The following is a 144179-nucleotide window of genomic DNA, read 5'->3' on the forward strand; positions in this document are numbered from 1 at the left end:
TTCTTGTTGTATTGTTGATTGCATTTACTTAAACTTATGGACTGACTTTTTTTGGGTTCATAAAGATTTATTTTTATCTGTTATTACTTTCATGTTGTAATTTCATGTACTGACACGTTCCATAACCTTGGAGATTTGCTCCTCAATTTGGTCCTATGGAACTTGACGTGTAAATAAAATAAAATAAAAACCTGACCAACAAGGCCTTAGTCAAGAAGTAGATGAAACACACACACACACACACACACACACACACACACACACACACACACACACACACACACTGCATGCAAACACAGCTCACACACACATGACTGCAGTCTCTGGCAGCTGAGGCCACACTGCGAGCAGCAGCAGCAGTGCATGATGGGAGAGGCAACTAAGGGGGGGGGGGCTAAAAAGGAGACTGGGGTGGGGAAGGGAAGGTTAGCTGGGGAGGGTTGGGGGATGGTGAAGTGCTGCTGAGGAGCATGTATGAACGAAGTGCAGAGAGGGTAGGGCAGCTAGGTGCAGTTAGGAGGTTAGACGAAGGGCAAGGGAGAGGTTGGGATGGGGGAGGGGGGCGGGGGAGCAGAAAAATGAGAGACATAGAAAGAGTGGATGCGTTGGTGGAATAGACAGCTGTGTAGTGCTGGAATGGGAACAGGGAAGGGGCAGGATGCGTGAGGACAATGACTAATGAAGGTTGATGAAGGTTGAGGCCAGGAGGGTTACGGGAACAAGGATATATTGCAGGAAGAGTTCCCACCTGCACTATTCAGAAAAGCTGGTGTTGGTGGGAAGGATCCATATTGCACAGGTTGTGAAGCAGTTACTGAAACAAAGAATGTTGTGTTGGGCTTGGGCGGCACGCTCAGCAACAGGGTGATCTAGTTATTTCTTGGCCACAGTCTGTTGGTGGCTATTCATGCAACAGACAGCTTGTTGGTTGTCATGCCCACTTAGAATGCTGCACATTGGTTGCAGCTTAGCTTGTAGATCACTTGACTGGTTCTACAGGTAACTCTACCTTTGATGGAATAGAGGGTGTTTGTGACCAGACTGGAGTAGATGGTGGTGGGAGGATGCATGAGCACAATGAGAGATAGTCGAAACCCTAGCCAAGAATGTAATTCAGTTGTTCCAGTCCCGGGTGGGGAATGCTTCTCTTTGGCCAGATGATGAGACTTTAGGAGGTGGTGGAGACTGGAAATATAAGGCACAGGAGATTTGTTTTTGTACAAGGTTGGGAGATTAATTATGGTCTGTGAAGATCACAGTGAGACCCACGGTATATTTTGAGAAGGACTGCCTGTCATTGCAGATGCAATGACCACATGCTGCTATGCTGTATGAAAGGAACTTCTTGGTATGGAACAGGTGGCAGCTGTCGAAGTGGAGGTATTGCTTATGGTTAGTAGGTTTGACATGGACAGAGGTACTGATGTAGCCATCTTTGAGGTGAAGGTCAACATCTAGGAAGGTGGCTTGTTGAGTTGAGTAGGACCATGTGAAATGGTTGCTTGGCTCATGGAATTCCCACAAGTGGCCTTACCATCAAATTACCTATCTCCGGCTGCCACTCCTCCTTCCACAATGACCTCCTTCTGTTCAGATTCTGCCAATCCTTAGCCCTCTCCAACATAGTCCTGCAAAACCATGTCAACCAAGCCCAAACCCCCTTGCAACATCTTCCCTCCATCCATAAAATTCTCCTGCTACATAACCCCAAATTTCCTGGAGCCCAAGACACAGATTGAAACCTTTGCCATCCAGGAACTAGAGCAACATAACTATGCCACCTCAACAAACTCTCCACCATGCTCACTTCCTATTCTGCCTTAGAGTACCACTGTCCACCACCTCTACAAACCACCTCCAAGATACCCTCATAAGCCCTCATAGCTGACAAACCCTGTCTCACAAACTTACTGCATTTACCTCACTCTCCAAAACTCCCTCCCACCACCACACAGAATCCAGAACCTAATCAGACCCAAAACACAGTCATGAACCTTTCCTTCAGAAGCCTTATCCCCACAGAAATATCAGTTATTTCCAAAGGCCTCACCTTTTGCCCCACTTCCAAATTCAGCCATGCAGGACTTGTTGAAGAACTTCTCTCCTTCTCCTGGTCCCTACAGTGGAAACACTTTTTTGCCACCAACTGTACCAATAAGACTCAACCAAAGACCCGTGTTGAACCCTGACTGACTCAGTTCACTCCTCCATCCAACTATGATTGACCCCCACTGCCCCCAAATCACCCCGTGTTAACTTTCCTGAATTTCTTAACCTTGAACCTTGCCTCACCACCATTCCCCAAATCCCTCAATGTGCATACTAACCTTACATCCACAGAAAGAAAAACTGATCCTGACCTTATAATCCTACCTGTTGACAAAGGCTCCACTACTGTTGTTTTGAACCACAAGGATTACCTGGCAGAAGGACTCCACCAGCTGTCAGATACATACATCTACAAACCTTGCCACAGTGATTCCATTCCAGAAATCCAGCATAGTCTCAAGTCTCTCCTCAAACCCCAAGGCCCATCACAGAACTTCTCCCTGGAGTTCATCTCTCTACTCACTTCTACCACTCCACCCACTCCTACCTTCTACATGCTTCCTAAAGTCCTTAAACCAAACCATCCAGGACGCCCCATTGTGGTCAGTTACTGTGCTCCCACTGAGAGAATCTCTGGTCTCGGAGGCCAACAGCTTCAGTCTATACCCAGAGCCTACCCTCCTATGTAAGAGATAGCAACCATTTCCTTCCCTGACTGTCCACACTTCCTGTTCCTTTACCACACAATGCCCTGCTCATCAATATTGATGCCACCTCCCTTAACACTAACATCCCTTACGCCCATGCCCTTACTGCTATTAACACTACCTTTCTGAACACCCGACGGAGTCCAATCCAACAACCTCCTTCCTAGTCGCCATGACCAACTATATCTTCACCCTCAGTTACTTCTCCTTTGAAGGCATTATCTACAAACAAATCTGTGATACGGCTATGGGCACCCACATGGGACCATCCTATGCCAATTTATTCAAGGGCCATCTACAGGAATCCTTTCTAAACCTGTCACTGGTTCAGATTCATTGATGACATCTTTGCAATCTGGATCGAGCACGAGGACAGTCTATCCACATTCCTCCAGAAGCTCAACAGCTTCTCCTCCATTTGCTTCACCTGGTTCCACTCAAGCCAAACCTACTCAACCCAACAAGCCGCCTTCCTAGGTTGACCTTCATGTCAAAGATGGCTGCATCAGTACCTCTGTCCATGTCATATGTACTAATCACCAGCAATACCTCCACTTTGACAGCTGCCACCCGTTCCATACCAAGAAGTCCCTTCCATACAGCCTAGCCACCCATGGTTGTCACATCTGCAGTGACAAAGCAGTCCCTCTCGAAATATACCAAGGGTCTCATTGAGGCCTTCACAGTCCGTAATTATCCTTCCAACCCTGTACAAAAACTAGTCTCCCATGCCTTATCTTTCCAATCTCCACCACCTCCCAAAGTCTCACCATTCCCCTAGTAACTCAGTACCACCCAGGACTGGAGCAACTGAATTACATTCTCCGCCAGGGTTTTGACTACCTCTCATTGTGCCGTAAAATGGGAAATGCCCTGATGCAAGACCTGTTCCATACATCCTCCCACCACCACATACTCCAGTCTGGTCACAAACATCACCTGTTCCATCAAAGGCAGGCCTACCTATGAAACCACTCATGTGATCTACAAGCTAATCTGCAACGAATGTGCAGCAGTCTTTGTGGGTGTGACAACCGACAAGCTGTCTGCATGAATGGCCACTGACAGACTGTGGCTAAGAAACTGTTGCTGAGCAAGCTGCCCAACACAACATCCTCCATTTAAGTGACTGCTTCACACCCTGTGCCACATGGATCCTTTCCAGCAAAACCAACTTTTCTGAATAGCGCAGGTGGGAGCTCTCCCTGCACAATATCCTGGTTGCCGTAACCCTCCTGACCTCAACCTTCATTAGTCATTGTCCTCACCCATCCAGCTGCTTCCCTGTTCCCATTCCAGCATTCCACAGTTCTCTACTCCACCAACACACCCAGTCTTTTTATGTCTCTCGTTTTTCTGCTCTCCCCCCCCCCCCCCCCCCTCCCAACCTCTCCCTTGCCCTTCGTCTAACCCCCCAAATGCACCTAGCTGCCCTACCCTCTCTGCACTTTGTCCATGCGTGCTCTTCAGCAGCACTTCACCATCCCTCACCCCTCCCCTGCTATCCTTCCCTGTCCCCACCTCAACCTGCTCCTTACTCCACCCAGTTGCCTCTCCCATCATGCACTGCTGCTGCCACTCACAGTGTGGCCTCAGCTGCTAGAGACTGCAGCCATTTGTGTGTGTGTGTGTGTGTGTGTGTGTGTGTTTGGCTCAGCTGGCATGTGTCAGAAACATCGTCTGTAATCATGTTATGTTGGCGATGCCCAGGGCAGCAACCGATGAGATGCAGTGTCTCATTGTGTAACTGGACATTCATGTCATAATGGTGGATTTCCAATTGGGCACAGGTACAGCGTTTAGTTGTAGTTCAGCAACCTTATGGATCACTTCATATTTGTGGTGATGTAGTCTACTGTTGACACTCCAGCAAATATCAATTTGTAACCTTTTCCTCGACAGGATGAATTGTTGACTAAATTGGACGGGGGGTGGGGGTTAATATTTTTCAAAGACAATCTCACTGACGCCTACTTTCAGTTGCCAGTAGGTAAGACAAAACAGTTTTTAGGGCTTAATATTCCATTTGGGTTTGCAAGTGCTCCTGCGATATTTTGGAGATACCTCAAGCAACTCGTACAACTGTGTCAGTTGTTAAGACAATGTATCACTTATTGAGGCCATGTGGGAGCAACACTGGTGAAATTTCGAGATGTTGAGCTGCTCCAAGAAATTGGTCTGCACTGTCACCTTGACAAACATTGTTCTTTTGCACTGTGTGTCATGTACTTGGGTTGTATATTAAGTCGACATGGGGTTGTCCCAATGCAGAATCACATTGCCGCAATTGCTGACTTTACTGGCTCCTAAGAACCTCAAAGCACTACAGTCATTTCCCAGCAATGTACATTATTAAGCCAAGTTTATTCCAAGTGTGACCCACATTTCTCGTCCCTTCAATCAAATGCATGAAAAAGGAGTTAAATTTGTGTGGTCAGAGGCATGCAAGAAGGCCTTCATGAGTGCCTTTGGCACGTCAGATCATGGAGTGGATGCTGCGCTGTCCCACACGTATGCCTGTGGAACAGAACAGCCCATTGTATTTGCATCAGAATCATTAAGTGTGGTTTAGGGGAATTATTCACAAACTGAGGAGGAGGTGTTGGCTATCAGATATGGCATTTAGAAGTTTCATGTGTTCCTCTGTGGTGCAAGTTTCACCTGGTCACCGAAAACAAGTCTCTTTTGTCATTGTTTGGCCTCCGTCTGAAACGTCTCGATAACATGGTGCAGCAGTTGCAATAATGGATGTCGTTCCTCAGTAACTATACCTAAGAGATCCATTATCGACCCACCATACAGCAGTCCAATGCAGACACGTTTTCTGATTGCTGTGTGGCCCAGATGGCACATCTAATAGGAAGGTGGTGATGTGTTTTGCCTTCCATATAAACCAATGACACATCCTCGACAGATTTCAGATTATGGAGCATGAAGTAGTGGCAGAAATGACCTGTGATCCACTTCTCCTACAGTGTTGTCCGCTGTATGGTTGGGATGGTCAGAGTATTCACCGAAGGCTTTCTATTTTAGGCTAAGATTGGTTTCCAGTGATACAACTTTGAAAGGAATCAAGCATAATGAGAAGCAGGTAATAAATATTTTAAAATATCACAAGATTCTTATAAAAATACAGTGAAAAATAATGTTAGGATATTGCAACAGAATACCAGAGGATTAATAAACGAAGTAGATTAGCTTCTTTTTGCGTAGAAGATTTAGAAACAGAGGGTGGAATAGATGTACTGTGTCTGTGCATAATATAGTCACCAATATGGAAAAGGTAAATGTAGGTAAGTAGGAACAACATGGAAAAGGGGGAGTTGCCATATATGTTAAAAGTTATCATGGTGTGAAAAATTTAGAAACTAAAAAATATTGTGTAGAGCAACATATGTGCCTGTGAGCTTTAAACTATATAATCATAATTTTATAATCGTAACTGTGTATACGTCCCCATTGGGAAATTTTCAACTATTTCTGAAAAACTTGGATTCCTTGTTGTGCTATCTGTTGGACAGAGGGAAGCAAATTATTATTTGTGGGATTTCAATTTAGATTTTCTGAAAGAGTCTGACAGGAAGAATGATCTTGAAGTATTACTTCATTGTTTCAATTTGCCATCAGTTATTGATTTTCCTACTTGGGTAGTACAGGGGAGCAGCATATTAATAGATAATATTTTCATAGACCAAGATAAATTTAATTAAATAAAAGTTTATCCTGTTTGAGAATGGCCTTTCTGATCATAATGCACAACTTGTTACAGTATATGATGGAGCTCCATAAAGTAATGGAAAACGTCCTCCAAATTGGTGTGTTCAATTAACAGTTGCAAATTTTAGGGAAAGCTTGTAGCAGTTTATAAAATATAAGTTATTTCATGATAAATTTGTGAGAATTTTTGAAAGCAGTTTCCCTAAGAAAGTAGTGGAATATAATTGTAAGAAACCACATAAAAAACCGTGGCTTACTAAAGGGATAAAAATGTCTTGTTACCAGTAAAGAAAAATGTATCTAACAGCAAGAAAGAGTAAAGACCCAGAAACAGTCAAACATTATGAAAACTTTGAAGCCATTTTGACTATTTTTCGACCATTTAACCTGAAGATGAGGTATTCCCTTGAACAATGTTGCTAAATAAATAAGTAATGCAATAACTAACAAAGTTTGTGACTGGTAAAAATAATTTAATTAAAAAACCTTTACATATTATGAAAACTACTGCGCTCTATGAAGGAAAGTTGTTAAAAAAGTCCGGAAGTATATATACAGGGTGAGTCACTAACTATTGCCACCTACAATAACTCTGATAGTATGATAGTAGCTGAAAAGTTTGTGGGACAAATGTTGCATGGGACAATGGGGGCCATAATATAACATTGGTTTTTTGTTGCTAGGCTGTGTTGCGTCAGATATATGAAGGTCAACTTTGTTGTTGTTGTTGTTGTTTTTATTATTATTATTATTATTATTATTTTTTATTAATGGAATGCTATAGTTTCATACTTATTTTCTGATAGCGGCTATCGAGATGAATCCAGTGATGTGTAATAGTAAGGTCTTTGAAGGTCACCGTAGGTCACGAAGGGGCCATGAATGTCCATTTACAGAGGGTGTTCGAAGTGATGACCATTGGTATCAATGTAGTGCTGCAATCTTCTTATCATGGATTGAGTGGTATTCTTTATCACTGCGGCACTTATCGAAGCACATGCTCTGACAATTCTCTTTCGTGTATCGTGCAAATATTAAATATTCACCGAATATGGCATATCCATCTAATGTGCCAGTGACATGTAAACACGATTCGTTGGTTTCGCAATACAATACTAATAGGAATGGTAAGACTAGTATCATCGAATCAAGTGAATGTGAATGATGTATTCCTTCAAAGAACTAGTCGATATGCTTCTCTTTTACGGAAAATGCCAATGAAATTCAGTGAGGGCTAGAGACTTATACGCTGAGCAATATCTTCAACATACTCATCCTACAAATCATACATTTAAATATGTGTATGATAAATTGAGAACAACTGGATCTGTAACACATCGGAAACATATCTGGCCACAGGAAAGTTACTAACAAGAAAACAGAAATTGGTACTCTTGCCACTGTGGTTTAAGATCCTTGTGTTAGTTCACATCAAATCGCAAGGGAATCTGGCATGAGCCAGAGTAGTGTTGTTCGTGCTCTGCATCACCATAAATATCCTTCTTACTATATCAGTCTCCACCGAGAATTACTGGTACGGACTGCACATGTCGCATTGAATTCTGCCGATGGGCCCAACTTCAGATTCAGAGGATGACACATTTATTAATTTGATTTTATTTACTGATGAGGCTACATTCATGAACCATGGAAACGTTAATTTGTGTAACATGCAATACTGGGAAACTGCAAATCCATGTTGGCTGCAGCAAGTTGCATACCGAAAACCATGGTCAGTGAATGTATGGTGTGGGATTCTGGAGGACAGAATTATAGGCCCCTATTTCATCAAAGGAAATCTTAATGGTAGGAAGTACACCACATTCCTGCAAGAAACATTAGGTCTGTTATTGGAAGAAATACCTTTAGGAACAAGGAACAGAATGTGGTATCAGCACGATGGGTGTCCGGCACATTTTTCGCTGATGGCTAGAAATGAGTTGCAGAGACAATTCTCAAATCGTTGGATTGGATGCAGAGGAGATGTATCGTGGCCGACTCATTCATCAGACTTGACACCTCTGGAGTTTTCTTGTGGGGATTTGTAAAAGACATTGTTTTATAAAGACGTTCCAACTACACCTGAAGATATGTGAGAGAAAATTGTCAGAGCATGTGCTTTGATAAGTGGTGATGTGATAAGGAATACCACTCAGTCCATGATAAGAAGATTGTAGCACTGAATTGATACCAATGGTCATCACTTCGAACACCACCTGTAAATGGACGTTCATGCCACCTTTGTGACCTTTGTTGACCTTCAAAGACTTTACTGTTAACACATCACCGGATTTGTCTCAATAGCCTCTATCAGAAAATAAGTACCAAACTTAAAAAAAAGTTGACCTTCATATCTCTGAAACAACCCCACCTAGCAACAAAAAACCATCATAATGTGGTCCCCATTGTCCCATGCAACTTTTCAGCGTCTGTCATACTTTCAGTGTTATTCTTGGTGGCAATAGTTAGTGACTCACCCTGTATTATGTCTGAGACTCGCAACTCTGGTAATAAGATTAAAACAATTGGAATATCGTTGGAAGGGAAACACAGCAACCGAGGACACAGGATGACTGTATTACCAACAAACTGAATAAAAGTTTCATTGACAAAAAGTCAGAGGTTGAAACATTTTTAATAATCATTTTTTAAATGTTGTGGAGAAAACAGGATCCACATGCTCATTAGTAAAAGCAAAGCTATATATGGAAGAGGAAATACCTAAGCAATTTGATGAGACTGAAATTCTACTCACGTCTCCTGACATTAGGTAAATAATAAACTCATTCAAATACAAAAGCTCACTGTAATTGTTGGTATCTCTAGCAAAGTACTAAAAGCTTGTTTCGAACAGGTAAGTTAGATTCTCAGCTACCTATGTAATAGCCCACTGAAACAGGGTATTTTTCCTGATAGATTGAAATATGCTATTTTTAAAGCATTGCATAAAAAGGGAGATAAGGCCGATACCAACAACTACCACCCAATCTCGCTTCTGACAGATTTGTGAAAAAGTAATGTATTCAAGAGTAGTTTCACATACTTGAAAAAATAAAGTAGTAACAAAATACCAATTTCGTTTTCAGAGAAGGCTTTTCAACAGAAAATGTTATATATATTCTTTCACTGATCAAGTATTAAATGCTGTGAATAATCAAACATTAGCAGTTGTGATTTTCTGTTATTTCCCAAAGGCCTTTGACTGTGTAAATAATGGAATTATTCTTGATAAGATTTGTATTCTGGTGAGAGTTTAACAGTGCACAAATGGTTTAATTTTTACTTAACGGGAAGGGTACAGAAAGTTGAAATAATCAGTTCACATGATGCACAAATATCGGCTGGTTCCTCAAATCGGTGAGGTATCAAGAATGCCAAAAATCCTGTCGGAGGAACATCCGCAACTGAGCATTATACCAGAGGTTGAAAATACTGCTACAGTTGTAAGGTTCTTTTATTTAACACATGGGCTCTTATACACCGATCTTCAGGTGTCATAACTTGATACTGTGACCCCGAGCACCGCAGTGGATGAGTACAAGATGCCGTGTGCTACCAACGAGCGCAGAGCATGCTTTGCGCCCATTGGTAGCACACCGTTTCTTGTACTTGTCCACTGTGGCGCTTGGGATCACAGCACCAAATTACAACACCCGAAGATGAGCGTATAAGAGCCGGAAACCAATCATGTATTAAATGAAAGAACCTTACAACTGTAGTGATATTTTCAACCTCTGGTACCAAGAATGGGGTTACACAAGGTTTAGTCTTGGCTTCATTTTTTTTCTTAGTATATTTTAAGGACTTGCCACTCTACATTTATGAAGATGCTAAGCTAGTTCTTTTTGCTAATGATACAAGTATAGTAATCACACCCAACAAACAAGAATTGGCTGAGGAAATTGTAAATAATGTGGTTCAGAAAATTATTTTAGAAAATTGTTAAGGGGTTCTCTGCAAATGGACTGTCGTTAAACTTTGATAAAACACTGTACATACTGTTTTTTACAGTAAATGACATAACACCATTAATAAATGTAAAGTTTGAAAGAAAGTCTGTTGCAAGGCAGAATGTTCCTCTTTTTATTGGTGTGTGCACTGATGAGGGATTGAAGTGGAAGAAACACTTTGATTATCTACTTTTGACATCTTCAATTTTTTGGTCCTGTCCTCCTCAGTTGCGCGTAATACTACGGTATGAAAATCATCAACATACCGTAGTATCTACTTTTGAGTTCAGCTACTTATGCTATTAGGGTAATCGCAAATTTTGGGGATGAACATATAAGCTAATTAGCTTTCCAGGCCTATTTTTATTCACTGGGGCTATTTTTATTCACTGCTTTCATATTGCATCATATTTTGTGGTAATTCATCATTAAAGAAAAAAGTATTCATTGCACAAAAGTGCAGTGTCAGAATAATAGCTGGAACCCAGCCAAGATCATCTTGCAGACATTTATTTAAGGAACTAGGGATATTCACAGTGGCTTTGCAATATATACAGTCACTTATGAAATTTGTTACTAATAACCCACCCCAATTTAAAAACAATGGCAATGTACATTGCTTCAACACTAGGAGAAAGGCTTATTGTCACTACTTTGGGTTAAATGTAACTTTGGCCCAGAAACGGATGAATTATGGTGCCACAAAACTCTTTGATCACTTACCAATAGCATCAAAAGTTGACAGATAGCCAATCGACATTTAAAAACGGATTAAAAGAATTTCTGAATGACAACACCTTCTACTCAATAGATGAAATTTGAGATATGAAATTGTAGTCTTACAACTAAAATAAAGAAATAAATAAAAAAAACTTGAAGTGTGGCATGTAAAGAAATCTTTTGTTAAACTGACCTGTTCCATATCATGAAGAAGTCTCATATTCAGTATTAATCTAATCTAGTGATGCTGCCCAGAATGGCACACCTAGTTTCCCTTGCAGCACAGGCTTAAAGTCACCCAGGGAGCCATTTTGCGGGCTACGGATGGTGATGAATTCTGGGCGGTAGTTCCTCTCATGCTCTGTCCCGGATAATGAAGCTCCTCCACACTGTGCGTTGGAAAATATGCAGAATGAAGGCAGTATCACCGTGTCATGTACTGGACTGGTGTTGACACGGTCATTGAACACACTGTCCTGAACTGCCATTCTGCGCCCACAACCAGTCTGCCCCACTGCAGCAGTTCAACCCATGGCAGAACCCTGACCAGCCATGGCACGTTGATTTCTCTGGTCCATTCTGGGGAGTGATACAATAGTTTGTTGTTGATGCCCCCTCTAACTTTCCACACATCACACGGTTGGCTACAACTACTATGGCAGCTACTGTCTGCACCCTGCCCATCATACTTGTGATACAGGAGGACCCTTCCACCCTGGTTTCCGATAGTGGCCCTCATTCAAAGCATTGGCATTGCAGGATTTTTGTTGGCACAGTGGCACTGAGCAACCAACTGGGAAACACTCACCAGCTTTCTCGATTCCTATTGGTCCAAATATTTCAAGGCTAAAATTTTACACGGGCACAGACCCCGCACTTTGTTCAAACTGTGGTGCACAATTCTGCAAGTCCACTGTGCATGCACACAGCCATGTTACTATGTAGATACCCCAGTCTGGGCTCATACTTAACCTCAGGTGAACACAAGTCATTGTTAATAGCAATGGGGGGAGGCAGATGTATGAGGTTGATGCCAGATGGGGCAGCTGGATCAGCACTGGAATCAGCTCTGCCCGCAAAATGACATACCACGCCCTCATATTCTCCACTGCCAGGTGGGCATGGTGCATGTGACCACCCAAGGAACCAGCCAACCTCTTACCACCACCACCACCACCACCACCACCACCACCATTACTACTACTACTACTACTACTACTACTACTACTACTACTACTACTACTAACTCCACCCTTGTGTTAGGCATTGGAAGGAAGTCGATAATGATCAGAATTAGGAGCCGATGGAAGGCCCCCCGCCCCCCCCCCCCCCCCCCATGCTACTTCCAGCTCTCATTCATCATTCCCGCCATCTGTCGCTACTTTACCTCACCATCAGTGGAGGTTGAGCATTATTGGCCTGTGGTGCCCATGGAGTCCGGCCTGTTGGTCCCACCTCCGACACTTCCAGCAGCCACTCCCATGCAGGCTGGTAAAAGTTGTGCCTGAGATTATCAATCTGCCAAGACTCTCACAGATGGCACTGCCTCCCATCCCAGCCAGTCACGATAGGGACCCTCCAAGGGTACCTTTGGCAGGCTTTCCGACAATCCTCTCTCCCTTTCCTCGATGAAGTTTGCAACAGCTAGGCACTTTTGACCCTATGTTCAGGTGAAAGGGGGCAAGGGATATAGTATCCGAGGATGATTTGGCTTCCCTGCCTAGCCCAAGTATTAATAGAGAGACAATGTCAGGGATACTCGGGCTCCAGGCGAAAGCCACAATGCATGCAGCTGCAGCCACTGCGGTAAGCACATGATGTGCTGATGCGCTCTGACAACTGTTTACCGGTATACCACAGCCTGGCAATTGCAGCCAGTCTCTTGCAAGCCACTGAAGCCTTATGTACATGCCATTGGATAACAGAGTATTTTGATCTTGCCTGGTTAATGTTTTTTGCGATTTGGAGTTTTCTCTGAATTGTGATATATGGTTAGATGAATCGGTTATGCTCCGGACTTGTGTGGTTATTAATTCCCCTTGTGATCACCACCAGAACTGCCTGTGTTCTGACAGTCTCCTCATTACCACCGGGGCGACTAATCATAAACTGCATTTCTACCTACACAGAGTAAGATAATAAGGGATATCAGAAGAACTAGTTTGGTCGAAAAAGGAATAATTTGTGTTCGCACTATTCTTCTATTTTCACACAATGATATGAATTTTCTGAACTCCAGCATCGATTGTACTGCAGGTTTATGTAGGCCAATAAATGAAACAATGCATCAGAAAAAAGAGCAGTTCAGTTGCAAGCTAAAGCACTAATATTGAGCAACAGTATCTGAATTGGTAAGCTGATGCAGTACTGTTACTTTCTATGATTTCTGTTTGAGTTTTTTGACAATTCTATGAGCAGATGCAACTGACATCAGCCCGAAATGCTAAGTGGCACAACAGTTTAGGCTTCTTTCCAAGGTTACTTGTAACTCATCTAGTTCAGTCATATTCGAAACTCAGCCGTCAATGCCTGAGGAGTGGGCTAAGGCATATGTGCTGATCGGTGCCTGCCTCCTTATTATTGGTTCATTTGCAGTGCCAGGTGTAGTATGTGCAACTGTATGTGGAACACCCTGTATTTTGACAATGCTCAGTGGCTTCCCAAAATCTATAGGGAGAAAAAGGTTAATGAAATTATTTTAAAGCTGTTCTTGATGCATTTGTATTGTGGTGTAATATATCACTTTGGTAAATTGGCATATTAACCAATGTCCACCTAACTGAAGAATGATAATCTCAGCAGTTAAAGTATTTTATTAGTTTGGAACGGCAAATTCTTTAGAAGTTTTGTTATTATTTGGGCATGTAAACTAGTACACCTTTATGATGGGATAACAGTGGCACTTCACTACACGTTGTGGTAATTACTATCTTTGCCATACTGTGGTGTCTTGGCTTGGAGAGACACAGTGTGACATTAGATCAAAAGCATGCCACGGCAATGGAGATGACACAAAGACAAGAAAGACTCATTATCGGTCAAATTATCTGACAAATCAGCCTCAGCTGTCAGTTGTTACTGTTGTACAGAGTTCATACAATACCATGTTGAGTATACACACTTTAACTGTATTGGCAGGGTTTTTTTTTTTTAGATGCAATATCGATATTATTAGAAGTAGTACTTTCTATTATTTAGCAGAAAGTATCAAAAGTTTCCAGAGTCCAGTCCAAGAGCAACTGCAGTGGAGAAGTCAAAAACTTATTTTTATGATTTGTATTAATTCTTAATATGATTATACTTTCTTAATAAATGAACACTGTTATCTCAATTTCTACATTCAGACAAATTTTTATTGACTGTTATGAATGGGAACATCAAGTTAAGGAAATGTCATTTCACTTTTTTTGTTTCATAAAGTAAAATCATAAAAATTAGGATAGCAAAAATAATAAATAACACACACAAATATATGACAGGAATGACACGTACTTCTTCTCAGAAACCGTGATATGACTAGAGATTAGACTATTACATAAAATGTGCAAAAAAATGGATGCCTACATTTTTTATCATACAAAAAAACACGTCAATTGTAGAAAAAGATGTTAAATAACAATGGTTTTGGTAAAGACCATATCACAATTGTATATAATAACAACCACAGTTGTAAACAGTAACAGATTTGTGATGTTAATATTATTGACAACACGCCGGTAATATGCAGGTATGTCTACATGGTACTGAACAAGGAACAACAATTTATATTCTTGTACAAGCATGTACCTCATTTTATTAAGGGACATTTTCAGTGGCAAAGTGTATTGCTTATGCACTACATGTGCCCATTACTGTTGCTGGAACTATTTTAATGGTGGAAAAGTGCAAATGCATTTCATGTACTGTACTAATAATTGTATGTAGTGATGGAAAACAGAAGACATGTGGAGCTTGCGCTATGTACTTTGCTGCTGAAAATGTTTCAGAATAAACTAGTATATATACTCTGCTTCTTCAGTTGCACAGAGAAATGTTACTGTATAACCAGCATTATAAATAGTAAATGAGGATAACAAGTCACATGTAATACAGAGATTATCAATCATCTTACTAATATAAATAAATAAAAAACTAATACTGTTGAAAAGATATAAATAGTTTATGTAACATTTAATTTCAATAACAGGGACCGAATTACGTAGAACACTGTAAAACTGTCTGATAAATACTATAAACAACACATATCAAGTGACAATGCATTCAACAGTACAGAGTACAGTTATGTAAAAAATAAATAAAACAAGTCTTCCTTCAGTTAAAATGTCACAAAGTCTGGAATTCTGCACAATTTTTAATTACATGTCAACATTGTAGTAAGTTATAGTTGGCATGAAATGTGAATATTTGACAATACAATGCACAAGAATTACAAAGTTGGATAATATAAATACCTCCAAAGGAAAATATGTCAAAATTTTCTGATGTAAAATCACATTTAGGCCCATAATATATAAACAGTAGCAGCTTTGATATCATGCACCCACAACATATGTAGTTCATTTGTCAATAGTCATGAGACTGTTTATGTAAAGGTGACCGACACATTTTCATGTAAAGTTTTACTAAATACAAACACGGAGTTCAGTTTAACATGAGACAGTTTACCATTCACACTGAAATTTATGATTACTAAAATTCATGACATATTGATAACATGAAACTACTGAGTACACAGGTTTCCTTTAAGATTGGTAATGTGTAAGTGTGATTTAGTTCCCATGTGCACAATTTAGTGGAAAAAAACACAAAATAAAAACCGGAAGCACATTGAGAGTGAATCAGTATGGTAAATTACAATGACTAATACTTGGACAGATTCAGTGCTGGTATTCATTCTTTAGAATACAATCAAAACTTTATTATTCGAGGCTTCTGAGAGCTGCATGAATCCGAACATTCAGTCTGTTCTCAAAGTCATATGCCTTGTACTGTGTCTGTGCTCGATGTAACAACAGTTTGCCTTCCTCTAATGACTGAAACAAAACAAGAAAACACTAGATTTTTTAAACATTCTTCTAAGAAAAAATAGAACACAGTTAAACACTCATTCTTCAATAAATCCATGTCCTACATAAAAACATTGCACAAAGTCAAAACAACAAAGTGATGTTTCGACATACAGCTAGCACACTATTGGCATCTAACAGCTGTTATTACAGCACTTACATGGTTTTACAACAATTTAAAAGAGATGGACTGAGCTGAAATTCATAAAAACATCAGATACTCGTGTCCAATTTAATGTCTTCATTACTAGTTCAAGTTATGATTTGAAAATAACTTTTACTGGTAAGGTAATTAGGAAGAACACTAAAAACCCATGGGTCGCAAGTGGGGAAAGATTATATTGTAAAAAGAGAGAGAGATGTTGATGTGTTAGTAAACACAACTAAACAGCCTGCTATCGTTAAACACTATAAATATCATTCGAATTTGTTGAATTATATGGAATTATATTAAGAAATATCTCATCTTCAAGAAAGTAAGTTTCCACTGTACAAAACTGCGGAATAAGAACAATTTGTGGTTTTCACTAAAGTTTTCTTCTAGGCAAGTGTTTAAAATATTAGATGTGTTAGGTTTAGATTAGATTAGATTAGTACTTGTTCCATAGATCATGAAGACGACACTTCATAATGATGTGGAACGTGTCAGGATAAAGAGAATAAATCCATTAATTAATGAGTGTATGGCATTGGTGGCCGGGAGACCCCACGCGGGGCTGTTCGGCCGCCGTTCCACAAGTTCTTTAACGCCACTACGGCGATTTTCAAGAGAATAAGGATGAAATGATGATGAAAGACACACAACAACCAGTCATCTCGAGGCAGAGAAAATCCCTGACCCCGCCGGGAACCGAACCCGGGACCCCGTGTGCGAGAACGCTACCGCAAGACCAAGAGCCGCAGCTCAAATATCTTGAGTACTTCGTAAACATAGCAAGATCTCATTTAGATGTAGCCAATTACAAGCAGAAAGAAAACAGTTTTGGGTTGAAAAGTAATATCAGTGAATATCTTAAAAATTCAACACAGTCTCAACAAAAGTTGTTGAAAATCTCATATTGTCCCTTAAAAACAAAGGCGTCTGGAGGTTGGGATGAAATACCCACCAAATCAATTTAAAAAGTTTATAGCATAATGGCTCATCCTCTCTTTCTCATAATAAACAAATTGTTTGATGGATATCTTTTAAAGTACGCAGACATAAAGTTTCAAAAGAAGATATAGAGAATTATTGCCCAATTTCTCTACTCCTAATCACATCAAAAATATTTGAAAAAATTGCACTGCTTTACAGGGATAAAGTTTTATTACACAGTACGGTATCATTTCAAGTAGCCAATATGGCTTCCAACAAAGGCACAGTAGACGCCCTAAATAAGTTTACTGAAAAAGTTAATTAATGTTTAGATAGGAAAATTAAAGTCGCAGGAATATTCCACGATCTCACAAAAGCATTCGACTCTGTAAATCATGCTCTGCTGCTTTTCAGTCTCAACAGGTGTACAATAAGGAATATTGCTTTGAAATGGTTTGAATCATATTTCATGGAGAGAAACAAAGTGTAATATTCACATAAAATGGAGCAGATTACTTCTCATTGGTGAGAACTATATCACAAGGTGTTTCAAGTGTCAATCTTTGGGTCAATTTTATTCCTGTTCTATATAAATGTCTTGCCTCTCAATATAAATACTCATCTAACCTTGTTCGCATCTGCCAAATTGAGAATGAAAATGCTGACAATATACCACACAGTGCCATGAATATATTCAGTAACTTGGAAAAATGGTTTAGTCTAAATGTAGTAATGTTAAACATTTCAAAAACCCATGTGATGAGTTTTAAAACCAAACAGTAAAAGACTGAAGAAATCTGTATTATTCATAATAATAAAAAACGGAAGAACTTAACTCCATCAAATTCATAGGAATAAACTTGATAGAAATATACAATATCTAGCAAATAAATTAAACTATTTTGAATCCATTATTAGATATGGCATAATGTTTTGGCAAAACTCAGGAAATGTTATACAAATCTTGAAGCTGCAAGAAAGAATTATTCGTAATGTGAACTGCACACCCAAGGGCATCATGTCAACTGTTATTTAAAGACCTAAAAACATTCTGCCATCTCTTTATATACTTCTCAGGTGATTTCGTATACAATGAAGCTGATCTATTCAAAGAAAATCATTTTGAACACACATGAAATAAAGAAAACTTGATGCTCACCTCACATTGCTTCAAGTTGTATGCTCAGACTCCTCAGTACACAGCCATGAACATTTTCACAGCAAAATAAAAGGGTGCAACATAGTGAATGTGAAGCTAAATATTTTAAAAAGTAAGACCAGAGCACGGTAAAGATGGAGAAGAGTGGAACGGTCTGCACCCCAAGGTGTGTGGGCCAGGAGATGGAGAGCATTAAGCTTCTGCATACATGTAGTCATAAGGTAACGAACGTGGGGCAGCAACGTCAACTTATCAAAAATAAGGCCCAAGAAATGTGACTGTGCTACAACATTGAGGTGGTCGCTTAAATTAAGTTTTGGATTGGAGTGTATTGTAGGTCGATGACAAAAATGCATAACCTGTGTTTTGGAGGGAGAAAACTGGAAGTCCGGGGGGGGGGGGGGGGGGGGGGCCCATGCAGAGATCTGTGTGAGGGCACCGTGGAGCACAGCTGCAACAGATGTAAGAATCGTCGATGTACAAGGCCATGGTGATCAGAGGCCCAACAGAGGTAACAAGGAAGAGTGTGACACTTTAGCACAGAATCCTGTGGGATACCATTCTCCCGAATCTGAGGGGTGCTGAGTGAAGTGCCAACTCGAACCCAGAAGAGCCAGTGAGATTAAAACTTGTGGATAAAAATCTGAAGGGGACCATGGAAGCCCCAGTCATGGAAGGTAGTTAAAATGTGACGGCACCACACCATGTCGTATGCCTTATGAAGGTCAAAGAAGACTGCGACAAGGTGCCGGTGGTGAGTAAAAGCCTGTGTGAGGACCGTTTTGAACCTGAGTAAACGGTCAGTTGGAGATCGTCCTGCCCGGAAGCCACACTGATACACGGACAAAAGGCGCTGAGATTTGAGTACCCAACATAATTTGAATCTGACCTTGCACTATTACATCAATGGAATTTGAGAGGGGTGTGTTGAAGTGCACAATAGAGGTATATAAAGGACAACTGGCCCTGCAGAATGCCCAACGTGGGGGCCTGTCTGCCTGGCGGCAGCAGGGGAATGACAGAATCACCAGGACGTGGTCACTGTCACAAAAGTCATCATGGGATGACCAATGTAGGGAAACTATGAGGGCAGTGGAGGTGATTGTGAGATCGATAACAGAGAAGGGACCATGAGCGGCACTGAAGTGGGTAGGGGAACCATCAGTGAGGAGACACAAATCAAAGTCCATAATATGTTGGTCAATTAGGATGTCACTACCCATTGAAGTGACACATTCCCACAGCGGGTGGTGGGCACTGAAGTCACCAAGGAGGAGAAACGGAGGCGGAGTTGCTGGATTAAGGTAGACATTGCAATGTGAGGAGAGCAGGGCACAGTGAGAGTACAGGCTTCTGCAAGATCTGGAACTGAAGGAGAGCCGGCGACCTTGAAGCACACAGATGGTGCTTCATGTGGCCGAGTGGTGGCAGAAGTCTTCCAGCCTGAGAGATGCTCGGGAGAGGGGTCTCGGGAGGGAGGAGCCCATCACTGGCAAAGAAGGGGGCACTTCTTTGAACGGGGAGTGAGATTGGCTCCCGGATTGGAGGTAGTGAGAACTGGAGGGAGGGGTGAAGGGGACGGTGTTGGGGCAAGGAAGAGGTAGGAGGAGGAAACAAAGTAACAGAGGCAAAAGTTGAAGATTGAGTCACTCATACTTTTGGCAAGCCTCAGCAAAAGACAGGTGATCCAGGACTTGTATTCTTGGATCTTCTTTTCTCTCTTGTAAGCCGGGCAATCTAGTGAACAAAAGGAGTGGCGGTCACAGGTGGTGGAACACAGGGGCCTCCCTCATGGAATGGTGGCCACAGTTACCACACAAGAGGGTCTGCCATACAGCGGGAAGACATATGTTCAAAACACAAGCACTGCATAGGTGAACGGACGTACAGCTTCATGTCACATCTGTAGCACATAACCTTGACCTTCTCTGGGTGGTTACCCCCTCAAAAGCCAGAATGAAGGCGCCAGTATCGGCACGGTTGTCTTTGTGACACTTCTGCACACGTCAAACAAAATGAACATGACACCACTCCTGATTAGTCCAGAGTTCCTCATCTGTTTGCAGGATGAAGTACCTATGAAAAACTACTCCCTCAACCGTACTCAGAGATTGGTGAGGTGTATTAGACGATCACAGGCACGAAGAGCTGTGGATGCGGTGGCAGAAGAAGCTTTGATCAACATGGAGCCCGACCGCATCTTACTAAGAGACTCCATTTCACCAAACTTGTCCTTGACATTCTCCACAAAAAACAATGGCTTTGTGGCAGTGGATGTGTCGCCATCTGTCCTAGTACAGATGAGGCAACGGGGAAAGTGTTTCATCCCAAGATGGCAAGCCTGGCCCTCCTCCCATGGTGTAACCAGGGAAGGGAAGGTTGCACGGTAATATGAAGCAGCATATAATGATTCTTCACCATTCGAAGATACAGCTGTGTGAGAACAGCCGGATTTTTGCAGCCTGATACGCTTCATGCACCAAGCATCCATCCTGATACCACCCACTCTGACCGGGTCTCTCCCCACGGGCGTCATCCAGCCACAGCAAGGGCAGCCTGGCACGGCAGACATTGCTGGGCATTCTAATGTTCCAAGAAGATAAGCATCCACTCCTTGGCATTCATGGGTAGGGAACAGCTTAGGTATCAGTAGTGTGATCCCCGAGTTGCCAGGGGGATCAGCCATATGAGTACATAACAGCCCCACCACACCGACTGGCTACACGTGCTGGTGACCTATCAGGGTGGATGGGGGCTACAGTGGGGGAGATATAAGAGAAGGAAGGGGGAGAGGAATTCACACCGCAGATGCTAGGGAGGGAGTTTTTCCCCAAATGGCTCCCACTAAAAATAGGAAATTTTGATTTGGAGGTCAAACCTCAAGCAGAGACCTAAATGCCAAAAAAGGATGACAGGACGGAACAGGAAAAAGGAATAAAACTGCGACCAATACAGGAAAACTGGTGGGTAGCCAGGTCGACATAAATCAGAATGCCGAGAGAGGGGAAAGAGGGGGCAACAGAGAAGGAGCAAGGAGAGAGAGAGAGGGAGGGCAGCATAAAGGAAATGCAGTCAAGGAAGGAAGCTTTGGCTTGCAACAGTTTGGGGCCGTGTACGAACTCATGAGAGAACCATGAACCCCCTGAGGTGTATCAAGATTTAAGTGAGTTTGAAAGTGGTGTTGTAGTCAACGAGTGATGGGGCACATCATCTCCAAGGTGCGATGAAATGGGGATTTTCCCCTATGACTGTTTCATGAGTGTACTGTGAATATCAGGTCTGGTAAAACATCAAATCTCTGACATTGCTGCGGCCGGAGAAATGTCCTGCAAGGATGGGACCAATGACGACTGAAAAGAATCATTCAACATGACAGAAGTGCAACCTTTCCGCAAATTGCTACAGATTTCAATGCTGGGCCATCAACAAGTCTCAACGTGCAAACCATTCAATGAAATGTCATTTATATGGGCTTTTGGAGCCAAAGGCCCACTGGTGTACCCTTGATGACAGCACGACTCAAAGCTTTACGCCTCACCTGGACCTGTCAACACCAACATGTGTATCAGTTCCACCTGCTTTTAATTCTTCATTTGTTGATGATTGTTCTCGGTGTCGACTTACTGCGTTGCTACACTGGCTGAAAAAATTGGTTGTGGATTCCGATACTGACTATTTTAAATGATTTAGCCAACAGAAGCACAGTTACATTTTACAGTACTTTAATTTCACTGTTCACAACCCTCTAATAATACACAGTTATATGTGTATGGCCAGTGCACTATTGTTTAAACCTTCCATAAGCCCCATTAATAATTTGCAGGCAAAACTCCACATATTACAATAGTTTCTTGTTGAACATCTAACAACAGTAAAACCTAACCAAAAAATTCACAGTTCTTGAATAATAAACAGGTACATATGGAGCAGACACTGTCACTGTTTTTACACATGGCCTAATTGTTTAACACTTATTCCACAGTTAATTTGAGGCATTGTTTTTGTTCTAACCAGCACAGGTTACTCGTCTGAAGCTCTGCCTTGGACTGACTGTCTCATGATCAAAAATCAGGCCCTTATATATAATCACAATGATAGTTGCTGAAACTATACATTGTTTGAAGTGAAATTTACAGAAATTACATTTAAAACTTAACTCACTTAATTAACTGAATACATTGAAAAATTTTGTCTTTTTAACAGTCTCTTCTACTGCAAGAGTTAGGGCGAATTATTTGTTTAAATCATGAAATTAACATATATAATTATGTACACAATACTTTTGACAGAACTGTTAATTACTTTGGAATTAATGAAGGACTGGTTTTGCTAACATGTTTTTGAATGGAGCTAAATAGATACTTAACGATTACTAGTACTTCGTCTTCTAAATGTTTACAATTATTACAGAATTTATACTTTGTTATATGTCAACAATAAAATTTAAGTTATGAAACAATCACTGATTTCACCCTATAACAAACGATATTAACTAGGACTAGTCAAAGTAAATTAGAACATCAATTACATACATAAAACTAAGCACAAAATTAGATCTGGCGTTATATTCTTTAAAACTGAGGACCAATATTTTCCTTTTATGAAAATTCAGATTATATTCACGTATGTTAATGGTAAATGGTTAAAAGTAACAAAACAAATTTAAGGAGGCAGATGGAAAAACAAGAGGGGAATTAAAATTATCCCAGCTTGCTTCATCACAATTGGACTGTTGATGACTGGAAACATGTTGCCTGGTTGGATGAGTTTTGTTTCAAATTGTATCGAGCAGATGGATGTGTACAGCTATGGAGACAACATCATGAATCCATGGACCCTGGAACCCTGCATGTCAGCAGGGGACTATTGAAGCTGGTGGAGTCTCTGTAATGGTGTGGGGCATGTGCATATGGGACCCCTGATACGTCTAGATACAACTCTGACAAGTGACATGTTTGTAAGCATCCTGTTTGATCTCAGCTGCATAGTCCATGCCATGTCGTGTTGCAGCATTTCTGCATGCTCGTGGGTGCCCTACACAATATTATGCAGGTGTACCAGCGTCTTTGGCTCTTCAGTGTACATTACCTATTAAAAGCTGAGGGAATAAAGATGTCTATTATTACAACATTAGCGTAAGAAATTACCTTCATTAAAGCTGATTTTTGTTCAAAAAGGTGTGAATAGTGCAGTTACCAAATTTTTTGAGCTTTAAGCTTAACTGGTTGGTTGCAAAGCAACAACTTAAAGTAAGTTAAAAATGTTGCTTCTGGCCAACTACATCTATTCCATTGTTTTACGAACAGCATGTTACCTCAACGAAGAAGGAAGGAAAATAGTCCCAGCATCCTACCAACATCGAAGTCATTAATGAGTAAATCACTTGCACAAAGGAAAAGAAACTCCGTCAGTGTCTTACGTATTTATATATTTATTTATAACCATCCATTGATAACCATCATCTTAATGTTTATTTTACGTGATACAAAAAAACAATGGCTTTCCTAAATCGGAAAGGTTCAATGGCAGTCTGAGCCACAGTCTTCACAAATTCTCAAAAAGTTTCTGATCCAGAGAACAATATCATAGAGTTAAGGGATAGTAAGACACCTACCTCAGGATTCCTGCACAGCAGCACTCCCAGCTCATAGAGAGCAAAGGCAGAAATGTGATGATCTCCCACCAGATTGTCAACATCAACATTCTTACGTCTGGCCAAGCAAGTTCGGAAGTTGGCTATAGCCTCCTCAGTGTGTCCCAAACAACACTGTGCTGCACCCATCACCAGATGCCGTAAACCAGTCATTGGTTCCAGGCCTGTAGTTGACTGGCAGTCTGGGAAAACAACAAATTGTAACTGAGAAAAAAATTATACCATAATTTTAACAGAATGAGAATACCTCAATATTAATGTGATTAATATTACACACACACACACACACACACACACACACACACACACACACACAAAATCATAAACTACAGCCTCATAAAAACAAAAATCTTTATGGGGCAATTCAAATGGACACATACATACAAATAACAGGAAGAAGTTATGTAGGACACATAGTGAGAAATTTAATTCTTTATTTAAAGTATTCTTACAACAAATGAATCCAGTTTTCTTTTACAAAACGTCATGAATAATTAGAGTGGAAGAAAAAAAGGAAGCATGTAGGGTCAAAGAATTTTGTGATGGCAAGATGGAGCTTTATTTAATGCACAGGGCTACTGAAGATCAATACTTAAAGGCACACTGCAAATCTGCGTAGTCTACCATATCATAAAAATTCAAAAACAAGGCAATAAGCCAAAAAATGCAAGATTTCAAGACCAGATCATTGTAGAGACAATCTGGCATATGCTTGATATGTTTAAACTAAGAATGGGAAAATGTTTAACCCCATGATGATAGCAGTGAGACAGATGTTGGATTCAAATAATTGGCTCCTAATTCCATTGTAATACACTGTATATTCCATCTGCCAACATCAATTATGACAAATCAACTTGTTAAGATTGTAAAAACCATTAGGTCATTAAAAAACATTATCTCTTTTTGTCATGAAGGTATTTCAACCAAAATACTACACAATAGTAACACATATTCATAAAAGTGGAAATTTTTGATTAGTCTCAAATTAGAGACTCATCTCCCTCCTTCCTGGGTCCTCAATTCTTTTTTTAGGAGAAAACTTATAACAGAGTGGTACATCACATTTCTGATGACAGCCTTATAACAACAGTTCAGTTTGGCTTCCATAATGACTTTTCTATTCAGAAAGCAATATATGACCTGTTCTGGTAGAACTAAACAATAAAATTTGTCAAGCTGAAATTTTCTTTTATCTTGTGAATATGATAGGAAATACAGGGTGTTTCGCAATTCATGTTACACACCTCTAGAGGCTGTAGAGGGGTCTTTGTAGCTCAAGTTTTACTTAGGAACCCATTCCGGAAACATCATCCAGTGACGCTATACAGCATCAGAGTTGTAGATGGTGGCACCTGTAAATGTATGTATTTATTGGGTGATTCCATGATGATGTTACAGACTTTTTAGGATGATGGAGAAGGATAAATGTATTAATTTGAAGTAAGGGTCCATGTACAGGAAACAAATGAGTCGAAAGTTATAAGCAGAAACCATTCTGATACCTCTGACAGTGTAATAATGTACTGGTACTGTTGTTGCTAAGAATGTAGGGTGAGCAACTTTCAGAGGTGGTAGTATGGACTGAAACAAGGTAAAAAGTCCAATAAAATGGACTCTAAAATGCATAACTTAAGTGCTATGAGCACACAATAGAGGAGATGTGTTTCACAGCAGCGAAGATGAAAAAGTACTCATAGTTCCTCAGGTATGCATTTTAGAGCCCATGTTTATTGGACTTTTTTCTTGTTTTGGTCCATATTACCACCTCTGAAAGTTGCCTACCCGACAACCTTAGCAACAACAGTACCAGTATACGTATTCCACTATCAGAAGAATCAGAATGGATTTTTGCTTATAACTTTCAACTCGTTCATTTCTGGTACAGGGGGCCTTGCCTCAAATTGATGCATTTATCCATCTCCATCATCCTAGGAAGTTTGTCACTTCATCGCGGAATCACCCTGTACACAAACACATTTGCAGACGCCTATAACTTTGACACTCTGTAGCCTTGTTGGATGATGTTCCCAGACATGAGTTCATACGTAAAACTTGAGATCTACTAAGTCCCCTCTACAACCTCTTAGAAGTGTGTAAAAAGAACTGTGAAACACCCCGCATTACAAACCAAGTTCAAACGAATGAATGAATCAATCAATCAATCAATTGCCCTAGGGCTGCCTGACCTTTGCCCTCAGGTGCTCCTCCTCTGCAGACTGTTTACAAGTATCTTGAGTACATCATATGTTGTGGACACTGTACAGATCACAAAAAATCTGTTGAAAGGGTAACTGTCAGCAGGGTCCACCAGGGACGCATGTCACACTCAAAAGCATTAACAGTGACACCGCCACCACAGAGACTACATTGCATCTGCCGTCACATGGTCACCGAGGACCACTGTGACATTTCTCTACTTGCATATTTAGGTCATGGCTCAACCTCCAGAATGCAGCTCTGCTCATCCCTCTGTTCTGAGCTCAATGCCAGCCACACCACAACTCATCAACTGGAGGTGATGTCGAGCACATGCAGGTCGCTGCTCACTCGTGCCAACCTTGTCCTGCCACATCCAGTGGCTCCATCTCTCTGATACATGGCTCGCATCTACACTTCACAGCAAGCATGATGTTGCTACAGCAGCCACCAGGGGAAATACTCCACAATGGGACTGGTGTTATTACTGTGACTCTTTGACTCTACATCACTATGGACTTTGATTATGTTACTCATATATGATCAAGGACGATCTTTCAGTTTTTATTCAGACTTTGTCTTAAGTGTAACTTAACTTCTGGTGTTCTGTTAATAAAGTACTGGTAGACTACATGGAAATCGTCACTGTTATACCCTTATGAGTCAGCTCATGGTTCGCTGGCTCCAGTATCACCTTACAGTTTCATCTGCCACCCATCTGCCACTGCCTTCCTCCAGCTGTGGCTGACACTATTGCACCCATGGCGGGTTCTCTTCTGAAAAGTGGCACTGGCCCATAGTCATCTGGCATCAGAGCAACCAGACCAGGTTACCGCCATGACCTTCCCACACATTGCTCTCCCAGCCGCTTCAGGAAGATGCAACCTTCCTCACAGGGATAGTGAAACACTTCATACATCTACTTCTGGTTAACTGTGTCTCTATATAGTTTTCCTCACTTCCCTTGATGTTTTGTCCTCCATTATTTTAATTTCCTGCAGTGTCCATTATTTCATGTTCCTATGCATGTCTCCTTGTGTTTTCATTCCTGCGGTGTAGATCACGTCCCCATGCACACAAATTCTTGTACTCCAGTGCACACCAGTTTTCAACTAGTGTGGCATTTCCGCTGCCTCGAGTGTATCGCCACTATTTGAGTACGTTTCCCTTCCCTTGCCGGCACCATCACACCTCTGGCCATCCTCCCACTACTGAGCCAGACGCTTGCATGCCGCTTCACGATTTTGACTGGACAATGCAGCCACAGCCAGCCCTTTTCCTGAATGTGGCGCAGCACCTTGTGCCCTGAGCATTGCAGCCATGATTCTGCCATTTGTTTTCTTTTCAGGCACACTCAGTGCCAATGTCCTCTTGTAGGCAAGCTCAAATTGTCCACGCCTCTTTGGGAACCACTTCACAACCTCTGGGACTGGATTCCTTGCCTGGGTCACAGCCACCGAGCTTCCCCACATGCTGGTTCAGTGAGGAATGCACCCCTTCTTTGTGGACACCTATCAGCCCTGTCAATTTGGTACTTCTGTCTCCCTCCATGGGGTAAGGGGAGGCAAGATCTTGTATCCACCATCAAGATGGCTTCTCTATCTTTTCCCCAATGGGGAAGGGATAATACACACATCCACTGTTGACCACTTCAGCTTTCCTGCTCAATGTCCATGCCCTGTGGTAGCCTGTCCTTGGACCACAGGCTCTCCTCCTCCAGAGATTGTTTACAAATATCTCAAGTCCACCAAATGCTCTGGACACTATACTGATTACAAACAATCTGTCATGCTCACCAAGCAATGCACACATCAATAATAGTGCAGGGACTAATGTGTGTTCATGGAGTGCCACTGTGGTTTTTCTCCAGCTGCTACTTAATTAAATCGTGACACGAGCTCGAGCAGGCAATGCTCATTGATCAGCTCCACGCTTGAAGCTGGCCACGCCATGACCCATTGAGCTCTCGCTCAGTATGCCAGTTGTGCTAACTCTGATCCCTCGCATCCCTTGACTCCGTTCCTGTGATGTCTCGCTCGCCCCTCTACAACAAACCGCACTATGATGTCACTCCAGCAGACACCTTGGACATAACTCCAGCAGCAATCAGGGATGATATTCCACAATGGGACTGGTATTACTACAGCAGAACATTTGTCTGTCTTCTTGTCCTAGTGACCATCATGACCGATGTCACTGTGGAATCTTTTTGTTGTGCCTACCTGCGACTCAGCATCTCCACTATTAGCAACTTTTCTTCTTGTTATATTGGAATTTGATTCTGTTACTCATATCTGATCAAGGGGATCTTTCATTTGTTGCTCAGACTGTCTTAATGTGGAAGTTAACGTCTAATGTTGTGCTATGAAGTACTGGCAGTCTACCTGAGAATGGTCACTTTATTTATGTGCAGCCTTAGAGCTAAGGAAACACACTCAGTCACCAGTGGAGATTGTCGGTGCAATATCAGAGCAGCCAGAAATGAAACATATTACCATCAAAAGAAACTTAATAAGTGTCTTAAAAGAAACAGTGCCAATCTATTACAAATATCAAGAATTTTGAGAACATATCAATTATCTGGAAAAGAAATGCCTGGAACTTCATGCGAGCAAACACAATGGGTAAGTATAGTTCTAGAGATACCACTATAAAGTAAATTTCTAACTTTAGTCTCTGCAGTAACAAAGCTTCAAATGAGAAATTCTGATACCAAGAGGCACAAAAACATCCTTACTTTATACCAACAGCCACTAAAAAGACCTATCTCCAACCATCTGTGAAAATATGTGTGTAAATCATACTGTGTTTACCAATGCCATGTTAAATGCAGTAGTAGAAAGTTTCACTGTAGAAATAAGTAAACTGAAAAAAGATGATCTTGTTGAAATCAATGGCAATAGTGTCTATAAAAACAACAGCAAGGCTGCACTTCAAAAATCTAACAACTTACTGCTTGAACTGTGCAATATAAGCATTGTTGCAAACTTGGTAGAATGACATGATTTACAACAATCACCATGTATTAATTGGAAAAAAAAACACACACACACAAAGCCAAAGGTCAGCGCCAAGCAACTGTGTTATAAATATGATTGCTCGATATAACTAAAAATGAACTGCCAGGCAAAATCAAACAATGGAAAATTCAGGACGCACTGTAACAATATTATGAAAAGGATAGTTGCTTTTCACCATATAGCAGAGATGCTGTGTTGGACAGACACAACAAAAAGACTGTCAGAAAGTAAGCTTTTGGCCAAAAGGCCTCCTTCAAATTACACAACATACACACGCTTGACCACTGTTTCTGGCTGCTGAGACCAGACTGCGAGCAGCTATGCATATGAGAGAGGCAACCAGGTGGTGGTGATGAGGAGGATGCCACGGAGGTGAGGGGGAGGGATAGCAGGTTAGGGGTGGGAATGATAAAGTGCTGCTTGTGGGAGCATTAAAAGATGAGATGGAGAGAGGATAGGGGAGCTAGTTGCAGTTGGGAGGTTAGACAGAGGGCAGGGAGTGGAGGGTGAGGAGGAAAGGAGAGAAGTAAAAATACTGAGGGTGGATTGGTGGAATAGATGGCTTTGTAGAGCTGGAATGGTAAGGACAATGACTTATGGAGGTTGAGGCCAGAAGGGATACAAAAATGTAGGATATATTGCAGGGAGAGTTCACACATGCACAATTCAGAAAAGCTGGTGTTAGTAGGAAGGATCCAGATAGCAGAGGTTACGAAGCAGTCACTGAAATGAAGAACGTTATGTTGGGTGCCATGATCAGCAATGGGGTGGTCCAGCTGTCTCTTGGCCATAGTTTGTCAATGTAGAATACAGCACAGTGGTTGCAGTTTAGCTTGTATATCACATGACTGGTTTCACAGGACTACCTCTTGTCATGCCCTGAAATGAAAAATGTCCTACCCACTATCCTTTCCACTCCTCCCACAGTGGTATTCTGCTGCCCACCGAACCTACACAATATCCTTGACCATCCCTACACAACCCCTGCTCCCAACCACTTGCTTCATGGTTCCTATCCTTGTAATAGACCTAGATCCAAGATGTCCCATATATCCTCCCACCACCACCTACTCCAGTCCAGTCACAAGCATCACCTATCCCATCAAAGTCAGGGCCACCTGTGAAACCAGTTATGTGATCTATAAACTAAGCTGTATGCCACATGAATGGCCGCTAACAAACTGTGGCCAAGAAACAGCTGGACCACCCAGTTGCTGAACATACCACCCAACACGACTTTCCTTCATTTCAATGACTGCTTCACAGCCCGAGCCATCTAGATCTTTCCCACAAACAACAGATTTTCTAAATTGCACGGGTGGGAACTCTCCTTGCAATATATCCTACGTTCTCATTACCCTCCTGACATCAAACTTCATTAATCATTGTTCTTACCCATCTAAGTTGTGTGTGTGTGTGTGTGTGTGTGTGTGTGTGTGTGTGCGCGCGCGTGTGTGAGAGATGTCTAATTTGGAAGAAGCCCTTTTGGCTGAAAGCTGACTTTCTAACAGTCTTTTTGTTGTGCCTACATGCAACACAGCACCTCTACCATATGGTAAGTAGAAACTATGCTTTTGATAATATTGTTAAAATGAACTATGGCGAACATACATACTGTAGTAAACATGAACAAAAAGGGAAAGAAGGCAATATTAAGAGACCCAGATGATAAACCTGGTAAAGTGGAGGATCCAATTACTACAGATTCCAATAAAACTTCTGTAGTTTCCTTTAATTGCGCTTATAAATAAGTACCTATCTATGGAACACAGCTTTGAAGGACCTGGTAATACAACATACTATTGGAAAAACAATAACTCAAATACATATGACTCCTGGAGTGGCAGACCAACAAGAAGGGATAAAATAATTGAAGATTATACATTTAAATATACAATATGGTAGAAACAAACTTGAGTTATTGTAGTTATTTGTGGAAGAACATTCAACCACACATGTTGCATATCAGCGCTCTAATCTCCATAAGAATAACATGTACCGGAAGTGAGTTTTTCTGCAACACGGGTTAAGTAAATATACGACACGCTGAAAATTTCTAAGTCCGAAAATGAGGTCACACGCAGGACTCAAGACCTGAAATGATGTAATACAGATTAAAAGGTTACTCACTACCAGTTATTAAAGGTAGAACAATGCCAACTTTGTTTATGAACATACTGTAATTAAAAAAAAAAAAATAATTTCTTGAACATTACTACAAAGTAGGTAGAATTGAAATGGAGCCATAGTGTAGTTTGTCAGATTGATTCTGATGATATTATACTGTATTTGTGATGAAATGAATTTGCTTTGACCTTTAAGGAAGACTGATCTTTATAATTATCTAAATGAACTGCAGAATTTGCATTCTTGGTAACATTTCAGTTCATTTGAAAATTCATCTGGTTCCATTTTTATTGTCGTTGTCAGATCTTAAAAAAGCATCAACACAAAGGACATGCAGTACTAAACTGTGTGTCCATGTGTTGTCTTGTTTTAATCTTTTAAACTAAATTGAAGTACAGCCATGACTGTGAATTCTACAGTATATTTGGTAAGTTACTTATTAGTACAATAGATATGAACCTCACTGATGTATCAAGCTCTCATAATTTTATAAATAAGATGAGCATAGGTATCAAAATAATTGAGACAAGCTCTATCACAACAGATTTTGCAAAACTCAGGAGAAATATTAAATTACAGTAGCTCAGATTTAAATTTTCTGACCACTTTTGTCACATGACAGAGTCCCTAAATTTAGCTAACCCAAAAATAATAAAACTGTTCAATAGAAAGAAACTCTGATTAGCTGTAATACCACCACCTTTAAAAGTAAGCCAACACAAGAGTACAGGAATACTTTTTACTAGGTGAAAAGATCCGTCAAATAATGAACAAGTTTCATCCAACCCTGCTGAGACACTACAATAACTGCTGTTCTGTCAGAGACATCAAGATGGTTTTAAGATACTGCAAAACTTGAAATAATGCTTGGCTGAAACTTCCACTCATTATGAATGGAGCCAGGCAGGTATATATGATCAACCTTCTCCACAATGCAATTAATCAGCAGATTTTTAATGAAAAATGTAATAAGGTAAGAAAACCTTTAAAATAGGACTATCAAACATTGGGAAATGAAAGCACAGCAAAGAGCTAAACCAGTCTGATAATCTAAGTATGGATACAGTATGGGAAGTAATTGATGAATGTAAAGCTGTCAAAACAATGAACACAACAATTACTCTTTTTTTTTGCCCAACCAACTTATATTAATACACCTTCATGCCAGGACTCCATTTCACCCCACACAATATACTGATTTTGAATTTATGAAGGCAAATGAGCAGGAAGTATGCAAAGTAAAAAATATGTTAAAAGAAGGAAGTATCAAATGACTTCAGTTTATTGGGAGAATTTTATAAAAGTGTAAGTCATCTATAAAGGAGAATACGTACAGAACACTTGGGCAACCTATTTTTGAGTACTGTGCAAGTGTTTCAGGTCCTCAAAGACTCAGATTAAAGGAAGACACCCGGTACTGGTACTGGAACTGTACTGGTAGGCTTAATCAACACTTGAGTGTAGCAGACATGCTTCATGAACTCAAATGGGAATCGCTGGAGGGAAGAAGACATTGTTTAAGTGAAACACTACTGAAACAAGCATACACCTCACATAAGGACCATGTAACGTTACGTGCATTTAGGGGAGTTAATCGGCTGCCCAGTAGTGCTGTGAGGTAAGATGAATTTGTTGCACAGTTGAACACCAGTGGGTCCACAGCTCAGGGTGCACTGCAGCCAGCCTGGCTAGATGACTGTTTCTGGTTAGCATGATGACTGTTTCCGGCTAGTATCACTGGGTATGGGCAAATCCTGGGAGTTGGGAATTGGCACAGCTGTCACATGGATGGCCGTTGTCCAGGAGACAATGCTCCAAAAAACTGTGTAGTGCCATACAATCTCAAAAATAGAATGTCAAATCAAACACCTTTCAACCACCTAAATTTCCGAATTGTATCATTGGGCTATGAGGCAGGTGATGTTTGAAGTGATCGCTATCTCAAAAAAATTCACCGATACCAGTCTTTAAATGCTGGCCCCTATTCCGACTGGATCAAATGATGGCATCTTCTTGCATGTCGATCAGGGAGTCTGAAGATGGTATAATATACATCGCAGAAACTGGTAGCCCAATAAAACAACAATTTGAAAATTTAGACAGCTGAAAGGGGTTTGATCTGACATTCAGTACTGAAAAGCAAAGGTCCCGCAAACCATCTGTCGAAAGGTGGACATACAGAGAATCTTAAAAGTGGCTAAGTTACAGGGCTCTTTGAAATTCAACAACTCACAGTAAAATATTAATGCACATCTGAATACATCTGCAATCTCAGAAAAATTAGGCACGTCTGATGACACAACAATATTTTCAATATATTTAAAATGACAGAAATTAACATTTCACAGCTTATACGCATTTTCACAATCAACCTCTGCATTAACAACTTTTAAATGCTTCAAGCGATTTCAACAAATGGTATCTCAGACAACAGCACTGCAAGATAGCTATCATCCCTGAAAGCCACTCATTTGTAACCATTTTATATACTGACTAACACTGTCTTTTTATATCTTTTTTATTACATAAATGTTTGTCAGAACATCGTATTATCCACATTTACACAGCAAATGAAGATGGCATCAACACCTCATATTTTGCCGTACTCATGTCATTATGTCTGCAGCTTGGGGTCTTGCGGTAGCATTCTCGCTTCCTGCGCACGGGGTCCCGGGTTCGATTCCCAGCGGGATCAGGGATTTTTCCTGCCTCAAGATGACTGGGTGTTGTTGTGTCATCATCATCATCATCATCATCATCATCATCATCATCATCGTTCATCCCCATTACAGTCAGAGGAAGGCAATGGCGAAACACCTCCACTAGGACCTTGGGTAGTACAGCAGTGCGGGTCTCCCATCGTCCCCTACACTCCTCGGAGTATGGGACCTCATCATCATCATGTCATTATTTAATGAACAGTTTATTATTTTGCCAGTAACTTGATTTAAATGTTATTTGCAAGTGCTATTAAAAAGCTGTGCTGTTTAAAAGTGGTAAATTGCTTTTGTTAGCAGACACCACAACTGAAGAGAAAACTGAAAGATGCTTCAGTTGAGGGGCATAAATAATTGTTTAAACAAGATTTAACTACAATTATTTGTCAATTTAACATGAACACACTTTTGCAAGAATGCTGGGTTATTTATTTATGCACAAACTATTACTTACATTTACTGTAAATGATCTGAGCGTAACCAAACGTTTATTTCTTTTACTTGAATATTGTTGTAATATATTAGTTTAATGTGAGAAAGTGGTCATGATGAGACAAATCATGGTTGTAGAGTGTAAGAATGATGTGGGCATGGCCTTCAGCCAATGGAAAAGCAAACAGTAGCCAAACACTACAAGAGTCAAGAGGAGACTGTGACTTTTTGAGGGAGGAACTCAAGGGAACAATTCTGAACACTTGGTGTTGAGTGTAACATGCATGATTCAGTCACATAAGTGATTGATTCTGGGTGGTGAATGGCTCCCAAAATCTCTAACTTTTGGAGAGACTCTGAACTCACAAGAGGTCTGAATGTGCTGCTCCAGAGTAGGACTCTAATCTATTTCCATGTGATTTATGGAACTGACAATAGACAAAGAATGAATTACTTTTTTTTTTGTATCATATGCGATAATTTGTAAATCATCAGGTTAAACTTTGGAATGTTTTGAGCTGGTGAATATTTCATATATTGTGCTTATCAAATGGACTTAGCTTTTGTGTATCTTCAAGGACTGTTTAGTCTGGGGGGACTTAGCTTTTGTGTATCTTCAAGGACTGTTTAGTCTGGGGGGGACTTAGCTTTTGTGTATCTTCAAGGACTGTTTAGTCTGGGGATTTTATTACCATTCTCATAACTCTTTCAACATAGCTTTACTGCACTTGATAAGGAAATTTTTTTGTCTGAATATCATATGGCCACTTCCTGTTTACCTCAGATGTCCTTTCTTGAATAAACATTATTCAACATAATTCTCTGTTGTCTACATCAATTACAGATGTTAGAATAAAACCCTTGTTATTAAATTATTCATTTAACTTTTATTTTGTATTTTTGTGTATTTCATTAACTTGCAATTCTAGCCAATGCACAAACTATTGGACTGAAGGATCACAAATACAGGTTATTATTTTCAATGAATTGGTTGCGAGACATGAAAGCAGACATGTGTGGCTTGACCCTAAGGCTAAATTGAGCTATTCTTTTCATACAAAGCCATTGATTGTCCAAACACCTAAGGAATGAGCAATATCAGGTGAAGTCCCGACTGGTTTGTTGATGTGGGATGCTTTTAGGGAGAGCAACTACTCAGCAGCAGTTACAATTGGAATTTTCTCATCTGGGATATGAGTATAATCCCTTTAGAGTTGCAGCTGTAATTTTAATACATTATTCCAGGAGCGGAGATCTTGACGGTGGCATAGCAGCAGTGGCATCCATGGCAGTGCTGCCCACTAGTGGCAACTTTTGAGTTCATCAGCAATGACACTTCAGGCAGCAGCAGTATGGCAGAAGCAGCCAGCATGACCAATAATTTATATACTTGCGCTCAGTACTACCCAGGACTGCAGCAGCTGAATCACATTCTCCGTCAGAATTTTGGCAACCTCTCATCGTGCCCTGAAATGAGGAATGTCCTACCCACCATCCTTCCCACCCCTACCCCAGTGCTATTCCGCCACCCACTGAACCTACACAGCCCCTGTTCCCAATTCCTTGCCTCATGGTTCATATCCTTACAATAGACCTAGATGCAAGACCTGTCCCATACATCCTTCCACAACCAGCTACTCCAGTCCATTTACAAGAATCACCTATCCCATCAAAGGTAGGGCTACCTATGAAACCAGTCTTGTGACCTACAGTTTAAGCTGCAACCACTATGCTGTGTTCTATGTGGGCATCACAACCAACAAGCTGTCTGTCCACATGAATGATCACCAGCATGCCAAGAAACATGTGGACAACCCAGTTGCTGAGCACACTGCCCAACACAATGTTCTTTATTCCAATGACTGCTTCACAGATTGTGCCATATAGATCCATTGCACCAGTACGAGCTTTTCTGAATGTGCAGTTGGGGAACTCTTCCTGCAATACGTCCTATGGTCCTGTAACCCTACTTGGCTTCACCTATTGTCCTTTACCCACCTATCACCTTCCCTATTCCCATTCCAGCACCAGCACTACACAGCCTTCTATTCCACCGATGCACCCACATTCTTTTCACTTCTCCCCTTCCTCCCCTTCCTCCCCTTTCCCTTTGTTTAATCTTCCGAATGCACCTATCTGCCCTAACGTCTTTCCACCTCACACTTGTATGCTCCCACAAGTGGTATTTTACTGTCCCCCACCACTACCCTGCTATCCTCATCCCAGCTTCATTCTTACCCCCCCCCCCCCCCCCCCCCCATCCTCCAGATGCTTCTCCAATTATGTGCAGTTGCTCATAGTCTCCAATTATGTGCAGTTGCTCACAGTCTGGCTTTGGCAGCCAGAGATAGTGGTTTGTGTGTGTGTGTGTGTGTGTGTGTGTGTTCAGTTTTCATTTTCTTACATTAGGGGGGCATCTTTTTAAAATATTTCATTTGAATTACTATCAACAGAAATGCAAGTGAAATTAAAATAAACCATACTCCTTGGATACCTGAGAATCCGTAAATTAAATAATGCTTTGAAAGACAAATTTCTTTTCTAATGCCACAAGCAGATATTTCAGATGGCATAAATGGCTATGGAAGAGACATAATTATCTAGACAAAGGCAACAATTTTTCACTACAAAAGCAGGGGAAAAAAGAGTATCAGAAGAAATGGCTTCAAAATTCACCCACAATAATAATTGTTCCACAATTAGCTACAGACATCCCAGTTTTACTCATAATTACCCACAGCTTCGTTCCATGCATGTAAATGCTACTGTGCTGGAGAGACATTAAAAAATAACTACCTTCCAGTAGCTGATGAATGTGGGTTTGATCACAAGATGGCAAAGCATTCCACAAGAAGAGCAGCTCAAATGCCAGCAGGCAGCAGTAGGCAGTATCAAATACTGGTGTAGTTGTACTAAAATGATGCGTCCGTCGTATGATGAAAATCTCAAGTTGGGAGCTTGAACGGTGGTTTCCAGAGGAAGCCAGCAAAGGAGCTTCTGCTGTCAACTGAGCAGCCTCTTCCAAACGTCCTGCTGCACCTGCACAGACTATAAACAGAGAAAACTTGAAAGATGGAGACTTTTTCTCACATGTAATGCATTCAAAGATATAAAAAATACATGAGAAAACTACGTAAGGAAATGGAATGAAAAATCAAAATGAAATGTTTAAGGAGTAAAGGTAAAAACTCATTGAACAGTTTAGGTACTGAGTTGTATAGGTCAAAAGGTGGGTGCCCCTTCCCCCCCTCCCCCTTCCAAACACATACCCACATCCTGGCTGACTACATTGTGCCTGCAGTGCAGCTCGACAGGTGTGAGGGCATTTCGGGTGGAGTGAATAAGGGGAGAAAGTAGGCAGGGAGTGGTAGAGACAGTTGGGGAATAGTGGCTGATGGCTAGGTAGGAGAGGCAACAGGTGCACATAACAGCGATGTGGCACTGGTTAGTTTGCTCTGGTCCAGTGTCAAGAGAGTAACGTGCAGTGCACAATGACATGGAGTAGTAGACTGGTAAGTGGAGATAGAACAGATAATGAGGCAGCCTGTGGAAAGAATGGTTGGAGTGCAGGATGAGTGAAGTTATGATTAGTGGGCAAGAGTTGGGTAGGGGTGATTGAGGTCAGGAGGATTACAGGGTCAAAGGATATGTTCCAAGGACAATTCCCATCAATGCAATTTATTGAAGCTGATGTTGGCAGGGGATGGGGTTTTGAGACAGCCATTGAAACAGATCATACTGTGCTCAGCAATGTGCTTTGTGGTTGAGTAATCAACTCTGATGAAGGAAACAGTTTGGGAGTAGCCATTTATTCAGGTGGAGAGCTGGTTGGTGGTCATGCCTACAAGAAATGCTGTGCAGATATTACAACAGAGCTGGTGGACTGGAGAAGGACATGCTAGATGGGTATATGAGACTAGTCTTGCACCTCGGCCATCCACAGGGATGCAAACCATGTGGCACAGGAATCGGAATAAGTTTGGTATAAGGCTGGACTAGGATATTACTTAGATAGGGTCACAGAATACCACATTGGGAGAGGTGAGAAGGATCGTGGGTAAGGTGTTACTCATTTTCAAGGGTGATGACATGTAATTGAAGTCTTGGCGAAGTGTGTGTATCTCCTCCCAATCCACTCCGCCACATCATTTTTTGCTATGCAATATTTTCCCCAGCCTGTAGCCAGAATGAGCTCACCAGTGCCACATTTTTGTCCCATGGACGCGATGCCTTCCTTCCAGCTGTCAGCCACCCTTACCCAACCCGCCTCCTAATCCCTGCCTTCTTCCTCCCTTCATCCAACTCATGTTAGAGAAACCCTTATCCTAGACAAGCTGCAGTGCTGGTACTATGTAATCACACAGATGTTTCTACAAATGTGTATGTGTACTCTACAGCTCTAAAGAAGGATTCATCTTAAAACTAGCAATGTTCTCAGTCTTGTGCATGAGCCTATTGACTACTCAGACCTCAGTTATTCAGTGAGTTGTGACCATCACTTCCTAAATTATTTATATTCCACCAAGGACTTTCCATTACCAAAGCAAATATTTTATACTGTTAACCTGTCATCAAAATAGGAGCATCTACTAACGAGCCGTCAAAGCAAGAACTACTGCAGCAAGGCTGACAAATCCAAATGTCAATTTTGATTGAAACCGGAGGTTTTTTGGCATTTTGTAAAATTTGTTAATAGTGCATTTCCTTCCTTTCCCTTCTTCCCTTTCCTTTTTTTAGCTGAACAAAACAAACAAAAACTGAAAAGTTTAAGATTAAACTGTACTTTTAATCTAGTGTCTGTCAGGCCTGATTTAGTAGTTGCTCTTTTGAGAAGGAGACATTTTTGTCATCAATACAGTCAGTATTTTTGTTTTCCGTCCACATAAATAGTTTTACTGTTTTTTCTATTAAATCAGGTTTACATATAACATATGAAAATGTTATGTACTTTATCAATAGCCAGTGTCTTGGTCTCCTATGCTGATCCATGTTTCCAAGTCTTTATCTGCCTGGCTTCCCTCACCTTAACCTTGGGTAGAAAGAAGTTCACTATTTCAACATTAAAGAATCCAATGCTCTACTCTCAAACATGGTTTGATCATTTATTTTATCAACAATAAGGGAAAGCTGAGGTTCCTGCTGCTTCTCTTGAGCAGAAATAAACATACATTACATTCAACACCAGACCACAGTGGTCAATAACCTGTGATTTATTGATCACTTTTTGTTCTTAAATGCCTTATATACACTACTGAAGGGTCTTCAGTTCTCAGTTTCATAATACTGTACAGAAATACTTAAAATAACTACAAATATTGACAAAGTATACTATCTTAACAAAGCATAGGATATCTAAAATAGCAAGGCAAAAGTTAAATTTAATAAATGAGGCAAAAAATTTAACACCCAAGTAATCAAGGCTACCTTAATCAAAGTCATTTTAGAACATGCATTTAGGAGAGTAACTGAAATAATTATGAACTCACCACAGGACGAAACAAACTAAATCATCTGAAACATGCAGATGCCACATATATCTGCGGAAAACGTATTGAGGAACTTGGCAAGCAAGCATTCTGGTCTACACATTAATCTCACAAAAGCAAAACTCTTAGAAATTAACAGGATAAACAATAGCTAAGAATAAAAAGTACTTCATCTGATACACATTGCAGTTCACAACTGATATCACAAAGAACACTTGGACAAGAAGGGTGGGATTTTGTCTGGAGAGCAATTCACTTTTGTGCCTGAAAAGAAGGTAAATCTGCCATTAAACTGAGGGATGGTGAGAACACTGCAGTACTGTGATTCTCTTGGAGGATGTATGCCCTTACCTTCTTCTGACTTTTGAACTGATTTACCTAGCTGGTTTAACAGGCACTGAACTGTTATACAGCTTGGCATTTTTCATATACACAAGTCATTGTAAGAGGTGGAAGGAATGGTAACAGAAAAAATCCTTTTACAAACTGGTAGTTCAGTCCTGTAACTTTGTATTTTAGCCCAGAAACTACCCATAGATTTACCGAGCCACCTATCTAAAGACAAAAATGTAATTCTATATCAGTCCTATTCCAATGTAAACATTGGAAAATCCAGGATGGAATAATGACAATATTATGAGAGGACAGACTGCCACTCACCATATAGTGGAGATGCTGCGTCACATATAGGCACAACAAACAAGGGAGCTTTTGGCCAAAAAGGCCTTCATCAAAACTAGACAACGAACACACAACACATTCAGGCAAACGCAACTCACACACACATATGACCACAGTCTCTGGCTGCCGAGGCCAGACCATTCTGAAGTGACTTAAATGATTGGGTTTTAAACCACAAGCAGGAAAACAAAATCAGAAAGCCATAGAGGGAATTAGCAACAAACTACACTAAATGTATATATAAGAGAGAGGAGAGGAGAAAAAGATACAAGGAATAAAATGGGAGTAAAAGGTGCATTATCCCAATCTACATCACTGTAATAGGCAGCAGTGTAACATTACACTACACCAGATGGCGTTGACTACAGATGGATAAACACGCAAGGAAAAACATGAGGACAATGGAAAAATATTTAATATTAATAAGTTCAAGTGGATAATTGTTATAGTCAACAACAGTATCAGGCAGACGCCTACAGAAGAGTTGTGAAAGCACACAGCACTGTACTGAGAGACTAAACTGGCAACAACTGTTGTCAGGCCTGTTGGTCTAACAATAAATCATGCACATGGAAACCAAGAGGTTGCGGGATTGAATCCCAGGTGAACAACAGAAATTTTCCAATCTGCCTTTAACTTAGCCTTCACCTCTTTGTGACATGAAGATTTACCCGAAATGTGGTTTGGATTCCAAGTGAAACTATAGGTCACTTTTACCTATTAGGATTACTGGGGTAGGTAGGGACACACAAGATTCCAAAGTGGCAACCAACTGAACAACTTGTACAAGGTCATTGAGCCACACAAAAAATTTATTACAGCAATTGTCTGCTGCCTTTTACTTCAGTTCAGTTGAATCAAAATGACAGAGTTTGTGGAGTGGTGACAATTTTTTGTGACATTAGGCAGTTGTGCGACTTTTGTAATGGCTGGGACAGCTTTGGCTCTAAGGCCTTTCCAGAAAATTTCATGCTCAAATATACAAGATTTAACAAAAATATGTTCTTCAAACAAATGTTAACATAATATTCATTTACAAAATGCTACTAAATACCCATACCCTATGGCCTGTGTGTTACCTGCTGCAAGGTATGTGTAGAAGCTTTTAGACCAGCGAGACCGTGTTTTCAATTGCATGAAGCAGCGATGGGCATTATTCCAGTCCAGCTGTATCAGGTGACACCAGCCCACTTCATGCAGGCAGAGAAGCTGTATTTCTCGCTGGGGTGATCTCGTAACTGCAGCTTGATAGGCTTCAAGAGCTCCATCAATATTTGACTGTTGAAAGAAAAATAGGCCATGTACCTTTAAATAGGGCTTGATTTTGGATTACCAAATAGCTATTAGAGAGTATTTCCCAATCAAGACTGAAAAAGGATCTTGCATTGACATTTCCATTATGTATTCACAAAGTTATCATGTTCAAAATCATGATTTCTGACATATTCATTGCATCCAGTAACTTAATAATGTAGTGAATAAAAATAATAATTATTCCCTAATAAGAAGTTAAAGTAGATGATGCCAAATGGATACCTAAAAGGTCTATTACTACAAATATACTCATAATTTAAAGTAACTACAATATAATTAGTGTCTATTGGCTTTCCCATTCAATTCTATCAATTATTTCTTACTTTTTCTACCCACATTTCAAGTATTTCCATTTTGTATTCTGTAAGCATATCTATATATTGTCACGTAGAGGAAGGTGTAATTCGATGAATGACGAACACTAATTTCACTTAAGGAAGGTTTATTCAGCACTTGGCACATACAAGAGCGTGGAGTGAACTGCCTCCAGCCAGAGCACATACAGTTACAGAACATTCCAGTACAATGATTCTTGACATTTGTGGATACTTCCAGAAATTAAAATTTTACAGTCAAGGTGAGTTTTGAACTCACAACCCTCCATGCAACAGTCCACAATCACAACCACCACACCACGGTGACAGCACCACTCAGCCTCTTCTGCGACATTGCTCCCTCCTTAAGAGAACAGTGTCTCGGTGTTACATCCTCCTAGTCTGGGAACAAGTCATCGGTCCTGCATACTCCAACTCCCAATGACTGATGCTCGCCCTGGTGGTGATCTTCTTAGAACTTCTTTTGCCGCTACGCTCTTCATCACCTTTCTGCTTGTTGCCTGTCGTTGGAGCTCCGAATTTACGCCGGGTTGCAGAATCCTTATAGGGCTTCATTCGAAGGGTGGACCGTATCTCTGATCTTTCGTCATCTTGTGTCTGGGTCAAAATCTTCAACTTCATAAGTAACATCAGACAATTGTCTTACAACTTTATAAGGTCCAAAGTAGCGCCTGAGGAGCTTCTCAGAGAGACCAACCTTCCGAACTATAGTGAAGAGCCCCAGATGAGGTCACCAGGCTGGTAGACAACAGGGTGGTGGCTCGCATCATACCTTCGGCTATTGTTTTCTTGAGCCTACAGCGTGCGGAGTCTAGGTAATTGCCGAGTTTCCTCAGCTCTGGTAAACACCTGGCGATATAGTTGTCATTCATGTCATTAGGATGTAACGGAAACACAGTGTCCATGATTGTAGTCACCTCACGTCCATGCACAAGGAAAGAGGGTGTATCCTGTGGTGTTTTGTTTGGTGGTGTTATAGGCAAACATCACGAAAGGTAGCACCTCATTCCAGTTGCTCTGCTCAACATTGACGAACACTGATTACATGTCAGCCAAGGTCTTATTAAGGTGTTTGGTAAGCCCTTTAGTTTGCGGATGTTAGGCAGTCATCATGTGATGAGTAAAGTTGCACCCATGGTTTATCTCTGTCACAATTCGATTGAAAAACTTTCTTTTGATCTGTAATTAATGACCTTGGGGCACCGTATTTTAATACAATGTCTTCTATGATGAATTTGGCTACCTCGGATGCTTTTGCCACTTTCACGGCTTTTGTAATGGCATAGCGTGTCAGATAATCAGTGCAAACAATAATCCATGTATTGCCACTAGTAGACATTGGAAATCATCTGAGGTGGTCAATCCCAACACGCTGGAAAGGCATTTCGGCTAAAGAATCTTGTTGAGCACCACCCCAGATAAACTTAGCATCAGCTTTTAACAACTCTTGGAGTGGCCTGCCTTTGATACAAAAGTCTTTGATAAAACAACGGTAATGAGAACATAATCTGAGGAAGCTTCTCACATCTCTAACACTTTTAGGAATAGGAAATTCCATTATAGATCTCACATTTTCTGGGTCTGGCTGCACACCTTTGTTTGACACAAAGTGTCCAGGTATTTTGATTTCTTTTGCTCCAAAGAGACTGTTTGTTGGATTAAGTTTCAGTCCACCTTGTTGGAGACACTTAAGAACAGCCCTCAGTCTTTTTATATGCTCATCAAATGTGTCTGAGAACACTATAATGTCATCTAAATAGCAAAGACACATCGTCCACTTCAGGTGACTTAGAAGATTATCCATCATCCATTCAAAAGTTGCTGGTGCATTACACAAACCAAACGACATTACCTTAAACTCATACAGGCCCTCAGGGGTGATGAATGCAGTTTTCTCACGATCAGCCTCATCTACTTCGATTTGCTACTATCCCGAGTACATGTCCATGGTTCAGAAAAACTTAGCACCCTTCAGACAATCTAGTGTATTGTCAATTTGTGGAAGAGGGTAAACGCCCTTTTTAGTTATCTTATTAAGCTTCCTGTAATCAACACAAAAGCGGCAACTGCCATCCTTCTTCCTGATGAGAACCACTGGTGATGACCAATGGGCTCTGTGAAGGCTGAATGATGTCATTCTTAATCATTTTCTCTACCTCATCGCAAATTATTTGACGTTCTGTTGCTGACACACTGTATGCTCTCTGGCTTATTGGTTGATGGTCTCCAGTGCTAATCTGGTGCTTCACTGTCGATTTGTCTAATTTGCTCTTCACCCATGGATTGAAGAATTCAGGATTGAAGCATTCAGAAAACTTTTGAAGAATGGCAGGTAGCTGCTTCTGTTGTTCCTTAGTGAGATCTTGTGATAGTCGAGCTAGAAGATCTTGTCTCATAGTGGTAGTGCTAATTTCGCCCACAGACTCGGCATGGGAGGTTTCTATGACGCGCAGCTGTTCTTCAATTAATGGCTCAGTGTTTGCTACGCACATGCATCTTGGAAGGATCTGCAGTTCTCAGCGACAGATAACTATCCACAATTCACCAAATCCGTTCTTAAACGAGATGACAGAGGCTGGGACAATGAAGTTATTCTGCAGTGGTATGGTTCTCTTACATTCCACTACAAGATCCATGGGTTGATGCATGGCATGACACATGGCAGTTACCTTTCTGGCACTGACTGCAGGAATCATCACTTCATCCAGCACACAGTCTACACACACTCTGATGCGCATCTTCCTGTCCACACTAACTCGTCTTGTCTAGCATAATCTTCAAGCGACCACACTCTACAATTGCCTGAGAAGCTTTCAAAATGTCCCATCTGAGAATGATGTCATGACTACACTCTTGTAAGATGATGAATTCTAAGGGCTGTGTATGGCCACTTATACCAACACGAATGATACATCTTCCTGTGGGTTTTACGTATTTCCCATTAGCCACCTCCAGTAGACATGTCTTGTTGTCGATGACGAATACAGTTTTCTGCAACTGGTGATGGTACTTCTCCGAAATAACTGAATATGATGCTCCAGAGTCCACAAGAGCTTGGGTTGGTCGGCCATCCATGAGGATATTGACATAATGCACCACATGTCACGGTTGTCCGCAGTGGAAACATACTGGTTGGTTATCCTGGGTCCTCCAGACATCAGTCTTCCTTGGTGCCAAAACAGGTTACTCATATGGCATTGTAGGAACGTAACTCTGCCTGAGTCTCGACTTTTTCATTGTTTTAAAGGAAAATGAAGGACGAGAGATTGGGTTCAATGTGTGTTCCACTTTCTCCATTATGACCTCTTGAAGCGTCTCAGATTTTTGCTTGCCATGCAATCCAAGTGCCTTCTGAACTTCCTCTCTCACCATCTGATGATGAACACTTGTGAAATTAGTTTCTTCCTCCATCAGAGACATTGATATGATGGTTGGAAGCCGTTCAAACTTCTTGTGTGTAATTCTTTTTTGATGCATTGTCCTGATATACTGGCACCATTTTATGAAGTAGTCTCCTTCAGAAGTAGGGCTTGATGCATGTCCTCAGCAACACCCTTCATGAGATGTGCAACCTTATCTTCCTCCTCCATTTTAGGATCCACTATTTTACACAGCTCCAAGACATCTTGAATGTAGGATGCTGTAGTTTTTCCTGGATGCTGTGCCCTGCACTTTAATTTATCTTCAGTCTTGCACTTCTGTTGTCGTGTGTCGCCAAAATACTTGCGCAATTCTGCCTGGGATACTTCCCAGTTTGTGAACTTCTCCTCGTTGTTCTCATACCATTGCTTGGTAGTGCCCTCCAAGCAGAAAAATACATTAGCCAAACACAAGGTGTCATCCCATTTGTTAAATTTGGCTATACACTCTTATACTTTCAGCCACTTGTTTGGATCATGGCCATCATTACCAGGGAGCCCGAACGGATGTCTCATGTGGTGGCACACAGTTGTCATCATAACGTCCTCTTCTTCTTTTGTCTCTGATAGATTGCAGTCTGTTGAATATGGCTCGAACTTGGGTTTCTCGCCATGTAAACATTGGTTCTGTCGCGGCCTGATGGGAGCCACTGTGCCATTGATAATGTGCGCTATCAGAAGTTCCAATACCAAGCGCCTCCACCAGAATAATTTCACATAGAAGAAGGTGTAATTCAATGAATGGCGAACACTAACTTCACTTAATGAAGGTTTATTCAGCACTTGCACATACAAGAGTGCGGAGTGAACTGCCTCCGGCCAGAACACATACAGTATATATACAGTTACAGAACATTCCAGTACAATGATTCTTGACATTTGTGGATACTTCTAGAATGTATTCGAATCGAATATAGAAATTAAAATTTTACAGTCAAGGTGAGTTTTGAACTCATGCAACAGTCCAGCATCACAACCACCACACCACGGTGACCGCGCCACTCAGCCTCTTCTGTGACAATATATTATAGAGTAATTTCAAAATCCATACACAATGATGATGAATAAACATGAAAATCTAATCTGGTTAGAATACAACAAGTGCTCCATCTAGCCATATGTCAACCCAGTGTGTGAACTATTGCGGTATCCATGAAGCAACCCCATTTCTTCAAATAAAAATAATAATTATAATAAAATAATTTTCTGCACAGTGTTGTGGACTGCAGCCAACAGGGAAAGGAGAGATCCTATAGTACATTCGATAGTGTGACAAATTATAAGTTCAGTTTGAAATGTACTTACACTGTATTACAGCAAGACAAAGAATATTGTTTACAGATGCTTGCTCACTAGAACATAATGTTGACCCATACAGTGTGTAACACATCACACTCTCCCACCACTCATTAATAATATGAACAATACAGAAACACTTCACAATGCTTTACATCCACCCACAGTTACCTCCCTCTGTTATTTGTATATTAGGCAGAAAATTTGAGCTTGTACAGTGGACAGCTGTTAAATACTTGAAGAAAAATCAGTGGCAGCTGTTAAGAAAAGTCACTATATTTTGATACCACTTTTGAACATAAATACAGAAACATCACATCGCATCACATCACACACACACACACACAAATCATTAACTCAGAGATGATTATTCAGTGTCCAATTAATTAGTCTCTTGTCAAATTTGCTTCAAAAGTCTTTTTGCCTTTATGAAGAGGCAATGCATTTATAATGATAAACTAGTGAAGACAGCAAAGAATCACGAAGGTAAAAAGGCGAGAGCTAGTAGAAATCCTTGGGTAACAGAAGAGATATTGAATTTAATTGACGATAGGAGAAAATATAAAAATGCAGAAAATGAAACAGGCGAAAAGGAATACAAAAAAATGAGATCGACAGGAGGTGCAAAATGGCTAAGCAGGGATGGCTAGAGGACTAATGTAAGGATTTAGAGGTGCATATCTCTAGGGGTAAGATAGATACTGCCTACAGGAAAATTAAAGAGACCTTTGGAGATAAGAGAACCACTTGTATGAATATCAAGAGCTCAGATGGAAACCCAGTTCTAAGCAAAGAAGGGAAAGCAGAAAGGTGGAAGGAGTATATAGACAGTCTATACAAGGGCGATGTTCTTGAGGACAATATTATGGAAATGGAAGAGGATGTAGATGAAACTGGAGATATGATATTGCGAGAAGAATCTGACACAACACTGAAAGACCTACATCGAAACAAGGCTCCAGGAATAGACAACATTCCATTATAACTACTGGTAGCCTCGGGAGCCAGCCACAACAATACTCCACCATCTGGTGAGCAAGACATTTGAGACAGGTGAAATACCCACAGACTTCAAGAAGAATATAATAATTCAAATCCCAAAGAAAGCAGGTGTTGACAGGTGTGAAAATTACCAAACTTTCAGTTTAATAAGTCAGGGCTGCAAAATACTGACATGAATTCTTTACAGACGAATGGAAAAACTGGTAGAAGCTGACCTTGAGGAAGGTAAGTTTGGATTCCATAGAAATGTTCGAACACACGAGGCTATACTGATCCTACAACTTATCTTAGAAGACAGAGTAAGGAAAGGCAAACTTATGTTTCTAGCATTTGTAGACTTAGAGAAAGCTTTTGACAATGGTGACTGAAATACTTTCTTTCAAATTCTGAGGATAATAGGGGTAAAATACAGGGAGTGAAATGCTATTTACAATTTGTAGAGAAACCAGATGGTAGTTGTAAGAGTCAAGGGGCATGAAAGGGAAGCAGTGGCAGACAGAGTGAGACAGGGTTGGAGCGTATCTCAGATGTTATTCAATCTGGATACTGAGAAAGCAATGAAGGAAACAAAGGAAAAATTTGGAGTAGGTATTAAAATCCATGGAGAAGAAATAAAAACTTTGAGGTTTGCCAATGACATTGTAATTCTGCCAGAGACAGCAAAGGACTTGTAAGAGCAGTTGAATGGAATGGACAGTGTCTCGAAAGGAGGATATAAGATGAACATCGACAAGAGTATAACAAGAATAATGGAATGCAGTCAAATTAAATCAGGTGATGCTAAAAGAATTAAATTAGGAAATGAGATACTTTAAGTTGCAGATGAGTTTTGCTGTTTGGGGAGCAAAATAACTGATGATGGTCAAAGCAGAGAGGATACAAAATGTAGACTGGCTATGGCAAGGAAAGTGTTTCTGAAGAAGAGAAATTTGTTAACATTGAGTATAGATTTAAGTGTCAGGAATCACTTTCTGAAAGTATCGGCATGGAGTGTAGCCACGTATGGAAATGAAACAGTGTAGACAAGAAGAGAATAGAAGTTTTTGAAGTGTGGTGCAACAGAAGAATGCTGAAGATTAGACGGCTAGATCACGTAAATAATAAGGAGGTACTGAACAGAATCTGGGAGAAGAGGAATTTGTGGCACAACTTGACTAGAAGAAGGGATCAGTTGGTAGGTCACATTCTGAGACATCCACGGATCACCAAGTTAGTACTGGACGGAAATGTGGAGGGTGAATATCGTTGGGGGAGACCAGGAGATGAATACACTAAGCAGATTCAGAAGGATTTAGATTGCAGTAGTTACTTGAAGATGAAGAAGCTGGTACAGGATGAAGTAGCATGGAGAGCTGCATCCAATCAGTCTCTGGACTGAAGACCACAGCAAGAAGAACAATGAAGCAAGATTTAATGATATCCACAACAACCTCAATTTTTGTTTGATTATAAATGTCATTATTGAGGATTTTCAGTCGCCCCCAAACAGTCAATACTGCTATGCACCTTCTGCAAATGGTTGGTTGGTTGATTGGGGGTTAAGGTCCTAAACAGCTAGTTCATCACTACCTCAATCCAAGGGTAGTTTCTCTGGAATTTGTGACATCTGTGTAGTACATATTCTAATGATGAAAGGATGAAGGAGGGGTAAGATCAAGGCATTGAAGACAATGCTAATGCCGTAGCTAAAAAGAAATTTATGGATAAGTCAGGGTGTATACGACCCGGGACAACCGGGAGATCCGGGAAAAACCCGAGAATTTTTTCATCCGGGAGAAAACCGGGAAGAACCCGGGATATTTTTAGAAATCCGGGAATTTTTCATTGTTTTAGTTATCAGTTAAATTTTTGTAATTTTGACTGGTAAGAACCGATACTCTAACAAAGGATATTACTTATCCGCTACTGCAGAATAATACTTCAACAATAAAACATAAATGAGAGGAAAAAGGAAAATAACTTAAATTGCAAAGGAAATGCGCCATATACAACAACGACACACAGTGCTCATGCAAGCCGTCTGCCAATTGAAAATGTGTCAAAGGCTTTAGGAAGACTATGCAGTGCTTCATAACAACAAATTTTTGCCTCCAACGAGCGTGAAGTCACAACTGTTCACATTCGATTTGTTTTAGCAGTTATGCACGGGCTCATGCGCATGCGCAGTTGAGTCACGTTTGAGTAGTAGATCCTCCCGCTTCTGGCAACAGGAATGTGGCTGTGGGCTGTGCAAGCAGTCGCAGCAAGCAGCTAGATGCTACCGGGAAAAGGGGGCGCCAAATTCATGTTCTTGAGGAAAAAAACTTGTTTCACAAAGCACCTAGCATCCAGCTCACGTTTGCCTATCGATTATTCATATGATTTGGAAACGCTTCCCTGTTGGTTTTTGAACATTTTCGAACACATTTTAAGTTGATTTCTGAATGAATCATAAGTTGACTTTTGAATGCATGCGTAGTGTACATGATGTCTCTGTCAGGAGAATCCTCGTCACATCTAGAAATAAACTTTCCACAGACAACAGGGGACGGGGCTATACGAGGTGAAGGAGTAAAGCCGAACGGATGGATGCCAATCACTGTCTGATTATGTGATTGATTGGGTTTGCGAATGATCAGCGTTGTTATAATTACTAGCAAAATCCATAGATTCGGACTACCAGAATGGAAATAAACGACCGACAGGAATAACAGGTGAGAAAGATTACGTATTATCTTCTCGGTGTATCCAAGAAAACGAAATTTCTACAGAAAATTTTTGGCCAGATCGCTACACTAATAAGGACCAGTAGTACAGTCCCCGGCTAACAGCCGCGTTAAGTTCTATTCTGGAAATAACGCGGAAAACGTGTTGTTCGAACACGTAATAACTCCTAACCGGAAAATAATCGCGGGATAACTAAACCTGTGATTCTGGAAGGGTTAGTGAAGTTAATCGGCGAACAAATTTTGACAGTGGCAGCAATAGCTACAGAATTGGTGATGACAAGATTGTTTGTTAGGACGAGGAAGGAGAAGAAATGGGTACATCACACAAATTATGGAAGAATAAGACGATTCCAAATTTATATAAAAATTTCATAATACTACTTTTCGATCTCATGCTTGAGAAGCTGGTGCGTATGAATGAAATGTGAAACTATTTCCTAACATAAAGCTTTTTGCTTGTAGTAGGCCTAATAGGCATTTGATATTGGTACTTGTTGGATTATATTCTGTCGTGTTATAAAAATGGCCATTTGTGCCAAAAGTCTCGTTTATTTGGTGTGTTACAAAATTGCTGCCATATTATAAAGGCCTATTTTGTTTTATCTAGCAGACAGTGACAAAATAGACGTAATCAGATCGAGAAATCACACCAGTCTTGGGTATTATTTGTATTAACAGCTTTTTCAGTATTAGATAACGACATTTCGATTTTTCATTTAGCAAAACGTTTGACGAACTCTGATGAGGTAATAGATTCTTTCGCAGAAAGGAAATCACGGCATGTAAAGCTGTAGCAAGATTACAGAGAAAAAAATGCTAGGAGCTAAGATTTGAAGAAATGTGTAATTTCTTGCTTATCTCTTGTCAGTATTGGTTTTATATAACCTATATTTAATTTTACGTCACACAAAACAGCAAGTTATTAACTAATAGGCAATGAAGAGTTCAGATTTTCTGAAGAGTTCTTGTTCCCTCGATTACAAATAATCCCATCCGCTATTAATTGCGAGATTTTTTTTAAAAGAGGAGCAGGCCGTCAAACCGGCCGACTGGGAGCAGGAGAGGCACCACAGGACATTTCAATTTCCACTCTCCTGAATATAGTTTGGACGTGCGGTAGAAAAATGCTTTATGAAGAGGCGTGGCACTGCACTTTGGCATACTTAAGACCAAATAATATGTCTTACATTTCCTCGAATACATATGTCTTATGTTTCAGACTTTTCAGAAAGATGTGCGCTACAAGATGAACATATTTTGAAAATTCGATTTTTTTAGTATTGACCCGGTTCACAAATGTTGTAGATCCGAGGCTGATCCACAGAGTAATCTGAGCTATAGTGGGTCGTCTCCACGTGATCCGTGTTTACGTTTAGTGATTTTGCTGTTTCCCCTTCGTTTACTCTCACGTCAAATGAAAACAAAACGGACATCTGTGGTCGGGAGCTATAAAGTGAATTAACACACATTCACATAATTACGGAAGGCTGAAATATGTCATTAGTTTCAGATTTTATTTAATTCCACCTTTCTGACAGGCAAGCATTAATCACCCTGCGGAACAATGAAGTTATTTTTGTCTGTTTGCTAAAGAAATTTGAATTTAGTTAACCTTTTCCGCAGAGGCAGTCAATGTATTTGAAATGAAATGTTTCATTCCACAGTACTGGCTAGTTTCAACTGTTCGCTGCATTTCAAGTGCACATTTTCATTTTCAAGCACGTATGCCATTATCCCATAATAAAGAACCAAACATGATATAATACAGTACTGATGCTCCAAGAAAATTTACATCCCGAAAACCACACTGAAAAGCTTAATATCAGGTCGAGGTCTACTTCATTGGGAATCTGGACATATGAATGTGCCCTGTAAGTATGCACTTTACATGTGCACAATTTAATATGGTTCACGAAATTCCGATGCTCTTGCAGTACCCTGTGATGTCTTCTTTCTTTCATGACATAATTTATGATCTTTCAATGTTTTCCACGTACATACATACGGGCTTCCTACGTCATGATAGCTACCCAAGCCTGGTGTCGCCTGTTATCTGCGCTCTCTGACAACTCCTGAAATGAACCTATTTCCAACAGGTCGCGTGGAAAGTATTGCGAATGTTGGTTTGAAAAGCGTTACTTTCAAAGTAAATATCCTTTTACGTAAGTTGAGCTATGTGCAAGAATGTACCATGAATCACAGAGCGTTTGACTCTCATTTAAAAATCAACTCTTTGATGACGAACCATTTAGAAGAATTTCGAACCCTGAAGATCAGACATTTATGTCATTATTAAAAATTTTACAGGCACGTTTGTGTGATATATCTTAAAGTGTAACACGCGCAAAAAAGATCAACGTATATGCGAAAGCTTAGCTTCTCTTGCAGCTTGAGACCAACATTATATATGAAAGCTTTGCTTTCTTGTAACAACACTATGTATATTAATTTAAACTATTAACTTTCCCTGTTTGTGTGTTTGTGTTACATAACAGTGATGTTGCTGTTGGCTGATTGCATCACGTGTCCTATGCTCTGAATATCTGCTGTCATCGGCTGGCGAGATCACGTGACATGAGCTACGAACTTCTTACAAAAGCGCATCGAAATCTTGATTTCAATGACTCGGAAAATAACATGCAGTGTTTGGTGGAATTCCAATGTCTGTTTTCATAATATGAAAGTACGCAGCATACATGTTGCTGCACATCAAATATATTTCCAAAATGTGTCTTTTTCCCTGAGTTTTGTTTTCTAAAGTGCCGGGAAATTGTACGATCGTGTATAAAACCATAACCATTCAAATAATTGATAAGGGAAAATATATTGTCACCTGGGAGAAACTGTATTTTTAACCGGGAAATCCGGGAAAAATCTGTGAATTTTTTTCCTTGTCCACGTATACACCCTGGTAAGTGTACGGGCTGGTACTTAGGACGGAGCAGACGAGATGTCTCCTGAGGCTCATCCAATGGTGAGAAAACGCCTCTCCTCCCTGATTCTGATGAAGTGCAAAGGCTGTTACAGAGCAAGAATGTCTTCTAATCGGCGTATTCAGAACAGTGAAAGTGAGAAGGCTAAAAATGTGATGGATATCAGTTGGATCACCAATAATAAAAACAAGAAGAAAGAAATATGTTAGGAAGCATGTAGACATCCCTGAGACTCTGCATATAACAGAAATCATCCCATTCATAGCATCCCAACCATCATTCAGTGTAGTCAAGGTGTTAAAGAACAATCCACTATTCAACAAGGTGCTACCTCTAAAATAGGGTGTGACAGAAAGGGAGACAAACCAAATCTACAAGCAGTAAAAAATAGTATGAGAGGGGTGAAAGAGTGTGCCCATCAATGAATTAGGGTTGGGGGTCCCCCAGACCCAGCAAGCAGTGGAAGATGCCCCAATCACCATGACCTGTCCTGGAGGTAGCTTAAAATATTACATCCGAATATAAAAATCACTTTCACAGAGAAAATGGGGAACCAGTTCAACCACCCATGAAAGGAAACCCTTACTTAGTTTTGAGGGCCAGAAGGAGGTGACCTTCCACTAGGATATGAGCTGTTGTCTGCAAGGCCCCAAAACTACAATGTTGGGGTGGCTCATTATGTAAAACAAAACTGTGTGTTAGCCTTGGATGACCAATGCAAAGATGACATAGGACGGTAGATTCCTTCCGGAGGAAAAGAAGGAAGAGCATCACGCAGCAGCAGTCTAATTGACAGTGCAGAGTTAATTACAGGAGGCAGTAGCAAACCAGATGCCACTGCATCTCTGAGTGAGCAGAGGTGTTATCTGCACTTGCAACTCTGCCTCTGGCATTGGCAAAGAGAATTGGGGGGATGTGAGTAACCACCATATGGTCGGCCAGTTCATTCTCTGAGATACCCATATGACTTGGGGCCCTGAAAAAGACAATCGAGCAGCCAGTATGACTAAGTTCCGTGAGAAGGTCATGATAGCTAGGTGACAGGAGTAACATCAGTCAATGTCCTGGACTCTGTTCATTGAGTCACCACACATTAAAACACATTCAAGGGAGGCCTGTTTTATAAAGTCTAGAGCTCTGTTGACAGCTATCAGGTACACTGTAAAAACCACTAAATGTTTCTGGCAACAAATGATGTTCCAAGCTGACAGTGGATCTTATCTGCAAATGAGGAACAGGGGATGAATAAGAGTGGTATACACTGAAGCACCCTGTATTCACCACATATGCTGTATATTGACTTTCAGAGAATAAATCTACATGTACATGTAACTGTGATTACCTCAGTCATTCTTAATTTGTTTAGTGTGATGTTGCTTAGTCACATCACACTGACAGATTTACAGTGGAGTGCCTTCCTGAAGGTACAGATCATTACTGAAGATTTTGTGTTCTTGTAATACCCTTGTGGAGGCTTCTTCAGCCTTTTGGTCTTTATGTTTACCTTGTGGGATAGTCACATGACTAGCAAGCACTGTGATACACATCCATTATGTAACTGTGATCTGTTGGCCGGAGGCTTCATCTGGTGCACCTTAAGTATAAATGTTTCATGGTCTGCATGATAGCTACCAACATGACTGAAAACATCACTTTTCTCATTTGTTGGTACGCACATGCACGTAACTCTATATTTCGTCTTACACATCTCTATAGATCACATTGAAGTTGGGGTATTTGTAACTTACGTAGAGGTATGAACACAAGACAGTCTGTGTTCCCTTCATCTCTGTGGAATAAACCAAAATGAATCTCAGAACAAACTCTTCATCAAGAAAGCATCAGAGAGAGAGAGAGAGAGAGAGAGAGAGAGAGAGAGAGAGAGAGAGAGAGAGAGAGGTGGGGGGGTGGGGGGGGGGGGGGGGGGGGAGGGGGAGCTGTGTGCCCATCTAGTGAACAAAGTTGAAGGACATCATTTAGAACTTACAGTCCCTCCCCTCCAACTTCATCAGCTGTGGGACAGTTTAGGAAAAGAAGGTATCCTACTTTTATTAACAATGCCATTAGATGGAGCTTCCAAAAACCTCTGCAGTTTACTAGACACACAATGAGGACAAAATTGCAGCATTCCACACGAGAAGAGAAAATTATTTGAATTTTTAAAGTACCTTATTTCTGGAATGAGCTGTTTACTCTGTAGTGGAGTGCATGCTGATATGAAACTTCCTAACAGATCGAAACCGCTTCCCACGTTGGGATTCGAACCCAGGAACTTTGCCTTTCACAGGCAAATACTTTAGCAAGTGAGCTAGCCAAGCATGACTCACAATCTACCCTCAAAGCTTTACTTCCAGCAGATCCTCATCTCCTACCTTCCAAACCTCACAAAAGTCTGTGGTTATCATCATTTAAAAATAATGTGCATGACATCAGTGACAATCACCTAGCACAGAAAATACAGGGTAACAATAAATTAAAATTAATTAAGAGGAGCAATAAAATGTGTGATAACTGACAACACTAAAAAGAAAACTGCAAAACTGCCGTAAGGTGTTAAAGACTGGGAGCGGTGAAATCAGTTTGACAGAAAAACTAATTATTTCTTCCAAAATTTTTTGGATCAATACTGGGGCTTTTCCATCAGCATGTAGCCACTCAAAATAGAGGATAAATCCAAAGCCAGACCATTTGTTGATCTCTCATACCACAGGATCAGAGTGACCATTTATTCTCTTCATGTTCTTCCGGAGGACAATTTACCTATGCACAGGATCTGCATCTCATTTCATTGTTTGACAATCTTCTTTACATGTTTAGTGATTTGCTTCATATTCAGTAACCTTTCTCTGTACTTAGTCATCCTCATTCTTTAATTAGGCATCCTCTACGTTCAGAGGCACGTTCTTTGACAAACTTTCTTGGTTGTTTGGTGACATTTTTGTGTCTGGCAAGCTTCTCAATCAGTTCGGGGACCTCCCTTTGTGACTAAGAAAGCTGAGATATTTTTACTTCCCCTCTTGTTTTGCCACTGCCTCCTTAAATTCGTTTTTTTTTTTCAGTTTCATCTAATTACCATTAACATACATGAGTATAATGCGCATTTTCATAAAAGAGAAAGGTTGGCTCTCGGTATTAAAGAATATAAGACCATATCTAATATTGTGCTTAGTTATAATTGATTTTCTAATTTATTTTCACTATTCAAAGTTAATGTTTTTCATTATAGGGTTAAATCAGTAACTGTTTTGTAAGTTAAACTCTATTGTTGACTTATAAACAAATATAAATTCTGTACTAACTATAAACATTTGGAGTAACAACTAATAGTGTTTTTAAAGGATCTATTTGGCTCTATTTGAAAATATGTAAGCAAAGCCAGCCCTTAATTAATTCCAAAGTAATTAACAGTTTTGTCAAAAGTGTTGTTTGCTTAACAATATCTGTTAATTTCACCATTTAAACAAATAATTCGGCCTAACTCTTGCAGTAGAAGAAAGTGTTAAAAAGACACAGTTTTTCAATGTATTCAGTTAATTACATAAGTTAAGTTTTAATTGCAATATGTAGTTTCAGTGCCCTTCCCTCATGAACCATGGACCTTGCCGTTGGTGGGGAGGCTTGCGCGCCTCAACGATACAGATAGCCGTACTGTAGGTGCAACCACAACGGAGGGGTATCTGTTGAGAGGCCAGACAAATGTGTGGTTCCTGAAGAGGGGCAGCAGCCTTTTCAGTAGTTGCACGGGCAACAGTCTGGATGATTGACTGATCTGGCCTTGTAACACTAACCAAAACGGCCTTGCTGTCGTGGTACTGCGAACGGCTGAAAACAAGGGGAAACTACAGCCATAATTTTTCTGTATGGTTAAATGATGATGACGTCCTCTTGGGTAAATTATTCCAGAAGTAAAATAGTCCCCCATTCGGATCTCCGGGTTGGGACTACTTAAGAGGACGTCATTATCAGGAGAAAGAAAACTGGCATTCTACAAATCGGGGCATGGACTGTCAGATCCCTTAATAGGGCAGGTAGGTTAGAAATTTAAAAAGGGAAATGGATAGGTTAAAGTTAGATATAGTGGGAATTAGTGAAGTTCGGTGGCAGGAGGAACAAGACTTCTGGTCAGGTGAATACAGGGTTATAAATACACAATCAAATAGGGGTAATGCAGGGGTAGGTTTAATAATGGATAAAAAAAATAGGAGTGCGGGTAAGCTACTACAAACAGCATAGTGAACATATTATAGTGGCCAAGATAGACAAGAAGCCCATGCCTACTACAGTATTACAAGTTTATATGCCAACTAGCTCTGCAGATGACGAAGAAATTGAAGAAATGTATGATGAGATAAAAGAAATGATTCAGGTAGTAAAGGGAGACAAAAATTTAATAGTCATGGGTGACTGGAATTTGACAGTAGGAGAAGGGAGAGAAGGAAACATAGTAGGTGAATATGGATTGGGGCTAAGAAATGAAAGAGGAAGCCGCCTGGTAGAATTTTGCACAGAGCATAACTTAATCATAGCTAACACTTGGTTCAAGAATCATAAAAGAAGGTCGTATACATGGAAGAATCCGGGAGATACTAAAAGGTATCAGATAGATTATATAATGGTAAGACAGAGATTTAGGAACCAGGTTTTAAATTGTAGGACATTTTCAGGGGCAGATGTGGACTCTGACCACAATCTGTTGGTTATGAACTGTAGATTAAAACTGAAGAAATTGCAAAAAGGTGGAAATTTAAGGAGATGGGACCTAGATAAACTGAGTAAACCAGAGGTTGTAAAGAGTTTCAGGGACAGCATAAGGGAACAATTGACAGGAATGGGGGAAAGAAATACAGTAGAAGACGAATGGGTAGCTCTGAGGGATGAAGTAGTGAAGGCAGCTGAGGATCAAGTAGGTAAAAAGATGAGGGCTAGTAGAAATCCTTGGGTAACAGAAGAAATATTGAATTTAATTGATGAAAGGAGAAAATATAAAAATGCAGTAAATGAAGCAGGGAAAAAGGAATACAAACGTCTCAAAAATGAGATCGACAGGAAATGCAAAAAAATAAGTCACAGCTGCAAAATACTAACGCGAATTATTTACAGACGAATGGAAAAACTGGTAGAAGCCAACCTCGGGGAAGATCAGTTTGGATTCCGTAGAAATGTTGGAACACGTGACGCAATTCTGACCTTACGACTTATCTTAGAAGAAAGATTAAGGAAAGGCAAACCTACGTTTCTAGCATTTGTAGATTTAGAGAAAGCTTTTGACAATGTTGACTGGAATACTCTCTTTCAAATTCTGAAGGTGGCAGGGGTAAAATACAGGGAGCAAAAGACTATTTACAATTTGTACAGAAGCCAGATGGCAGTTATAAGAGTCGCGGGGCATGAAAGGGAAGCAATGGTTGGGAAGGGAGTGAGACAGGGTTGTAGCCTCTCCCCGATGTTATTCAATCTGTATATTGAGCAAGCAGTAAAGGAAACAAAAGAAAAATTTGGAGCAGGTATTAAAATCCAGGGAGACAAAATAACAACTTTGAGGTTCGCCGATGACACTGTAATTCTGTCAGAGACAGCAAAGGACTTGGAAGAGTAGTTGAATGGAATGGACAGTGTCTTGAAAGGAGGGTATAAGATGAACATAAACAAAAGCAAAACGAAGATAATGGAATGTAGTCGAATTAAGTCGAGTGATGCTGAGGGAATTAGATTAGGAAATGAGACACTTCCAGTAGTAAAGGAGTTTTGCTATTTGGGGAGCAAAATAACTGATGATGGTCAAAGTAGAGAGGATATAAAATATAGACTGGCAACGGCAAGGAAAGTGTTTCTGAAGAAGAGAAATTTGTTAACATCGAGTATAGATTTAAGTGTCAGGAAGTCATTTCTGAAAGTATTTGTATTGAGTGTAGCCATGTATGGAAGTGAAACATGGACAATAAATAGTTTGGACAAGAAGAGAATAGAAGCTTTCGAAATGTGGTGCCACATAAGAATGTTGAAGATTAGGTGGGTAGATCACGTAACTAATGAGGAGGTATTGAATAGGATTGGGGAGAAGAGAAGTTTGTGGCACAACTTGACTAGAAGAAGGGATCGGTTGGTAGGACATGTCCTGAGGCATCAAGGGATCACAAATTTAGCATTGGAGGGCAGCGTGGAGGGTAAAAATCGTAGAGGGAGACCAAGAGATGAATACACTAAGCAGATTCACAAGGATGTAGGTTGCAGTAGGTACTGGGAGATGAAGGAGCTTGCACAGGATAGATTAGCATAGAGAGCTGCATCAAACCAGTCTCAGGACTGAAGACAACAACAACAGTTTCAGTGCATATTATTGTGAGGATGTATTGGGGCCTGATTTTTGGTCTGAGACAGTCAGTTCATGGCCGAGTTTCAGACGTGGAACCCATATTGGTTAGATCAACTAAAATGCATCAACTTAACTGTTAAGTATGCCGTGTGTTAAAGCAATGACAGTGTCTGTTCAATTCAATTTATTTGAAAGACTGTGAAATGTGAGTTAGGTTTTTATTGCTCGTAGATGTTCAACAGTAAACTATTGTAGCAGTATGTGGATGTTTTCCTGCAACCTATTAATGAGGCTTATCAAATGTTAAACAGCAGTTAACTGGCCATATTAAATGTGTATATTGGGGGAGGGGAGGGGGGGGGGGGGGGTTGTGAACAGTGAAAGTAAAGAACTGTGAAATGCAAATGTGCACCTGTTGGCTACATCTTTTAAATTAGTCAATGTTGAACTTCCACCCCCATTTTTCAGCCACTATAGCAATGCAGTATGTCGACACCGAGGACAATCAACTAGGAAATAAAGCAGGCGTACGTCACATATGGTGCCCTGGGTGAGGACTATTGTAATTGGGCACAATAAACTAGGACTCATGAACTTTGTACAGTGAACTCGAGTGGTTTACAGTACAGTTTTAATAAAGAAGACGCAACAGCTAATCAGCACATGGGTTCCGTGGTCACCCTTTTGAAAAAGGGTGAAAGTGCTTGTGAAAAATACTAAATATTGAGCAAGTGAAATTTTCTGTCTAAAAAGTGAACTGCAATGTGCAGTGTAATTTAACTTCTGCAACCCATGTAGGATTTATTCTTTTAAGCAAGACAGGACTTCTATAAAGTGATATGTATTTTAAAATGTAGTCTCTGTTTACCTAAAAAGGACATAAATTATGATGAAGATGCTTAATTGTAGATATTTTGTGCAACTGTACAATACACTGAATGTAAATATTTTGTATGGGGATTTTAATATGGCCAGTTCATAAGAGTATAAATTTGAAAAAAATATATGTACTGTAGTTTTGATACGATTTCTTATGTAATATTCTTTTGTGTGTGGAATTTGAACCCACTTTCTGGGGTCACTTGTAGTCACTGAACTGACCAGTTACCTATTTGCAATATATATCTGGTCAATCAAATGAGGGGCTGATGTGACGAACCAAGGTGGGATATTTTCACTTCCCCTCTTGTTTTGCCATCTGCCTCCTTAAATTCGTTTCTTTTTTTTTTCAATTTTAACTATTTATCATTAACATATGTGAGTATAAATCTGCATTTTCATAAAAGAGAAAGGTTGGCCCTCAGTTTTAAAGAATATAACACCAGATCTAATTCTGTGCTTAGTTTTATGTAAGTAATGGATTTTCTAATTTATTTTCACTATTCATAGTTAATATCTTTCATTATAGTGTGAAATCAGTAATTGTTTCGTAACTTAAATTTTATTGTTGACTTATAAACTAATTATGAACATTTGGAGGAACAACTAATAGCATTCTTAAAGGATCTATTTGGCTCTATTCAAAAACATGTTAGCAAAGCCAGCTCTTAATTAATTCCAAAGTAATTAACAGTTTTGTCAAAAGTATTGTTTGCATAATATCTGTTAATTTCATAATTTAAACAAATAATTTGGCCTGACTCTCACCACCACCATTTTTCAGCCAGTATAGGAACGCAGTATGTCATCACCGAGGACAATCAACGTGGAAATAAAGCAGGTGAACATTACACTTTCTCTGTTTGCCAACCTCACCTCACTGTTCGGGACCTCCTATCTTTCTTTGGTTCACGATCATTTTTCCTATTTGGCTATTGCGTTTCTGTATCTGGCACAAAAAAAAGTTCTCCCATTTCATTGCTATCTTATTTGTTTTACATCAATCTATACAGTATATTTAACAACCACTTCATGTCTGTTAAAAATAACACATCCTTTCTGCATAAAGCAGATGGGTCCCTCTAAAGCAGGTAGGTCCCGCTCATCCTGGAGCCTGCATGACCTGTACTTCCTTTTGAACCTTCCCATCATGAAAATTCAAGAATCAGTGACATCCTTCTAAGGTTCAGTGGTAAAGAAAACAGTGAAAATTCTCTTGAAATTTAATTTAATTTGCCATTATGACAATTTTTATCAATAATTAATCAAGAACACAAGTTTTTCTTCAGTTTGTTCCAAAGACAGCACTAGTTAGCTGCTGAGTCAGTCATCATAGTAACAGATATTCTTGGAGTAGCAATGTAAATGATTATTAAGTTTCTGGTGTGCTCCTGTTTTCATATCAAGAATGATGCAGATCTGAAAATCTTTGTCCTATTAATACACGGCCAGGCAAAAATTGCAACACCAAAATATTATTAATGTAGAATAATGACATGGGAACATATTTAAGTGACTAATGCAAGATCACAGGTTAATGCAATCATGAGATAAGCCATTGCATATGTGAAATGCTGGTACAATAATAACCAGTGTAACTGCCAGAAGGTTGAATGCAAGCATGCAAATGTGCATGCATTGTTTTTAGACTGAGATGCAAAAAGACTGCCCAGCCCAAATAATTTAGACTCTAAGAACAGAGCATTGCACATACCCAAGTTCAGAAGTGTCAGTATTCACAACTCTAGCTGTCTGTGGACTTCAGCTTGGTGTTTACATCATCAAATAGAAGCAATATAATAGTTAGGATACATTGTATGTCAAGATTCATCACAATTTGTTCACATCTGTTTCAAAGGAGTGGATAGTGTGACAGTTATGAACATCAAGGACAAGCATTCGAATCTAACTGGGGTCAATTGTCTATTCTTTTAAAAAACAGATAAGTGGTCATAGTAAAAATATTGAAAATGAATGTATTTATCTCTAATTACTTTGACTGCCATCTGGTGTGTGTACAGTTTTCAGCTAAGAGTAATGTGTCAGCTTACTGGCATATTTTTCTAAGTCCTTAAATGCGGTTTACACAAGCAAGTGGATTTGCCTTCCAGTATTTGTTGTTTGCAATTTAATACTAGTTCTTCAACTATGGTACGGTTATTTCATGATTAAGTGTGTCAGCTTCCTGTACTGGTAGCTGTACTGGTACCTGTAGACCATGTCAGATTGAATCACACCACAGCCCTTTTTATTGTATCCCAAATGTTTCATGCTTTATTTGTTTTGTTATTAAATTATATTTTCTACTTGACGTCTAAAAATAATCATCCTTGGAAGGTAATATTTATCTGACCTCCCATAACTATAAAAGTAATCTTCCTTGGAGGAAGATATTCGTTTGACATCCCATAAAATGTACAAATAATATAGTAGCAAGTAGATTTGTGTTTCGAAATTAATATTGTTGGCCTAATAATTATGTATGCCTTTCACAGAAAACTGAAATAAACTAAAATGAAGAGTAGGCTACGTATAGCTTCAGTATTTTGCCCACATGCCATCAGCAAGAATAGCTTGGAGTCCTTCGAGGCATAGAATTGACAGTCAACACCATAACAATATCCTGCCTCAGATGACTAACACCATTTTCTGATATAATTTTCAAAGAGAGCAATTATTCGCTCATGAACACACATCAGCAATTTTGAAGCAGATTTATAACATATACCAAACAGCTGATATGTTGCTCTTAGCTGAAAACTATAGAGACACCAGTTGGCAGTCAAAGAATTTAAAAATAAATACATCCATTTTCAACATTTTTACTATGACTATTTGTCTGTTTGTTTAAAGATTAGACAACTATAAAATGTAATCTTTTGAAAGAATGTGGAACCTAGAAAACTGCAAAACTCCTTTACATTTGTAAACCATCAGCCTATCTACTCAGCCATTGAAACAGATGTCAAACACTCATTGTTGTTGTAATTCTACCAATGTTGAGTTCTTATATTTCTACCGTTTCTACATGCTCAAATAATGATTTTCAAAAGAAATTATGTGATGAGTTAACCTAACCTAACCTGCAATGAACCTTGACACATACTGTATTTAGACTATTATATTGCTTCTATCTGATGATGTAACACTAAGCAAAAGCTCCACAGAGCCCAAGATCCATGAAAAGTGGCTCTTCTGAACTTGGGCATGCACAGTGCTCTGTTCTTAGAGTCTAAATTATTTGGGCTGAGCAATCTTTTTGCCTCTCATTGTACAGGTGCCAGATGTCACTTTGTGGGGCATAGTTCCATGCCTGTTGCACTTGGTCCATCAATACAGGGACAGTTAATGCTGGTTGTGGACACTGGAGTTATCGCCTTATGACGTCCTCGCATGTGGTCAACTGCAGACAGAGCTGGTGATCAAGCAGGCCAAGGCAACATGTCAACACTCTATAGAGTACACTGGTTTACAACAGTGGATGTGGACGAGTGTTACCCTATTAGAAAACACCCCCTTGAATGCTGTTCATGAATTGCAGGCGTAACAGGTCAAATCACCAGACTGACATATAGATTTGCAGTCAAGGTGCATGGGATAACCATGAGAGCACTCCTCATCATACACAATTGTATCCCAGACCATAACTCCAGATGTAGGTCCAGTGTGTCTAGCACACCGACAGGCTGGTTGCAGGTCCTCAACTGGCCTCCCCCTAACTGCCATCGCTGGCACCAAGGCGGAAACAACTTTCATTCTGAGGTCATCAGTCCCCTAGAACTTAGAACTACTTAAACCTAACTAACCTAAGAACATCACACACACCCATGCCAAGGCAGGATTTGGACCTGCACCATAGCGGTCGCACGGTTCCAGACTGAAGCGCCTAGAACCGCTCCGCCACTGCAGCTGGCATTGAAGTTGCAAATGGCAGTCGTTTGGCATCATTGCAATGCACCCTACAGAGTCTGGCTTGGAGCTCTCCTTGAAGTAACTGATTTGTAACAGATTGTTGTGTCACTGTGGTGGCAACTGCTGCTCAAATTGCTGCTGCAGATGCAGTACAATGCACCAGAGCTGTGAGTCAAACACGATGGTCTTCCCTCTCGGTAATGCCACATGGCCATCCAGAGCCCAGTCATCTTGTGACCATACATTCTCATGACCATCACTGCCACCAATCATGAACAGTGGCTACATTCCTGCCAAGTCTTTCTGCAGTATCACCGAAGGAACATCCAGCTTTTTGTAGCCTATTCACACGACTTCATTCAAACTCAGTGAGGCGCTGATAATGGCGTCTTTGTCACCTTAAAGGCATTCTTGACTAATTTCAATTCACTGTGCCCAGTCTCAAAGGTAACTAATGTTCATGACCATTACAGTGTACTAACACCACTCTTATGCGACCTGTGTGAAATTTAACCAGACATCTTTCAGATGTAGAAACACACCTACCAACTTTCGCTTGTGCCACAGAACTCTTTCTTCGTGTTGCAATTTTTTTTCCGTCAGTGTATTATATGCCATTCATACATTTTTCCATTTTTCACCTGTGACGTTCTTCATCTGTAGGTATGAAGGACACTATGAAAAATATTGACAGTGTAAGATACACTACAAAGGTGGTTCCATTATCCCTCAGTTAGAATATAATTACACTGTGAAAGAGTATCAGCCTGCTTCTCAGACTTAATCAGAGCATTTGCAAAAGTAAATGAAGTGCTAATCAGAGGCTGTGCACATAAATAGGACTTTAACACTGAATAAGACATATGCAAACATCATAACTAAAAAAATTAATAAAGAAATACAAAATGTAACAACAAGAGCTGAAACAATTCAATACTGTGGAGAAGATAGTTAATTTTACCTTTAGCCTCTCTACTCTCCCTTTGAAAAAAAGAAATAATGCAGATTCTCCGTAGTCATCCTGTGACTCCATGATTAAACACTGAGCAGCTTCTACACCAGCTTGTACATTTGAGCCATCAAGTGCGAAAAACGGACGGACTATTGTGTGATACCAGAGAAGAGCAAGTCTGTAACATAGCAGGTAAAGTTTGTGTATGTAGTCACACATGTTTATGGAGCATCTGTAGTCATGCATGTTTATGGAGCATCATACTACATAGGAAACAGACATTTTAATAAAAAGGAAAAATTTATGTATGATTCAGAAAATGATAACACTGATTCTTAGAGTAGCATATATCAGCACATTCATGAGCGTATTTGTTCACAGCACTCTCTCAGTGAATAACTCTAAATTGTTGACCTGTCTCCAGTATTATTAATTAATATCTCTCCCATAAAGTATGGAGACTGGAGTAATCCATCACATTACAAGTAGTTTTGTGGTTAGAAGTGCAAAGAAGAATAGACAGATAAAAAATAATACAGCATGGATACGAACTAACAGATATGACAGTGGCTCCACCAGCTATGCTGTTCAGTCCAGGCAGACATCTACTTCACATCTGTCACAAAATTCCCTTGCAATTCTGGGTTAGAGAAGTTGTTAGAAGTTACAAATAAAGACACAGATGAATGCAGATCATTACATATTTAATAACCCAACTTCGCAATAAAGTAATATCAAGTACAAATTTTACAGTGCTTAGACTTACGATGCAAGTGGAGCCCTCATGTCATGGCCTTGTCTAGCAAACATAAGTGCAGAGATGCCCACTTGACGATCACCTTCAAATCCCAAAAAATGTATCAGCTTCAACAATGAAGGAGGGAGCAATGAAATACATAACTGAAATATTCCATAGCCAAAGCTTACTGCAGACATCAAACGAGATACTACATCTGGAGGAACAATATTTCTGGAACAAAAACATTTATGTTAAAATATGTTACAATCCGGCTCCACAGCTTGTCATGGCATAAACAATACACGGATTTTATTCCATTTCTGCAATTAATTATGTCTTCTCATACTACCTCAAATTTAGTAATACAACAAATTGCTTACAGTAAAATCAGTCTCATTTACAATACTAATTAAAAAATACATTTTTTTCTATATATGTAACAACTTACGTAGGTTTACAATTAGCATGTGATGCAACTGAAGAAAGAGCAAGAAATGAATTTCTAAAGCCATTGCGACCATTTGGTGAACAGGATGAGCTGCTGTATGATGGCACTGACCATTCTGACCCAGGACTTTGCAAGTTTGGATTGCTGCATCCACGTGTAATAACTTTCCACGAAGGAAACTGCGAACCTATAATAATATTGAACTCTAAGCTAAGCAAAATGTTTGTGTGTGTTTCCATACTAAAGCAGGTAAACGAATAAAAGTTTTGATGCTAATAACTATTTCATCTTTATATCTAAAAAAACATGCAATCTGTTCTTTGCTTTAACCTTAAACTTGTTACACCTACAGTAGTTGTGGATTGGTAACACTGATATCTACCAAGCACAAAACAATTCTACACATTAACAGAACGAAAAGTTTGTAAAAAATTTCTTACCTGGTACATCATCATTACCAAATGTTCTTCGATACAGTTGCAAAATTTGACTGTATGTATGCTGATATACCTTCCAGGCTTTGCGCAATACCCAACCTCCTTTCACATAACCTGTAATATCTTGCTGTAAGAATGTCAGTAAAGCCACACACACTTGAGAGTCTGCGAGAATAATTTGTTCTTCCAGCTTGTCAGCTGTATTTTCCTGCAATGCAAAAATTTAACATTATTATTATTATTATTATTATTATTAATAATTGATTTCAATACAAAAAATAACTATTCATCATTGCAAATGAACTGCTTGAGATTCAAAACTCATGCCACCATTTCAACAATTATTTTAAATGTAACTGAAGATTAAAATTATAAGGCGAGAGCAATAGTACACCATAATTTTATAGTTGATTTTCCCTTCCATACTCCTGGAAATAAAACAATGTCTACCACAGGCCTACTTTCAATTTACTTTTAGGACACATCATCAAGTGCAGTTAAAACTAATCAATTTGAGATATTTTTAATATTTCCCATCAGAAAGCAATACAGAAAATATGGTGATAATCGTAATCGATCTTGCACCAAGAAAGCTATTAGCAGATACCTCTAGGGTTTCACCAGAAGCACCTTATGCAAAAATGCTGGTCATAATAAAAAAAAAGGGGGGGGCCCAGCATCAAGCTATTTCTCTCTCCTCCCCAAGGAAGGAACTGTCAGTTCCAAAAGCTAGGTTGTGTGTCACTTTTACTTTTATATGTCAGTGGGTGACAGTATTCGTTAGGCCCTTCACCTCATTGTTATTCCGAATTGCACAGCTTCACTGTCTGTTAACACAGCATAACAGACAAGGCGACAGAGTCCTACCAAATATTTACTATAGGTGTGGTATCAAAAAACTATCTGAAAATTGTGAAACTGTTTTAGATCATGTGGGGCACTGGTTTCTACCTTATCTATGCTATGTTCAATAAACTAATGAGAAAACTCTATTTAGTATGCACCTTACTAATACAAATGAATTACAACTTTTCATAATGTTACACAACAGTTTTTTTAATAAACCAAAGTATTCCAAATTGTTATAATTTAGCAGGATAATATGCACTTTTGGCTTCAAAATGGTTTGTGTACAGATGAAATCCGCAGTCTTTATGAAACAGCATTACAGGAAGGACTACCATGAAAGTATGCAAATGCAGTGTTAGGGTAGACACATAAGAAAGTCATAACAAATCATTCAGTGCCACATTAAGTCAATACAAATAACAGAAACATAGAAAGCAGGTGCTAACAAGTGCATAATTCACAAACTTTTTCGCCTTTAGATCAACAGAGTACAGAAAAAAGGTAGCAACAAAACTTAAGGAAGAGAAATTGTCTTAGAATTTCTTAACTGTTTGTTGATCTGCTCACTAGTGGCCCTTTCTCAGAATAGATGAAAGTCTTGTCTCCAGCCTGATTAGAACCGAAAAAAGTGTCAATTCGTGACGTCGTCGTCCAGACACAAGCTGACTGTAATTTGACTCCGTTTTAGCAGACTAATAGTTTCTCTCGGGATAAATTTTATTGATTATGAAATACAAGTTCTTGAAGTTTATTCAGAATTGGAAATGTTTAATTAGTAATAGCATGCCATAATTTATCTGTTTAAGATAAAAGTGTTTTGATTTTTGTATTCATAAAAAAAGTGTGAATTTATGTGTGGCTTTTACTCTGAGACGAGTTATCACTTAGAGTGAAAAAGTGCACGTGTGCAATTCGTTGACCTACATGAATTTTATTTTTTTTTTATTTTGACTTGGATGGACACAAATCTAGTTCCAGTTAGATTGGTTGGTTGGTTTAAAGGTGGGAGAAGGGACCGGACTATGAGGTCATGGATCCCTTGTTCCTAATGAAACAATGCCACAAGTTTGAGAATAAAATAGACAAAACATATAACATAAAACGGAAAGAAAGGAAAAGCCACAAGAATGAAGGGAAGGCAATGAACACTAAAGGGAACAAAAGAGGACAAGAAAACAACAGACACTAGAAACAGAAGAGAGTAAAACATGAAAGCAGATCACAGTGGCTGGCCAACCATGAGAACAAAAAGGGAAAGCCAGCCACTCCGCAATACATTAAAACCTCCATTCTCAAAGCACCAGGGTAGAGGACACAGAGGGACAAAGGACATGCACTAAAACCTATGTAGAAGTATAAAACCCACTCTCACAGATAAAATGTAAAACCAAACCTGCTGTGGAGGCATTGTTGCCCAACACCAAAGGCAGGGTGCTGGGAAAGTTAAAAGTCTGCCGCAGAGCGGCTAAAAGTGGGCAGTCCAGCAAGACGTGGACGACTGTCATTTGGGAGCCACAGTGACACCAAGGTGGGTCCTCACGATGGAGCAGGTAACCATGCGTTAGCCACATATGGCCAATGTGGAGCCGGCAGAGGACAACTGATTCCCTGCGTGTGGCCTGCATGGAGACTTCCACACATTCATAGTCTCCTTAATGGTACACAGTTTGTTGTGCATGCTGTTATGCCATTCTGTCTCTCAAAGCTGGAAAACCCTGTGGCATAAGACAGAACGCAGGTCAGCTTCGGAGATGCCTATCTCCGGAAAAGTGGTTTCCGCGTCGCCTGTTTGATCAGCCTGTTGGCAAGTTCGTTGCCAGGGACTCCGATGTGTCCTGGGGTCCACACAAACACCACAGAATGGCGGGACTGTTCCAGGGCATATATGGACTCCTGAATGGACACTACCAGAGGGTGGCGAGGGTAGCACTGGTCGATAGCTTGTAGGCTGCTCAATGAGTCAGTACACAGGAGAAATGACACGCCAGAGCATGAGCAGATGTACTCAAAAGCACGAGATATGGCCGCCAGCTCTGCAGTGAAAACACTGCAGTCAACTGGCAAGAAGTACTGCTCAATATGTCCTCCATGAACATATGCGAAGCTTACATGGCCATCAGCCACTGAGCTGTTGGTGTAAACCACTTCAGAGCCCCGGAACACGTCAAGAATCGAGAGGAAGTGACAGCGGAGAGCGGCGGGGTTAACGGAGTCCTTAGGGCCATGCAAAAGGTCCAGACAAAGCTGCAGCTGAGGCGTACACCATGGAGGCATAAGTGAACGGACCACAAGTAGAGGTAGTAAAGGGAAGGACTCCAGTTCGGAGAGAAGGGACTGCATGCGAACCGCAATCGTTAGCCCCGATCTGGGCCGCCGATGCAGGAGATGGACTGCCGCAGGCGGGAAAAGGAGACGGTAATTCAGATGCTCAGGGGAACTATGAATGTATGTTGCATAACTGGCACATCTGATCTGCAGCAGAGGGACACCAGCCTCCACCAGTACGCTGGTCACCAGACTCGTCCTAGAAGCTCCTGTCGCTAATCGAACCCCACAGTCGTGCACAGGGTCGAGTAAATGCAATTCTGAAGGCACTGCCGAACCATATATCACACTCCCATAGTCAGTTCGGAATTGGACAAGGGCTCTGTAGAGCTGCAGCAGCTTACAGTGATCTGCACCCCATTTGGTGTTGCTCAGGCAACGGAGGGCATTGAGGTGCTGCTAGCACTTTTGCTTAAGCTAACGAAGATCAGGGAGCCAAGTCATTTGAGCATCGAATACCAGTCCTACGAACTTATATGTCTCCACTACAGTGAGTAGATTGTCATTAAGGTAAAGTGCAGGTTATAGATGAACGTTACGATGCCGACAGAAGTGCACGACACACGACTTTGCGGCTGAAAACTGGAAGCTGTGAGCCAGAGCCCACGACTGCGCCTTGTGGATGGCTCCCTGGAGGTGCCACTCAGCAACAACAGTGCTGGAACAGCAGTACAAAATGTACAAGTCGTCTGCATACAGAGAAGGTGAGACGGAGGGCCCGACAGCTGCTGCTAGACCGTTAATGGCCACTAAAAATAAAGAGAGATTCAATACAGAGCCCTGTGGGACTCAATTCTCCTGGATATGGATGGAACTAAGGGAGTCACTAACTTGGACATGGAAAGTACGGAGCAACAGGAAGTTTTGGATAAAAATCAGGTGTGGTCCCCGGGGACACCACTCATACAATGTGACAAGGATGTTGTTGTTGTTGTTGTGGTCTTCAGTCCTGAGATTGGTTTGATGCAGCTCGCCATGCTACTCTATCCTGTGCAAGCCTCTTCATCTCCCAGTACCTACTGCAACCTACATCCTTCTGAATCTGCTTAGTGTATTCATCTCTTGGTCTCCCTCTACGATTTTTACCCTCCACGCTGCCCTCCAATACTAAATTGGTGATCCCTTGATGCCTCAGAACATGTCCTACCAACCGATCCCTTCTTCTGGTCAAGTTGTGCCCCAAACTTCTCTTCTCCCCAATCCTATTCAATACTTCCTCATTAGTTATGTGATCTACCCATCTAATCTTCAGCATTCTTCTGTAGCACCACATTTCGAAAGCTTCTATTCTCTTCTTGTCCAAACTATTTATCGTCCATGTTTCACTTCCATACATGGCTACACTCCATACAAATACTTTCAGAAATGACTTCCTGACACTTAAATCTATACTCGATGTTAACAAATGTCTCTTCTTCAGAAACGCTTTCCTTGCCATTGCCAGCCTACATTTTATATCCTCTCTACTTCGACCATCATCAGTTATTTTGCTCCCCAAATAGTAAAACTCCTTTACTACTTTTAAGTGTCTCATTTCCTAATCTAATTCCCTCAGCATCACCCAACTTAATTCGACCACATTCCATTATCCTCGTTTTGCTTTTGTTGATGTTCATCTTATATCCTCCCTTCAAGACACTGTCCATTGCGTTTAACTGCTCTTCCAAGTCCTTTGCTGTCTCTGACAGAATTAAAATGTCATCAGCGAACCTCAAAGTTTTTATTTCTTCTCCATGGATTTTAATACCTACTCCGAATTTTTCTTTTGTTTCCTTTACTGCTTGCTCAATATACAGATTGAATAACATCGGGGAGACGCTACAACCCTGTCTCACTCCCTTCCCAACCATTGCTTCCCTTTCATGCCCCGCGACTCTTATAACTGCCATCTGGTTTCTGTACAAATTGTAAATAGCCTTTCGCTCCCTGTATTTTACCCCTGCCACCTTTAGAATTTGAAAGAGAGTATTCCAGTCAACATTGTCAAAAGCTTTCTCTAAGTCTACAAATGCTAGAAACGTAGGTTTGCCTTTCCTTAATCTTTGTTCTAAGATAAGTCGTAAAGTCAGTATTGCCTCACGTGTTCCAGTGTTTCTACGGAATCCAAACTGATCTTCCCCGAGGTCGGCTTCTACTAGTTTTTCCATTCGTCTGTAAAGAATTCGTGTTAGTATTTTGCAGCTGTGGCTTATTAAACTGATTGTTCGGTAATTTTCACATCTGTCAACACCTGCTTTCTTTGGGATTGGAATTATTATATTCTTCTTGAAGTCTGTGGGTATTTCGCCTGTCTCATACATCTTGCTCACCAGATGGTAGAGTTTTGTCAGGACTGGCTCTCCCAAGGCTGTCAGTAGTTCCAATGGAATGTTGTCTACTCCCGGGGCCTTGTTTCGACTCAGGTCTTTTAGTGCTCTGTCAAACTCTTCACGCAGTATCGTATCTCCCATTTCATCTTTATCTACATCCTCTTCCATTTCCATAATATTGTCCTCAAGTACATCGCCCTTGTATAGACCCTCTATATACTCCTTCCACCTTTCTGCTTTCCCATCTTTGCTTAGAACTGGGTTTCCATCTGAGCTCTTGATATTCATACAAGTGGTTCTCTTATCTCCAAAGGACTCTTTAATTTTCCTGTAGGCAGTATCTATCTTACCCCTAGTGAGATAAGCCTCTACATCCTTACATTTGTCCTCTAGCCATCCCTGCTTAGCCATTTTGCACTTCCTGTCGATATCATTTTTGAGACGTTTGTCTTCCTTTTTTGTCTGCTTCATTTACTGCATTTTTATATTTTCTCCTTTCATCAATTAAATTCAATATTTCTTCTGTTACCCAAGGATTTCTACTAGCCCTCGTCTTTTTACCTACTTGATCCTCTGCTGCTTTCACTACTTCATCCCTCAAAGCTACCCATTCTGCTTCTACTGTATTTCTTTCCCCCATTCCTGTCAATTGTTCCCTTATGCTCTCCCTGAAACTCTGTACAACCTCTGGTTCTTTCAGTTTATCCAGGTCCCATCTCCTTTAATTCCCACCTTTTTGGAGTTTCTTCAGTTTTAATCTACAGGTCATAACCAATAGATTGTGGTCAGAGTCCACACCTGCCCCTGGAAATGTCTTACAATTTAAAATCTGGTTCCTAAATCTCTGTCTTACCATTATATAATCTATCTGATACCTTTTAGTATCTCCAGGGTTCTTCCATGTATACAACCTTCTTTTATGATTCTTGAACCAAGTGTTAGCTATGATTAAGTTATGCTCTGTTCAAAATTCTACCAGGCGGCTTCCTCTTTCATTTCTTAGCCCCAATCCATATTCATCTACTACGTTTCCTTCTCTCCCTTTTCCTACACTCGAATTCCAGTCACCCATGACTAATAAATTTTCGTCTCCCTTCACTATCTGAATAATTTCTTTTATTTCATCATACATTTCTTCAATTTCTTCGTCATCTGCAGAGCTAGTTGGCATATAAACTTGTACTACTGTAGTAGGTGGGGCTTCGTATCTATCTTGGCCACAATAATGCGTTCACCATGCTGTCTGTAGTAGCTTACCCACATTCCTATTTTCCTATTCATTATTAAACCTACTCCTGCATTACCCCTATTTGATTTGGTGTTTATAACCCCGTAGTCACCTGACCAGAAGTCTTGTTCCTCCTGCCACCGAACTTCACTAATTCCCACTATATCTAACTTTAACCTCTACATTTCCCTTTTTAAAATTTCTAACCTACCTGCCCGATTAAGGGATCTGACATTCCACGCTCCGATCTGTAGAACGCCAGTTTTCTTTCTCCTGATAACGACATCCTCTTGAGTAGTCCCCACCCGGAGATCCGAATGGGGGACTATTTTACCTCCGGAATATTTTACCCAAGAGGACGCCATCATCATTTAATCATACAGTAAAGCTGCATGCCCTCGGGAAAAATTACGGCTGTGGCAAGGATATGATTTCGTTAAGTCATGTCGCATGCTTTAAGTAAGTCAAAAAATACGGCAACCAGGTGTTGCTCTGGAAAAGGCTGTTTGGATGGCAGACTCGATGGACACAAGATTATCAGTGGTAGAGCAACCCTGGTAGAAGCCGCCCTTACATGGAGCCAGCAAGCCACGTGACCCAACCCAACTGCTGACATACCATACGTTCAAGCAGTTTACAAAGAACATTGGTAAGGCTGATGGGCCAATAGCTATCCACATAAAGCGGGTTTTTACCGGGTTTGAGCACCGGAATGATGGTGCTCTCCGTCACTGGGATGGAAAGACGCCATCGCACCAGATCCGGTTGAAGATGACGAGAAAATGTCGCTCGTAGTCAGATGAGAGATGTTTAATCATCTGGCTGTGAATGTGATCAGCCCCAGGAACTGTGTCAGGGCAATGTGCAAGGGCACTGAGGAGCTCCCACTATGTAAATGGGGCGTTATAGGATTCACTGCAGCGTGTAGTGAATGAGAGGACATTCCCTTCCAGCCGCCGTTTGAGTGTGCGAAAGGCTGGGGGGTAATACTCCGATGCAGAGGCTCGAGCAAAGTGCTCGGCAATTGTGTTTGCGTCGGTACATAACTCGCCTTTATGGTAACAATGGGGACAGCTGTTGGGGCCTGGTATCCGAAAAGACACTTGATCTTTGCCCAGACTTGGGAAGGTGATGTGTGGCACCCAACGGTAGAGACGTATCTCTCCCAACACTCCTTCTTCTGTTGTTTGATAAGGTGGCGAACACGGGCACAGAGCTGTTTAAAGGCTATGAGGTGCTCCAGGGAAGAGTGCCACTTATGCCACTGTAGAGCTCGCCGACATTCCTTAATTGCTTCAGCAACTTTCGGCGACCACCAAGGGACTGCCTTACACCTTGGGCACCCTAAAGAGTGAAGGATCGCGTTTTCTGCCATGGAAACAATTGTGCTAATCACCTGCTCAACCATCACATCGATGTTACCATGTAAGGGAGATTCAGCGGTGACAGCAGAGGAGTTCGCTAGTCCACCTTGTTCAAAGCCCATCTGGGCAGGCGTCCATGGGTCTGATGCTGGGGCAGCGACAGGAAGATGGGGAAGTGGTCACTACCACACAGGTCGTCACGTGCTCTCCAGTGGATAGATGGGGGAAGTACTGGGCTGCAAATTGATAAATCAATGGCCAAGTAACTACCATGAGCCACACTGGATTGTGTGGTGGCCCCAGTATCTGAGAGGCAGAGGTCGAATTGGGCCAGTAAAGTTTCGACATCTCTACCTTGGCCAGCAAGAGATGATAGACTACGCTTCATCGCGTGTCATCCACCCTGATACCACCCACTTCGACCAGGGGCCCTCCACACGGGCACCACCCAGCTGCAGCAAAGGCCACCTGCCAGGATGGCTGTTGCCGGGAGTCCCGATGCCCCAGGGGGATGGGCATCTGCCCTTGGCATACGTGGGGAATTAACAGTGCAGGCATCAGCAGAGCGATCCCTGCGTGGTCAGGGGGCTACCACCAAAAGGGTACATGGTGGCCCTATCACAACGGACTGGCTACCATGCTGGGTATCAGGTGCAAAGAAGTCCATGGTCATTGTCGATGCAGAAATTGACACTGCATACATAGTGCATGGTGGAAAACGTATCCAAGAAGGTGTCCTTGCCCAAGAGATGGAGAATGGGTAGGACTGCAATGCAACAACGAGAAACTGGGCTAAAGATCTCAATGCACGATGGACACGATGCACCTTGTAAGGCACCCTTCCCCAATTGGCAAGCTCTTCGGGAAAAATTTTGAAGAATGGGGTCAAATCCTACAGGAGACCATCACATAAAGGCCAAAACATGTGAAACTCCCTTAGGCAAGAATACCTCAGGCCTATTCTAACTCCCGGACCCACAGGAGCGGGGCGGGGGGAGGGGGGGGGGGCAGTTCCAGTTAGACTTTACATGAGATCACATTTTTAGAAAAGAGTCGTTTAGCCCAATAGGAAAAACAAACTTGCGTGCTCGATTTAAAATATGTTACATGCCAGTGCGTAATCTAGCTGTCCTGTAAATCGCATACAATATTTTCCAATGTGCTTGGACTTAATGCATTAAGTTCGAAGTTAATTTTGAGACAAGTACTGATTTTGACAAAAATGAACTGAAAGTTTATTTAAAATATTGAGCTTCAGTTTAAATTGAGACACATATCACCGTGTTGATTACGTTGTCCAGCAACACTTTAATGTAGCTTAATTAATAAGTCCCACTTCACACACAAAATGTTACACTTGACCGCATGAGAGCATGAAAGTGTTTTTCCTTCCATAAATGCCAATAAACTGGCAGTTTCAAAAGTTAAATCATCAACTGTTGTGTAACTTCATTGTATCACTAAGGAACTTTTTATATCGTGTCTCTTCATCAACAGATCTCAAAAAGCCGGGACAAAAAAGAAGACGACTACAAGAAGAGGCATCGGTACACACTGTAACACTAAGGTAGCATAAAACTGCATCAAATAGTGCTTGCTTGTCCCAATGATGGCTAAGAAAGAGATTTCACAATGTAAATGGTAAAATAAGCTGCACTTTCTGTCATTCATTCTATAAAAACCAGAGAGATGAAAAGTATCGTCTACTCATAATGATTACAATGTTACTGCTGGTAATGCTTCGTCAATAATAGCAAAAAGTGCGTGATGAATGAGCTTCTCAGTTTTCAGACAACGTAAGTAAGAGGTTACCCTAGGTGAGAATGGAATGGAATTTCTATGCAGTATCTTGCAGTTGGTGTGTTTTCCTCAGAGTTTATTTTTCGGCTGTTTCACACTAATGACCCCTGTAGGCTACTACATAATTCAGAAGGGACTTTTTGAGGTGTAACTATTAAAACAGACTGTTTTTTTAAACATAACAGCACTTGTAGCTGGATCTGACCATAGACAACACTAACTGTAACTTTATTTTGCCTTGCAGAATATTTTTGAAAGTCTTAATAAGTCTTCATTGTGAAGCTCAGCAATGACGGTAGTTTAAGGATATGAGTCAAAAAGAGAGGAGAAAAAAAGGTCACAATTCAGTGGGAATGAAGCATGTCAGTTTATGTGGGCTCAATACAGTTTAATCTTACTTCAACAAGCCTAATTACAAAATGGTTGAGCAAAATTACTATTTTAATTATCATTGTTACTATGACTGCCACCGATTCCAGTTCAATGTACGAGATCCTCAATGACATTTGGTCTATTTATTGCCACAGGATACAGACCTCTGTACTATCTGTTTCACATAGTTTTCAGAGAAAGCATTTAGTATCATTCACAGGATGTCTTCTCCAGTGTCGACAGTATGATTGGGGAACACATATACGAGAAAATTGAGGTTTCATCTCAAGTTTTCCGTTAGATCTGGGGCAAGCCTGATGGCCATTAGAAAGATCCAATTTTATGTTTATGTCTACTGTCAATACTGAGTCTTGTCCAAACAATCTCACATGCACCATCAGTTTCAATCTTGGAGGACTATGAGTTTCTGCTCTATTCAACAAACACACTATCTCCATAGCTCTTCAGCTAGAGACAGGCAAGTTTTGTGTAAATTATAATGTGCCAAATAATGTGAACTCAGTGATTTTTGCTATCAATGGAAAGTCAATCATTTTTACAAAATATTGCGAAATTTTCCCCATTCCTGCACACAAATCTTATAAATCTGAGACAGCAATTTACTGATATTGTCACATTATAACCAGAATCAAGTCATTATCTGAAAGCAGGTTTGTCAATGAAGTACAACACTTAACACTGAAAGCACATTTATTATGAACATTAATGCACAGCCAGAATGGAACTGACCCCCTGGACATAGAGTGCAACTGTTTATACAAACATCGAATACCCAGAATGCTGGTATTTATAACAACATAAAACATTACAGAATATAAGAACATTACAAACGTACGATATTTCATGAATCTTCCAGATGTGATAAATACTGAATAATAAATAATTGCTGGTGGTCAGGTTTGAACTACCGACACGCCTTAGCGCGCTAGGCGGCAATGCTAACCACTACACTATGCTACACAGCATCACACTACATGCATCACAGCTTGCAGCATTGCTCCCTGTCCTGGAGTAGCAGCAACCCACTGTTTCAATAGTCCTCTTCTCACTGGACCCAACTACAGCACCCTGGATCTAGATCTTGTCAATGGCCCTCTGTATGGCACTACTGGTGGATCCTCTTGCTCTGGTTGTGTGTTACATGCTTTTCACTATGATGATCATCAAATGTAGCCCCTTCTATCAAAGTTTCGCATTTGTTGAGCGGGTCTTAAGTTTCCTTGAACCTCGCATCATTGTTCTGGGCTGTAGTAGGGCTTCGTATGGATGGTATTGATGATGTCTCTGTGCTTTTGGCTTCTTGATGAAGGGTCATAATCCTTAACTTTATATGTGACACCCAAAAAGCAATGAAGGGCATGATCAGGCTCAAAGTAGTGCTTTAATAACTTATGCACAGGCATTAAAGTCCATACCAAGTCCCCTTGGCTCCATCTCACTGGATGGTGTTTGCCATTACAGCACTCTGAGTCTTTGTCCTGGGTATCCAGGATCTGTATACAAAGCCATCTGCATCGCTTCTTTGGTCCTGGTGATGAGGTGTTTCATGTAGTCATCCTGAATATCATCTGGTTGAAACTGGAACAGTACATCCATTGTCATTTCAGCCTCGTGACCATCAAGCAGTGTGAAGTCTATAGAGCTGGCTTCTCTGTCTTGTATGCGAATGTCACAACAGCTTGTATTATATCCCAATCACTCTGTTCAAGATCAACATGACTGAGAGCATATCTGCAAATGTTTTACTGGCATGTTCTGCAAGATCTTTCATCTGCAGATTGTAGGTAGCTGTCATCCTGTATATGATGTCACAACACGAAATTATATCTGGTACTATTCTCGTCTGAAAAATTTTTCCACGGTCAAGGATCAGCACACTGACTGCGCCATGCTTCAAAATGATGTTTTCTACAAAGGAACTTCGCAATTTCTGGAGCTTCATCAGTCAGCACAGCTTGGGTAACACAGTAGAGGAGAAGTAGTCAGTGCAGATTATTATCCAAAATGCCTGTTTGTTGAGTTCAGAAACTTTCTCAAGCGGTTGATTCTGATTTGATGCAGAGATGATGATGCGGCAGGCAAGATTAGTAACAGATGCTAGAATTAAGTCCAAAGCACGTGCTTCTTTCTTTGGGATTCCTTATGACTTACATAAAGTCTAACGATCAACAGAGATCTGGCCAGTGACCTGTATCTGATTCTGTATAGTCTTCACAAATACCAGGTGACCAGTTGTTGGAGTGTCATGGAAATGCTTCAGGACAGCTGGCTACAGATGAGCTGGCACTAGCTACAAATGAGCTGGCATGAGGAGCACCTGTGTCCAGCCGACTGGATCATAGTTACTCTTACACAATGCTCTATTTATTAGCTCAAATCCTCCTCTGGTCGGTTTCTCATTCTTCAAGGCTTGTATGGTTTTCAGCACTGCTACACCTACCCTCTGTTCAGCAGCAATGTCATTTAATGCAGCAATGACAGAGATTTCATCCATGGTGCTGTGTTCTGCCAAATAATACCTTGAAAGGTAGTCAACACTCTTGGGTTCAGGTCTGCTTTTGTGTACAACTGAGGCTAGTCAGCCAGTGTATAGGATGGCAATCCGTCACAACAATGAATGGTTTGCTGAATAAATATGGCTGAAATTTTGATGATGACTCAAAAAACAGCATGCCACTCTTTCTCGATTGTATAGGAGTTCATTTTGGACTTGGAGAGTTCTCTGGAAGCATAATCTATCATCTTTTCGACACTGTCCTTAATATGTTCTAAAAGGCCTCATCCCAAAACCGCTACTGTTGGTGTGAAGTTCTGTTTCAGCATTATCGCTGTACAATGCTAGAACTGAAAGTGATATTAGTGTCTCTTTAAGGACAATGGAAGGTCTCTCTTGTGCCTCAGTAAAGGATAATTTGGTGTCTCCCTAGAGTCGATCTTGTAAGGGATATGCCTTGGTGCAGAAATCCTTTATGAATCACTTGTAATCCAAGCAAATTCTGAGAAAAACTACTCACATCACAAATGTACTTCACAATCCACTAGATACTTCGATGGCGACTGCACCTTTCAACACAATCAAGCACCTGTTCATAATGCACTGCCTGTGGCAGAATGGTTACACGACAGTAACATCCCTGTAATGGACTGGCCTGCACCGAGTCCTGATCTGAATCCTATAGAACACCTTTGGGATGTTTTGGAATGCAGACTTCGTACCAGGCCTCACTGACATACATTGATGCCTCTCCTCAGTGCAGCACTCTGTGGAGAATGGGTTGCCATTCCCCAAGAAACCTTCCAGCACCTGATTGAACATATGCCTGCAAGAGTGGAAGATGTCATCAAGGCTAAGGGTGGGTCAACACCATACTGAAATCCAGCATTACCGATGGAGGGCACCACGAACTTTTAAGTCATATTCAGCCAGGTTTCCAGATACTTTTGGTCATATATTGTAGGTTGGAAGAGGGAACTGCAGCACGAGTAGCAATTTATACCTTCAGTGTCATCATCATTCAACCCTGGACTTTCCATTGTTTGACAATGCTTTTTGAGTGCTAAGATATTTTAGTGTGATCTCAAAAATTCAATTTATCTCCCAAAATGCCAAAAGTATAATTTATGCAATCAATTAATTAATGAATAAGATTAATTTCACTTTAGGAAAAAAAAACCAGTGGGAATCATCTGTGAGTTATCCAAAGTGTTCAACTGTATCAACCAGTCTTTACTATTACATAAAATGAAAATACAGAATTACGCGTAGTTCCTTGCAGCAGTGTAAGTCATTTCTGACAAAGAGAAAGCAAAGGATTATCACAATATCCAGCAAAGGAAAGTACTTCTTGAAGTGGAGAAGTGTTTTAAAAGGGTTACTATAAGGCTCAAACTTAGGCCCAATCCTTTTTCTTTTTTTACATAAATGACTTACCCACAAACATACATTATCATTAAGTGTTATTTGCTGATGATACATCAGTACTGACAGAAAATAAAAACACAGAAGAAATGCCTGAAAATGTCATTAACACTCTACAAAACCTATCTGCCTGGTTCCATCTAAATGGTATAAAGCTAAATATCAAGTTGGTGCATAAGTTTGTAGCATTTTTGTTTTGCACATTGGTATTCTGCTTGCTATGGGTTTATTTACTGATTGTCATTGTTTAATTTGTAGTTCACTGTTACTATTTGAGTTTACATATTGTCATTTGGCGACAGTGGAGCTGTGGTTGCTAGAAAACGGAGTGCCAATTGGAGAAATCAAAACATTTCCAACATATTCTCCTGTTTGAGTTCAATACAGGGGTAAAAGCAGCAGAGGCAGCCAGAAACTTTTGTGCTGTGTATGAGGCTAATACCACAGTACATAGCATTAAAAAAAATGATTTTCTCATTGTACAGAGGTGTTTTGACATTAGTGACTCATCACATTCACGAAGAGCTTCAGGGTTTCTTTAAGATTGTTTAAAGACATTAATCCACAATCTACATCAGTATTCACAAATGTGACACACTGTGATCATTACACCATCGGGCAACATTTGCATGCAATGGGGGAGGTTCAATAATTGGATATATAGGTACTACATGCTCTAAGCCAAAATCACAAGAAGGTGCCCCAGTATTAGCAGATGGCTGTAAAGAGTGAAGGAGAATATATCATTGGTGACTAAAGACTCTGTTATGTGTATCTGCTGTGTTTATCAATCTTGCAGAAAAACACTAAGAACTTATGCACCGACCCAATATTACAAACACAAAGCTGTCAGTTTTAGTATAATATATTTGTCCAATGAATACCCGTTTATCATCTGCATTTCTTCTTGGTGTAGTAATTTTAATGGCCAGTAGTGTACTATGATTATAAGCTGGTGAGTCTCCTGTACACTAAGTCAATTATGTATGTAATGAGACAATAAAATTATGATTCTACATTACATCCTCCAACACTTTCTCAGGCTCAGATTCACAATGGCCTCTTCATCCTTCCATTCTGAAAGTAACTTCTGCCTAGTGCTGTTCTGTTCTCAATGACTAGACACTGTTGAAGTAGTAAACATTTTCAAAATTCACCACTGAAATATAGAGGCTGTGCCAGGAGAAATGGTCAATATTCAGGGATATGACAGGAATTATAATTTGAAACAAAACAGTCTAGTGAATATGGTCTCTAAAATGCATACCTTAAGAGCTACAAGCACTTGTTTAGTAGAAGAGATGTTTTTCACAGTAGCAAAAACGAACAAGAGCTCACAGCTCTAAGTTATGCACTTTACAGTCCACATTTGCTAGGCTTTTTCAGTTTGAATGACCATTCCTGTTGTATTCTTGAATACTGACCATTCCCTGTGGGACACCGCGTGTAACTATGTAGTAATCACTGTTAACTTTCACACAGTTTTGACGCTCTTAATTCTTTCAATTTTTATTTTGTTTCACTTCTATCTACAAAGACTTCCCTTGACATAATTAGGATAATTTGCCGATTCACACATTTAAATTGAATAAGTGTGCCTGTATTAACAAAACAACAGCACTAACAAATAGCATTGAGATTCTTATGCACTCTTTGTAATTAAATAATAATGTACATACATCTTATTCCTCAATCGTGTCATCAAATGTTTGCAATACATTTGCTGTGTCCATCTAAGTAAATTGATTGAGTTTAATTTATGTTACATTCACCCAGCATTGTACTTGTTTCCAAGGCTCAAAATTGTAAAGGGATATTACATAAGCTTACCATTCCTGTATCACCGCCAAAAACTTTGTTCTTTACAGTCTTCAGCCACCCAATGTCCTGAGCACAGCGTTTCTCCATATCACGCAAAGTTTGTAAGGACTCTTGCAGTTTTTCCTCTTCAAATGTCATCAGTGCATTCTACATCAAGAGATAAAAGAACATAACAAATTAGTTACCTAAATATGTTTACAAACATGGTTCAACAGAAACATACAATACAGGCATCAACTTTGACTCATGATGTAACAATGTTGTGTTCTGTGACATTATGGATAGGGTGTGTACATGAAGATGGCATCTGGTAGTACATCATAGCACTCTACTATTGAATTTCAATGTTTCAAAATATATAGACATAGGCCTAATTATGTGTACTTCTGCAATCAGAATTGGTTGCCATAAAAGTTTTCCGAGTATTGTATCACATCATAATGTATAAAAATGGAGAAAGCAACATTTCAGCCATTGTTAATGGCCTTCTTCTAGGTATAACGGTGTGCTTTAGCTGTGAGGAATCACTTATATTTTATCATTGCCACTCACTGAGAATGACATTATAATTTTGGAAGATTGTAATTGTGATTGGTCACTTGAAATGAAAAGACCAATCACAACTACGATCTTTCAAAACTTGTTCATCGTGTTGTTATTAGTGACTGGTTGCAATTGAAGCTAGATAGTGGTGAATGCTTTGTTTTGTGGTTTGGAACTGTTAGTAGCTGTCATGGATATGACAAATAAATTCACTGAATGCTGCTATGGGTGAAGATATGACCAGTACCATTGACATTCTGTAACTATATGGCTTGTGGATGAATTTGTGTAGTGCCACAAATGTGGTAAATACATGAAGCTGACAAAAGTTGCTGCTTGATTTTGTTTTATTCTTGCTTATTTTGAAGGAGTGTATGATTTAATTTATGTTAATTTTATTTTTTATTTGTATTTTGTGTTGGGCATTGATGGGTGAGTGGTTTTTTGATGGGCAGATTGTGATACAGAGAGGTTAGGATAGAGGGTCTTCTTATTTTGTGTTTCAGTGTTCTGTTCATTAATGAGTAGTGGCTTTTTGGCTAAACTTAAGTATAAGTCAGGGTCAAAGAAAATTTGCCAATGCTAAATGGGGACTGTAGAAGCAATTCTTGCAGATTACGTAAGAACTAGTGTTACAAACTGATGGAAGTGGTGCCTCTTTCAGTAATGCATGAACTAGCATAGAAAAAAATTGGACATGGTGCCTGATTGATCTGTAGCACACCCTATAGCCTAGGTGAGGTGGTGAAGCCAATCAATGTGAATGGGAGAAAACTGGGAGTGGCGATGGATCGGTCTGTAACATAGTGCAAAGTCTAACTATAAGGTTCAGATGTGACAGTTTGGTTGTTCACAAGCAGGAATCACAATATTTGGTGGGGTGCTATAGAATGATCAGATTTCAGAGGTGGTGGTTAGCCAAAAACTAAGAGTACAACTTACATTTCACAGAACACCCCATTTTATATTACAGAATTCTTAACTATATTTCATTTTGCCACTGCATTTATTTATTTTTTTGTCATGACAATGTTAATCAAATGCTATTTTCTCATTTGTTCTGCCATGTTGTCTCATCAGTCAACACATTCATTGCCAACAACTATTACATATTTTGTATATTTCTCTTAAAATATAATTTTGAGCACACTGTATAGCAATTTTTATGATTTATACCAGTAGATGTATTTCTTACCCACATTTCAATACCTTACAAATGATTGTAGTATATGTGAATCCCTTAACAGGGTCCAGATGTTTTCTTAAGTAGTTGTTTTTTTTTCCCAATAGTCTGGATTTTTTGTGTGTGATGGCAGATTTTGGTTGGCAAGTACATATTTTTGATTTTTTTGTTTGTTTCAAAGTGTTTCATATACTTTTATTTGTTGTAGCAGCTTGTGATTTGGTTTTATATGTAATTAATATTAATGAATCAACATATGAATTTGTGGCTTGGGTGTGGCAATCAATAATATTTACTTAGGGATAAGGGTATCGTGAAATTTGTTCCAGCTATATAGGTCAAGTGAAGATTTTGATACCAGCATTTACAGCAAGGTCTGGCTATTTCTCTACCGACTTTTCCAATACCACTTTTGCAGATTCACTTGTTCACTGGGACTGTAAAGTTCAATTTCCCACCTAATTCTTTATTTGCCTTTATTCCATACCCACATGGGGTCAGCATGGTTATTATCAGATTTGATGTTCTTAATTTTATTGGGGGACTGGATGCCCTTCCTGTCAACATCCCTGAACATCCCTGTAAACCTCCCCCCCCCCCCCCCCCCGCCCTCCTCGGAATGGAATTTTTTTTGGGCGGGCTGATTTGACTTTGAGCTGGTGCACCACCTGAATTGCAGAAGTGGCACGCTAACATCTGTGGCTATTTAGGTGGGGGACATTTTTTCGATGCCTATTGTAGTTATCCAGTTGAGTATAGTTCAGTTCACATAATCAGATTAATTGTAGGTGACAATACTGAATTTTGTGGTTTTTATGTGACCTTTACGTAATATTGGCATTAATGATTTCTTGCATATTTCTTTGTTTGAGTGCATGTGCCAGGTTATGTAATGCCATTTGTTTTGTTTCTCCCCATCCAATTTCCCGCCCTCCCAATTTCTGTGAATCTCCTGTTAGCCTCATGCTTGTCTTGAAATTATTATGATTAAATTTTGAATTTTTCTCTCTTTTGTTAATTGCAATGAATTTGTGACATTATGGGTGCCAAATTGGATAGAGGTGATATGGCTGTATCCACCATCTTGATAGACCAAAAATCAAAGCTGATGGCTAGACCAAAAATCAAAGCTGATGGCTAGTATCAGACATTTTTGTATTTCTAACAAGTTGTATGCATTTAACTAAAATCTGCCACAAATAACAATAATCACATGAGAAACCAGGAAGAAACACAACAAACAAAATTATTTCTTTACACTACACATTAATTTACAAGTTAATGAAAGTCATAGATGTAAGTGGTAGCACTGCATGCTTTTGCAACGGCAATCATTTTCAGTTTTGCTTCATAAGTGGGGACAGGGAGGAGTGGGGGAGGGGAGGGGGACTTCTCTATACACTCATAAGCATGATGATTGAATACATATTTCAGCATGCCTCAAGCTGATTTTATCCTCACATCAGGTGAGACTAATATTAATAGTTAAACTCTCTATGTACAATATATTTTATTAAATGTATATTATATGTAAGGTCACTACAGTGTCTATTTACTCACAAAAATATTGGGTGAACTGAAACTACCAATAGTGGGTGTTGGCTTCATTCTGTGACATAATGATGATGTGGTGCGTGACATCATACAAGTGCACACAGGTAAAGAACAGAACAGTTGGTTGGGGTAACAGAGCAATCTAGCAGTCTGTAGCCCAAGATCTAGGTTAGATTGATAGGCCACAATTTGGTGAAGCCAATGAATTCATTAGTACAAAGCCAATGAATTCGATTAGAAAATCACCAAAGAATGTGAATATGTAATCTCAGTTGTCACACTGTACTAATCTGTATTGTAACCGAGAACTAATTAAGGTTTAAAGGTGACAGTTTGGTTGTGAGTTGGCAAAATGGTGTCATTGTTTATTACACCTAAAGAGGTTTTGTGGAGATAGTTGTCATTGAGAGAAGCAACGTAAGCTAAAACTAAGTTTGATGGTTGGTAAAACCATCACATTTATCACAGCAAAAAGCTTTTGTTGTTAAAAAATATTTGTATTGGCATACTTTCCTGTAGCATAAGCTACTGCCTGGGTTAGATTGGAAGTTGATAGTTTTGGTTGGAGTTCCAATGCAAAAAATGTGTCATCCGAAGCTCTCTCTCTCTCTCTCTCTCTCTCTCTCTCTTTTTGTATTCATAGTTACATACATAGTTGAGGGGCATGCATGAAATGGAATCAGTGCTTCAACGACCGATTCATCAGTATGGCACGTTGCCCAAGGTCTATGCTCCGTAAGATGTGACGTCCGTGCCATCCACGTCGCCACGAAACAGGCACTTCAACAAGATGCAGCAACCGCATATTAGATGCTCTATCACTCCTAGGCTGGCCGTGTTAATCAGCACCATGCTCTGGCCAGTCCTGCTTGTACAGCCCACGGACAATCTCCACACCATTCAGCCTCATTGCCTCATTTTTAATTACCCCGGTCTATACCAACTGTCAGGCAGTATGGTTTGCTCTACGCAAGTGCTTGATGTCTGCCCATGGGATTGATGGTGATGATGCAAGATTTATGACCTTACTTGGCCACCTCAACAGCGACCTATTCCTGGCAGCACCCATTCACAACAAATACGAAATGACTAAGGCTTTGCTGCTCCAGTGCCTCTCATGCTCCCCAGAACAGCAGCAACATGTAGTTATGCACTAAGAAACCTTCAGAGAAAACCCGCCAGCCTCACTCTGGTGATGCCTACAAATACAGATTGATCCTACGCTGATGCCTGACTGCATATTCTGGACACTGTGGCCATTGAAACTTCCCACATGTGCCCAGACCATATTGCTATCACACAAGGATGAACCCCTCAATGCCAGACACCGCCTCGAGTAGACATTTCCTATGCAATCCACCTCTGAGAAAACCAAGGATGACTTACTACACACTATTACACTGACTCATCTGTCTCCCAATGGCCACCTTGCTGTAACAGTGGATGCGAGTGACCTCACTATCAGTGCCACGTTACAACAGGAAATAACCAGCATTTCCCAATGTCTGCGGTTTTCTCTTGTAAACTTTCAGACACACAGGATAAGTGATCAACCTTTGACTGTGAGCTACTTGCCATGTACGAGTTCGTCCACTAATTTCAAGATGAGTACAGGGCATACACCCCTTACTGTTTACATGGATCATTGCCCCCTGGCTAACATTTTGCACAACCTGACTGATGATCAGATGGTAGAGCACTTGCCCGAGACAGGCAACGGTCCCGAGTTCGAGTCTTGGTCTTTTAATCTGCCAGGAAGTTTCACATCAGCGTACACTCCGGTGCAGAGTGAAAATCTCATTCTGTCTGATGATCCCTTCCCCAGGAGGCCTCCTGTCTGCCTCAGAAATTACAAGGTCTCTGGCATCATTGCAGTCATTGCCCCACAACAGAGCAACACCGACACCTCACCTCTTCGCAACACTTCCCCTTCTCCTGTGCTCTGCACTATGGTCAAAGGGGGGCTCTATGGCAATGTGATGACTATACGTCATCTCTGATTGAAGAAAAAGTCATCGCTGCCCTGTGCAGTAGAGTGAATTATAATATCTGTGACCTTTTAGTATCATCAAACCTCTGACCGGTGTAGATCACAATGTAATTCTGTCCAGCAAATAAAGTAAGGGTTTGTCTTTCATGCTCTTTGCACCATTTATAACATATTCACTGCCACTGGTACCACTTTCCCTACAGCTGCAATGCTTCAAAAAATTTTCACTGTTCTGAGACAAGAATACTCTTCTTTTAAGGAAGAAAGAATTACTTGCAGATATACCCAAATTGCTACTTTACCATGTTCCAAATCATCAGATACAACAGGATAATTTCTTATGCCAAGCAACTGCAGTGAAAACAGCAAGTTGGTTGTGGGACCAGTGAGCAGTCTGGATATCATCTTGAGAAATCAATTAATAATTTTCTGCAAAGTCCACTTGCAAAACTACTTAATTATTCATCAAATTTAATTTATCTTTTTATGACAACATGTCTTTTAAAGAAAGGAAGTTGTTTCGAGACTTCTAGCACTGGCTGCCTAACATTTGAGGATTTTTCAGGTAACCTGTGTCATTTGCTTTCCACTGGCGTAAAGTTGCAGGCTTTTCCAAGTTGCTTTCTACAAAAAAAGTTTGAAATACACGTGTATCACAATATTCACAGTGATCATTAATAAAATCTTTATTTGCTGGATCACATTTTCCAGCACTAATAAGTTCATTGCAACTTCTTGGAATATGTTTTTCTGTTAATGCACCATAAATGCTTGAAAGCAAAAATTCCATGTTTGGATGATATTTTCAGAGACACTGTGAGGCATTTTTGAATATGGCAAAATATGTTTAGAACTTCATGTAAAGTATGTGGATTTCTTCACTTTGTAACGCCAGGGATATCTTCAATGAAAAGAGAGAGTGCTTCTGAGATAGGCATAAGGAGAATGGTTCTTCACTGATGTGAATCCAGAAGCCTTGACTGAACACAAACCATGTTTCGCTGGTTCTTGACGACTAATGTTATCTCTCTGATACAAATTTATCATTTTCTCATCTATTTCTTTGCAACTTGATGTCACATTTACTTTTTTCTTTAAAAATTTCTTTGCATCTCATACCGTTTCTAAATTTAACTGTCTGGCCACAGCTCCCCATTTACTAAGGCTCTTAGGTAATGCTTTCTTGACTTTTTTCACTGTTTGTCTAATGATTGTCAACATGGGTAAGCTTTGTTAGGAGATTCATTATCATTGACTTTAATCATGGATTGTTTATTCCTCTCCCGATATTTACATTTTTTTTTTCCTTTCACACAATTTTAATTTTTCCTTTTGCTGTTTGCTTTGTGGGGTGTCCTTTCCAAGATTAATTTTTCATTGTTGTCTTTTTTCGGCATGTCTCTCTTTTTCATGTTTTAGATACTCTTGATACCTCCCAGGAACTGTTTCAGTCGGTCGGTATGCAGCCACATGCGATGATGAACTCATCTTTAAATTTGAAAAGATTATTATTTTATTAATATTTATCACCAATATTATCAAAATGAATTGTTATATATTTGATTTTAGCAAAGAAGAAACCAAACACAATGATGATAAAGTAATTTTTGTGGATTATTAGTTGCTGTCATTTGCTGTGTTATGGTTGACACAGATTTTTGAAACGTCTTAATTTATAAACAACAGGAACCTTAGAAAAGTTCTCCCTATAATACAGTTTGGTCAGGTATTAACTAAGAATATTTAGACTTGAGAAATTTGGTGATCAATAATGGCTTCATAATAAAACCTTCCATTGCATTTTGTTAAGTGTGGCACAAAACAAAAATTGAATAAGAAAACTGTCTGACCTTCCAAATTAATATCCATACCCTTTATTTCTTTCCTAACAATGCCAGTAATGTCTTTAACCGATGCAAGGAGAAAAAATAAAACTTGTATGTATTTAAATGAGATCAAAAGAAAGTGTTCTTTCCCTTCTACTAAAGAGATTTATGATTTTACACTGCTATTTATAATGTTGGTCTGTGTCTAATTACACAATTTAGAACTTAATCATCTTTATTAAACACAGTCTCTCTTTCTCCTGCCATTCAATATTGTAATCATGTGTGACAAGCTTCCTGCATTTCTACCCATCCCCGTCATATATTTAAACAAACTTAATTGTCTTAAGGCAAATCTTTCTTTCAAAATGCTACAGGAATTAAAATTCTTTCCTACAGGATCTATAAGTTGGAATTACCATGCTAATTTTATTTTTCATCTATTTGATAAAATCTTCCCAGTGCTGTTTTGGTAATTTTATCCACACTGTCTCATAATATAAAAGTGTCCTTGTATGCAGTTAAATTAAATAATTGTAGGTTTACAGCGTGGCGCAATTTAAAACTTTGATATATCTCCTACTGTGTTATTCTAAGCAGCTTTCATTGTAGTTATTCAGTCATAATGATCTCCTATTCATGGATTGGAACAAAATTATCCAGAAAAACGCCCAACAGCTCTGATGATGGCTGCAAAAGTGTGTTCTTGTTGTTGTTGCTGTTGTGGTCTTCAGTCCTGAGATTGGTTTGATGCAGCTCTCTATGCTACCCTACCCTGTGCAAGCTTCTTCATCTCCCAGTACTTACTGTAACCCACATCCTTCTGAATCTGCTTAGTGTATTCATCTCTTGGTCTCCCTCTACGATTTTTACCCTCCACACTGCCCTCCAATGCTAAATTTGTGATCCCTTGATGCCTCAGAACATGTCCTGCCAACTGATCCCTTCTTTTTGTCAAGTTGTGCCACAAACTCCTCTTCTCCCCAATTCTATTCAATACTTCATCATTAGTTATGTGATCTACCCATCTAATCTTCAGCATTCTTCTGTAGCACCATATTTCAAAAGCTTCTATTCTCTTCTTGTCCAAACTATTTACCGTCCATGTTTCACTTCCATACATGGCTACACTCCATACAAATACCTTCAGAAACGACTTCCTGACACTTAAATCTGTACTCAATGTTAACAAATTTCTTTTCTTCAGAAACACTTTCCTTGCCATTGCCAGTCTACATTTTATATCCTCTCTACTTCAACCATCATCAGTTATTTTGCTCCCCAAATAGTAAAACTCCTTTACTACTTTTAAGTGTCTCATTTCCTAATCTAATTCCCTCAGCATCACCCGACTTAATTCGACCACATTCCATTATCCTCGTTTTGCTTTTGTTGATGTTCATCTTATATCCTCCTTTGAAGACACTGTACATTCCGTTCAACCGCTCTTCCAAGTCCTTTGCTCTCTCTGATAGAATTACAATGTCATTGGCAAACCTTGAAGTTTTTATTTCTTCTCCATGGATTTTAATACCTACTCCGAACTTTTCTTTTGTTTCCTTTACAACTTGCTCAATATACAGATTGAATAACATTGGGGAGAGGCTACAACCCTGTCTCACTCCCTTTCCAACCACTGCCTCCCTTTCATGTCCCTCGACTCTTATAACTGCCATCTAGTTTCCGGACAAATTGTAAATAGCCTTTCGCTCCCTGAATTTTACCCCTGCCACCTTTAGAATTTGAAAGAGAGTACTCCAGTCAACACTGTCAAAAGCTTTCTCTAAGTCTACAAATGATAGAAACATAGGTTTGCCTTTCCTTAATCTTTCTTCTAAGGTAAGTCATAAGGTCAGTATTTCCTCACGTGTTCCAACATTTCTGTGGAATCCAAACTGATCTTCCCCGAGGTCGGCTTCCACCAGTTTTTCCATTCGTGTTAGTATTTTGCAGCTGTGACTTATTAAACTGATAGTTCTGTAATTTTCACATCTGTCAACACCTGCTTTCTTTGGGATTGGAATTATTATATTCTTCTTGAAGTCTGTGGGTATTTCGCCTGTCTCATACATCTTGCTCACCAGATGGTAGAGTTTTGTCAGGACTGGCTCTCCCAAGGCTGTCAGTAGTTCTAATGGAATGTTGTCTACTCCTGGAGCTTTGTATCGACTCAGGTCTTTCAGTGCTCTGTCAAACTCTTCACGCAGTATCGTATCTCCCATTTCATCTTCATCTACATCCTCTTCCATTTCCATAATATTGTCCTCGAGTACATTGCCCTTGTATAGACCCTCTATACACTACTTCCACCTTTCTGCTTCCCCTTCTTTGCTTAGAACTGGGTTTCCATCTGAGCCCTTGATATTCATACACGTGGTTCTCTTTTCTCCAAAGGTCTCTTTAATTTTCCTGTAGGCAGTATCTATCTTACCCCTAGTGAGATAAGCCTCTACATCCTTACATTTGTCCTCTAGCCATCCCTACTTAGCCATTTTGCACTTCCTGTCAATATCATTTTTGAGATGTTTGTATTCCTTTTTGTCTGCTTCATTTACTGCATTTTTATATTTTCTCCTTTCATCAATTAAATTCAATATTTCTTCTGTTACCCAAGGTGTTCTACTACCCCTTGTCTTTTTACCTACTTGATCCTCTGCTGCCTTCACTACTTCATCCCTCAGAGCTACCCATTCTTCTTCTACTGTACTTCTTTCCCCCATTCCTGTCAATTGTTCCCTTATGCTCTCCCTGAAACTCTGTACAACCTCTGGTTCTTTCAGTTTATCCAGGTCCCATCTCCTTAAATTCCCACCTTTTTGCAGTTTCTTCAGTTTTAATCTACAGTCCGAGTCGGCAACAGAAACCAAAACATTGCATTAAAGCAAGTGTTCAGTTCACAGTGCTGTGGAATGTGGGAAAAAAACCGCAAATGGCGTTCATAAGACGAAGAACAACACCTAAAATGCAACAGGAGCGTAATATGTAAAAAATTGTCCACGCAACCTGCCACTGATGATGCCTTGCAGAAAATAAAGGGGAAACGTGTATGGCACTAAAATTGTGTTTTATTCAGTTGCTGTCAGACGGCCCATAAGTAAAAATTATCGATATTCCGTAATACATCTACCTAATTTATTTTAATTGTTTCTATAGGTCTGTTTCTTCTAAATCATCTACCACAACAACATAAAGCAAATGTTCATTTAATCGTCCTAAATGCATATTTATCTCTGTCATTCTATTATCATAACCTCTTATTTAATTCGTACTGGCGTGGGGACTTAATTTCCATGGTTCGAATGAACTTGGATTAAGATTTCAACCTCTTCTTATCAAAAATTCTTACAATGAAACCAAGATAATCATGAATCAACTGTAAACGTGATAACTTAATTGCACTAATGTCACAATATCAAAGTCTACGTATATGCATGTATCTGAACTCTATTGCTACTGTTTATGGCAAATGATACGTCACTGGCCAGTCACGACTGGATGGGCTGTGTCACCAAAGCAGATGTTTATTAATTATTCGATGAACATGGACTACGCTACGGAACGCTGCTGCTATGCCATCTACAAAAAAATCAGGCCAGAGGCAGGCTTCTTTTACAGATCAGTACTCACCATGAAAGTAACGAAACAATAGCCCGCTGCCATCTGCACATTGTCTTTCCTTTCACCAAACAACTGTTCAGCTTCTGTAATTCGATTATTTAGAAGCAACTGAATTCCTTCCCTCGCCAAATTCCAGTTGTAATCACTCCTTCCATTCACTTGCATTCTGCACTGTTGTATTTTACCAGCTACGGGGACCGAATTATTGTCAAACTATATAGATTTGGTTAAGACATTGGTAGCGTTAACTGTTTTCTGTGTTGAATGGTACTCTTAATAATATGAATACAATATCAGTATACGGCATGAGGTTCACCAACAAAATCTACATAGACGTTGATCATTTCGGCAAGTGGTCTTCAAATCATAATACCATTTAATTTCTGCTGGTCAACAAACATAGAATTTATGTCGTACTGTGCGATGTATGACCTCAAACTTGTTAACATATCCATGTATCAAACTACGGTGACATATTCCAACTACGTTTGTTTACTTGGCGTGACATACTCTTCTGTCAAACAAGCCGAAAGTAACATAAACTTGCCAAAGATATTCTAACGTAGATAAAATCATTGGCGAACAGTAAAACTATAACTTTGATATTATCGATCACTATCAGAATATTTTAGTTCTTTATTTATCCATAGATCCTTTACAAAATCTTTCTCTTATACACACGCACACATTGTCTCCTTCGGCTAGCTACAGGACCTTGACGATAGTTCCACCGTTCTACAGAAGTTCTATGTTGTCCCCTTGGTTCGTTTGAGAAAAAGCTGAGTGTGGTATCAAGAATTTCAAGAATTTTATTCACCATAGATCATTTTACAATGATATTGGCTTAGCTTACACCGACGAATAATGCATATAGCTTTAGAACATACAGAATTAACTTCTTATTCTTGATGAATGCATACAAGAACGATCTCCGGAAGAAACTAAAAGGGGTCGTACTGAGCTTAAATTATTGTGGTAAAGATAACAAAACTAAGCCTGACAGAGAGTTCACATGTAGGTCCACAAGTTTGTGAGGCAGGATTGATTGGTGTCTGGGAAGTATGATCTGGTGAATTTGAACTGCTTGTGATGTGACGTGTCAATGAGGTACCCGGGAGCTGTAAGGGTAAAATAGATATCCGTAGGACATGTTCGATGGATACTTCCAAGTGTGTGCCATTGTATAGGCCATCCACTGTGTGATCTCCAACACTGGAAAAGAGTGAGTGTACGGCGGCTATAGTGGCAATCTGACGTGAACAGCTGTGCAAGTCTGTACACAAACATCTGATGATTGTCGTCGTATGAAGTGTACGGGCAGTGGATATTGGTGCATGGGTTTAGTAACTGCTGCACCAACTGTGGAAGTTCGGCTGTGTCAGATAGTGATGCTAGCTCCAAGTATTCCGCTGGAATGCATAGAGACTCCCTATAAGCCATTTTAGCCATTTATGCACCAATACCAGGTTTGTATGACACTCAGAGGTCTAAGCTGAGTAAAGAAAATGCTTCTGTCCATTTTTCTTGGTGACACATTAGCAACGCCTTTAATGTTCCGTTCCACGATTTTACCACATAATTACTAGTGTGGTGATAGCTGATTGTGTGGTGTGGCTTAAAGCTGCATAGTTTGACCAATTCCTGGAACACGGTGGATTCTAACTGGCAGCCTTGATCAGCTATAACACGGAGAGAGCAGCAACCCATGCACAGTACCCATAAAAGTCTTTGGGGTAGTTTCGGCAGAGAAGTCAGTGATCAGGGTGCCTCTGCTCACTGTGTACATCTGTCTGTGGCTATGAACATGTATATGTACCTATCTGATAGTGGAAGAGGACGACCAGGTCGTTGTGAATGTGTGCGAGTCTGTCTGGCGTGCCTTGGAAGTTATTGGCGTCAGCAAGTATGTGGCAATCTAATTTACTCTTTTGGTACAGGTTGCAAGAATGTGCACGTGTGTGCATGTCTTTCTCCTTGGAAGGCCACACAAAATGGTCTGTAAGAAATCTGCCCGAAGTGTTGGCCACTGGATGGGATAAGCCATTGATGCTGTCAAAAGCTGATTTGTAAAAGTTCTGTGAAATGTATGGGCATGGTTTATTCCGAGAGATGTAACACAGCAGTTTCAACTTAAGAGTCGAGCAAAGGAGTCTGGTCTGGTGTAGCCCCATAAATCAGTTGTTCAACAACTGTCATAGCAGTGTTCTGTGGCCTGCTTTGAAGTGAATTCTTTGTAATCTATAAACTCTGCCACATCACATACAGGGTGAAGAAAAAAATGCTGGACGTAGATGCTGGCATGTGATACCTCATCCAGATTCAAGACAAAAGTTTATCAAGCAAAATCAGACTGGGTGCATTTTGAAAACAACCATATGAAAACGAGGAGCTGGCAACCTTGTCACATTGTGGATCGCATCGGAATGTACAAAGGAACGTTCATCACCCCACATGGTTGTACTACCTGTCGCAGCGCAATAAGTTGACGTCTGAGACATCAAACCCACATCCACCATGGAGCTGTTGTTCGAATCCTCCTCAGGTTTCTTTTTTACTTTTTGACGTCTGTTCCCTAGCTCTCGTCTTTTATGAGCTGGACATCATTTTGTCACATGACAATAGCCTATTACATGTCATTTAGATCCATTAAACTGTAGGCATGTGTCTACTAACCACACAGAGCACGACAATAATTGGTCATGTCAACTTAATGTAAGGTGACTTCTACATGGAGTATAAACAGTTAATACGTTGATATCCTTTTGGTGCTGGGTGTATCCGATAAACGAGCTGCTGCTGCTGCTTGTAAGAATGCTATAGGGTACCCTCAAAGGCTCCATCCACCTGGAGCAACGCCTTTGGGAAACCAGTAATCCTCATCCACAAATAATGCACAGAGGTCTTCCAAGACTAGATGTACTCCACAAATAGATGACACGACTCTTCAAACCATTCACCAGTCACCTCGGCAAAGTACCCTTGTTATTGTAAGGCAGTTTCAGATATCTCAGAGACTGATTATTGAAGTGTTGTGCGATGAAGAACTGCACCCATCTGATTGCACATGAACTCAATTCCAGCTGCCAGAGGACCATATAAAAGTACAGTTTTGTGAATGTCTTTTGCACCAAGTGGAATATAACAAACATTCTGTAAATAACGTGACATGTACTGACGAATCTAGCTTAACTCCTGAAGATATTTTAAATCTCCACATCAGCCGTTCTTGGTCTTAGCACAATCCACATGTTACCTGTAAATGTGGCTTTCAGGAATGCTTTGGCATAGAGGTGTGGGCTGGAACCGTGGGAGGAGTGCTTTCGGGTCATTACCTATCACTGGACAAATTGAATTCACTCCTCTATTGTATGTTTCTCTGCAACATTTTACATGAAACGCTAGGGAACGTTCCACTTGGTGTTTGGTGATGGTTATGGTTTCAGCATGATGATGCATTGCGAGACATTGGAATGAATGCATGTAACTATTTAAATGAAGCATTTCTAAGTAAATGGATTGGTTGTGGAGGTCCAATGTTCTGGCCTCCATGTTCCCCAGATCTTAACCCATTAGACTTTTATTTGGGAACAATTAAAAAAACAAGATTGTAGTACTTCACCCGTGGGTGGAAACGACCTAATAGCTAACGTGCATGCTGCTTAAACAATGGTGGATGCAGCTGTGTGGCGTGGGGTCCAGCAAAGTATGATCCAGCGAGAGCCGAAGTATTTACAGATGCATTGTGGTCACTTTCAACAGCCTCTCTTAAGCGAACGTTGCTCGTATGTGTATGTACCAGCTCTGTGAAGATAAGCCTGGATGTAAAGCATACAGAAGGGAATTATTGTGCATAGCATTAGGTGCAATTTAGCTTAGCTTACCTATTGTGTTTTTGTACCTCATTGGGTACAGACCATGTTACTGAATCCACTATTATTTTTTATTGGCTTTATTTGTTTCATGGGCGAAACAAAGTGGTCATTTACATCTCTAAGAAGTTTATGTTACGTCTTACTATTTAAACAAAGGTAACAATAATGGAAATAAATACACAAGGTACTGCATTGTGGAGGCGTAACTTGGATACAATTTGATATGTTAACTGAGAAAAAAAAATCTTTGATGCGAACTAGACTCGATCATGAGTGAGTCTCTGCATATCATACCTCACAGTGTTGCCTCGTTTCACTGAGCTAATGAGATAGCTCTGGCTATAGTGCACAGTTTATGCTACCTGTTCTTGGCCATGCTGTATGCAGTTACAGCATTGCCTCAGCCTCATTATTTCAGATCGAATTTCTATTAAACTTATTGGTGGGACTAGATTTTGCTAAATATATTTTTGTCTTGAATTGGGATGATTAATCGCTTGCTCGCCACCAAGTATGGCATTTTTCCTTCACCCTGTGTATGAGAAATGTAGTCAGCCACTAAATTTTCAACACCTTTTAAATGTCAAATGTCTGCCATAAACTGGCTTATAAACTCAATATGTAAAACTAGCTATGTGAGCACTTGTCACTAATGTTCTTGAATGCCAAACCAATGGGTTTGTGACCTGTAAAAATAGTCACTGGTCGAGTTTCTATTTGTGGTCAGAAGTATCTGACAGTCTTGTTAATTAATAACAAGTCTGTATTGTATTCAATTCTCTTCTGTTGGACTGGCGACAACTTCTTAGAGCAAAACTTGTGTGGCTACCAATGTTGAAAGCTGGTGGACAGTTGTTGATGATTTCCAACCAACTTGTGTCGACGGTTATGGCCAGGTGTGCGTGAGATATCAGGTGGGTGAGTAATGCTGATTCACGTAAACTCACCAGCAGGTCGGAAAATACCTTGTTCATTTTGGGTGTTCACTTAACAGGTCTGTATTTAGTGATCTCATGGCCCATGAGTGCATCTATGAGTGTTCTGTATACAGCAACAATTGCTGGGAAGTGACGGCAGTAAACATTTACCATACCCAGGGATAATCTCAATTGCTGTCGTCTGCTGGCTTTGGCAGAGATTGTAGGCTGTAATCTTCTCTGCCAAGTGGTGAATGCCGTCAGGCAAAACAGTATGACCTTGGTAGGTGACTTTGAGTCTTCCCAATTACGCATTTGTTTTCGTTCAACACTATTTCGTGGTCAAACAGTCATTGGTGTATCTTGCACAAGTGTTGTTCACACATTTGAGCTCAAGAGGAGGACATTAAGATGTAGTCAAAGCAAGTGAAACAAAATGAAAATCCTTTGAATACCCTATCCACAAAAGTTTATTTCTCCGGGTGGTGCTTTTTAGGCCAAAGAACATGAATAAAATACAAATAAACCGAATGGAGTGATTATCACAATCTTTGGAATATCATTAGTTGGTACTGCTATCTCTTTATATGCTTTTTTACAGACGAGGGCGCTAAAAACCTTTGCTCATGTGCAATCCTGTATATTGGGCACCGGATACCTGTATGGTATTGTTCTTGCATTTAAGGCTCAGTAATCGCCATATGGCCACATAAGCCATCTTTCTTGTAGACAACATGTAAGGGCGAAAATCTAGGGTTGTCGGACTGGTGAATGATTCCAGACTTCAACATTTTCTGGAAGGTAACAAAACTAAGCATGCCAGAGACTTCACATGTACATCTTGATATTCTTATGAAATTTTACAAGTACAAAGATGTATCACTGTCACAAGATGCTGAGCTCAAGAAAAAGGAAAGAAGCTAGAAGTTTCTGTCACAGATTCTGGGCATATGATTTTACACTAAGAACTACTGATCGATGACAATTAAATAACAATTTCTTTATTGTTAAGTAATGATATTTCTTACCATTCTCTAGTCTGTATTGTCTAACTTATGTTTGATTATGTAGTACGAATGATTTAAGAGATGAGCTTTAACTGTCTTTTTAAATATTTGAATTTCTGTTGTCTCTTTCATCTCCTTTGGCAATTTATTGTACATTATTCTTCCTTTGTAGAAAATGTTGCTTTGCTTTTTATCTGTTTACTCTTGCTAAATTTAAGTTTAGTCTGACACTGTACTATCATCATGAATGCTGTTGTTTGTTAGAAAACTGTGATATTCTTCTATATGTGTGTAACAGATTGGCACAGTTAGAATCCCCAACTGTTTAAACAGAGCTTTAGAGTGAACATAGTTACTATTTATTTTTAGTTATTATTCTAATGGTTCTTTCCTGTAGTTTAAAGACTGCATCCATATTCTGTGTATGTGACCACCAAAATAATTTCATACAGGAGCTAAAGATGGAGTGCATAGAAGAACTATTATTGTTACAGTATGCATCAATTACAACAGCAAATTCCATATGTATTAGACCAATAACAAATACACTCCTGGAAATGGAAAAAAGAATACATTGACACCGGTGTGTCAGACCCACCATACTTGCTCCGGACACTGCGAGAGGCCTGTACAAGCAATGATCACACGCACGGCACGGCGGACACACCAGGAACCGCGGTGTTGGCCGTCGAATGGCGCTAGCTGCGCAGCATTTGTGCACCGCCGCCGTCAGTGTCAGCCAGTTTGCCGTGGCATACGGAGCTCCATCGCAGTCTTTAACACTGGTAGCATGCCGCGACAGCGTGGACGTGAACCGTATGTGCAGTTGACGGACTTTGAGCGAGGGCGTATAGTGGGCATGCGGGAGGCCGGGTGGACGTACCGCCGAATTGCTCAACACGTGGGGCGTGAGGTCTCCACAGTACATCGATGTTGTCGCCAGTGGTCGGCGGAAGGTGCACGTGCCCGTCGACCTGGGACCGGACCGCAGCGACGCACGGATGCACGCCAAGACCGTAGGATCCTACGCAGTGCCGTAGGGGACCGCACCGCCACTTCCCAGCAAATTAGGGACACTGTTGCTCCTGGGGTATCGGCGAGGACCATTCGCAACCGTCTCCATGAAGCTGGGCTACGGTCCCGCACACCGTTAGGCCGTCTTCCGCTCACGCCCCAACATCGTGCAGCCCGCCTCCAGTGGTGTCGCGACAGGCGTGAATGGAGGGACGAATGAAGACGTGTCGTCTTCAGCGATGAGTGTCCCTTCTGCCTTGGTGCCAATGATGGTCGTATGCGTGTTTGGCGCCGTGCAGGTGAGCGCCACAATCAGGACTGCATACGACCGAGGTACACAGGGCCAACACCCGGCATCATGGTGTGGGGAGCGATCTCCTACACTGGCCGTACACCACTGGTGATCGTCGAGGGGACACTGAATAGTGCACGGTACATGCAAACCGTCATCGAACCCATCGTTCTACCATTCCTAGACCGGCAAGGGAACTTGCTGTTCCAACAGGACAATGCACGTCCGCATATATCCCGTGCCACCCAACGTGCTCTAGAAGGTGTAAGTCAACTACCCTGGCCAGCAAGATCTCCGGATCTGTCCCCCATTGAGCATGTTTGGGACTGGATGAAGCGTCGTCTCACGCGGTCTGCACGTCCAGCACGAATGCTGGTCCAACTGAGGCGCCAGGTGGAAATGGCATGGCAAGCCGTTCCACAGGACTACATCCAGCATCTCTACGATCGTCTCCATGGGAGAATAGCAGCCTGCATTGCTGCGAAAGGTGGATATACACTGTACTAGTGCCGACATTGTGCATGCTCTGTTGCCTGTGTCTATGTGCCTGTGGTTCTGTCAGTGTGATCATGTGATGTATCTGACCCCAGGAATGTGTCAATAAAGTTTCCCCTTCCTGGGACAATGAATTCACGGTGTTCTTATTTCAATTTCCAGGAGTGTATATATGTTTAGCTATTCTCATTGTATAAACATTCAATGGCTGAAACTACACACAATTGCTGGAAGAACCAATGGAGTACATTGCTGGATACTTCATATAGACTCTTAATATCACCAGGGAAACGTTTATTAGGGCACTCATTAAAATGTGGCTCATTGTCTGAATATCACCACAACCACATGCACTATCAATGTAAAGCCCCACTTGTCAGTGTTGCATTTGCGCACACATTCTCTAGTCGATCATCTGTTAAGCAGTACCTGTACCTCCCTAGTATATAACAGTTGGGCTGCCAATAAATTTGTTGCTCTGATTTTTCGTGGCTTGCCACTCACATTTCTATTCAGCATCCCAATTGAATCTACTGGAGGGCATATGGACTCCTTCTTCACACACTGGTATTATGGATTTAGGAAGTTTCTTAGGCAACAAGACTAAATTTCGACCAATGTGAGCTGGATATATGTTTCATACTATTGGCAGCCAGCATGTATGTGTGGATCTGATGCTGGCACTAATATTTACCATAGCTAGATTCTAATGAACACCAGGTCTCTTCACATGAGAGCTGCAGAACCAAACAGGTGTGCAAATATCCTGATGCAGAGTACTCCAACAGAAGGGATTCTTCATAAAGTGATATGTTTCCTAACCATGTACTACCTGCCAGCTTCCTCACTAAGCTTACTCATAGTTGAACCTTAGCTGTGTTGGAAAGGTATTTTTGCTGTGTCGGTATACTGTCTGATGTCACACCAAAACATTTTGGCTTATCATGCGTTGATCTTTGCTGATTCTATACTATTAGAAAGGTGGAACAGACGTACATCTGTTGTAGAAACATCATATATAAAGTGCCACTCTTAAAATATCCATAGAGTTTAGGTGTTCTTGACATTCAGATAGATCTTCACTCGGACATGACATTACTTTGTCATTTGTACACTGAAATTTCTGCCTGGTCAAGTTCAGCAGGTCTGATGTGACAGAGACTGAATATCACCAGAGAAAGAATGGAGCCTTGAGGAAAGCCACACCGAGTGCATGCCATCTGCTCTTCTTTTCACCATGGTGCACTTTAAATCACCGATTGCTCTATGAGCTGCTTGAGAGTTTACCTATAGTCTTACAAGGTACTGTTTTCAAAAACTTGAGTATAAGGCCCTCACACCACATAATGTCAGATATTGCTGACAGGTCAACGAAAACTACCCAAAACTTGTTTTTTTCTAGTAACCAGTTTCTGTGTGAGCACTTGCTCACAGCAGCTTCTTCAGTGTCTAAATCCAGCTTGTAGTTCCATATAAGAATAGTATGTAGCAATAATACAGCGTCTGTTACACACTGATGCCATGACTCTAAGGGCAGATAATACTTTCTTTGTTAGCGTACTTTTGAGTGTGTTCCACTTCAGGTTATAATCAACATCGGTTCCTAGCAATTTTGTGTTTTTTATACAACCTATGTAGTTTTCATCTACATTTAATTTTACAGAATTATTTTCTTTCTTTCAGCAGGAATTCATGTCGTTTGTTTTCTTTATGTTCAGTATAGATTTGTTGTACAATGAGCACTTATAAATAGCGTTTAGGGTTTCATTTGCCTTCCTTACTAGGAATTCAGGTTTTTTTATCTGTAATTCCAATGTTTCTGACATCAGCTAAAAGAATTTTTTCCTTATGTCTAACATTATCTGCAAAGTCATTTATGTACATCATAAGCAACATAGGTCCTAAGATGCTGTCCCAAGGGATTCTATGTTCACATCAAAAAAAGTTTTCCATTACATCAGTTCCGAGAGTTAGGGAACCTGTACAGAAAATTGGAACAGAGATCAACACATACATCATTTCTGATCTTTTTATTGCTCATGAAAACCACACATTGCATGTTGTACCACCATACAGCGAGACTTCAGAGGTGGTGGTCCAGATTGCTGTACACACCAGTACCGCTAATACCCAGTAGCACATCCTCTTGAATTGATGCAAGCCTGTATTCCTCATGGCATACTATCCACAAATTCATCAAGGCACTGTTGGTCCAGATTGTCCCTCTCCTCAACGGCGATTCGGCGTAGATCCCTCAGAGTAGTTGGTGGGTCATGTTGTCCATAAACAACCCTTTTCGCTCTATCTCAGGCATGTTCGATAGGGTTCATGTCTGGAGAACCTGCTGGCCACTCTAGTCGAGAGATGTCGTTATGCTGACGGCAGTCATTCACAAGATGTGCACGATGAGAGCGCGAATTGTCGTCCATGAAGACGAATGCCTCACCAATATGCCGCCGATATGGTTGAACTATCGTTTGGAGGATGGCATTCACCTATTGTGCTGCCACTACGGCGCCTTCCATGACCACCAACAACGTATATCGGCCCCATATAATGTCACCCCAAAACAGCAGGGAACCTCCAACTTGCTGAACTCACTGGACAGTGCATCTAAGGCGTTCAGCCTGACCGGGTTGCCTCCAAACACGTCTCTGACGATTGTCTGGTTGAAGGCATCTGCAATACTCATTAGTGAAGAGAACGTGATGCCAATCCTGAGCGGTCCATTCGGTATGTTGTTGGGCCCATGTGTACCGCACTGCATAGTGTCATATTTCCAAAGATGGACCTCGCCATGGACGCTGGGAATGAATTTGCGTATCATGCAGCCTATTGTGCACAGTTTGAGACGTACCATGACGTCCTGTGGCTGCACGAAAAGCATTATTCAATATGGTGGCATTGCTGCAAGGGTTCCTCTGAGCCATAATCCGTAGGTAGCGGTCATCCACTGCTAGTAGTAGCCCTTGGGCTGCCTGAGCGAGGCATGTCATCGACAGTTGCTGTCTCTCTGTATCTCTTCCATGTCCGAACAACATCGCTTTGGTTCACTCTGAGATCCTGGGACACTTCCCTTGTTGAGAGACCTTCGTGGCACAAAGTAACAATGCAGACGCGATCGAACCGCGGTATTGAACGTCTAGGCATGGTTAAACTACACACAACACGAGCTGTATACCTCTTTCTTGGTGGAATGACTGGAACTGATCAGCTATCTGACCCCCTCCATCTAATAGGCGCTGCTCATGCATGGTTGTTTACATCTTTGGGTGGGTTTAGTAACATCTCTGGACACCCAGAGACACTGTGTCTGTGATACAATATCCACAGTCAACCTCTATCTTCGTGAGTTCTGAGAACAGGGGTGATGCAAAACTTTTTTTGATGTGTGTACTTAGGATCTGCTACATGTTGTACTAAAAAGTTTGCCTTATTTGAAACCTGTGTTACCTCTAACTTTTGTAAGTTGTATTTCAGATACGATTGCAACCAGTCACTGCCAGTTCCTCTTATTCCTAAAGATCCCAGTTTTTTAGTAAAATTTTATGGCTGTCAGTATGAAAGGCCTTTGGTAGATCTAAACATATACTTGTGGCACATTCATCCTTGTTTACAGCATCAAGTACCAGTCTTGTAAAACTAATGCTGATATGACACTTTTGCTACACTGGAAACCCAACTCTCTTTCACAGAGGATGTTATATATGTTCCAGTGACAGTAATGTGACTACCACCTATGTTCAGCGTCAACAAGCAATAAGCGCTCACAGACGGCAGCACTAGCATTGGAGGGTATATAAAGCATGTTGCTGGGATGCATAAACAGTGCATTTGTTGTAAAGCAGGTACTGAGCGATTTGTCTGACATCCAAAAGGGCATGATCACTGACTTTCAGGTCAAGGATGAAAGCATTTCCAAAATGGCTATGTTTGAAAATTGTTCGAATGCCACCATGGTTAAAGTAAACCATACATGGTAAAATGGCACCAAGGCCACTGTTGTGTACTGTGGGCCACAGATGACAGGGTTGAATGATGGCTGTGGAGATGTGTATGGGCGAATAGATGTGCAACTGTTGAGCAGCTGACCGCCCAGATGAACCAAAGGGCTGCCACAAGTGTCTCCTCAATGGTGAGTCAAATCGTGTTGCTGTTTCTGCAGCAGGCATCTGGTTCATGCACCCATGCTGATTGCTATTTATCAGCGATGAAGGCTGAAATTTGCACGCTAATACCGAAACTGGACGTCCACTGAGGGGCAACAGGTGACCTTTTCAGATGACTCGTTTTATGCTCCACGGGATAAGTGAAATGTCTAAAAACAAACACGCTGCAACAATTGTCAGAAGGGTCCAGGCTAATGGAAGGTGTCTTATGGTCTGGGGAATGTTTTTGTGGCATTCTCTGAGTGATGTCGTCGTTCTGGAAGGCATAATGGATCAGTACAAGTATGCTTCTATCCTTATGGACCATATCCACCCCTTCATGCAGTTTGTTTTTCCTCGGCAGAATGTCATCTTCTAGCAGGATACTACATTGTTCACACAGCTCACAAGGTATGTGCATGCTTCGAAGAACACCTGGATGAGTTTACCATACTGCTGTGGCCATCAAACTCCCAAGATTAAAACCTAATCGATAATCTATGGGACCACCTAGATCAAGCTGCTTGTTCCACCCTTAGTTGCGAAACCTAGCGCAGCTGGTCATGGCATTGGCTCATCATCCCTTCAGGACCTCCCAGAACCTCATTGGCTCTCTTCCTGCACACCTCCCAGTGGTCTGTGCTGCAAAAGGTGTTATTCAGGCATTTGACAGCTGGTCATTTCATTGTGTTGGACAGTGCATTTATTCAAGTAATTCATTGATATACATATATATAAAGGGGAACACAGTTTAAACTAATTCATGACCTTTAACAAGTGTTGACAGTTATAAAAAAGTGAATAGGTTGTAGCAAGCACCAAGTGGAAATACAGACACATTTTTAATAAATTCACTGAAGTTCAGGGCAAATTTTCAATGCAGAACAAGATAATCTTAAGTGGAAAAATAAATGACATGGATGTAGCCAATAGTAGTCTCATAAACATTCTTCACAGTCTTGGTATGTAACAACTGGTCAAGTGCGCAAAAAGGGTAACAAAAACCTTAGCATCAGTAATCGAACATGTGAGTAAAAATCTAAACACGTGACATATGTATATAGTCCACCTTCCCCCAATGAATTCCTACAATTATAGCTTCTCATTACTTGTGAGGATAATGTTATATCCATTTTGATGAGGTCAGGCTTAGTATAATTAGGGAATTCCACACCCTCGTTGTTATAAGTATTTGTTGCCATTGCAATTTCGACATTTTGTGATTGTCAAGCAATGTTAAAGCCCACTGTACAAAGTTGTGGCTTGCTGAAACATAGTTCCCAGCAGTCTGAAAACAAATACATTTGGTAGTACAAATCTACTCACTATTCCGCACACTATGTGAGCAGACATTATATTGCTAGTACAATAACATCAATCAGCTGTCAAAAATGCATTCACAAATTTGTCCATACAGTAGAGTGCAGGACAGTATATTCATTTTTATCGACAATGTAGGAAGTAACTGTTGCTGTGTCAACAATGTAGAAGATAAAGCCACATATCATACCTCACCTCACAGCATAAAACTTAAATTTTTACAAAAATTTTTGGTACAAAATATTTAAAAAATAGAAAATCTGAAAATTATACCGTTCCTAAAAATTAGGAAAAATTACTATTTACGCTATAAAAAACAGCTCAAAATACCTAAAATATTTCACACAAAGTCCTACTTCCATAAATACACTAGTGTGCAAAACTTAAGAACTAATGTAACTTTTGCATGAAGTGTCACTTTCATGTGATATAGCTTGATGGAACGTAGACCATACATGGAAAGAACTGCTAAAGTATAGTACAGAAGGTAACTGAGGGAAATACACACTAACACTTTTATTCAAAGAGAATAATTATACTATGATTTATGATGGTCTCCTGGACATTACAGAAAACGAGACATGATCCTTGATATAGTGTGATATCACCACAAATAACGATACATGATTTGCAACGTGGTCTCATGCTGGTCTTGAAGGTCCTATCGAGTTCTTGTGGTATTGCATTCCATTCCTCCATCAGAGTGGTTGATAACTACTGGGTGGTTGTTGGTGCATGTGGATGTGCTGCAATATGTCTTCCCACAGATATCACAATACATGGTAGGGATCACATAGAAACAAGTCACGCCACTGACATCACAATAAACCCAACCAGAGCTCTGTAGCCTGCAACTGCTGTAGTGTATTGTGTTGTAATTGCATTTACGAGCGAAAATGATATTGTTTATGGCAGTGTTAAGTTTTGTTAGTGACTGGCTACAAAGTACAGAGTTACATCATAATTATCAGTTTATTGAGGAATTTTTAGAGTAAGTATTTAAATGTAACATAATGGTTTTCTGCACTGTTGGCAGTTGTACTAACCACAGCAGCCAAGTAAGTAAGTTAGAAATGAAGGTTTTTTGGATCTCCTAAAAACAGTGAGACGAAATGAAAATGGATAAATGCTTGTAAATATGCAGAGTTGTCTTCAGCTGAAAATGCTTGTGTCTGCTCAATACATTTACCGATTCGGATTAAAAAAACGGTTTTGAAAAGTTAACTGTTAAATATTCCCTCAAAACGCAAGTTGAAGACAAATGTTGTTTCACTTCATAATCTGTCATCTCCCGCTGCTGATTTAGGGCATAGTAATGAGCCTAATAGTGAAAGAAATATACAGGCACAAGAATGAAGCTACTGTTATGAAGAAAATATTTAACAGGTAATATATTCCCATCTAATGTAGAAATTACTAGTAGACAAAACGTTAAAAATTAACATAAACATTGCTGTAAATGTGACAATGTGCGGTTATGCCATAATTAGAAATTAGAAATTATGAAAACAGAAATAAAAGACCGTAGGAAAACTAATGCAGGGGTACAGGATCGTCTCTCGATTTAGTACTCAGTTACTAAAATTAAAACGTTTCAAAAAGTGATTTATGGCTCATTTTATGACTGTCAACAGCAAGCAGTTATGAAAGGATCAAAAATGGCTCTGAGCACTATGGGACTAAACATCTGAGGTCATCAGTCCCCTAGAACGTAGAACTACTTAAACCTAACAACATCACACACATCCATGCCCCAGGCAGGATTCAAACCTGCGACCGTAGCGGTTACGCGGTTCCAGACTGAAGCGCCTAGAACCGCACGGCCACTAGCGGCCGGCAGTTATGAAAGGACTATGTACTAACTTGTCATCTAAGAAACTGCAAAGGCAGTGACTTTACATTACCTAACTATGACCACTCTTTGCCTACATATCATTCCCCAAAGAATTGTGACATTTTTGAGCCATAATGCAAGCGAATCCTATCAGGTAGTACATGCAAGAATTGTAAATAATTTTATACTTTAAGTGCCAACGTATTGACAGAAACTTGAGCTACGATTTTAGAACCGTCACCTTCTGAGAAGGAAGACACTTATTATCTACAGGAAAATGAATGCGACAGCAAGGAAGTTGAAGAGATTGTTTCAGAGATGGGAGAAATTTTTGAGAATTACACTGAATATGTAGGAGAAAATGTTCCAGATTTAACCCAAAATATTGAGAAGTTAGAGATAAGAGCAGGATATGTTGCTTATAGAGTTAAATGCAATCACCCAAAATTAGCACATTTGTATGGTAAACTAACTGCTCATATCAGGAAAGAGTTGGTTTTGAACAATTTGAAGTGGGTCTTTAATGAAACTGAAACTTTTATGGAATTCACTCTGAAAATTGAAAGAGAATTTCAACGATTCCACAGTAATCCATTGATCATAAACCAAATGCTTTTATAATGTCAGCGGACATTATAAATGAGCAGCATCCAGGAATGGAGGACTTCGCTATAATGTGTTTTGTAAGGATACACACTTTCATCAAAATCAAAACTACCAACAGAAAAAAATGCAAAGGTAGTAAGCAATCTGAGAGTGAACAAAAGATAGGAAGGGAAAAAATGAAAAAAATTGTAACATAACTTTCCAGGAAAAACAAAGAAAACCTGTTACTACAGTTAAGGAGTTTAAAATGACGTTGTAGGGGGTTTCTCGATACTACAGGTCCACATGGTGTAAGTCTGTATGAGCCTCTTCCCCCTGAAAAAAAGCAGGGCCTTCTGAAATTGTGTAAGAGTTTGATGTCCTTCAGAAACATTACACTACCATTTCACCAATCATAGAAAAATATAATGTAACTAACAAAAAAGTTAATAACAGTAATAATAACAATACACTAAAACATGGGAACTCTTGATTACATTCCTACCTGTATACAAGTTAAGCATGTGAGTGTGATGTGCCTTTAAGCATATTACATTCTTGTCTAAGCCCAGTCATCTCTCTGTTAATACTAACACGAAACAATCTCATATCATCTTTCCAAGAATCTCTTACTTCTGCAATTTTATTTTCCATCCTGGATTCCAATTCCTCTATTTCAGAACTTAATTAATTTTTGATTTCAACTCCCATTTTACTCACTTGAAAACCTATCTGACTCATTTTATTGTCAATATTAGTATTCATCTGACCTATATGTTTAGGAATACTCGCCAGCATATCTGAAGCACTGTCTTTTTGTTCATCACCAACTGACATTGTTTCCTGTTTTATTGTAGTTACAGTAACAGGTATAAACGGGACACTGGGTTCCGGTGCATTTTGTCCGCTATCAGTCCCATAATTAGCATGCATTGAATCTGGCAAACTGCTACTCGTATTAGCTTGTGACACAATAAAACTGAAACCACTACTCATTTAACCATTTACAACTTTAACTCTCCCGAAATCTACTTCCAGTTTCTCATCTACCATTCCCTGATTGTTTTCAACCAATCTGCAAAGTTTCTTGGAACACACACACAAAACTTAAAGTAGAATACTGCTTATCTTTGGCCTCGTCCGGCTGACTGCACGGCGAGATGAATCTGCGGGTCCTTCCACCAGGCTCTGCCTACGTTTGACCAGAATACGGGCCACCGCTTCCGCCACGGCTACCAACTGCTCCAGATGCCGGTCTGCTGGAGTAGAAACGCCGTCTCTCGTAGTTCAGCGGTTGCTGACGTCGTCTGCCACCATGTTCCACTTGCTGCCATTTCTTGACGAAAGTTCCGTTTCACTGGTGCCTATTGTCCTACTACAGTTCCTTTACACATGCATGTGAACACTTCACGGGCTCACTTGACACTGCTGCTTTTATAAAGTTCCTACACTTCCGAACTTTATTATTGTTTTTCCCAGCCGATAAAGCATCAATTGTGGAGGGGCGGGTTACAATTGTGGTGTAAATGTTGGATCACTGTCTCTCGTCGTACTGTGAACTACAAAAGTTCCACCTACCTCAGTACAGCATCTGATCACCAGCCCGTTTCTCTGCATGTGTAGATACTGTCCAAATGATGTTAAAAGCAGCGTTGAAGAAAAACACTGTCAATACTTACATTTGAAAAGTACATGTAAACTCTGGTAGCAAGCTGTCCTGTACTATCTTATAACAAATTTCGGGTGGAGGGCGACTGCTTCATCTGTTTTGGAAAAAATGTCAAAATTCTGCAACACGTTCTTTATTTCTTTAAGTTCAAAATTAAAGAATTAGCCTTCAGCCCATATATATTTAAATGACTACTATCAATGTCCTCAGCTTACAGTTCATACAACCCAATGTACACGCAAGACAGTCAGAAATGTACTTAAGTCCGACCCGAATTGTTACCTGATCTACAGTCGATGTACTGCTACAATATATGACTTTCACATTCTGTCTTTTTTTTCCAGTGGATTTCTAATAAAGAAACTGCTCGCCAACTATTCCATAGATGAATATATAAAACAAGCTACGCGGAATTCTAGCAAGGCAGAAAGTTCACATGCGTTTACCTATCCAACAGATCACTTCACAATCTATCCGTAAATGCAACTGCTTTCACAGCAATACAGTCCGGACGCGAGAAACCAGTAAGTTCATCATTTTACTCATAATGAAGACGGACACGTCCAACATGATCTGCACGTTCGATAGCTAGCCAACGACTCCCCTCAATGCTGCTCCTCTCACAGCCTATAACTAACTGCAATGCGGGGGAAATGCTTAACTTTGATTGGTTGTTCAAAATGACCAGCCAATCAAAACAATCCTTCGAGATCATTTTCACGCTAAAACTGTCCTACGCCAATCATTATTCACAGACGGATTTACATCACTTCATCATGCAAATATTAATAAAATGTTTTACAAAACCAAACGAAAAGAAAACTACTCTTGAAATAACTTTAGAAAACTATTATTACTCTGTAAACGGCCATCCTGGCTGCCTCCTTACAAAAGCACATGCCCTTAGATATTCGTCATTAGCAAGGTGGGGAAATTACATATTTCATTGCAACTTGCTTGCTTAACTCTCTCATGACATAGTTATGTAATGTTTAACATGAGACATGTCCCACATACACACTCTCACTCATTCTCATTTAGTCACACAACGACACGTTAATTAAATACTAATCTTTCCTGAATTTTATATTATCTGAATGAAAAATAGCTAACGTTTTTAATTATGAAAATTGAAACAAATTGATCTAACATTTTGTGAACTTCAGTAATGATTCCAAATGATTCTAAAAGACAAACTGTTATGAATCCTAACTGACTTTAATCTTACAACTGTCGGTTTGGGGTGTTTTAGGTAATTTTCTCTAACTCTGAAAATTGTCAGCTTGAAAGCTGAGATTTTTACACAATCTTTTTTGAAATAACAACCGCTTCCTACGGCTAGGCTAGCGACAGGTGCGAATGAGTCATGCTAAGATACAAGCAGCTGTTTCTATCACCGCCAATGGCTCCAAGGCTACGAGCCGTACTGCAAAGTAGTTTACTGCAATGATGCTATTGCGTATTGACTCGCAACGATACAGCTTCACACCAATTTCCATCTTTCTAAGTCTAATATTTATCGCCTTCAATTTTTCGTAAAAACAACGATTATGGCCAAATTATTGCTCCGTTCAGATTGAGACTTGTAACAGTTGTTTCTGACATTCATTTGCACATTCTGAACAATTTTTGGCTTTATACATCCATTATTTAGCGTCACTTGTTTTTTTATTTAAAACGAAGTGTTTAGGAAACATATTGACTTGATCACTCTGAGTGTTAACAATTTAAACATTTTACTGAAGCGTATGTTGAAAAAGTTTGGAAAAGCTACTTTAATTTTTAACTTCATCCTTGGATTATGGCGCAACACTTTTATGCAACGCACAGGTGCGTTATGATGTCGTAGCGCTAGTAGTAGTGAAGTGGGGTAAGTTCCAGCACACTTGCTCGCCTCTGTGCTGTATTTCTCAAATAATACAGCGCTTGTTTCGCAACACTCTTCACTTTCTGTAATATTGCCTTCAAGTTCATTTCTCGTGTACAGCTGTTCTACATATTCCTTCCACCTTTCACCTTTCCCTTCTTTTCTAAGTAGTGGATTTCCATCTGAGCTCTGATGTTCATACAGCTGGTAGTAGTAGTAGTTGCTTAATTCATACGTACATCTCTTTTTACAAGGATATAGGACACGTCTAAGTATTTACAAGTTTCGACCAATTTAAAATAAGCTAATTCGTACACACATATATTTAAAGACTTTAGTCATTAGATTAACTCCTGGGATACAATACTTTTTTTTACAAATAACTTATTAGATAATGTAATACCACACTCTTCACTCATATCTCACTATCAGTCATTGCTCACACTATACACACATTGTTTCATAACACTTCACTCACTACACACACACACACACACACACACACACACACTCACACACACTGGTGATCTCTGGGCCATTTTTTGTACTTCAACTTCCCATTTGCTATCCTGATAAACTGAGTCAGCATCGCTCCATAATGAGTGAGATGTTGAGCTTAGAAAGAGGAAGAGGTGTTAGTATTGTGCTATGCATAGCTTGGGGGTAAGTATTTTTAGAAGGAAAAAACATAAAGTGAAGGTGTTATGTGGAATTTTGGATGTTTCATAATCATTATTATTATTTGTATAACATTTTTTATCAAACCCCAACTCTGTTGTATCTAAGTAATCCTTCAATGTATAAAATGTATTGCATAACAGGTACTGCCTTTTTAAATAAGTGTATTTTTGCGATTTCTTTAATCTCTTTTGGTAATTTATTGTACAGTTTTATTCCTTGGTAGAAAATGCTGTTTTGAGTTTTATGTTTTTATTTTTTCTTGGTAAATGTAAGTTAAGTCTGTCTCTTGTTGCATGGTCATGGACAGAGCTGTTTGTGCAGTAATTACCAATGTAATTTTTGGTGTGTACAACTGACTGGTAAATGTATTCACATGGTACAGTTATAATCCCCAGTGTTTTGAACAAATCTTTACAATGAGCTCGAGTAGTAGTTTTGGTTATTTTATTATGGCTGTTTTCTGGAGTTTGAAAATTGTGTTAACGTTTTGCGCACTTGTTCCCCAAAGAAGAGTGCCGTAGCTAAGAATTGAGTGTACATTGAATAATATGTAACTAAGACACTGCATTTTACAGACTGATGATAGGATTCTAAGGGGATAACATGCTGATGACATTCTGTTTGCAAGTACCTTTGTGTGTTCACACCACTTCAACTGAGAATCAATATTCATTCCTAGAAATTTTGCATTTGTTACACAGTCTGTAGAGGTGCCATCTGCATTTAATTTAACATTTTCATTTTTCCTCTTCAAACTGAAATTCATGGCATTAGTTTTATGTTCAATGTCGCTTTATTGCTTTTTGACCAATCATTAACTTCTTTGAGAGTTTCATTTGCTTTCTTGGCTAGGAGTTCTCAGTGAATATAATATTGCTGTCATCAGTGAAGAGAATTTTTTCACAATGAGTAACACTACTGGGAAAGTCATTGATGTATATCAGGAATAGTGTTGGTCATAATATGCTACCTTGTGGAACCCCTATATTAATGTATTTTGGTTCTGATAAGTATTTTACTAAATGTTTCGATCTATTTTAAGTATATGTTATCTCTGCTCTTTGTACCCTATCTGCTAGGTATGATCGAAACCAGTTAATAGCTACCCCTCTTACTCCTAATTCTTCTAATTTATTTAATAGAATCTTGTGGTCGACTGTATCAAAGGCCTGAGAAAGATCCAAAAATATGCCTGTGACACATTCATCTTTATTAAGAGCATCAAGTACAACTTTTGTGAATTCTACTATGGCCAACTTCGTATTTTCGCCACTTTGGAAACCAAACTGTGATTCGCTTAAAATATTGTATTTATTCACGTAATTCATTAATCTGTCTTTCACAATTGCTTCTATTATTTTTGAGAATGCTGACAGCAGGGAAATGGCCACTAATTTTCTGTCTTCTGTATTACCTTTCTGTTGCTTCTCTTTTCTCCAAAGGCCTCTTTAATTTTTCTGTAGGCGGTATCTATCTTTTCCCAAGTGATTTATGCTTGTGTATCCGTATATTTGTCCTCTAGTCATTCCTGTTTAGCCGTTTTGCAGTTCCTGTGTCATTTTTTAGCTGTTTTCATTCCCGTTTGCCTGTGTCGTTTGGTGAATTTTTATATTCTCTCCCTTCATCAGTCAAATTCAATATCTCCTGTGATATTCAAGGATTTCTTCGATGCCATGCTTTTCACCTATTTGATCCCCTGCTGCCCTCACTATTTCGTCTCTTAAAGCTACCTATTTGTCTTCTAATGTATTATTTTCCCCTGCTACTGTCAATCGTTGTTTAATACTCCCTGTGAATTCTCGACATCGTCTGGGTTATTTTAAGTATCGAGGTCCCATCTGCAAAACTTCCTACCTTTCTGCAGTTAATTCAGTTTTTATGTGTTTTGCACTACTTTGCACATAGTGGTACGAATAAGTGGGCTAAGAGCGATACAACAGTTGTCGTCGTAAGAAAGCTGGACAGGAACATAAATGATTAGCCAGCAAGTTAGTACGGCAGACAAAATATTTACTCAGCTTGTATTTCTCCAGGCATACGAAGCCTCATTACAAATAATTCAGGAAGAAACAGAGCACAGCTATCACAGTGTCAACTAGGATGAGGCTCGCTGGACTAAGCACGAAACAACGTTGTTGTAGCGATGAGGCTCTAAGTGCAAGTAGACTGAGTTGCTGCGGTTCGATCGTCTAACAATATGTGATCAAAAGTATCCGGTCACCCCCAAAAACATACGTTTATCATATTAGGTGTATTGTGCTGCCACCTTCTGCCAGGTACTCCATATCAGTGACCTCATTAAACATCGTGAGAGAGGGGAATGGGACTCTCCGTGGAACTCACGGACTTCGAACGTGGTCCGGTGACTGGGTGTCACTTGTGTCATACGTCTGTACGCGAGATTTCCACACTCCTAAACATCCCTAGCTCCACTGTTTCCGATATGATAGCGAAATGGAAACGTGAAGGGACACGTACAGCACGAAAGCGTACAGGTCAACCTCGTCTGTTGACTGACAGAGACCGCAAACAGTGGAAGAGGGTCGTAGTGTGTAATAGGCAGACATCTATCCACACCGTCACACAGGAATTCCAAACTGCATCAGGATCCACTACAAATACCATGACAGTTAGGTGAGAGGGGAGAAAACTTGGATTTCATGGTCGAGAGGTTGCTCATAAACCACACATCACGCCAGTAAATGCCAAATGACGCCTCGCTTGGTGTAAGGAGCGTAAACATTGGGCGATTGAACAGTGGGAAAACGTTGTGTGGAGTGACGAATCACGGTACACAATGTGGCGGTCAGATGGCAGGGTGTGGGCATGGCGAATGCCCGTTGAACGTCATCTGCCAGCGTGTGTAGCGCCAACAGTAAAATTCGGAGGCTGTGGTGTTATGGTGTGGTTGTGTTTTTCATGGAGGGGGTTTGAACCTCTTGATGTTTTGCATGACACTATCACACACATGCCTACATTGATGTTTTAAGCACCTTCTTGCTTCACACTGTTGAAGAGCAGTTCAGGGATGGCGATTGTGTCTTTCAACACGGTCGGGCACCTGTTCACAATGCACAGCCTGTGTCGGAGTGGTTACGCGACAATAATATCCGTGTAATGGTCTGGCCGACAAAGAGCCCTGACCTGAATCCAACAGAACACCTTTGGGATGTTTTGGGAAGCCAACTTCGCACCAGGCCTCACCGACCGACATCAATACCTCTCCTCTCTGCAGCACTCCGTGGAGAATGGGCTGCCATTCCCCAAGAAACCTTTCAGCACCTGATTGAACATATGCCTGCGAGTGTGAAAGCTGTCATCAAGGTTAAGGGTGGTCTAACACCATATTGAATTCTAGCGTTGCCGATCGAGGGCGCCACGAACTTGTCAGTCACTTTCAGCCAGGTGTCCGGATACTTTTGATCACATAGGGTATGTCATGGTGGCAGAAGCTGCTCACAGTAAGGAGCCGCTGGAGGTGTGGCTCAGCAGGTGTGCACTATTGGCTTCGTCAGATCCTGCACAACCGCTATTGGTGTCAGACAGAAAGTTCTTTGCCAAGTGCGACGCCTGGGGGTTGTATCCATGTGTGATACCACTTAGTCTACAGTTCATAACCAATAATTTGTGGTCGGAATCAAAGTCCACATATGCCCCACAAATGTCTTAACGATCGAAACCTTGTTACGAAATCTCTGTCTTACCATTATATAATTAGTTAGAGACATTTTAATGTCACCAGGTCTGTTCCACATACACTACCTTCTTTCATTATCCTTAAGCCAAATGTTGGCGATGATTAATTTATGCTCGGTGCAAAATTCCGTCAGATGGGTTCCTCTTTCATTCTTTTCCTTCAGTCCATATTCACCAACTAGTTTTCCTTCTCTTCCTTTTCCTACTGTCGAATTCCAGTCCCTCAACACAATTAAATTTTCGTCTCCCTTAACTGTCTGAATAATTTATTTTAACTTATCAAACATTTCTTCAAACTCTTTATCATCTGCAGAGCTAGTTGGTATATAGACTTGTACTACTGTGGTAGGTGCTGACTTTGTATCTGGGATACAGTAATACATTCACTATACTGTTCATAGTAGGTTACTGACATACCTATTTCTTATTCATTATTAGACCTAGTCATGCATTACCCCTATTGATACTGTATTTAAAACCCCGCATTCACCTAACCAATTGTCCTGTTTATTCTGCTACCAAACTTCACTCCCCACTATATCTTACTGTAAACTACGCATTTCTCTACTCAAATTTTCTCACCTACCTAAATGGTTAAGTGATCTAACGTTCCATCTTACAATCCTCAGAATTCCAGTATTGATTTTCCTGATGAAATCCTCCTAAGCAGTCGGCACCCAGAGACCTGAATGGGGGAGTATTTTACCTCTGGAACATTTTACCCAAGAGGATGCTATCATCATTTAACCACACACTAAAGCTTCATGTCCTTGGGGAAAGTAATGGTCGTAGTTTTCCCAGCACATAGCAAGGCTGTGTTGGCTGATGTTACAAGGCCAAGTAAGTCAGTCATCCGTACTACTGGCCCTGCAGCTATTGAAAAGGCTGTGTTCCTCTTCAGGAACCACATATTTGCCTACTCTCTCAACAGATACCACTACGCTTTTGTTGCATCTACGGTATGGTTATCTGCACCATTCAGGTAAGCAAGCCACCTCACTATAGCAAGTTCCGTGTTTTATAGGGAAATAAATCGCTTAGGAAAGCAATAAATGGCAGCCAATAGAACGGCTGCAGGAAAAAGGTGAAGAAATCAAGGGACAAATAATCATCGGAAGGGCTGAATCAACATACAGAATATGCAAAACAGCATTCGGGGAAATTAAAATCAAGGGTGGTAAAATTAAGAATGCAATAGGGATTCCATTGTTAAATGTATAGGAAAAGGCGGGTAGATGTAAAGAGTACACTGAAGACCTCTATCAGGGGTAGTACTTGTCTGATGGCGTGATAGATGAAGAAACTACAGTCAATAAGGAAGATTCAGCATTAGACTCAGAATTCAGAAGAGCTCTGAAAGACATGGGATCAAATAAAGCATAAGTGATAGATAACATTCCATCGCAATCTCATAGGTCATTGAAGGGATCGGCAACCAAATGACTCAGTTGGTATATAGAATCTATGATAGGTACTATCAGACTTTCAGATAAATACGATCCACACAATTCTGAAGGTACCAAGGGCTGATAGATGAGAAAACTGCTGCACAGTCAGTTTAATATTTCCAGCATTCAAGTTGCTTTCAAGAATAATATACAGCAGAATGGAAAAGAAAATTGAGGATCTGTTCGATGACGATCTGTTTGGCTTTAGGCAAGGTAAAAGACACCAGAGAGGCAGTTCTGACTTTGTGCGTGTCAATGGAAGCAAAATTGAAGAAAAATCAAGATACACTATGGAATTTGTCGGTCTAGAAATAGCGTTCGGCTATCTGAAATGGTGCCAGATGTTTGAAATTCTGAGGAAAATAGGAGTAAACTATGGGGAAAGACGGGAGACATCCAATATGTACAAGAACCAAGAGAGAACAAGAAGACTGAAAGACCAAAAGGAAATGCTCGTATTAAAAAGGGTGTGAGACAAGAATGTAGTCTTTCGCTCCTACGGTTCTGCCTGCAGGGTGACCCAAAAGTCCGTTAACATTCGAAAATTCAGTATTTCACGGAATAATATAGGTAGAAAGGTAAAAATTAACACACATACTTAAATGACATAGGGTTTTATTGAAGCCAAAAAAAGGCCACAAGACGACAAGCAGATGGCGCTTCGCATGATACAAAAGCAATAATTAGCATAACAACTGATTTTTAGCAAAGACGTTGTTCCTTACAAGAAATGCTCAGCATGTCGGCCATCATCCATCAATACAACCTATAGCCGAGGGACAATGTTGCGAATAGCACTGTTCACTATATCAGAAGGTATGGTGAGAAACTTCCGCATGGTATTGTCCTTTAGTAACCCTAATGACGTCGGACGATCGCGTTAGACTTGCAACTTCAAGTAATCCCACAACCAATAACCACACGGGTTGAGGTCTGGCGACCTGGGAGGACAAGCACAACGGACGTAGCGGCACAGCACGCGATCCTCACCAGCTGATGTGTGCAAGAGATATTTCACACACGTAGCAATATGGGGTGGAGCATGATCCTGCGTAGAAATCGTTCCTTCCACCAGGTGTTCATCAGCCAGCCTAGGGATGATCTGACTCCCTCTCTCACTACGGCTCATTTTATACACGATTCTCATGCAGCGTGACGTGATGCTGTCCAGCGCCATCTGTTGGACAGTTTTGTAGTCGTTTTTCGTTTCAATACAACTCCATGTCATTCAGGAGTGTGTGTCAATTTTTACCTCTCTACCTACATTATTCTGTGCATTAGAGCATTTTCAAACATTAACGAATTTTTGGATCACTCTGTATATATCGAAGGAGCAATGACGTGAATAAAAGAAAGGTTCAAGAGAGGGATAAAATTGAGGGTGAAAGGATATCAGTGATAAGATCAACTGATGACATTGCTATCCCCAGTGAAAGTGAAGGAGAAGTACAGGGTCTGTTCAATAACCGAGCGAGGTGGCGCAGTGGTTGGCACACTGGACCCGCACTCGGGAGAATGACGGTTCAAAACCACGTCCGGCAATCCTGATTTAGGTCTTCCATTATTTCCCTAAATCGCTTTAGGCAAATGCCAGGATGGTTCCTTTGAAAGGGCATGGCTGACTTCCTTCCCCATCCTTCCCTAATCCGATGGGACGCATCACCTCGATGTTTGCTCCCTTCCCCCGAATCAACCAATCAACGATCTGTTCAGTGGAATGAACAGTCTAATGAGTATGGAATATGGATTGAGAGTAAACCCGAAAAAGGTAAAAGTAATGAGAAGTAGCAGAAACGTGAATAGCGGGAAAATTAACACCGAAATTGGTCACGAAGTAGACGAAGTTAAGGACTTCTGCTACCTTGGAAGCAAAGTGACACATGATGGACAAAGCAAGGAGGACACAAAAAGCAGACTAGCACAGGCAAAGAGGCCGTTCTGCTGAAAAGAAGTGTATTGGTTTCAAACGCAGGCCTTAATTTGAGAAGAAACTTTTGAGAACTCAAGTTTAGAACACAGCATTGTGTAGTAGTGAATAATGGACGGGGGAAACCGAAAATGGAGAGAATCGAAGCATTTGAGATGTGGTGATATAGAAGAATGTTGAATATGAGATGGATTGATAAGATAAGGAATGAGGATGTTTTCTGCAGAATCGGTGAGGGAAGGGACACATGGAAAACACTGGCATGAAGAACGAACAGCATGATGGGACATGTGTTAAGGAATCAGTTGATAACCTCCAGGCCCCTCCCGCCGGAGGTTCGAGTCCTCTCTCGGGCATGGGTGGGTGTGTTGTCCTCAGCCTTAAGTTAGTTTAAGTAGTGTGTTAGTCTAGGGACTGATGACCTCGGCAGTTTGGTCTGTTACGAATTCACACACACTTGAACACATTTGATAACCTCCATAACACTAGAGGGAACTGTAGAGGGTAAAAACTGTTGGGAAGACAGAGATTGGTATTTATCCAGCAAATATTTCAGGATGTAAGGTGCAAGTGCTACTCTGAAAGAAAGAGGATGGCGCAGGAGAGGAATTTTAAAAATAATGATAGAAACTGCTTTTTTATTGCTGTGACATCGGCGATTTTCCAGTCTTTACGTATGGGTCTTCCGTCTATCGAGCGGTTGTACATTTTGATTGCTAAAAATGGAGCTACTTCATCAGCATACTCTGAAAGGAAGCTAAGTGCTATAGAACCTGGACCAAAAGACTTGCCTTTATTGAGTGGCTTAAGTTGCTTCACTACACTTAGGGTACATACTTTCATATTATTCATGTTGTCAGCTATTCTTGATTCAAATTCTGGAATCTCTATTGTATCTTATTTGGTGAAGGAATTTCTGAAAACCGTGTTTAGTAACTCTGATTTAGTGGCGCTGTAGTCAGCAACGTTACCATTGCCATCACAGAGTGGAGGTATTGATTGCGTCATACACACTGGCGTACTTTACATGGAACTTTGATGAGTAAAATTAGCGGCTAAGATTAACAATCAGCTGCGTGCCTATTATAAGACTTCTGGATAAAGGTTACTCTTCCAAAATGAATTTTCACTCTGCAGCGGAGAGTGTGGTGATATGAAAGTGAAGGGGTTTTCCAGAAACCGGTAACTGTCATTTTCTGACTGGCAGCGCGATGCCTGAAAAATCTCTCCATGTTTTAGAAAGTCATGATCCTTAGCATTCTATATGGCTTTCCATAATGGCCTGTATCACACATGAAGATGAACAAAGGCCTTTAGATAGTCAGGGAGTATCAGAAAGGAAATGAGCAGTAATGTCTCGGCACAGGGTAGAGTAAACTGGAACTCAAAATTGCACAGAGGCATTTGTTGATTTCAAAAGTATGTAAAGATAAGCACTTTCGAAAAACCTGCCTGTTGCTTGATTAACGTTTTCATACTTTGTAGTATAGTTTACTTTTTAGTTCAGTAATTGTTTCATTCCATGCTCCACTTGAATCCAAACCCATACACTACTGCCAATATGCAGGTGGTGCAAAAATATTCTTGGGCAGCTTATTTGCGTAATCTTTCGAATGACCAGCTTGATTTATGAAGGCTCAGAAGGCAGCAGAGATGGAATCTTCATAGTTGTAGCGCTTGGCTTGTTTTTGGAACAAAGGTGATCTTTTTGGGTGTAAGCTTATGAGCGTGTGGGTACTATTCTGTCATTCTGAGCATCGGATTAATCTGAGATGTACCCTTTACCCTGTGGCTCCTGCAAGATGCAATTTCCACCCCCACATTACTACAGAAGTCAGACAGACGCTCCTAATGTTCTAAAGAGAAATGCCTGAAAAACTTTCAGCAATAATTATCGTCTGGAATCGTCCGCTGTAAGGAAATGACACAAAAATTCACAAAATTTCTTACGTAACTAGTGGGATACTTGGGTACTGGAGTAGTGCCAGTTAGTGTAAGAAAAACGTAAAACTAACGAAAATTGTTATTTTTTTTGCAGAAGTTCTGAGAAATAACAATGGCACTTTTAGTTATGAACTGAACAAGTAATTTCCAGGATCTTTTCGGAATGTGAAGTTACCTCTTAAGCATAGAATTCGATATGAAATTTCTATACAATGTTTAAGACTGATATTGACTTGGCAGAACGGCTGAGAGCCACGCCTACTCAACTTGAATAATTATCCGTTAGAATGTTGCTAGGTACGGTCGAGGCTGTCGCGTGTGAAATGCAGTGAAGTGTACTGTTGTGGAGGAAATACGGGGCTCACAAGAGCTGTAGCGCCGCATGCTGCTGACAAATAAGATAACTCTCGTTCTATCTGGATTGGCCTTCGCCAATCAAACTCTCCCTACGCCTTGATGAAGTCAAGGACTCCACCCATAGTCTAACTATTGGCATGGTACACCGGTCAGATAACCAGTCCACCGCGATTCCACTCAAAAATTCGCTCGCAGGCGTTTAACTATAACTCTGTCCATTCACACAGCACAGTGTGGCGGCCAACATAGTGAACAAAGCTTAAATGCAAGGACTCAAGAGTCGCACTCCGATTCGCTCTCGACAGAGGTGCTCTCCCAGTGATGTACTGAGGAGAGACTTGTTCCTCGCTCTTTGAGTACACGTACGAGCGCACACGCTCTCGTTACGTGTTCTCGCTCCAAGAGAGACAACGGAACGGCCCCTCTCCATGCCAGACATGAAGGGGTATATCATTCGGTCTCTTCCATTACTCCTTCAGCTCAAGGTGTCAGGAATATCGTCTGCCAATCAGCATTGCTCTTCTAAAATGGGAGAATGACATTTCATTTAAGGCGACCAATCCGGAAATCTGTAGCATCGGCGTTTGGCGTTTGCTGTCTCCCTGTGAAAATCTTTGAAACTGCGTGCTATCTTTGTAAAGAATGCGTAGGCTGGGCGCTCCCACACAATGTAGCGGAATTTGCTTTTAAGCTGAACACGGGGTCGTTCTCCCTTTCTCTCGGGCAAATGCTGTCTGCTCCACGGGCGGTCGCCAGCCAACATAGATAGGTTGACTCGTCCTCTGAAGGGCCCAGCCTCCTGGCGTGTGGTTTGCCTTTCCCAAACTAAAAGCTTTTGTGACCGTCGTGTCTTGAATGTGTGTGTGTACGTCAGCCTCGAGTATTTCAACCTCGCTGCGCATTTGCGATTTATTTGTTATTTGCATTTCGTTTACATGAATTCATACAACATTGACTTTATCTTATCGAGTCTGGGTTCGAATGATGTGCGGAATATGATTTTGAGGGCATAAGATGTAAGCAATGAAGGTCAGGAGACCACCACGTCTTTCAAGCTTCCAACTGCACTTGGTGCTTCTCTGCGCTTCCTGGAACATGGTTGGAGATTTGTTTTACGACATTCAACTATAATCGTTCTTTTCGTTCTTGTGATTTCTTGTTCTGTAAAGGTTAGAGATAGATAGAAATATCCTTCAAAGGTTAAAGAAAAATTTAATATGTTAGCTAGGTCTCATACGCAGCACCATATGACTTAGCATGCACCAAACGCAAATACGTAGCGACCTTTATTTTTCACAGCAAACTTTCCGAAATTATTGCAGTAGTTTACTTACTTCTAAAATATCACAATAAATATGAAAACTAACGAAATGATCGTCTGTTCATCATGACGCTGATGGATGAAGCTATAAGATGTGCGAGAATCAATTTTTTTTGCCAAGTAGTTTCATTACATTCGTTTGAGAAAGACTGCGGTCCGGACAGCTTACGCGTCTTGCCGTTCACGGAATAAAGCCAGGCAGCTAACTTCCGCGCTGAATCATACTACATGTGATAGACCGGTTCAGCATGTAAGGCAGACATCACCACCGTCTTCTAGCTCGCAGTCAAGCGCGCCTCTAGCGAACTTGCGGCGAGCGTTACTCCTTGTGAGACTGGCTCAATGGAAGACTTTTCAGCCTAGGTGCATGATATTCTCGCGGGAGCGCCAGGAGCGGATGGTATGTTGCTACAAAAAATGCTCTGATTATAAGCCTGTCTCAATCAGAAGCAAAGCTCCTTGAGAAACTTCTATGGACGGAAGAACTACGAGACTGCACTGTGTCTCAGATCCTATAGCGCCTATGCACACTAGCCAGTAACAGTCAGTGGTGACGCGCTAACGTAAAATCTCGTCGTCGAGGTCGTATTGCAAGCAGCACATACCAAACAACGACCACATTGACATTCATCGAGAAGTTATCACCCTTCGCCTGTGGCGCAAAAACCTTATGGTATCACAAGAAATTTAGTAATGACGCACGAAAATGCACACCATCACGAAAATGGAAGCACAACGCAGAATCTGTGGCAGCTAAAGCTATCTACACTAGTAATATGCGCCGATTACTCATCACATATCGCGGCACAAAAGTGCAGTATTCAGTGGACACAGGAGCTAAAGTGTCGGTGTATCCAGCAACTAAATTACCTTTTTGCAACTGTGATGATTATTACACCGCCAATGACTCGAAAATTAAGATCTGTGAGCGAGTTATAATACTCAGTCTTGGTCTCCGTCGACTGTTCGAATGGAAGTTCACAGTGGCCGGCGTCTCGCAACCGATCTTGGTAGGAGATTTCCTGACTTTCTACGATTTTATTCCTGACCCGCTTCGGCAGCGTTTGAACGACAAATCCAAATGCTCAAGGAAAAGTAAACAACTCTGCCCCCAGGACAGTATGTGTAATAGCCGAGGATACGCAATATAAGCGGCTGTTGAAGGATTTTCCTGAAGTTACGATGCAGCCAACTACATTACCACTAGTTAAGCATATAATGGCGCACCACATTCTCACCACACCGGGCCTGCCTACCTACGCCCATCCTAGCGCCTGGCACCTGAAAAGCTAAAAATAGTCAAGCAGGAATTTTGCAGTGCGTTAGCACAAGGCATAAGTTCAAATGGTTCAAATGGTTCTGAGCACTATGGGACTTAACATCTGTGGTCAACAGTCCCCTAGAACTTAGAACTACTTAAACCTAACTAACCTAAGGACATCACACACATCCATGCCCGAGGCAGGATTCGAACCTGCGACCGTAGCGGTCACGTGGTTCCAGACTGAAGCGCCTAGAACCGCACGGCCACACCCGCCGGCAAGGCATAAGTTGAACTTCAAGCAGCAACTGGGCAGCCCCACTGCACGTCGTTCAAAAGAAGAACAATGGTTCATCTACATCTACATGGACACTCCGCAAATCACATTTAAGTGCCTGGCAGAGGATTCATCGAACCACCTTCGCAATTCTCTATTATTCCAATCACGTATAGCGCGCGGGAAGAATGAACACCTACATCTTTCCGTACGAACTCTGATTTCCCTTATTTTATCTTTGTGATCGCTCCTCCCTATGTAAGTCGGTGTCAGCAAAATATTTTCGCATTCGTAGGAGAAAGTTGGTGACCGGAATTTCGTGAGAAGATTCCGTCGCAACAAAAAACGCCTTTCTTTTAATGATGTCCATCCCAAATCCTGTATCATTTCTGTGACACTCTCTCCCATATTTCGCGATAATACAAAACGTGGTGCCTTTCTTTGAACTTTTTCGATGTGCTCAGTCAGTCCTATCTGGTAAGGATCCCGCACCACGCAACAGTATTCTAAAAGAGGATGGACAAGCGTAGTGTAGGCAGTCTCCTTGGAAGGTCTGTTACATTTTCTAAGTGTCCTGCCAATGAAACGCAGTCTTTGGTTAGCCTTCCCGACAACATTTTCTATGTATTCCTTCCAATTTAAATTGTTCGTAATTGTAATTCCTAGGTATTTAGTTGAATTTACGTCTTTTAGATTAGACTGATTTATCGTGTAACCGAAGTTTAACGCGTTCTTTTTAGCACTCATGTGGATGGCCTCACACTTTTCGTTATTTAAGGTCAACTGCCACTTTACGCACCATTTCGATATTTTGCAGTTTGTTTTGATCTTCTGATGACTGTATTAGTCGATAAACGACGGCGTCATCTGCAGATTGTCTCCCAAATCGTATATATAGATAAGGAACAGCAAAGTGCCTATAACACTACCTTGGGGAACGCCGTAAATTACTTCTGTTTTACTCGATGACTTTCCGCCAATTACTACGAATTGTGACCTCTCTGACAGGAAATCACAGATCCAGTCACATAACTGAGACTATATTCCACAAGCACGCAATTTCACTACGAGCCGCTTATGTGGTACAGTGTCAAAAGCCTTCCGGAAATCGAGAAATACGGAATCGATCTGAAATCACTTGTCAATAGCACTCAGCACTTCATGTGAATAAAGACCTAGTTGTGTTTCACAAGAACGATGTTTTCTAAACCCATCTTGACTGTGTGTCAATAGACCGTTTTCTTCGAGGTAATTCATTACGTTCGAACACAATATATGTTCTAAAATCCTGCTGCATATGGACGTTAACGATATGGGCCTGTAATTTAGTGGATTGCTCCTACTTCCTTTCTTGAATATTGGTGTGACTGTGCAACTTTCCAGTCTTTGGGTACGGATCTTTCGTCGAGCGAACGGTTGTATATGATTGTTAAGTATGGAGCTAATGCATCAGCATACTCCGAAAGGAACCTAATTGGTATACAGTCTGGACCAGAAGACTTGATGTTATTAAGTGATTTAAGTTGTTTTACTACAACGAGGATATTTACTTCGACGTTACTCATGTTAGCAGCTGTTCTCGATTCGAATTCTGGAATATTTACTTCGTCTTCTTTTGTGAAGGCATTTCGGAAGGCTGTGTTTAGTAACTCTTCTTTGGCAGCACTGTCTTCGATTGCATCTCCATTGCTATCGTGCAGAGAAGGCATTGATTGTTCCTTGCCGCTAATATACTTCACATACGACCAGAATCTCTTTGGATTTTCTGCCAGGTTTCGAGACAAAGTTTCGTCGTGGAAGATGTTAGAAGAATCTTTCATTGAAGTCCGCGCTAAATTTCGAGCTCCTGTAAAAGGTCGCCAATCTTGAGGAGTTTGCGTCTGTTTAAATTTGGCATCTTTGTTTCGTTGTTTCTGCAACAGTGTTCTAACCCGTTTTGTGTACCAAGGAGGATCAGCTCCGTCGTTTGTTAATTTATTTGGTATAAATCCTTCAATTGCTGCAAATACACTCCTGGAAATTGAAATAAGAACACCGTGAATTCATTGTCCCAGGAAGGGGAAACTTTATTGACACATTCCTGGGGTCAGATACATCACATGATCACACTGACAGAACCACAGGCACATAGACACAGGCAACAGAGCATGCACAATGTCGGCACTAGTACAGTGTATATCCACCTTTCGCAGCAATGCAGGCTGCTATTCTCCCATGGAGACGATCGTAGAGATGCTGGATGTAGTCCTGTGGAACGGCTTGCCATGCCATTTCCACCTGGCGCCTCAGTTGGACCAGCGTTCGTGCTGGACGTGCAGACCGCGTGAGACGACGCTTCATCCAGTCCCAAACATGCTCAATGGGGGACAGATCCGGAGATCTTGCTGGCCAGGGTAGTTGACTTACACCTTCTAGAGCACGTTGGGTGGCACGGGATACATGCGGACGCGCACTGTCCTGTTGGAACAGCAAGTTCCCTTGCCGGTCTAGGAATGGTAGAACGATGGGTTCGATGACGGTTTGCATGTACCGTGCACTATTCAGTGTCCCCTCGACGATCACCAGTGGTGTACGGCCAGTGTAGGAGATCGCTCCCCACACCATGATGCCGGGTGTTGGCCCTGTGTGCCTCGGTCGTATGCAGTCCTGATTGTGGCGCTCACCTGCACGGCGCCAAACACTCATACGACCATCATTGGCACCAAGGCAGAAGCGACTCTCATCGCTGAAGACGACACGTCTCCATTCGTCCCTCCATTCACGCCTGTCGCGACACCACTGGAGGCGGGCTGCACGATGTTGGGGCGTGAGCGGAAGACGGCCTAACGGTGTGCAGGACCGTAGCCCAGCTTCATGGAGACGGTTGCGAATGGTCCTCGCCGATACCCCAGGAGCAACAGTGTCCCTAATTTGCTGGGAAGTGGCGGTGCGGTCCCCCACGGCACTGCGTAGGATCCTACGGTCTTGGCGTGCATCCGTGCGTCGCTGCGGTCCGGTCCCAGGTCGACGGGCACGTGCACCTTCCGCCGACCACTGGCGACAACATCGATGTACTGTGGAGACCTCACGCCCCACGTGTTGAGCAATTCGGCGGTACGTCCACCCGGCCTCCCGCATGCCCACTATACGCCCTCGCTCAAAGTCCGTCAACTGCACATACGGTTCACGTCCACGCTGTCGCGGCATGCTACCAGTGTTAAAGACTGCGATGAAGCTCCGTATGCCACGGCAAACTGGCTGACACTGACGGCGGCGGTGCACAAATGCTGCGCAGCTAGCGCCATTCGACGGCCAACACCGCGGTTCCTGGTGTGTCCGCTGTGCCGTGCGTGTGATCATTGCTTGTACAGCCCTCTCGCAGTGTCCGGAGCAAGTATGGTGGGTCTGACACACCGGTGTCAATGTGTTCTTTTTTCCATTTCTAGGAGTGTACTATTTCTTTGAATTTAAGCCACATCTGGTCCACACTTATATTATTAATTTGGAATGAGTGCAGATTGTCTCTCAGGAAGGCGTGAAGTGAATTTTTATCTGCTTTTTTGAATAGGTATATTTTTCGCTTATTTTTTGAGGATTTGGGGATTACAATATTCAATCTCGCTACGACAGCCCTGTGTTCACTAATCCCTATAACGGTTTTGATGCTGATTATTAACTCAGGATTATTTGTTGCTAAGAGGTCAAGTGTGTTTTCACAACCGTTTAATATTCGCGTGGGCTCATGAACTAATTGCTCGAGATAATTTTCAGAGAATGCGTTTAGCACAATTTCGGATGATATTTTATGCGTACCTCCGGAATTAAACATGTATTTTCGCCAACATATCGAGGGTAAATTAAAGTCACCACCAACTATTATCGTATGATTCGGGTACGTGTTTGAAATCAAACTCAAGTTTTCTGTCGTCCATGTGGCGACTACCACCAGTTAAACGCAAGGACCATTCTGGACCAGTATACCGCGCCACATATAGAGGATTTCTCCATCGATATGCACGGTTAAGACAGTCTTTTCCATGATCGACTTAGTGCTTGAGTTTTGCCAGGTACCTGTACCCAAGGAGGATGTCACTAAAACAGTTGTCGTTGCACCTTTTGGACTGTTTGAGTTAATGAGAATATCATTTGGTCTCCGTAACTCAGGGAAAATATTCCAGCATTTCGTGGATGAGGTCACACGAAACTCCGATTTCTGCTGCGTCTACGTAGATGATGTTCTCGTAATGTCGATGTCTGTGGAGGAATATTTACAGCATTTAATTCTGTTGTTCAACCATTTACGCATGCACGGTCTAGTAATAAAATCTTTAAAATGTCTTTTTGGGGTAACAGAGGTTCATGTCCTGGGATACATCGTAGACGCAAACGGCGTACGTCGTGCTCAAGATGAAGTATAAGCCATAATCGCACACCCGCATCCAGTCACAATTACAGAGCTTCGTCGGTTTCTGGGTGTTGAAATTTTTACCAAAGCTTCATTCCCAAACATACTTTCTTTGATCACTGCTCCATTAAATGAACTTCTTAAGGGAACACCAAAACCGAACGACAGATTACAGTGGATGAGTGAAACAGATTCTGCTTTCCAGACCATAAAGTTGGTAATATCAGACGCTATGTGATTGGCACATCCTACAGCGCAAGCTCTGCTTGCATTAGTGGTTGATACTTTTGCTACCACTATTGAAGCAGTTCAGCAACAGTCAGTAGACCATTGTTGGCAACCACTAGCTTTTAACAGCGACAAGTTGTCACCATCGCAAGAAAGGTGGGCAACATACAACGATGAATTATATGCTGTTGTCAAAAAACTGAAACATTACTTGGGAATTTGATAATTTTGTATTTATAAAGACCACAAGTCTGTGACTTACGCTTTTAAGGTGAAACGGAGCAAGACATCTCCAAGGCAGTTGAGGCAATTACAGTACATCGCTCAATTTCCAACTCGTTTTGTTTCTGTACAACCCAAGCTGAATGCGCCAGCAGATGCACTATCTTGTGTGAAATACCGGAGCATACAACAGCACAGATCGAAACTATAGCTACAGGCGTTGAAATTTGATGCTTTTTCGTAGGCACAACTGCATGACGAGGAATTACGCAAGTTGCTCGCAGTACGTTGCTTTTAGTACTTACCAAGGATGTCAGCTCAGAGCGTATCTTTTCAAGGCACTGGAAACATTACCAAGTATTAAATGCATAAGAACCTCAACCTACCACCCTGCGGGGAAGGACATGGTCGAGTGTCTATATCAGCAAGCCAGCTCTACGGTGTCTTGCCACGTGGAAGAAGCCTGTAGTGACACGTAGTGACATGTAGTGACTCGTGCTACTTGTGTGAGTGCGCAGACTCAGTGGTGCAAAGTCCATAAATAATCTATGTGTCTACTTTTCCGTTATGTATCCTTTGACGTTACGTTTTCTCTGATTATTCCTTGCTCCTTATTCAGTAATGTAACTGGTACTACGAGTGACATACACCTCGTAATTAATATATATGTGGAATAAATGCGTATTAGAGCAGACTACCTCAAACGCATGAGAATATCTACCAAGTTTCGCTACCTTATGATAATTACAGCCCACACATTTTATATGAAATAATTTGGGAAACAGTAAAATTACATACCCAAGAGGAGTTACCCAAGAACCATGTAGGCTACAAAAGATTTTACAAGATAGTGTTCAAAGTCGTTCATCACAAAAATAAAGGTATTGCTCATCTATAAAAGTCAACCATTTGGTGCTAAATAATGTAAATCTTCTAATACAGTTCCTTAACTTATCATAGGTAATTATTTAATTCCCTTATTATGCATAAAACGCTTCTAGTGAGTATATGGGCATATCTAACAAAAATTCATTTAATTCAGTTGTAAACAGAATTCATTGTCTGTCAACATTTTATCTGTTCTGATAGGTAGTCAAAAATTTTCGTGCCAGACAATTTGACACCTCTTTGTCATAATGCAGATTTTCTTTCCCTCTTGTGTCATAGCTGTGAAGATTTCTATTACAGTCATATAGAGCATTGGTTCTTGATTACAGAAAGCATAAGTGCATATATTTATTGGGATGCAGTGGTCATTATTTGAAGCTTTCAGAAAATGTTAGGGCATGAAGTCCTGGGGTGGGGGATGAGGGTACTCTGCATATAATTCTAACAGCCTTTTTTCGGGCCACAAAAATTTTCTTTTATCATGGCTGCATTCCCCCAGAAGAGAATTCCATAATACATAATGAAGTGAAAGTATCCAGTGTACGTGGCCTTCATAGTGTTTAAGTCCCCAACAGAAGAGATCATTCTTACGGCACATGTAGTGGAGCTCAGTCTTTCTAGGGTCTGTTGGATATGAGAGAACCAGTTCATTTTATTTCCAATACGCACGCCAAAGAATTTAGACACATGCGTTCTTTCTGTTGGTTGATTTCCACGTCACATTTATATATCTCTCATAAAATTGATCTTACTTAAATTTAGTAAAAGATCTTTCGCACTTAACCAATTAACCACTTCAAAGAGTATGTTGTTTATGTACTCGTCGAAACTGTCATCTAATCGTCCACTCATTAAAATGATGGATCAACAGCAAATAAAGTAAATTTACAGGGCAGGTCTGCACACACAGATAGATCGTTTACAGAGATCGAAAACGACAGTTGCCCCAGATTTGAGCCTTGATGCTTACCACAACTGACAGGAGTCCATTCAGATTGAGCAAAGGTATCCCGTACGCCACTCGAGCTATTTAAAATTACCTTTCATTTTCTGTCCTGGAGGTATGAATGTAGCCAGTTACTTGAAACACCCCTACTTCCAACTAATTTGGATTTTTGTATGAGAATATGGTGATCGACACAGCCAAAAGCTTTTGATAAGTCACGGAGGACACCAACTGCTATAATTTTTTTTTAATTTAGAGATCCAAGGACTTCACTTTCAAGTGCAAACATTGCATCATTCGTTGAACAAGCCTTTTGAAAGACGAACTGGTTCTTGCTGATAACTCTTTTCCTCGTGAGGTGTTCAGTAATTCTACCATGCATCAATTTTTCTAGTATTTTAAAGAAAACTGTTAATAATGAAATAGGATGGTAGCTACTGAGCTTTGTTTTATCACCCGTCTTGTATAGGAGCTTCACAATGGCGTCCTTTCAGGAACAATTCCTTGTTGAATTGAGGTATTAAAAATATGGCATAGACTATATCACTTATCCAGAGACCTGAATAATTTAATAAGGTATTAGATACATTAACTATCCTGCGGATTTATTACATTTTAGACACCAGATAACTCTTCGAATTTCTTGGGAGCGATCTTAAATATAAATTACGTAGGTTACGACGTAATACAAAATTCGAGGTACTTGTTGAAGCATGTGGTAAAAATTATGGTTCTCCTGTAGTCTCCATTCGAATGTCCATCAGAAAACAGTGTTGTTAGTAGCAATTGTAAACGTCTGATGACGATAGTTAAGACACATTGTGTACACAAAGGGCAGTTTAAGTGATATTTTGGTGATAACCTGCTTTGTGTGTGTGTGTGTGTGTGTGTGTGTGTGTGTGTGTCAGAGAGAGAGAGAGAGAGAGAGAGAGAGAGAGAGAGAGAGAGAGAGAGGGAGGGAGGGAGAGTATGTACAGGTTACACATCTCACGTTGACGACATGATCCACAGCACATTGGCGTTGTCTCGGTAGCAGTTGCATTTCTAGCACAGAAGCGCTAAACAAAGAGCCTTTCTTTCGATGTTATAAATATCTCTGAATCCTTTATACCTTTTACTTACTTCCACCATGTTAGTTAAACAATATTTAGAATGAGCGCCTGTATTAATGCAAAACACTGTGCTGTGCTTTAACCAGACCTTTCAGCAAAGTTTTGCTGTCGTCTTTTTGCTTTTGCTATTTCTGTGCCTATGTACAGATTCGCTTGAATTCTTCAGTATATCATGAAAAACATTAATACCAATATGCAAAAATTTCAGTGAAACAGTAAATACAAATATAGGGTGAACATTAATACATTCGACAAACTGGAAGGACGGATTCCTGACTGGAAAAGGATGAAAAAGGTCCTACGAAAATTTGTCCAGGAATGGATCATTGCCACGGTACACTGGATGACGGATGAAACGCGTAATGGGGCCCCTTAGGGAAATGGCAGCAAGAGAGGGGAAGAAAACCAATGTGCACTCCGTGTGCATACCGGGGGGAGTCATTCCAGATGTGGAAAGGGTCCTTCCGGATGCCATGAAGGGTACAGGGTGCACCCATCTGCAGGTGGTCGCTCATGTCGGCACCAATGATGTGTGTCGCTATGGATCGGAGGAAATCCTCTCTGGCTTCCGGCGGCTATCTGATTTGGTGAAGACTGCCAGTCTCGCTAGCGGGATGAAAGCAGAGCTCACCATCTGCAGCATCGTCGACAGGACTGACTGCGGACCTTTGGTACAGAGCCGAGTGGAGGGTCTGAATCAGAGGCTGAGACGGTTCTGCGACCGTGTGGGCTGCAGATTCCTCGACTTGCGCCATAGGGTGGTGGGGTTTCGGGGTTCCGCTGGATAGGTCAGGAGTCCACTACACGCAACATGCGGCTACACGGGTAGCAGGGGTTGTGTGGCGTGGGCTGGGCGGTTTTTTAGGTTAGATGGCCTTGGGCAAGTACAGAAAGGGCAACAGCCTCAACGGGTGCGGGGCAAAGTCAGGACATGCGGGGACCAAGCAGCAATCGGTATTGTAATTGTCAACTGTCGAAGCTGCGTTGGTAAAGTACCGGAACTTCAAGCGCTGATAGATAGCACCGAAGCTGAAATCGTTATAGGTACAGAAAGCTGGCTTAAGCCAGACATAAATTCTGCCGAATTTTTTACAAAGGTACAGACGGTGTTTAGAAAGGATAGACTGCATGCAACCGGTGGTGGAGTGTTCGTCGCTGTTAGTAGTAGTTTATCCTGTAGTGAAGTAGAAGTGGATAGTTCCTGTGAATTATTATGGGTGGAGGTTACACTAAACAACCGAACTAGGTTAATAATTGGCTCCTTTTACCGACCTCCCGACTCAGCAGCATTAGTGGCAGAACAACTGAGAGAAAATTTGGAATACATTTCACATAAATTTTCTCAGCATGTTATAGTCTTAGGTGGAGATTTCAATTTACCAGATATAGACTGGGACACTCAGATGTTTAGGACGGGTGGTAGGGACAGAGCATCGAGTGACATTATACTGAGTGCACTATCCGAAAATTACCTCGAGCACTTAAACAGAGAACCGACTCGTGGAGATAACATCTTGGACCTATTGATAACAAACAGACCCGAACTTTTCGACTCTGTATGTACAGAGCAGGGAATCAGTGATCATAAGGCCGTTGCAGCATCCCTGAATATGGAAGTTAATAGGAATATAAAAAAAGGGAGGAAGGTTTATCTGTTTCGCACAAACGAAAAAATGGCTGACATCCAAATAAGTGTCCAAGGAATAGAAAAGCAACTGAAATCACTCAACAGAGAAAAGTCCACTGGACCTGACGGGATACCAATTCGATTCTACACAGGGTACGCGAAAGAACTTGCCCCCCCTTCTAACAGCCGTGTTCCGCAAGTCTCTAGAGGAACGGAAGGTTCCAAATGATTGGAAAAGAGCACAGGTAGTCCCAGTCTTCAAGAAGGGTAGTCGAGCAGATGAGCAAAACTATAGACCTATATCTCTGACATCGATCTGTTGTAGAATTTTAGAACATGTTTTTTGCTCGTGTATCATGTCATTTCTGGAGACCCAGAATCTACTCTGTAGGGATCAACATGGATTCCAGAAACAGTGATCGTGTGAGACCCGACTCGCTTTATTTGTTCATGAGATCTAGAAAATATTAGACACAGGCTCCCAGGTAGATGCTATTTTCCATGACTTCCGGAAGGCGTTCGATACAGTTCCGCACTGTCGCCTGATAAAGTAAGAGCCTACGGAATATCAGACCAGCTGTGTGGCTGAATTGAAGAGTTCTTAGCAAACAGAACACAGCATGTTGTTCTCAATGGAGAGGCGTCTACAGACGTCAAAGTAAACTCTGGCGTGCCACAGGGGAGTGTTATGGGACCATTGCTTTTCACAATATATATAAATGACCTAGTAGATAGTGTCGGAAGTTCCATACGGCTTTTTGCGGATGATGCTGTAGTATACAGAGAAGTCGCAGCATTAAAAAATTTGCAGCGAAATGCAGGAAGATCTGCAGCGGATAGTCACTTGGTGCAGGGAGTGTCAACTGACCCCTTAATATAGACAAATGTAATGTATTGCGAATCATAGAAAGAAGGATCCTTTATTGTATGATTATATGATAGCGGAACAAACACTGGTAGCAGTTACTTCTGTGAAATATCTGGGAGTATGCGTACGGAACGATTTGAAGTGGAATGATCATATAAAATTAATTGTTGGTAAGGTTGGTGCCAGGTTGAGTTTCATTGGGAGAGTCCTTAGAAAGTGTGGTCCATCAACAAAGGAGGTGGGTTGCAAAACGCTCGTTCGACCTATACTTGAGTATTGCTCATCTGTGTGGGATCCGTACCAGGTCGGGTTGACAGAGGAGATAGAGAAGATCCAAAAAAAGAGCGGAGCGTTTCATCACAGGGTTATTTGGTAAGCGTGATAGCGTTACGGAGTACGGAGATGTTTAGCAAGCTCAAGTGGCAGACTCTGCAAGAGAGGCGCTCTGCATCGCGGTGTAGCTTGCTGTCCAGGTTTCGAGAGGGTGCGTTTCTGGATGAGGTATCGAATATATTGCTTCCCCCTACTTATACCTCCCGAGGAGATCACGAATGTAAAATTAGAGAGATTAGAGCGCGCACGGAGGCTTTCCGGCAGTTGTTCTTCCCGCGAACCATATGCGACTGGAACAGGAAAGGGAGGTAATGACAGTGACATGTAAAGTGCCCTCCGCCACACACCATTGGGTGGCTTGCGAAGTATAAATGTAGATGTAGATGTAGATGTATGTTGTCGTTGCATGCACACCGCCCATTTCCTCACACATGTACAAAGAATCTTTCTTCCTCTATTTCCAGTCAGATATCCGGCCCTGCGGTTTGTCGGTTTTATTAGTGTTCGCCCTGTATATGACGACCAGTCATAAGGTTTTAATTACCACCTCAAAAAAGTCAAGCTGCGACCCAGACGTTTGGTGATGGCAGTTATCCTCGTCTGCGCGTTCACCCTTCAATGCGACACATTTTTCCCATTGATGGATGCCTTGGCGGAGACGTGGTTTTAGAAGTGTGCGTTTTGGCTTATCAGGAACCGCTCAGCCTCAAGTGTCACATCATCGTCCTCCTGCGTAGGAATGCCTCGTGATCGATTCTGCATCGAAGCAAAGAGGAAGAAGTAACTGCTGCTGACGGTTTAGCGGGCTTTTTGAATGGACGTGAGAAGTCACAGAATCCAGTAGGTGGCGGCCGTTCTCATGTTCAAAATATCATGCGAGACGTTGAAAATTGGCGAATCACCTGTACATTTTCCACAGTCTCTTTGATTATGTTACGCCGATCATGGAGCATCAGGACACCTAGTCCTCCTGTGAATCAAAGACATGGACTGCCACCTTTTTCTTCGTCAAGCAGACTTCTTTGGCCACACTGAAAGTGTATGAGCCTTCTAACCACTGTCTCAAATGACGGTGCATTGTCTCTGTACACTTCAACCAACTCAGCAAGGACTGTTGTAGTGCTCTTCCCCTTAAAATACAGAAAACAAATTACCCACATGACAATCCTTTATCACTAGGCTCTGTCACTTTGTTTTTGGTCCTCTATGGGCGTCCTACGGTACTGAATGAGGGAGTTTCAGTGTGTATCACGACTTCAGACATTTACCTGCAAATAAACAACACATTAATTACGCAGATTTACTTTTTCGTGGCGATAATTAACGCCGTTTGACTACTACTCGGTCACAGTGATGGATCACTGATTATGACAAAAGTGTCGCTGAGACTACTTTGGTAAGAGGCAAATTATTTTCATGCTGATGTCTGGTGACAAGAGGTTCATGTGACTATCCAACTCTGTAGATATGTAGAATTTAAAAACTGAAAGAAACATTGATCCAGTAATGCGAGATGCAGTTTACAGATAGCCTCACTCTCACGTACGACACAGCCCGAATACAGTTAGTAGCCACATAAAGTACTAAACAGCAGTACTTCCCTCAATAACAAAAGATTGTGGAAGGGATCTCTATTTTTTCCACATTTTATTGTTGCCCCAAGTTACAAGATAAATCCACAGAAATTACAAAACTTGATCTCATATCACAAAGATTAAATTTGTCATGCACTGACAATGACTCATGTTCAAGCTTGAAATATAAAAGAGTCACAAAAGGAAAACAGTAAACACATCGTCATTGCATATTAAATATATCAACCACATATGTTCACTATTTCCCTTTTTACTATAATTTAAAAGGTTGTTGCCAGGTAGTAACTAAATTTACTATTTTGATATCATATGCCATGAACCTGTTGCGATTTCTTGTGCGTATATGCTCATAGATGACTACAAGAAGGAGTTACCTTAATATCGTGTGAGTGGCGTTAGTCTTTAAAACACAAAGTCTTCACATCTGCACATTCATAATTAAATGTCAAGTAGTTGCTCATTTTCGTTATTACCTCATCATGAATATTTACATCATAATCCGTTGTGTTACCACGACAAAAGCTTGCAATATAATCCCAAGATGTATGAAGTACAGTTCACGAGAACTACCTGAAAAAGAAGAAAAATGGTTTTATTTACAGGTGTCTTGTAAAGAGTCTCTGTGATTTAGAGTATGGATCCTATTGTCCAGTGTAAGCAGGGCTGGTTAGAGAAAATTTTTCCATACAAATTTTTCCCTTTTTCTCCCCCCTTTCCCTTTGTACACTTTCAGCCATGTCAGGGTTTGCTACTAACTGTGATATACACTGTATTTAAATCTTGCACTTGGGCGCCCCTGATGCCCTCTCAGCTTAGCGTCCCAAGCGGCAGCTTGTCACTTGGGCTTTAAACTGGCCCTAAGTATCAGTCATGAGATGCAGTTGGGAAGGATGTAGCTAAAGAGCATTTGAGAAGCTGACGGGAATGCAACCGGATAGAATCATCCAAATAAAATCCACCATTTTAAAAGGAAACAGCTGACCCTTTCTTATTCGTGTATTGTTTAACTGTTTTTAGAACAATGAACGATTGAGGATAAAAGTACAGTACAAATGGGTTAACTTGAAAACTACAGTTCATCTTCAAACTCTTAAATCTGAAAGGTTTCGGTCTCATTTGCAATTAATGGTGGCTCGAGAATCTTCTTTTGAACTATGTTAGTGCAATTAAGTGTTGAAGAGAGAACTTTTAAGCACACCAGCAGATACGTTAAGAAGAAGAGGTTGAAGTGTTGTCAACTGACTGACTGTTAGTTGAGTTTTGAAGTTAGAAACATTGGTAGTTAAGTTTCAGGTTGACACATTTGTATTCACAAAGTAAGTTTTATTCACATATTGTATAGTGAGATAGTTCTACAGAAATGAATATGCCAAAAAATATTCTACTTAAGCTGCTAACCGCAGAAATTGACTGGCCATCTGGTAAAGTAAAGTAAGAAACTTGCTGGATTACCATGAAGGTACAGTGGAAGTCACAGACAAGAGATTAGTGAAGTCTGAGACAATGGATGATGCTACAGAAATAAAAGTCAAAAGGCAGGACCATTTTGTTTATATTGGGAAGCGAATAGTTAAGCAATGTGTATGATGACAAGTCCTATTGGTGATGAAGTGTATTAAAAGGTCATGAACAAGGAAACAGATAGTAATATGTAGCGATGTTTTAAAGCAGCAATTTGAAGCAACATCCAAGTATCAGTTGTTTAAAATCAGTACAAACTTTTTCTCCTTTAGTTGGATACTAAGGTGAAGATGTTTCAGCCCTTATAGCAAAGAAATTTGGATCGTATGTAAAGATTGTTAGTGGCACCAAAGTTAGTATTCAGACACTCACGGACGAGACAGGTACTAAAATAGAGGGTAGCAAAGCAAAAGCAAAATAAAACCCAGAAGCATTGCCTAAATTAAATTCTTATGCCGCTACATAGATGAGTGAAATAAATATTAGTTCACTGACGCTGAGAAAGAGCTGAAACAGTTAAAACTGAACAAAGATGTAGACACTATAACGAATCTGTTTAACCATAACATACCGAAGATCCAACGAACAAAATACTATGCCCAGTGGTTGGAAGAACCATGAGACACGCTCAGCTACAAGAAGGACAGCAGAAGCGACCCACAAAACTTGTGTCCAATATTCTTGATGTCCATATGTCGTAGAAACTTAGAATACATGCTGAACTCAAATGTAATGAGGTATCTCGAAAAGGATGACCTCCTCCACACCAACCAGCATGAATTTCGAAAACACCGAGGAAGTGTAAATCCAACTCGCGCTTTTCTCACATGCCATCCTGAAAGCAATCGGTCATGGTAGTCAGATAAATGGAGTGCTTATTGGCTTCCAAAAGCAATTTTGCTCAGCACATGCATATGCTTATAACCGAAAGTGCGATCATAGGGGGCATCTAGAAAGATTTATGACTGAATTGGGAAAGGTACAGTGTGTTATCTTGGGTGGAGAGTCATTGGCAGATGTAGAAGTAACTCTGGGCATGCCCCAGGGAAGTGTGTTGGGACCCTAGATGTTCGGGGCATTTGCCTACTACAACCCAAAAAATCTGCCATGACTGAAAACTGTATTTCCACTGGCCATTCCATGGATTAAAGGATGGTTAAGATATTGTACACAGCCTCATCCAACTGGGATTCAGTGGCCAAGGCAGCTGTGTAAATGTAATTAGCAGACAACCTGCTCAAGCAAGACAAGGGTTCCAGCTTAACGTATCACACTCAAAGGAAACAGTGCTCTAGATCTTCACTGCTAGGCATTCCAAAATGTTAAATCCATAATAACCAATCAAATACTTCGCATGTATAGTGCATTCGGTGACTCTGTGCTTGCTTTGCTTTACCCTTAGAGGACTAATGTTTTATCTATAGCTGATGCTGTTATTACCACAGTGTTATCTTTGACGCAAGCTCGTTTATTCCTCAGTGTAAAGTGCTGTACAAACTGGCAAGCGACTCACATTGAGAATGGTTGAAAGGTTGCCAGGCGAAATATTGGCGCAAGAGATATAATATTCCGAATGCACTCCCAAAAAATGATGGAATATTATTTAGTAATTTCAGATTTTTCGCAGATGATGTAGTTAGCTATGATGAAGTACTGTCTGAAAGAATCTGTACAAATACTCTGTCAGGTCTTGACAAGATTTGAAAGTGGTGCAAAGACCGACAACTTGCTTCATGTGTTCATAAATGTGGAAACTTGTATTTCCTAAATCGAAAAATCATAGTATCCTATGGCTATAGTATCAATGATTCGCAGTTGGAATCGATCAACACATACAATTACCTGAGTCTAACAACTTGTAAGGATAAGACTTAGGTAAAGCAGGTGATAGAGTTCGGTTCATTGATACAATACTACGAAATCGCAATCTCTCTACAAAGGAGAATGCATACAGAAGTAGCAGTGCAGTGGGAATTCCGGCAGAATATGCTGACACAGCGTAAGTCAGCACTTTGAAGTATCCTTAAATGATGCAATTGCACATATCATGTTTTGCTGATGTCAGCATCAGTACTTCATTATCTCCAAGGCCATCAACTATCATGACATGTAGCAATATGCCAAGGTCAAGGAGGGAGGGAATGGGAGGGGAACAGCTATCATGTCACATCAGCATTTTATTATCTCCAAGGCCATTCCAAGAATCCTGAGATCAGTATTGTCATATCAGGCCATGTTCGTAGACCATAGAGGGAAGGGGAGGGAGAAGGACGTCTCGTTCGCTCCTGCCTTGAATGCCCCCATTTGGCAGCCAAATACAATGAAGTATCTGAATAGGCAAAAGATTTGACAGCTATGTTCACATTAGTGATTTCTATACCCTCATTCAATTGGTAAATTTCATTTGAAGCTATAAATCATTCACCACAGAAAACTGGAATTAGCAGATAGTGTATTTCTCTACAAACAGTTAAAGAACAATATTTGCATATTAGATATAAATAACTAATTAGGAATTTATATTTGCTAAAAATGAGTTTTTCTTAAACACTTTCCCACAAAACCTGAAAACGTGAAGTAAAGACAAGTCCTATTTCACAACCCGCTTGCTCGTGTCACCAGGAAATGGCTGCACTACGAAAACGAGTGCTTACTGCAACTGGCAGATGACGGTGCAGCTAAAAAATGCGGCAGAGTCGTAAATTAATTATTTTCCATATCTAAAAATGTAAATGTCATGTGACTAGGGCCTCCCGTCGGGTAGACCATTCGCCTGGTGCAAGTCTTTCGATTTGACGCCACTTCGGCGACTTGCGCGTCGATGGGGATGAAATGATGATGATTAGGACAACACTCAGTCCCTGAATGGAGAAAATCTCCGACCCAGCTGGGAATCGAACCCGGGCCCTTTGGATTGACATTCTGTCGAGCTGACGACTCAGCTGCTGGGGGCGGACATTTTCCATATCTAAGAAGTTGAAAAAATTCAAAACGGTCTCAAAATATGTTGGTAGCCCGAAAATTGCAATATTTGCAATGATGGTTGAGGTTAATACATGAAAAAATGCTATAAGACTCAAATCAATTAATGTGATGTCACAATATTGCAAAAAATATGTCTGTAATGTGAAAGAAAGCGTGATTTTATTTCCACATATTCACATATTCCCTAAATTAGTGCCCTAACTTCTGCCCTATCTAACCCAATGCTAGATTTCAATGCCTAATTAAACTAACATTTGAGAATGTAGGCCTAATAATTCGAAGTCATAAAACTAACCTGACTAAGTCTGTAACTGCAGAAATGTGCATGTTACCAAGATTACTGTGATAAAGAGGCAAACAGACAGACTCAATGTAACTAATTGGGCCTACTCTTGATGTAATTCCCAAAATTAAATATTTATCCATTTAAATTGTTCACAAGCACCGTTTTGGGGGTATGAAGATAATAAATCAATAATACAGATTAGAGGCCATAGGAGAGGGTTCATTCACTGTAGTTGACAAAAATATTGTTTCTACTGAGGTCGAAGTGGAGTACAACATTGAAGTTATTTGGTCGCTTACAACATATCTAGAAGAAACCAAGTTAATTGTTGGATGTTTTCACCAGCTATCTGATTCTACTGTGACAGTTCTAGAGTCATAAGAACTTAAATAACCTGATCATGCACCGCTAGTAGGAGGCGAATTTAACATACCAAGTATAGACTGGGATATCTGTGGATTCATTGCAGGGCATACAGATCAACAGTTGTGTGAAATACTACTGAACACATTTTCTGAAAACTGCCTTGAGCAGCTAGCTTGGTAGCCCACACAAAATGGAAATATCTTAGCCCTTATAGCTACAAGTAGACCGAATCTTATCGACAATGTCAATACAGAAACTGGAATCAGTGATCATGATGTCATTACAACAACTATGGTTATGAAAGTTAATAAATTAGTCAAGAAGGCTGGAGTGTTTCTGTAAACTATAACAAATAAGTAGTTGTTAGCATCTCATTTAGACAATAAATTGACACACTAAGTTCTAGTTAGGTGGATGGAGAGGGATTATGGGCAAAGTTCAAGGAGATTGTGAATCTTGGTCTGGAGAGTTACGTGCGTACTAAGTTGATAAAGGATGGAAATGACCCACGATGTTTTTATAACGAAATTTGGAAGATGCTGAGGAAGCAGATGCTGTTGTGCATTCGGTACAAAAGCTGACAGGCAAAGATCTATTCGTGAAGCATGCAAAAACTACCACCGTCATACCTTAGCAGTGGATCTGGTAGAGAGCCTGAGAAAATCCTGGAGCTGTGTAAAATCGCTAAGTGGGTCTAAGACTTCCATTCAGTCCCTTGTTGAACAGTCTGGTGTGGTAGAAGATAGCAAAACGAAAGCCAAAGTTTTAAATTTCACATT

The 144179-nt window shown here is 40.7% G+C and overlaps 1 protein-coding gene across 1 annotated transcript; it reads right to left on the bottom strand.

The window, feature by feature from the left end:
* Positions 1-14590: 14590 nt before the first annotated feature.
* On the bottom strand, positions 14591-94698 carry LOC124776602 (tetratricopeptide repeat protein 39C-like). Its single transcript, XM_047251672.1, has 10 exons — positions 94177-94698; positions 83463-83600; positions 67449-67653; positions 67009-67195; positions 66588-66791; positions 65831-65999; positions 41838-42036; positions 37388-37639; positions 24058-24278; positions 14591-16176 (listed from the first exon to the last, which is right to left on the bottom strand). Exons 1-10 carry the CDS (start codon positions 94330-94332, stop codon positions 16063-16065), a joined length of 1845 nt encoding a protein of 614 aa, XP_047107628.1. The 5' UTR covers positions 94333-94698; the 3' UTR covers positions 14591-16062.
* Between the last annotated feature and the right edge of the window lie 49481 nt (positions 94699-144179).

The sequence above is a fragment of the Schistocerca piceifrons genome, chromosome 2 (genome assembly GCF_021461385.2).
Source record: "Schistocerca piceifrons isolate TAMUIC-IGC-003096 chromosome 2, iqSchPice1.1, whole genome shotgun sequence".
Classification (NCBI taxonomy): Eukaryota; Metazoa; Arthropoda; class Insecta; order Orthoptera; family Acrididae; genus Schistocerca; species Schistocerca piceifrons.

Excerpts from the sequence above, each read along its gene's own strand:
- LOC124776602 (XM_047251672.1), bottom strand. The coding sequence starts at position 94,332 with ATGCAAGTGAATGGAAGGAGTGATTACAACTGGAATTTGGCGAGGGAA. Across the intron at positions 83,601-94,176 it reads ATTGTTTCGTTACTTTCATG|AATGCACTGATGACATTTGA; the intron begins GTGAGTACTGAT and ends CTCTTGATGTAG. Across the intron at positions 67,654-83,462 it reads TTGGCGGTGATACAGGAATG|GAAAATACAGCTGACAAGCT; the intron begins GTAAGCTTATGT and ends TTTGCATTGCAG.